At 41.1% G+C, this 144,179-nt stretch overlaps 1 protein-coding gene and 1 pseudogene across 1 annotated transcript; one reads left to right on the plus strand and one right to left on the minus strand.

Moving 5' to 3' along the window:
* The first annotated feature begins 16,515 nt into the window (after positions 1–16,515).
* On the plus strand, positions 16,516–110,849 carry SCML2 (Scm polycomb group protein like 2). Its single transcript, XM_049766822.1, has 14 exons — positions 16,516–16,556; positions 20,431–20,478; positions 41,390–41,460; positions 42,679–42,913; positions 44,816–44,904; positions 58,257–58,500; positions 78,403–78,617; positions 80,410–80,521; positions 84,166–84,369; positions 86,024–86,209; positions 102,158–102,268; positions 103,614–103,862; positions 108,874–109,019; positions 110,707–110,849. Exons 1-14 carry the CDS (start codon positions 16,535–16,537, stop codon positions 110,833–110,835), a joined length of 2,061 nt encoding a protein of 686 aa, XP_049622779.1. The 5' UTR covers positions 16,516–16,534; the 3' UTR covers positions 110,836–110,849.
* LOC125999595 (uncharacterized) lies at positions 90,609–90,695 on the minus strand (annotated as a pseudogene).
* Positions 110,850–144,179: the final 33,330 nt, after the last annotated feature.

Consider the following 144,179-nt stretch of genomic DNA (forward strand, 5'->3'; position numbering starts at 1 on the left):
GGGTGACTTGGCGGGGGTGGGGCGGGGAGCCGCCCCGCCGCCTTTTAGGGGCCCCCGGGGGGGGGGAGGCACCCCGCCGCAGGCAGGGATGCTCGCGGGCAGAGCGCGCGCGTGCGGATCACCGTGCCAGGTGCCCCCGGCTTTCGTGCCCGGGGATCCCGGCGAGGAACGAACACGGGGTGCGCCTCTGGCTCGGCACCCGAGGGTGCGGCCCGCGCCGAGGGGGCCCTTTGGGGCGCCCCCACAGCTGGAGGAGTGGCGAGCAGCTGTGTCGTGGCTGTGCCTGCTGCTTTGGGGGACCTTTGCTCGCTGCTGCCTGCATTAAGACGCGGAGTGAGTTCTCCTATCCGGCCTGTGCCAGGGTGACAAGTTTGGGGGGGCATAGCGGGGTGCTGAAAAGGGTGGAGCTATCATTTGACTGCTCCCCTTCCCGCTCTCCAAGTTGAGGTAACTCCGGGATTGACTGACTCGGCTCCCCAGAAGCCTGGCTTGCTTGCTTCTTTTTTATTTTTTTATTTTTTTGAATCTTCCAGGTTGTAACTCATTTGTCATTCTTTCCAAAGCTTGGTTTCCATTTGAAATAAAACTCTGCTTTGAAGAAGGACGGATTGGCGCTTTGAATTTACCTGTCTAGCTTGATGCCTCTCTAAAGAAGTTTCGGGGTGGTTGGGTGGGGGAAATGGAGCAAGGAAAGTGAGTACCCCTTCTGTCCTATCATGCACTCAGTGATTTTAGTCATTGTCTGCTCCCCAACAACTGCAGGTACCCGCATTTTTTTTTTTTTTTGGTTTTTGGGCCACACCCGGCGGTGCTCAGGGGTTACTCCTGGCTGTCTGCTCAGAAATAGCTCCTGGCAGGCATGGGGGACCCTATGGGACACCGGGATTCGAACCAACCACCTTTGGTCCTGGATCGGCTGCTTGCAAGGCAAACGCCGCTGTGCTATCTCTCCGTCAGCTGGCCATTTTTAATTCGTCTTACTCACTATCTTTGGGCTCCTGTGGCTTTCTGGTTTTTTGGTTTTTTTTTTTTTGTTTTTTTTTTTGTTTTTGGCTCACACCCGGCGGTGCTCAGGGGTTACTCCTGGCTGTCTGCTCAGAAACAGCTCCTGGCAGGCACGGGGGACCATATGGGACACAGGGATTCGAACCAACGACCTTTGGTCCTGGATCGGCTGCTTGCAAGGCAAACGCCGCTGTGCTATCTCTCCGGGCCCAGGTACCTGCATTTTTAATGCCTCTGGAGTTACAGAAATTTCTGGAAAGAAGTGTGTTTGAAGCTATGGAGCGCTTGTGACAAGCCATGTCATTGTCCCAACAGTCCTTAGGCATATCAGTCTTATTTTTCAGTAATGGAGTTTGAGAAATGGACTTCAGTAATGACAGCTTGCCCTTCTTACCACACTTTTGACTTGCTTATTAAATAGCATCTTTCCAAATCTCACCTTTCTTTCCTGTCTGTGGTTTTGTGTATTTAGTGGGAGGAATGTGAACATGACCTTTTGGAAATTCGTCCACTGGAGATTTTGAGACGAGACTCTAGTATTCGTTGAAAGATCTTCACAACCATTGTGGAATTAATAAAAAGAGAGACATTAAGAGTGCCTTAATATTTCTAAATACATTTTGTGTATGTCATGCAACTTCATAAGCTGCTTCAGGGTGTGGATCCGTTTCCCCCAGAGGTCCTGATTTGTTTTGGGATGGTCATTTGGGAAAACAGGTTCATGTCACGGTTTCATTATTGGCATCAGTCTCTTGAAAGATAATGCGGTTTTTCTTATGAAGCAGCAGGTCAGTTATTTAGATTTATGTGCCAATCATATCTTTATTACTTGCCTGTGATGCCTATGTAGTATCGGGGTTAAATTAAATGGTTCTTTTATTCCATTTATTTAGAGGTTACTGTGTGTGCGCGTTTCTGGGGTTTAAGGCTCCCCCATCAGCTTACTTCTGAAAATTTCAAGGATATAGCTACGAAAAATCAATATAACTGTAGAATATGTAGCTCTTTATTTCAAGGGCAACCTCAAGAGAGTAGATGGTTCATAGTTTTCTAGGCAGAATCTAAATTTATGTGATATTAATTTTGTGTCTTTCTGATAATATAAAATTAGTTTAATGAAAGATTGTTTTCTGGGTCAAAAGGCTAACATACTTTTAGACTTGAGGGTTAAATAAGTTACAGGTCTGAATTCAAATGAGTGTCTCTGGAGATTTGATCATTTTTCAATGCTAAATAACTTCATGCCTATGACCAAATAATTTATAACTAGATATTAGCTGATCGGTAATGTAGACTCTTTTCTTTTTTTCAAAATGTTGCAGAAATCTCCCTGAGCTTAGAAATAACAAGGATTCATATGGTCAGCTCTCAGCCAGATGTGACTCTCATTTTCTTTGGGGGCTGCCTTTTCAGCTGCCTACCTGTTCCTCCCAGATGCTTCCTTCAACTCTCTTCCTGCCCCGTCTCTTGCTGTTGGTGTCTGTTTCCGCATCAGTGAAATGGTCAACGTAATCCTGTACTGTCTCACTGAGAAATAATTGATGATGGCAAAAGGCTGAGTCTTTTGAATGAAAATGGTTCAGTCTCTTCCATATAAGGAAGATCCGACTTCCAGTTTTAGTTTGAATTCTTGGGGAGTGGGGAAAAGCTAGAGGGAGGAGGGAAATTTCACTGGTGTATCTCACTGCCCCTTTGGGATCAGAGAAATGAACTTGTAAACTTTAGTAATTGGAACCTAATGAATACAAGGGATTCTCTGCTATTTGAGTTATTAATCACCTCCAGTTCACCCCCCAAAGGTCCCCTGTCTACCACTTTTCCCAAAACCCTTTATATCAGTTCCTATGGAAATCTGAGGTCCTATTCTCTATTTGTACCCCTCCCAGAGTCAGATGGTTTTTCCCATAGTCATATTTCTGGTTTTTAGGATAGACAAGATAATGAATGATCAGGTCTCTGCCAGCCACACATGGAGGCTGTGGTGTGAACAGTGGATTTGGCATTGCCAGGAAATAGTTCTAGTTGGAAATGAGAAGATCAGGCATCTCTAAGATTTCAGGAATATTACTGTTTGGAAATTTCTCATTTTAGAATTTGAAGTCAAAGTTGATGGCAGGAACCATTTTTGGAAGTTGACAAAACCTGGAAGTTTTTGAAATGGCAATTGATGATTTTGATAGAAAAGATTTATCGGGCCCGGAGAGATAGCACAGTGGCATTTGCCTTGCAAGCAGCCGATCTAGGACCAAAGGTGGTTGGTTCGAATCCTGGTGTCCTATATGATCCCCTGTGCCTGCCAGGAGCTATTTCTGAGCAGACAGCCAGGAGTAACCCCTGAGCACCGCCGGGTGTGACCCAAAAACCAAGACCAAAAAAAAAAAAAGAAAAGATTTATCCTTTTCTGACTTAGTCCTAATTTGTATGATTCTTTGCTCTTGAATTGATGAGACAAATCACTATGTATCTTAGATTAAAATTGGTTGGCATAATTTAGTACTAAGGTTTCCAAGTTCTAACTAGCTGAGGGCTGGGTCACTCTTAAGTATAAAAAAGTATTGTAGTTATTACATCTTATCTTTAAAAAAGAAAGCCCAGGTTACTATGGTTTGCTTTTTTCCTTTTATTTTGGTTTTTTTTTGGGGGGGGTCACACCCAGCAGTGCTCAGGGGTTACTCCTGGCTCTATGCTCAGAAATTGCCCCTGGCAGGCACGGGGGACCATATGGGATGCCGGGATTTGAACCACCATCCTTCTCTGCATGAAAGGCAAATGCCTTACCTCCATGCTATCTCTCCAGCCCCTGTTTTTTTTTGGGGGGGGGCACAGCCAAGCAGGTGCTTAGGATTCCTCCTGGCTTTATGCTCAGGGGTCACTCTTGGTGGTGTTTGAGAGATCAGATGTAATACTGGGGATGGACCCAGGTTCCACAGTGTCTGAGTCCTGTACTATCTCTGACCCTCTCTCTTTTCTGGGGGGGCTAGGGTATTCTTTAATTAAAGACAACTTGGGAAACTTCAGAAAACATTTCCAACATGTATACATTTTTTTGTTTCTAGGAATGAGGCATTTGTGCCTCTTTTTATGTTTATATTCTAACATAAAACCGTGGACATATTAGAAATGATAATACTCATCACTTCATGCTGTTATTTTAAACATGTTTTAACTTTCTTCTATCACTTTTTAGGCATGTGTTGAAAGGTTTTATTGAAGGTTTTAATATAAGAAAGGAGAATAGTCACACTAATTGTGTGAAAAATTGGGGGGGGGCATATGGAAGTTAATATGTTGGTGTATTCAACATAATTTCATACTCATCTGACCTAGGTTAGATGAGTTCCTTATTTAACCAAGGCATTTTAAAAAAGCCCAATACTTTCTATAAGCAAAGAGCTTGGAAACACTTGAAGACAGAAAGTATTTGACTACCTAGTATTTGTGACCTGCGTTTATGGCTGTGGCTCTGCCCCTTCCTAAGTTTATAGGAGCAAATTGTCGTAAGAGCGGAAAGTGCCCACGTTTTGTGGTAATGTGCCATTGTAAACTTCAGAAGAGCTAGCTAGCTAGATTGCATGCTATGGCATACCTTGAGGAGAGTGCCTTTTTTTCCCCTCTGGTAAAAGTTGGCTTCTTGTCTTTTGGATACATTTGCTTTTTATCTAGCTGTGTTTATCATAAGGATTAATAGGTGCCAGGTTCCAGGCATAAACTGTTTTCTGTTTGCATGGGATCCACTTTGTAACCTGGAATAGTCTTTAAATTACAAATATCGATAAAGTTCTTTTTTCCCTTAATATTTGGTCACTTGTTCCACCCCCACCCTTTTATCATTTTAGCTGGGTCAAATTTTGTTTGTATAGTTGCTTTCAAATCATGCAGTGAATAGATGTATTTCTGCAGTTTTCTTGTCTCAGTACAGTTTTACATATGTGCCACCTGGTGTGAAATAGTATTTTTTCTTTTGAAAGATTTACAATATGATTTGGATTATTTTAATATGCTTTAAAGTTATTTGAAAAGTAACGATCAGAATTAACCTTCAAGATCATTGATGTTAACTTTAAGATTAATATTAATCAGTGTTACCTTACTAGAGTATTCTCAAATTGCTTGATAGTTGTTGTCTTTGATTAGAAAAAAATTAAAAAATGGTACCCAGTAATGATATGTACATTTATATGTATTCCCTGGTTTTAAATGAGAAATTCTGATTTGAGAGTTTCGTGTGTGTTGAGGTTTTGAGGGATTTTAGAAATACTTAAATGGGAAATTTACTGACACCTGCTTCATGTTTGAGGTTTTGTCAAGGATGTTTAGTTTTCTGGTCACATCAGACTGTGGTTTATTGCATGCTTTTCTGTAGTCTGTTGTCTAGCAGAGATTGTTGTTGTCATCACTTTCATTATTTCTTGTAGGGCCAGTGTTAGAAACCATAAATCTATACTGCTGTGATAATAGGAACAGGCTGTAACCTGAACCAGTTCTTTTGTCAAAATATCACACCAATGGCTGCCTGTAGTGAATTGACATGCCCTGCTATTAGCTCCAGCCCTTCCCAAATGTTGGTGGGCAGCAGGCCTTTTGGCAATTAGCCTGTGGCTGTGCTTTAAACCTTAGGAATTTACAACTAGAAACTAGTTGGGCTTTGGGCAACCCTTGACTTGTCTTTTATTTATCTATTTTCTGGCATTTCTTGACTAAATGCATTGTTTTTGATATAAATTACTTTGAAGCGGTGAGTGTAACAATTTGAGCTGGTGGCTAGAATTTCTTAGAAATTTCTTGAAAATAACTTTCTTAGGGTCTGGAGAGATAGCACAGCAGTATGGTGTTTGCCTTGCACACAGTCGATCCAGGACAGATGGTGGTTCGAATCCCAGCATACCATATGGTCCCCCTTTGTCTCACAGGAGCGATTTCTGAGCACAGAGTCAGGAATCATCCCTGAGTGCAGTCAGATGTGACCCAAAAATAAAAAAAATAATGTTCTTGGGTTTTGACACAGATAATAATTTCTAATTTGCTATGGTAGATATTATTTTGGTAGAGGATAATTAAAACTGCTCCCCTAGAACTTTTTTTTTAATTCTTTTTTTTCTTGGTTTTTCAGGCCACACCCATTTGATGCTCAGGGGTTACTCCTGGCTATGCGCTCAGAAATTGCCCCTGGCTTGGGGGGACCATGTGGGACGCGGGGGCTCGAACCGTGGTTCTTTCCTTGGCTAGCGCTTGCAAGGCAGCCACCTTACCTCTAGTGCCACCTCGCCGGCCCCTCCCCTAGAACTCTTTGTTTCCCAAAGTTCCTTTGGGAATTTTGATTTGATAAGTCCTGCCTACCATTATTACTATTGATTACTCACAACTTAGAGATGAACATTTATTTTTTAATTTCGAAAATGGAATTTTTGATCATTTTACTTGAGAGAATACTTTTATTTGTTTTGGGTCCACACCTGGAAGTGCTCAGGAGCTACTGCTTAGGAGCTACCTGTAGCAGTGCTAGGGGGATCCTATGGATGATCAAACCCAGGGTTTCTATACGTGCCAGGTGCCGTTTGACCTTACTGAGCTCTTTCTCTCTAGCCTCAATTGAACTGCAAAATGTAAAGTGATGGATTATGCCTAAACAAACAAGGTACTTCTGGCTATACAAAGTATATAAACTTTTTCTATCCTGTATTGGGCTAATAAGCTACCAAAAAGTTGAAAGAGCTAGCTTCTAGGGCCAGAGAAATACCTAGTAGAGCGGATATGGTGTTTGCCTTGCATGTAGCCGCCCCAGATTCAACCCCTGGCATTCCATGTGATCCTCTGAACATCACCAAGAGTGATTCCTGAGTGCAGAATAAGAGTTAACTCCTGAGCACTGAAGGGTATGGCCCCCAAAATTAAAAGAATTTTTAAAAAAGAATTAGCTTTTCTTTGACAAAGGAAAGTGTATAACTACAATTTTTTAAAATTAAAGTTGTGTTTTTGCACTGTTTTTGCTTGAAACTATTGCTTGAAACTAAAGCAATAAGCTACTTTCAAGTCAAAATAAAAAAGTCATTTCACATAACTCAGATCATATCATACCTTTTAGCCTCTCATTTATTAAGCTGGCATTTATTAAAGTTAGAAAACTATCTTTATAACAAAGTAAAGTTTAAAAGAAAAATTACTCATGCTGTTTCACTAGTAATCTCTGGTGAATTATGTGTGTATAATCATTGTTCCAACATGTTCTTGAAAGCTGTCAGCATATTTGTGAATCTTCTTAGCATTGAAACTTCTTCTGCTATTGATATGTTCAAGAGGATATAATGAATATTTTTACAGTTAGGTTATTTTGTAGGGACTGTCTTCCCTGCCCCCCATTTTTGCTGGATATTGATGTAAAGCCAACTGTCTTAGTTTCAACTACAGTGTAAATGGAATTTATAAAACATGAATTCTGGTACAATGTGTAGTCTAGTTGTTCTCTGTGAAAAAAGAAAAACAAACAAACAAACATACCTATAGCAGTATCCCACTTACTTAATAGCCTATCTTCTTGAGACCTTAGACTCCTTAGCGTAAAGGGACCAAATCCAAGATAATAAAGGTCTGCCATACGTTGGAAAGTAAGGAGGTGTGGGAAATTTGGAACTGTTTCAGATATGAGAGTTTTCTCCTTGGTGCTAGTCGTGTGTGTAAATTAAGACAATAGGTTAAGCATTACAGTCAACAACAATGACATTCAAAGAAAAATATCAAAATATGCCCCCCATTTTTTACCTCAGTGTACTGGGATTACAGTACGCAGATGCAAGTATCCTGTCATGCAGCAGATTTTACTTTGCAAACACTTGGGGACCCTTAGGATAGACTCTGGAGGATAAGATGAACCAGATATTCTATTAACTCTCCAAAGTTCATCTTCAGTAGGCACTTACACAGGCTGGAGAGGCACTTTCTTCTTTTTTTTTTCTTTGTTTTTGTTTTTGGGCTACACCCAGCATTGTTCAGGGATTGCTCCTAGCTGTCTGCTCAGAAATAGCTCCTGGCAGGCACTGGGGACCATATGGAACACCGGGATTCGGACCAACCACCTTTGGTCCTGGATCATCTGCTTGCAAGGCAAATGCCGCTGTGCTATTTCTCCGGGCCCTGGAGAGGCACTTTCAATAGAAGGGTTAAATATTTGAGGAGCAAAGTAGAAATCTAGGTGGATAATAGACATGTCTTAGAGCTTCGGTATCCTTACTTTCTAGTGCACATTAATAATAACCCTACAGGTTTGTAGTAGACTTGAGATTAGAAAAATATATAAAGATGCTTTTTTGGGGGGGTCACACCCGGCGGTGCTCAGGGGTTACTCCTGGCTGTCTGCTCAGAAATAGCTCCTGGCAGGCACGGGGGACCATATGGGACACCGGGATTCGAACCAACCACCTTTGGTCCTACATTTGCTGTTTGCAAGGCAAACACTGCTGTGCTATCTCTCCGGGCCCAAAGATTCTTTTCTTTAGGGTAACAACATTTAGCAAAAATTTAGAGACAATGCTTATAATTTATTATTACTAGGGCCATCGCTACCATCAGACCTTGGGGACTATGATCTTCATTATTTCTTTGCCCTCCAGGATCCATTTCTATTTCTGTTTAGGACTCCCAGTGTCTCTGCCCTTTCAAAGTATTTATAGTATATTGGAAAACCTGATTTTTGGTATCTAACACATGTAGGTTTGAATCATTTTTTGATCACTTGCTAACTTTTTGATCTTAAAAAATCAAGAGAACTTGATAATTGATAGCAAAATAAGAATGAAGGGAATTATTGATTACCTTTATTCCCTATGAATTTTTTTCTGTTCTTGGTTTTTGGGCTACACCCAGTGATGCTTAGTGGTTACTCCTGGCTATGCGCTCAGAAATTGCTCCTGGCTTGCGGGGGGGGGGGGGGAAACCATATGGGATGCAGGCGGATCGAACCACAGTCCGTCCTAGGTTAGCTGGTGCAAGCCACCACTCTGGCCCCAATTCCCTGTTTTTTAATTTAGGTACTAGTGTTTACAAAGTTGTGAATAATAAAATTTTAGGTTTACAGTGTTTGAACCCTGACCGCTCCACCAATGTTAGTGTTCTGTCACCAATATCCCAAGATTCCCTCACCCCCACTCCCTCAAAATGAGTTAACTTGTTAAAATGAGCAAATGCATTGTAAAAATTTAATTACTATAATTTTTGGTTATATGTTGACAATACTGATAGCTCTTGTCTACAATCACCTCATATCTTCACCTTCAAAGCATTCATGGGCCCTGACCATATCCACTCAGTTGGTCCCATTCTGCCTCCTGCTTCTTCCCACCTAATCTTCTTTTCCTTGGATTTCTCATTTCCTAATGTATGGCCTCGGTTTTGTCCATATTTGATACCTTCTGTTACCTTGTTTTATTACTTGTTATACCACAAATAAGTGAGAAGATCCAGTATTTGTCCTTCAGACTTACTGTTCTGTTCCATCCAAATTGAAACAAACTATGATTTTGTCCTTTGTGGTGGTTTAGTATTCCATTGTGGACATAGATCACAACTTCTTTAGTACTCATAAACTATAGCTGGACATTTGGGTTTATTGTAATAAGTTCTGCAGTGAATGTAGATATGCCTACATAATGTTTTGAACTAGTTGTATTGGGTATAGCATAGAAGTAGAATCACTGTATTATTTGGGAGTTTTATCTATTCTTAGGTTTCTGAGAAATCTCCCAGTTGTTTTCCTTAAGGATTGAACCACACAGACTACATCCCCACCAGCAGTGAATGAGAGTTCCTGTTTTTTCCCACATCCTTACCAACACTTTTTAAAACTATATATGTCATTCTCCCTGTGTTGTTTTTTATTTGAATTTCCCTAGTATATAATGAGGAACACTTTTTCATAAACTCAATTGGTCATCTGCATGTTCTCTTGTGAAAATGTCTGTTAATTTCCTCTTCCTTTTTTTGTTTGGGCCATATCAGGTAGTACTCAGGGCTTACTCTTGATTCTGTTGTCAGCCTTGGAGAGGGGATATGGCCCAAACAAAGAAAAGTGCTCTGAAAGTATTAAGAAGGAGAATGAGGTCTAAACTATTTTTGATACGGGTCTTGATGTCGGATACAGTCACAAGAAAAGGGAAGGTAGAGGCTAGATAGCAGCAAGTGAGGTATCCCAGAAACTCTATGGTGATGAGTTCAGAAGCTTTTCTACATTGATAAAAATTGGATGTTCCAATAAATAGAAGATCATTTTACACTCTAAAAAATAGTGGCTTTTAATATCTGTCAAATGAGAGAGGTTTAGTTTACAGGTCTATAGGTGATGCTTAAGTATGGACCTACTACCCTTTCTATGGGATTGGTCTGGGAAATTGGGCAGCAAACCTTGGTTTGGGAACAATAAAATTTTTCAGCTTAGCATCTGTATCTTAGTTTACTTTTTTATTCGCAGGCTGAGATTCTATAATCCCACCCATATTTAATTGACATGTTTCAGGTATAGAGCAATTATTTCATTATTTATATACATAGCAAAACAATCACTGGCCATTTAGTTAACATTTACAGTCAGATTGTTGGACAATTCCATTAATTTTTAACAATTGACCAAGGGCCTTAAATTACAAAATTCCCCGGGAGTTTTTTTCCTTTTTAGGTTTGTTTAGTTCCTATCCTTATCAAAATTTTTACTCTTTTGACTCTTCAGGTAATGGTCTCTAATTAATGATTAAAGAGATCTTAAAAACAAGACAAAAACCAGATGGGGAAAACAAACAAATAATGGAAGGACCCTGTAACCTTAGATTTCTAGACCCATTAACTTGCCAAAAAATTTTTTTTTAAACTCTTTCTCATAAAACTGGATTTTCTCCAGATTTAGATAAGAGCAATGGGAGTTTTAGGTTTAAATTGTCCTATTAATCATTTTAATGGTATTAAGGAAATGGTTTAAAACTGTAAGAAGAGCCAGGAAGATAGTACAGGAGTTAAAGGCGCTGTTCTTGATGCAGTTGCCCTTTGTTTTGTCTCCAGCATCACACAGTCCCTGAGTACTACTGGGTGTAATGTGGGCTCTGTCCCCGGCATGGTCTAGCACTGTGCCCATGAACCTCACATTAAACTGTCCAGTCTATTTTTCTGGAAGTGGCCTGAAAACCCCCTGAGTTCGTTAAGTCCCCCCCCCAAAGTATAAGACAATGCAAGACTTTCAAAAGCATTTGTTGATCTTGTAACAATCCTTAATGCTGTAACAGGACACAAACTGCTAAATAAATGGTTTTATTAAAAGTATTTCAGAAAAAAACAAGGAATAGGTAGTATTGAACAGTGACTTGACTTTGGATTACAAAATTTGCCAACAGGTTTAAGGAGGTGTCAGGGGGAAGGGGAACCCGGAATGAAGAATGGACCAGAGGGGACATGAAGAGTGGTGGCAGGTCATGGCACTTTGGTTGTGGTGGCATCACTACCTTTGTATAGTGGCAGTAAACTTTAGCTCTGCTGTAAACTAGATCAACAAAATTGTAATTTTAAGGGGCCGGGCGGTGGCGCTAAAGGTAAGGTGCCTGCCTTGCCTGCGCTAGCCTTGGATGGACCGCAGTTCGATCCCCCGGTGTCCCATATGGTCCCCCAAGCCAGGACCAACTTCTGAGCACATAGCCAGGAGTAACCCCTGAGCGTTACCGGGTGTGGCCCAAAAACCAAAAAAAAAAATTGTAATTTTAAAAATTAAAAAGATAGCCAGAATATTCGTGCTTGTTCAAATACTGCTGGATTGTGTGTAACTAGCCATATTTTTTTCTTTTTTTTTTTTTTTTTGGTTTTTGGGCCACACCCGTTTGACGCTCAGGGGTTACTCCTGGCTATGTGCTCAGAAATCGCCCCTGGCTTGGGGGGACCATATGGGACGCCGGGGGATCGAACCGCGGTCCGTTCCTTGGCTAGCGCTTGTAAGGCAGACACCTTAGCTCTAGCGCCACCTTCCCGGCCCCTATTTTTTTCTTTTTGACCAGGAATCAAACCCAGGTTCTGACACATGCAAGGCAAGTGATCTACCACTGAATTACATAAGTCCACCTGCCACTAGTCCTTTGGCAAAGGAAATGTCAATGTTAGACACTAAAATAGTAGTCAACTAGTCCCATTTTGGGGGCATTACTTATATCTGAAATTTTCTCTATTCTGTGGAATTGTGTCCAATAATTAATGCATTTAGTGTGGCGACTTACCTTGATGTGGCTAAACTGAGCTGCTTTTATAGTTTTCGTCACTGATGTTATCTCTCCCAGATAGCATAGAGAATTATTTGGGTTGGGTATTATTTGTTTTCTCAAATAACTGAAGCAGTTCAAAGTATATTTAGAGCATAGACCCTGCTCACTGCCGCAGTGGTCAGGGTAGGTGGCAGCAATAGTGTATCTGTTTCTGAGAATGCCAGATTCTAAAATTTGTTCAGGAAGGTAGCAGCATTGCTTATTAGCATGTCTGGTATATAAATCCTATAGGTAGAAGCAGAAGCAGAAGCTGCCCAAATCTGGTAATTGGTTACTTTGGTACCTGGCTGCATAGATTCCAAGTGCCACGTGATACTAACAGCTCATGGTGTATCCATTCCTTTAACATCTATAATTTCTACCGTTAGTTTGTGATTGAACCACACAGGCGAATTATTATTGTGCACTGCTAGGACATTTTAGGAGGCACAGTCAAGCTTTTTATTTTCCCCAAAGAGTATGGTCAAACCATTTCTATTAAATTAGCAGCTACTGAATTTGAGGTCTCACTCCTGAAAGGCTGGTGCCTTTCTCTTGAGCATATCCTTGGACCTTGAGTATGATATATTTATTTTGGTTTTGGGGCAACACCCAGAAGTGTTCAGGGATTACTCCAGGCTTTGCACTCAAGGATCACTCTTGGTGGGGCTCAAGGTACCCTATATGGTGCCAAATATTGAATCCCAGGTTGACTGCTTGCAAATTAAGCACCTTATGTATTGCTCCAGCCCTTGAGTACTTTATAAAGTAGGAGGCTCTGTGCTGTCGGTGGAGAGAACTACATGGAAAATAGATTTGTGGCTCATATTCGCAGTTTAGTCACTTTGGAATCTGGGAGTCCAGGTGAACAGGTAAATAACTTCACTTACACAAAACTAGCTTTGTGATCCTCTACGGTATCTGGAAACACAGTCTGAGAACCCTGCAGGGAGCTTCCACAGGGCAGATGCCTTGCTTTGTTAGTCATTTTCTTGTGGGCATAACCCCTTGACACTCGGGATTAACAGTGTCTGTCAATAAATGTCTGTAAATAAAGTCTTGTGTGCAAGTGAAACATAAAAGATTGCTCTGTTGATTGGTTTAAATGGATTAGCTTTTGTAGCTGGAGAGCCCATTAAAGAAGCAGTTTGTATACTTTCTTTGTTTCTTTGGAATTGATTTATCCATTCTCCATCAGGAATTTTGATGGTGGTTCCTTTTTCTTTTTTAAAGGCTTGGGCACTTTTTTTTAACAAGAGGGAGGCTGGACTATTTTGCCATACAGTTTTGACTGGAAGGAAGGTGCACGGACTTTTGAAATACGAAATTGTTTATTTGATGATGGTTACTAAAATAGCAATGTTTATTTGCTCAAAAGTGAGTTTAAGCATTCAGTCTTGATTTTTCAATCAAGTACCTGTATGGGGTAAGAATTTACGTGTTTGAGTATGACAAATAAAGAACTTGGATAGTAAGAGAGATGGGGGAGAACTATCCAATGAAATGTATGAACTTAGGGATATTTGACGAATATTTAATAAAGAATATCTTTCTTAAACTTTAGTGAATATTCACTTTTGCACAGGTTAAATCTACTATGTGCTTGGCACTACTTTAGGTGCTGTGCTGTGGACTATAGATAAAATCAAATAGGTACAGGATCATCATCTTTGAAAGGAGAAAGAAATTTATTTTAACATGAAGTGATTGAAACACAGAAGCACATTGTTTTTTCAGGAGGGAAAGCAGTAAAGGTTCTGTATATTTTATATAGTAATAGTACCTGAATTCACAGATTTCTCTCTGATACAGTTGATGTTTAGACTTCATTTTTCTCTAGCTACTAAGCCAGAACCCTCAATCACAGCATATTTGCAGTGGCATCAAATAGCCCATCCATTTGATTGTTCAATTTGAGTCTTAGGGGCCGGCGAGGTGGCGCTAGAGGCAAGGTGTCTGCCTTGCAAGCGCTAGCCAAGGAAAGGACCATGGTTCGATCCCCCGGCGTCCCATATGGTTCCCCCAAGCCAGGGCAATTTCTGAGCGCTTAGCGAGGAATAACCCCTGAGCATCAAACGGGTGTGGCCCGAAAAACCAAAAAAAAAAAAAAAAAAAAAAAAAAGAAAAGAAACCAATTTGAGTCTTAGAGCAGAGGGATTTGGATTGTGTGTATGTGGGTGGCTCTGAGAGACTGAGCAAGGTAGGCACCGAGAAGTAACATGTCGAGTGAATTAATTCATAACTGCTTTTATCTCCACTTATTTTATATCTTTAGCCTTAAATTTCTGACTCTGGTCTTCACTCCTTACTGAAATGCTCATCTTTAAAGGACCAGCACCAAGTGCTGCTTCCTTTGAGAATCCTTTTAATATTCCCAGTTAATTGTGTTGTCTACATTACCACAGAGCACTACTTTTACCGCACAGTAAAATGTGTGTTTTTTTCTTAGTTGTTAATATATCTCTCCCACTAGATTTCTAGCTTGTTTGTACTAGATTAGCTCCTAGCCATACAGCAGCAAGGCAGTACACAACAAGAAATCTCTTAAGTATTTGTTAAATAAGGGACTAGATCATATCTGGACATAGATAGTGGTGATGGTGAAAAGACCCAGAAGGGCTTTAAAAAGAAGTGGCATTTCTTTTAGGCATTAATGGGTGGGCAGGATTTCAGAAAGCAGAGGAGGAAAGGGTATATCCTATGCAGACAAAGCAACAATGTGAGTCCCTGGATGGTAGATGTCAGATGGCTTTGAAATTCTAAGCAACCCAAGTAGATATGCCACAGAATTTTTTTTACAACGGGGTGACCTCCCAAACAACAATTGGGACCCAAGGTCAATGCATGGTAATACTTTGCCAACCAGGTCCCATGATCCATTGCTCAGGCCCAAAACTGTGATGTTGTTCATGTCCATTCATGCTGAGGGTCTGCAGTGCAGTGCTTTGGCGGCCACTAGGGCCATCCATACCCTGGGGTCCTTCATGGTCTCCAGAGTTGCACCTGGTGATGTTTGGGGGGCCATGTGGTGTTCATGCAAAGCATGTGTCCTGCCCTAAAGATTAAATTTTTTTTAAATATAAATTGACAATGGAATTATTGAAACAAGGGGATGATTTGGAAAACAGCTCAATCCATGTCTGACATTATATGTAGGTAGGGAGTTTTAAAGAGATCCTTGTGACAAGTTAGAGTTAGGTGCCTGTCAACTTCCTATGAGACAAGGCAGGAGATAATGAAGCCGTAAAGCTGTCAGCAGCACTGGAAAGGGAAATCAGAGCTCACGTGGAAAACTGATTGGACGTGTGAGTGAAAGAAAACCTCTGACTTTCAGTTAGGCCTAGACATTTGAGGTCAAATACTCAGAAAAGTAGGTGTTAAGAGAAACAAAAATGTTGTTAGAAGGAGCAACCTGAGTATTAGTCTGTTGAGGCATTGGCTCTTGGGATGAATGTGTTCTCCACAATCTTTCTTTGAACGACAGACTACCATCAATGGTATTTTTCTCTGCCCCTAGTCACACATGTGGCTATTCTTATACCATATTATTTCTGTGTACATATCTCTTATAGAACGCATACTGGATTTTGTCCGTGTGTCTATTTCCGACTAAACTGAGGTTTTAGAAAGTGAGAGTGCATTATTTATCTTGGTTACAGAATGTCTAAGAACTTGAGGCAAGGAAAAATTTGAATGAATGATGAATGGCTCAAAATACAATTCTAACAAGTAATTATCTTCTACCATTCTACCCTTTGACAATATGGACTTCAAAGTGGGCTTTGGGAATAGGCTAAAGTTTGAAGTCTAACTATTAACTTACCATTTGCTCTTCTAAAAATTATATATTCATAAAACTAACCCTTTTAAAACTGTACAGTTCAGTGGCTTTAGTATGTTTACTAGGTTATATAAGCACTAATTCCAGGACATTTTCATTCCATCAGAGTAACCTTTACCTGTATACACCTGTTCCTGGTAGCAGATACTCCCTGGTTCCTTTTCTCCTAAGCCCTGAACTCTATAATCTTCTAAACTTACCTCTCATTTGGCGACCAACTCAGGGATCAAACTCAGGGTCTCATACATAACAGATAAGTACCACAATTACAGTACCAGCTGAACTTATGTTTTTGTTTTCAAGACATGCAATTAAAATGATCTCAACTCTATAGCTGATTTCTTATAATACTACCTTTCAGAAATGTAATGTACTAAAATGAGGTATTCATTTTTTTCTCTTTGTAGGAAAAACATCAAAAAGATATGCCATGGGGCAAACAGTGAAGGAAGGTAAGATTTACCTCTCTAAAGACAATATTTGTAACAGTTATTCATCTGCAGTTGTGCATCTTTGAGTATACTTACCTTTTGAAATGAAGCCTTTTTTTAAATTTATTTTTAGTGGGTCTTGATGGAAACAGGTTTTTGTTTGTTTGTTTGTTTTTGGGTCACACCGGGTGGCACTTGCAGGAGTTACTCCTGGCTCTGTGCTCAGAAGTCACTCCTGATAGGCTCAGGGGACCATATGGGATGCCGGGATTCTAATCGGGTTCTGTCCTGTGTTGGCCGCATGCAAGGCAAACGCCTTATCGCTGTGCTATTGTTCCAGCCCTGGAAATAGGTTTGATTTAGTTAAATTTAGATTAGGCGAAGAACAATACTTAGAAGCTTTCACTACCTAAACTAATGGTTCTACTACATTTACAGGGAATACTGCTTAAAGCAAAAACACTTGATATCTGAATGTAACATAAACGTTTAGCTTAATTTTTAGTTTTAATTTTTAATTTTACTAAAGGACCATCATTTACAAAGTTATTGGTAGTTGACTTTTAGATATATAACATTCTAGCACTAATCCCATCACTTGTGTCAGTCTTCCCTTACTAGTTTTGCAAATGAGAAAACTGAGAGGTTAACTAAAGCATGTCATACAGCAATGTGTGACAGAATTCAAACCTTCTAACTCAACTATACGTGGTTAAAAGCACTATCCTATCCTGATCTAGTGATAAATCTGCTCATGATCGATCCCATGCATATTACACACATTTGCATTCTAATTAGAGTTATATTTTCTTTCCTACACTGTATTATTTTTTATATATTTTATTTAAATACCTTGATTACATACATGATTGTGTTTGGGTTTCAGTCATGTAAAGAACACCACCCATCACCAGTGCAACATTCCTATCACCAATGTCCCAAATCTCCCTCCTCCCCACCCGACCCCCGCCTGTACTCTAGACAGGTTTTCCATTTCCCTCATACATTCTCATTATTAGGACAGTTCAAAATGTAGTTATTTCTCTAACTAAACTCATCACTCTTTGTGGTGAGCTTCCTGAGGTGAGCTGAAACTTCCAGCTCTTTTCTCTTTCCTACACTGTATTATTAATCCCCGTTGCCATCTCAAATCATGTTCCTTCTTCAAGACCCAGCTCAAGTTCTGCGTCACTCATAACTTTCTCACTGGCCCAAAAAGCTCAATCTTGTCCTTTAGTATTTTCAGGTTTTGTAAAGTCTATTAGTTCGGTGTAGTGTCTGTGACTAGATTCTTAGCTTCTTAGAGTAGAAGTCATAACTTGACAATTTCACTTTCTTCCCTTTTAGAAGACCTCAATGCACTATTCTTTAAGTATAAATGTGTGCTTATTTTGTACTAGTAAGTTATTTAAATAGGTATTAGCCCATATATAATCCTTTCTCAAGTGTTCACAGATCTGTTTTTGTAGAAGCCTTTCAAGCAGTGCTCAGAGAGCCTGGTGGTGTTCCTGGTGATTTTTGGCCAACTAAGGGGCCTGAGGATGTGATGCTGCTCAGATACTGTGATGCAGGGGATCCCTGGGCCACTCCAGTGGGATTCCAGGGCTACAGTTGGTAATGGTTGGGGAACCAAGAGATACCAAATCTCAAACGAGGATTGACCACATGCAACACCCCTTAACATGCCTTAACCCCTGAACTATCTCTACTGCTTCATGTTCACTTCTCTTTAATTCATAAGCAGGATTAGATCTATTATTCAAAATGGTACATCTGGGGGCTAAACAGATAGCACAAGGGTTAAGGCACTTGCCTTACATGTGTTGGGTCCTAATTCCACCCCCAGCATCACATACGGTCTCCTGAATATCTCCAAGAATGATCCCTGAGCACTGAGCCAGGAGTAAGCCGGGAGGTTCACCAGGTGTGGTCCCCAAATAGACAAAAGCTCATCTTTCATTCATAAATCCTTAAGATGAATTCAGTAATTCAAGCATCAGAGTGAAGTTAATCAGAAGGAAAAGGACAAACAGGATGATCACTCATATGTAGGCTGTGAAGGAAAACAGTAGGGAAATAACAAATGCCTAAAAGCAATAGGAACTGAAAAGTGGTCTTCAGTTGGAAACTGCCCAAGGGCTAAGGGTAGTCTTGGGACAATGATGGAGGAATATGGACACTTGTGGAAGGCGTGGTACTGGAATTACTTTACATGAAATTGCCACTTGCAGTTTTGTAAATCATATTACCTAAATTTTAAAAACATCAACTCCAGGGTAGTACAGTAAGTAAAGTATTTGTCTTGAATGTGGCCAACCCGGATTCAGTTCCCTGTACCCCCATATAGTCCTTTGAGCATTGCCTGGGGTAATTGTGAATGAAAAGCTTGGAGGAAGCTCTGAACTCCACCAGTTGTGGCCCAAAAGCCAAAAGTAAATAAGTAAATAAAGTCTAGCATTAGTAAAACGAAAGGAACAGCAGAAAAAAATGCATGAGGTTCTAGTGATACTGTCTTAAAGGTCGTCAAATAATCTTATGGGTCATCTGTGGAGAAAGCTTGGGATACAACTCATTATTTTGAAAAATAGAAAATAAAAGGAAAAGAATAAGGTGCTGACTGTGACTTTCTTGTATCAGTGTGCCTCAGGATTACTGATTTGTTTAAGAAAGGAAGGCTTCTCCATAGAAGTTTTCTGATTAATAGAAACAGGATGATAAAATATATCTATTTGCAATCATTAATGAACTAGTGCATCTAGTTTGTAGCCCTGGTGATTGTTCACATCACAGTTATCAGGAATCTTCTATACATGACAACTCAATAAACTCAACTTTTCTCTTCCCTTTCATTCCTTTCCTCAAAGATAAACCTGAATCCGATTAAGATCTTCTAGATTGAAAAGTCTGTACCTATATAGAGAGGATATACACATGAGAGGAATCCAGCACAAAGAGGAGGCACTTAGCAAAATCTAGACTGGAAAATTAAATGGGTATTGTCCACCAAAAAATTGATAAGCAAAGGTAAACAGAAGGAGACTGCAGATCAAAAAAGTCTTCTGGGGACTGAGAGATAGGACAGGGATTAAGGTGCTTGCCTTGCACCTTGCTCACTCAAATTCTATTGTTGGCATGACATGGCCCTCTGAGCACTGTCAGGGTTTCTTCCTGAGCACCAAGGAAAAAGCCCATAAGTACTGCCAGCTGTCGTCCAAAATCCTTAAATTTAAGTTAGTAAATAAATAAAAAGAGACAAGAGATTATTGACCATTGCTATGTCTTAAAGTCCTTATTTCATGACTTAAAATAAGATAATTAGGAATTATTCTAATAGAAATTATGAAAATATATTACAAAATTCTTAAATTTAGCATGATATTTTAAGTAATTAAATTAGCAATTTTAAGAAAGCATCCTGTAATGTATGTGTAAGATATAAATATCATAGATGTGGTAAAATATGAGGTACTTTGGTGTTCTCAACTTTGAACAAGAAAAAGTGGCCATCAAATTGCATTGTATTCTAGCTTCCCCATTCTAAAATCTCAAAAACATTTATTTTTATGATACTTATTTCTAGGACATATTTATTTGAACATTGTAAACATTGCTCAGCTCATTTTAGTTGGTTGTTTGATTCATCTAACAATGTTTCAGAATGTTCTGCTTGGTAGACTCTGTTCTCGGATGCAGCAGTGAACAAAGTAGGTTAAATAAATAAATCCATGTCCTTTTAGAATTTATATATTAGAAAATGAAGTACTATACAGAAAGTGAGTATATTCATTTCAAAATTAAAATGGCTCCTATTACAAAATAGTTTTAATTTTAGCTTTTCTAATTGTTTTTTAGACAGTTGCTGTGGATATAGTAGTTTTTATTTTTATTTTTTTAGATTCAATGGATACAGAGGAGGAGAATCAAGAGAATGCTTCCCAATCAGGTACATCTTATATGCCAAGTGGTAGGTTTAAAGTAGTTCAATAAATTTAAATTATGATAACCTAAAGTAAAAAATTAGAATGAAGTTCAGTAAAGCAAGATTTTTTCTTATTGAGTGTTAATATAATTTTAACTGCTTTTCCTATAGTCTATGTATAGTAAATTATAAACAAAAATATGATGAGTGAGAAAGGTAAAAATTTATAAATTAAAAAAATTTAATATATAAAATGTTTATTTAAGCACCGTGATTACAAGCATGATTGTAGTTAGGTTTCAGTAATAAAAAGAACATCCCTGTCACCAGTGCAACATTCGCACCACCAATGCCCTCCCTCCCTCCTTCCCAAGCTTTATTTGAGATAGGCATTCCAGTTCTCTCACTCAATAAGATTGTCATGATAGTTGTTAGTGTAGTTATTTCCCTAACTGCACTCCTACTCTTTGTGGTGAACTTCATTTTGTGAGCCGGTCCTTCCAGCCCTCATTCTATTGTCTCTGAAGATTATTACAATAATGTCCTTAATTTTCTTAAAACCCATGGATCAGTGAGACTATATTGTGTCTATCTCTCTGCCTCTAACTTATTTCACTCAACATAATAGATTCCATGTACAACCATGTATAGGAAAATCTCATGGCTTCATCTCTCCCTTCGTCTGCATAATATTCCATTGAGTATATGTCCCACAGTTTCTTTATCCATTCATCTGTTGAAGGGCATCTTGATTGTTTCCAGAGTCTAGCTAATGCAAATCGTGCTGCAATGAATATAGGTGTGAGGAAGGCATTTTTGAATTGTATTTTTGGGTTCCTAGGGTATATCCCTAGGAGTGGTATAGCCGGATCATATGGGAGCTCAATTTACACGTTCTTTTTTTTTTTTTTTTTTTTTTGGTGTTTGGGCCACACCCGACGGTGCTCAGGGGTTATTCCTGGCTGTCTGCTCAGAAATAGCTCCTGGCAGGCACGGGGGACCATATGGGACACCGGGATTCGAACCAACCACCTTTGGTCCTGGATCGGCTGCTTGCAAGGCAAACACCGTTGTGCTATCTCTCCGGGCCCAATTTACACGTTCTTGAGGAATCTCCATATAGTTTTCCATAAAGGCTGAACTAGACAGCATCCCACCAGCAGTGAATGAGAGTTCCTTTCTCTCCACATCTCTGCCAGAACTGATTGTTCTTGATCTTTGTGATGTGTGCCAGTCTCTGTGGTGTGAGATGGTACCTCATTGTTGTTTTGATTTTTATCTCCCTGATGATGAGTGATGTGGAGCATTTTTCGTGTGTCTTTTGGGCATTTGTATTTCTTCTTTGAGGAATTGTCTGTTCATTTTTTCTCCCCATTTTTTGAATGGTTTAGATTTTTTTCTTGTTAAGTTCTGTTAGTAACTTGTATTATTTTGGATATTAGCCACTTATCTGACGGATATTGGGTAAATAGTTTCTCCCATTCTGTGGGTGGCTTTTGTATTCTAGGCACTATTTCCTTTGATGTGCAGAAGCTTCTCAGTTTAATATAGTCCCATCTGTTTATTACTGCTTCCACATTTTTGGAGAGTTCTGTTTCCTCCTTGAAGATGCGTTTAGTCTCAGTGTCATGGAGTATTGTACCTACGTGTTGTTCTATGTACCTTATGGTTTCAGGACTGATATCAAGGTCTTTAATCCATTTGAATATGACCTTTGTGTATGGTGTCAGATGGGGGTCTGAGTTCGCTATTTTGCAAATGGCTAACCTGTTGTCTCAACACCATTTGCTGAAGAGGCTTTACTTACTCCATTTTGGATTCTTCCCCGCTTATCAAGGATTTGTTGATTGTATGCTTGGGGAACATTCTCTGAAAACTCAAGTCTATTCCACTGATCTGAGGATCTGTCTTTATTCCAATACCATGCTGTTTTAATAACTACAGCTTTTAATACAATTTAAAATTGGGTAAGTAATGCCGCCCATATTCCTTTTCCCAAGTATTACTTTTGCTATTCGTGGGTGTTTATTGTTCCAAATGAATTTTAGGAGTGTTTGATCCACTTCTTTGAAGAATGTCATGGATCGCATTAAATTTGTACAATGCTTTGGGAATTATTGCCATTTTAATGATACTAAACTGCCAGTCCATAAACAGGGAATGTGTCTCCATTTCCTTGTGTCCTCTCTTATTTTTTGAAGCAAGATTTTGTAGTTTTCTTTGTATGGGTCCTTCACCTCTTTAGTTAAGTGTTCTCCAAGATATTTGAGTTTGTGTGACACTAATGTGAATGGGATTGTTTTATTAATGTCCATTTCTTTTCTATCATTATTAGTGTATAAGAAGGCCATTGACTTTTGTGTGCTAATTTTGTAGCCTTCCACTTTTCTATATGAATCTCATTTCTAGAAACTTTTTGGCAGAGTCTGTAGGGTTTTCTAAATATAGCATCATGTCATCTGCAAACAGTGAGAGCTTGACTTCTTCCTTTCCTATCTGGATGCCCTTGATATCTTTTTCTTACCTAATCTCTAGGTCAAATACTTCCAGTACTATGTTGAATAGGAGTGGTGAAAGACAGAAGCCTTCTCTTATACCAGATTTTAGGGGAAAGGCTTTTAGTTTATCTCCATTGAGAATAATATTTGCCATTGGCTTGTGGTAGATAGCCTTGACTATACTGAGGTTCCTTTCATTCCCATCTTGGTGAGGGTTTTTTTTTTTTTGGTGAGGGTTTTTAACAAGAATGGTTTTGGACTATATCGAATGCTTTCTCTGTATCTATTGATATGATCATATTATTTTTATTTTTATTTTTGTTGATATGGTGTATTATGTTGATTGATTTACGGATGTTACATCATCCTTGCATTCCTGGGATGAAACCTACTTGATCGTGGTGAATGACCTTCTTGATGAGGCATTGGATTCTATTTGCCAGGTATTTGTTGAGAATCTTTGCAGGATCTTCATCAGGGTTATTGGTCTGTAATTTTCTTTTTTGGCAGCATCGCTCTCTGGTTTTGGTATCAAGGTGATGTTAGCTTTATAAAAACTATTTGAAAGTGTTCCTATTTCTTTAATTTCATGAAACAGCCTGAAAATAATAGATAGTAATTCCTCTTGAAAGGTTTGAAAGAATTCATTAGTGAACCCATCTGGGCCTGGGCTTTTGTTTTTGGGAAGACTTTTGATTACCATTTTAATATCCTCAATAGTGATGGGGCTGTTTAGATATGCTACCTCATCCTTATTCAGCTGTGGAAGGTTAAAAGAGTCCAAGAATTTATCCATTTCTTTCAGGTTCTCATTTTTCGTAGCATAGAGTTTCTCAAAATAGTCTCTGATTACCCTTTCAATCTCTACAATCTCTGTGGTGATCTCCTTATTTCATTTTTGGTTCCTTTTGTTGATTATTTTCTAATTTTATAAGCTGTGTCATGAAGCTATTCATGTGGGCCTCTTCTTTCCTGATGTGTGCTTGCAAAGCTATATATTTTCCTCTCAGTACCACTTTTGCTATGTCCCATAAATTCTGCTAATTTGTGTCATCATTGTCATTTGTTTCCAGGAATGTTTTGATTTCCTCTCTTACCCACTGGTTGTTCAGTAGTAATTTGTTTAATTTCCAGTTGTTAACATTTTTCTTCTGTGTCCTTTTGTAATTCACATCGAATTTCAGTGCCTTGTGTTTAGCAAAGGTAAATTTCTGTCTTCTTGATTTTATGGAGGTATGTTTTATGGGCCAGCATGTGATCCATCCTGGAGAATGATTTATGTGCCTTGATTGGAATAGAATGTGTATCCAGGTTTATGGTGATGGAGTGCCCTTTATATATTGCTAGTCCACTTTCTTCCATTTCATTTTTCAGAGCTAGTATATTTTTGTTTGGTTTCAGTATGGTTGACGATCAAGGGGTGACAGGTCAATGTTGAGTTCTCCCACAATTATTGTGCTGCTGTTGATACCTTCTTTCAAATTTATCAACAATTGTATTAAATATTTTGTTCGTCCCTCATTGGGTGCTTATATGTTTAGGAGTGTGATTTCTCCCTGTTGTACTTAGATCCCTTGATTAGTATGAAATGTTCATCGTTGTCCCTTACAACTTTTCTGAGTCTAAAGTTTGTGTACTCTGATATCAGTATGGCCATTCCAGCTTTTTCTTTTTTGTTTGTTTTTTTTTGGGCCACACCCAGCGGTGCTCAGTGCTTACTCCTGGCTGTCTGCTCAGAAATAGCTCCTGGCAGGCACTGGGGACCCTATGGGACACCGGGATTCGAACCAACCACCTTTGGTCCTGGATCGGCTGCTTGCAAGGCAAACGCAGCTGTGCTTTCTCTCCGGGCCCCATTCCAGCTTTTTTAAGTGTGTTTTTTGCTTAGATGATTTTCCTCCAGACTTTGATTTTGAGTCTATGTTTGATCTGACAATTCAGTTGTGTTTCTTGTAGGCAATAGAAGGTTGGATTCAGTTTTTTGATCCATTTAGCCACTCTGTGTCTCTTAACTGGTGCATTTAGTTCATTGACATTGAGAGAGAATTGTCATGTGATTTAGTGCCATCTTTGTGTAGAAGTTTAGTGTGTCTTTTGGTCGGTCTTGTCTTAAAGTAGATCTTTCAGTTTTTCTTTTAAGGCTGGTTTTGAGTCTGCAAAATTTCTGAGCTGTTTTTTATCCCTGAAGTTACATATACTTCCTTCAAACTTGAAAGTGAGTCTGGCTGGGCGCAGTATTCTAGGTGATTCAATTCATTTTGTTGAGTTTTGTCCCTATGTCCCACTCCTGCCTTTTGTCCTTGAGGGTTCCTTGTGACAGGTCTGCTGTAAATCTTAGGGATGCTCCTTTGAATGTAATTTCCCTTTTTGATCTTGCTGCTTTCAGTATTCTATCTCTGTGGGATTCATCATTTTGACTAGGATGTTTTTTTGGGTGCTTTTCTTTAGGTCTTTTTTTAGCCTGTTCTCTTCTGCCATGAAGAATTTGGTTGCATGCAGTCTTTTATCTCTAGGAGTTTCTCTGCAATGATGTCCTTGACTGCTGATTCTTCCTAGGGATTTTCTTCTTGGATCTCTGGGGCTCCAATGCGTTTTATGTTGTTTCTGTTGAGCTTATCAAAGACTTCTACTTTCATCTGTTCACGTTCTCTGAATAAATTTTTCCATTGTTTGATCATTTGCTTTAAGGCTCTTTTCTAGTCTCTTCTGCTGTATGGAGTTGTTATGCATCTCATCTTCCTGCTCACTATTCTATCCTCATCTGCTATTATCCTTTTGGAAAGGCTTTCCATTGAGGTTTTCAATTCGTCTACTGAGTTTTTCAGACCTGTTATTTCAGTTTGGAGTTTTATGGTTTTTTTTTATTTGTTTGTTTGTTTGTTTGTTTGCCATATCCGGTGACACTCAGGGGTTACTCTTGGGTATGTGCTCAAAAATTGCTCCTGGCTTGGGGAACCAAATGGGATGCGGGGATCTAACCGCAGTCCATCCTCGGTTAGTGCACACAAAGCAGATGTCTTACTACTTGCGCCACCACTTTAGCCCCATAGTTTTCTGTTTTCTATCTTCATTTCGTCTTGCCTCTTATTTGTGTTCCATTTAACTCGATCTATGCTTTCATTGAGTTCTTTGAATATCCTCTATATTTCTTTTCTAAAGTTTATATCTGAGTGACTAGGTAATTGGCAGTTTTCAGGTAATTAGAGTTGCCATCTTCATTCCAATGTCTGGTCTTGGCCTGCGTTGTTTCCCCATTATTACACTTATATTGTGGATTTTTCTACATGTTGTGGTGGTGTTCATTGGCTAAAAGATACGCGCTGCTGCAAAGCAGTGCGGCTGCTCCTCCGGCTCTAACCTTTGTGGGTGGGATGCTCACCTCTGAAGAAGATGAGCCCTCAGGGAACAATAGCGGAGAAGATCTAACTCCCAGGCCACAGAACAGCAGAGAGGAAGCCCAAGATGTCTGCCGTGTTTCAGGTCACACAGCAGAAAGGCAAATTTTTGAATTTTTTACATTAATTTTACTTAGTAAAATGTAATTTTTATTTGAGCTTTACATAGAGTTAAGTGGTATGGGATTAAGAATATAACCATGGGGGCTTGAGAGATAACACAGTTGTAGGGCATTTGCCTTGCATGCAGCCGATCCAGGATGGACAATGGTTCGAATCCCATATGGTCCCCTGTGCCTGCGAGGAGCCAGGAGCAATTTCTGAGTGCAGAGCCAGGAGTAACCCCTGAGCACCACCAGTGTGGCCCCAAAACAAAGCAAACCCTCCCCAAAACAGAAAAAGAATATAACCCTGTCTTTTAATGCAAACTTTGCTAAACTACAGGTATCTTGTTATTACTAACCACATATTTTGTTTTCTGTTTTTGGATCATACCTGGTGGTGCTCAGGGGGTTTTCTCCTAGTTCTGTGCTCAGGATATACTCCTGGTGGTACTTGGGAGACCATATGGGATGCTGGGCATCAAATCTGGGTGCAAGGCAAATATCCTACCTGCTATACTTTTACTCTGCCCCCAATCATGTATTTTTAATTTTAATATAATAATATTAATAAAATACTTGTTCAGATATTGGAAACAATGTGCGATTACTTTTTGACAGTCAATGAACAGTTCAGTGGTTAAGAGTTTAGGCCTTGGGACCTTAGGACCCTATTTTAGAATCTTTGTTTATTATTTTTATTGACCTTGTGATCTCAGACAAATTGCCCAACATTCTTAGTCTCCTTTTCTTCTCTACTACGAGATAATACTGAAAGTAAAGAAAATGGTTGTATGTTCAAAAGGTAAAAAAAAATAGGAGGTGGAGTGAAGAGGAGAGAGAAGAAAAATGTCTGTCATAGAGTCAGGCAGGGGAGGGTCATGGAAAGGAGAGGTCCAGTGGAGGACAGGAAGCAAACTGGGGACATTTGTAATGGGAAATGTGCATTGATGAAGGGATGGATGTTGGGTATGGTATGACTGAAACTGAAATCGTGAACAACTTTATAACTCAATCTCATGGTGATTCTAAATAAATTAAATAAAAAGAAAATTGTTATTAAGTACCGTAATGCCTGAACATGTAGTAAACATAAATTAAATATTAACTCTATTAACTCTGTTACTCATGTCTTAAATTCTTTGTTGTGAACAATATGTGTTTAGTGCTGCAAGAGAGAACTGGGAGATAGAATCTGATCCATTGTACTTGTTTTGAAGAGAAAGAGAAAATAAGTCACATGTATAAAAAGAAGAAAGAAAAAAAATGCTCTGTCTAAAGCACTCTTTACCAAAGATTCCCAGTCAAACTCCTGCCCCCTTTTTCCTTTCTACCTTTTACACCAATGGGAACTGTGGCATAGTTCACCTGTAATGTTGGGTTCCTGGAGGGAGAGAACCTGTAGAGGTATTGTGATCTAAATTACTCTAAATAATTACCCTAAATAATCCTTCTCTTTCCCTGGAGCTAGAGCACTCATGCTTTCTTCTCTTGCCCATTGCTTTTTTTAAGCCATACCTGGTGGGGCTTAGGGGTTACTCCTGACTCCATGCTCAGAAATCGCTCCTTGCAGGCTTGGGGGACCATATGGGATGCTGGGGATTGAACCCAGGTCAGTTGCATGCAACACCCTGTTCACTGTGCTGTAGCTCTGGCTCCCCTCAAATCTGTAACCGACTGGATCATTTACTTGTAAACACCACTGCACTCAGATCAGTCTGCTGTTATTTCTTCTCAAGCTCTTCCTTCCTATCATTCAAGGGAGTGGAGACAGTAGGTTAGATTCTTCCTCTTCCTTGCAAAATTCCTCTTGATCTGTGTATAATTGATGTACTATAAAGTCACCCATTTATAGTATGTAAGATTAATTTGTTTTCAATATATTCATAGTTGTACAATCATCACCACAATCAAGTTTAGAACATTTCATCATTCTTTTTTTTTTTTTTGGTTTTTGGGCCACACCCGGTAACGCTCAGGGGTTACTCCTGGCTATGTGCTCAGAAGTTGCTCCTGGCTTGGGGGACCATATGGGACACCGGGGGATCGAACCGTGGTCCGTCTAAGGCTAGCGCAGGCAAGGCAGGCACCTTACCTTTAGCGCCACCGCCCAGCCCCACATTTCATCATTCTAAAAATAATTCTGTACCTGATTAGTAGTCAAAACAGGATCTCCTCTCTTAGGTCTAGGCAACCACTTTCTCTCTTGATTTTTTTTAATTCTAGACATTTCATGAAAATTGTTCTCGAAGAAGTTGGATAGATAGTACAACAGATGTGGCTCTTGACTTGCATATGACCAACCCGGGTTCTATCCCCAACATCACACCTGGTCCTCAAGGCCCCTCCAAGAATGATCCCTGAGTACTGATGGGTGTGGCCCCCAAAACAAAACAAAGTATTCTTGAAACTAGTAGTTTTTTTTTAATTTCAAACATGATTTTATTAAATGAGAGCACTTAGTCTAATTGATAACTGCAGGTTTTTCTCTTTTTTAAATAGAAATTCTGATAACTTTACAGTAGTTATTAACTTTGATAGATCTGATGAACAAAGTTACTTCACTCTTGCTTTCACCCAAATACCCAAGATGCTTCACCACTGCCCTTGTGTCATGTATGGCCCTCCTCTTTTCCATACTCCTTCCATTGCTTGGTTGTCTTAGTTTTGCAATCAAAGGTGTGTTTTCACTTGTTATTGTCTATTTCTTTTTTTATTTTTTATATATTTTATTTAAACACCTTGATTACATACATGATTGTGTTTGGTATTGTCTGTTTCTTGTTGTGTTTCTCCATATACCAGAGATGAGTGAGATCAACGTGATTATTCTCCCTATAACTGAATTAATTTAACATGGTGTCCTTCAATTCCATCCAAGTTTTCTAAAGAAAATTTGAGCATTTCATTTCCCATATAGCTATGAAGTATTCCATTGTTTATAGTTACCACAGTTTCTGTATGTACTCATCTTTTATTGGACTTTAGGATCATTTTTGTATTTTAGTTATTGTGCTTAGTGCTGGAATGAACACTGGTATGCATGCATCTTTTTAGATCAGTGTTCTTGTGTTCTTGGGATAGATGCCAGAAGTTAGATTTCAGGATCTTATGGAATCTACATTCTTTTCTTGGGGGGGCACACCCATGTAGGTTTGGGGGAATCACTTCTGAGGTGCATTGGGGGACTATTTGGGCTGTCAGGAACCAAACCCAGATCTGCTATGTACAAAGCAAGCATTTTACCCACTGTATTTATTTCTGGCTCCATACTGTTTTGCATGGGATCTCACAGATGACATTCTCAACAACAGTCAATAGAATTCATTAAGATTATTAAAATATGGTTTATGAAGTTTTTCCTTTTTTTGGTTTTGGGCTACATCTGGTGGCACTCAGAGGTTACTCCTGGCTCTGTACTCAGAAATTATACCTGGCATATTCGGGGGGCCATATGGGATGCTGGGGATTGAACCTGGCTGAATGGTATGTAAGACAAACACCCTATCCAATGTTCTATTGCTCTAACCCAACACAGACACCTTTTTAAGTTTGATTTTAAAGTTTTGGTCTCAAGACTGATTTTAGTGTTGTTGACTCTTGGTTTGGATATGTAGCTCTGTTATTACTTAATACTACCAATTTACCTGAATCCCCTTGACCCCTGTTTTCCCCATCCACCCCATTGCTTCTCATCCATCTCTTTTACTCCCTCTCACTCTATTACTTTCCTTCTAGGGCCAAGGCACCTCCTACCTCTGCTTTAAATGATTGTATTGCCTCACTCAATTATTCTAAGTACCACATATAAGTCCTTTGTTTATTCTTGCTCTTCTTTTTTTTTTTTTTAGAGATGGAGTATACTTTATTTTTCACGTAAGTAGCAATAACCCGAATATCCACAGTTCTTCACATTTGTTTCTACAAGGTACAAAACAGACAACAAAATATTACACAAATGAGACTCTGAACTTCAGAAATACAAATCTTTACATTAAATGGTAAACACTTCCTTTTGCCCGAGAATTATATACAATTTCAATTTTCACATTTTCTTTACAAACGTGAGTTGAAATAGTTCAGACAAAAAACTGCTAGTGCTTTAAAAAGGTGTGCAGAAGTTTGAAATATCAACCTGAAATTATCTCTCTACAATGACAAAATACTCAATAAGCTCTGTGTTTCTTAGGCTCCTTATCTCTATAGGATATATTTTCATCCTCATTTCATAATAATGGGGTACTTTAGGTTTGGGACAAACAAAAATGATAACATTCCCTCTCAGAGCAGAAAAAGCTTTGAAGAAAATATAATATATCTAAAAGATTATATTGGATTCTTTTTTTTTTTAATTTATTTAAACACCTTAATTACATACATGATTGTGTTTGGGTTTCAGTCATGTAAAGAACACCACCCATCACCAGTGCAACATTCCCATCACCAATGTCCCAAGTCTCCCTTCGCCCCACCCGACCCCCGCCTGTACTCTAGACAGGCTCTCCATTTTCCTCATACATTCTCATTATTAGGACAGTTCAAAATGTAGTTATTTCCCTAACTAAACTCATCACTCTTTGTGGTGAGCTTCCTGAGGTGAGCTGGAACTTCCAGCTCTTTTCTCTTTTGTGTCTGAAAATTATTATTACAAGGGTGTCTTTCATTTTTCTTAAAACCCATAGATGAGTGAGACCATTCTGCGTTTTTCTCTCTCTCTCTGACTTATTTCACTCAGCATAATAGATTCCATGTACATCCATGTATAGGAAAATTTCATGACTTCATCTCTCCTGACAGCTGCATAATATTCCATTGTGTATATGTACCACAGTTTCTTTAGCCATTCGTCTGTTGAAGGGCATCTTGGTTGTTTCCAGAGTCTTGCTATGGTAAATAGAGCTGCAATGAATATAGGTGTAAGGAAGGGGTTTTTGTATTGTATTTTTGTGTTCCTAGGGTATATTCCTAGGAGTGGTATAGCTGGATCGTATGGGAGCTCGATTTCCAGTTTTTGGAGGAATCTCCATATCGCTTTCCATAAAGGTTGAACTAGACAGCATTCCCACCATATTCTTGCTCTTCTTATATAATTCACTTAACACAATATCTTCCAGTTCCATCCATGTTGCAGCATATTTTGTGATTTTTATCGTTCCTTACAGCTATGTATGAGTGCTACAATGAATAATGGTGTGCATATGTCCTTTTGAATTACTGTTTTTCTGTCCTGAAGATACATACCCCAAAATGGGATTGCCAGGTCATATGGCAGCTTAGTTCTGAGTTTACTGAGAACAGTTCATTCCATTTCTATAGGGGTTGGATCAGACAACATTCCTACCCGCAATGGATGAGATTTGCTTTTTAACCACTGCTATACTTACACTGATTGATACCTGAATTTTTGATACGTGCTAATTCTCACTGGTATAAAATGATACCTCATTGACTTCTTGATTTGGATATCCTTTATAAGTGATGCTGAGCATTTTTATGTGCCTGTTGACCATCTATTGGTTAGACAATATTTTAAATGGGATAGACTCTGATCTCTTCTTTCTTTCGTTTTCTTTCTTTCTTTTTCTTTCTTTCTTTCTTTCTTTCTTTCTTTCTTTCTTTCTTTCTTTCTTTCTTTCTTTCTTTCTTTCTTTCTTTCTTTCTTTCTTTCTTTCTTTCTTTCTTTCTTTCTTTCTTTCTTTCTTTCTTTCTTTCTCTTTCTCTCTTTCTCTCTTTCTTTTCTTTCTTTCTTTCTTTCTTTCTTTCTTTCTTTCTTTCTTTCTTTCTTTCTTTCTTTCTTTCTTTCTTTCTTGTTTCTTTCTTTCTTTTCTTTCTTTCTTTCTTTCTTTCTTTCTTTCTTTCTTTCCTTTTTCTTTCTTTCTTCTTTCTTTCTTTCTTTCTTTCTCTCTCTCTCTCTCTCTCTCTCTCCTTCCTTCCTTCCTTCCTTTCTCTCTCTTTCTCTCCTTCCTTCCTTCCTTCCTTCCTTCCTTCCTTCCTTCCTTCCTTCCTTCCTTCCTTCCTTCCTTCCTTCCTTCCTTCCTTCCTTCCTTCCTTCCTTCCTTCCTTCCTTCCTTCCTTCCTTCCTTCCTTCCTTCCTTCCCTCCCTCCCTCCCTCCCTCCCTCCCTCTCTCCCTCCCTCCTTTCTCCCTCCCTCTCTCCCTCCCTCCCTCCCTCCTTCCTGTTTTTGGGCCACACTGGTGATATTTAGGAGTTACTCCTGGCTATGCACTCAGAAATCGCTCCTGGCTTGGGGGGACCATATGGGACGCTGGGGGATCGAACAGTGGTCCATCCTAGGCTAGCGCTGGCAAGGCAGACACCTTACCACTAGCGCCACCACTCTGGCCTCCTCTGATCTCTTTTCTGCTTGTTTGTATATAGGAACACAATTGATTTTTTTGTGTATTGATTTTGTAGCTGGTCACTTTGTTATCTTGATTATTTATAGGACCTTCCTTCTTTTGGTGTACTCTTTAGGGTCTTCAATATATATCATATTACCTGCAGATCAAGATAATTTTACTCCCTTTTTTTCACTTTGAATCCTTTTGCTTTCCTTTTTTTTGGGGGGGGGGCACACCAAGGTGATGTTCACAGTTCATTCCTTGCTATGTGCTCAGAAATTGCTCCTGGCTTGGGGGACCATATGGGACACCAGGGGATCAAACTTCGGTCTTTTCTAGTCAGCCACATGTAAGGCAAATGCCCTACAGCTGCGCCACCACTCCAGGCCCCTGCTTTTCATTTCTTGCCTGATTGCTATTGCTAGGACGTCTAATACGAATTTGAGTAACAGTGGAAATGGTGTACATTCTTTTCTTTTGCCTGATCTCGGCTTTTCACAATTAAGAATAATGGCTATGGGTTTTTTTTTAATAGATGACTGTTACAGTCTTGAGAAAGGTTCTTTTCACCCCTGTTTGTTAAGGGTTTTTATCTTGAATGGGTTTGGATCTTGTGAAAAGCTGTCTGCACTGATTTATCAATGATCATATGATTTTTATCTATCTTTTTACTGATGTGGTATATTAATTACTTTGCATATATTGAACTATCCTTGCATTACTGGGATGAACCCCACTTGAGCATGATGTATGATTTTTTTTTTTGGTTTTTGGGCCACACCCAGCAGTGCTCAGGGGTTACTCCTGGCTGTCTGCTCAGAAATAGCTCCTGGCTGGCATGGGGGGGGGCATATGGGACACAGGGATTCAAACCAACCACCTTAGGTCCTGGATTGGCTGCTTGCAAGGCAAACGCTGCTGTGCTATCTTTCCAGGCCCGATGTATGATTTTTTATGTTCTCTTGGATTTGATTTGTTAAAATTTTGTTGAGGATTGTTGTGTCAATGTTCATCAAGTAGATTGATCTGAAATTTACCTTTATTTGGTAATATCTCTGTCTTCTTTGGGTATCAATGTATTGTCAGCTTCATAGGTGTTAGGCAGAATTCCTGTTTCTTTGATATTTTGGAAGATGTTAAGAATCAGTGACAGTGGGCCCGGAGAGATAGCACAGCGGTGTTTGCCTTGCAAGCAGCCAATCCAGGACCTAAGGTGGTTGGTTCAAATCCCGGTGTCCCATATGGTCCCCCATGCCTGCCAGGAGCTATTTCTGAGCAGACAGCCAGGAGTAACCCCTGAGCATCACCGGGTGTGGTCCAAAAACAAAACAAAAAAACAAAACAAAAAAAATCAGTGACAGTGAATCTTCTCTGAAGGTTTAATTAAAAACTCACCCACAACCCCAATCTAGCAATCTGGGCTGGGACTTTTATTCATGCAGATATTCTTTTTTTTTTTTTTTTTTTTTGGATTTTTGAGCCACACCCAGTGATGTTCTGGGGTTACTCCTGGTTATGTGCTCAGAAATTGTTCTTGGCTTGGAGAACCATATGGGAGACTGGGGATCAAACCGTAGTCCGTCCCGGGTCAGTCGTATACAAGGTAAATACCCTACCACTATAGCTCTGGCTCCTCCTGCAGAGATTCTTAATTACTGTTTCAGTTTCCTTGCTTGTGATTGGCCATTTCAGGCTCTCTACTTCCTAATTCAGTTTTGGGAGATTCCATGTTTCTAGGAATCTGTCCATTTCTTCTAGTTCTTCACTTTAAGCTCTTCTGATAGTTTATCTTTCTGGGGGTTGTGTTATAATTTCTTCCCTTACGATTCTGATCCTATTTATTTGAACAATTGCTCTTTTTTTGGGGGGGGGTCAGGAGCTTAGCTAACAGTTTGTCTATCTTGTTTATTTTTTCGAAGAACCAGCTCCTTGTTTTATTTTATTTTTGGTGGGGGTATTGCTCTTTTATTATTTATTTTCTCCTATTATTCTTTATATTCATCTGTTGTTTTCCAGACATTTATGGTATGTGTTTAGGTTGTTTTGTTGTTGTTGTTGTTGTTGTTTTTGTTTTGGGGCCACATCTGGGGGTGCTCAGGGGTTACTCCTGGCTGTCTGCTCAGAAATAGCTCCTGGCAGGCACGGGGGACCATATGGGACACCGGGATTCGAACCAACCACCTTTGGTCCTGGATCGGCTGCTTACAAGGCAAACACCACTGTGCTATCTCTCCGGGCCCTAGGTTTCTGTTTTTATCTTTTACTTCTTTTTAATGTAGGCCTGCATTGCTAAGGGTTTTCCCCTTTTCTTGCTTTTCTGTGTCCCATAGATTTTCTAACTTTTTCTTCATTATCATTAGTCTCAAGGAAAATCTTTCTTTCTTGATTTACTCTTTGATCCAGTTGTTATTTAGCAGCATGCCGTCCATTCTCCAGGTGTTAGAGTTTTTCTCCGTTTTCTTTTTGTGGTTAATTTCTATCTCTGTGGCATTGTGCTGTGATAGGATACTTGGTTATGATTTTTATATCTTTGAACTTATGTCCCAAAATGTGATCTATCCTGGTTAATGTTCCATGTGCATTAGAGATGAATGTGTATTAGGCATTTTGAGAATGGAAAGCCCTATATAAATCTTTTAGTCTCAGATCTCCTAGTTCCTCATTTAGGGCTCTTATGTCTTTACTGATATTCTGTATAGTGAGTCTATCCAGAGGTGATAGTGGTATGTTGAAATCTCCCACTACTATTATTTTTGTTTATCTAGGTTTGAGAACAAATGCCTTATAAACTTTACTGATCCAACATTGTGTGTGTGTGTGGGTGGATGTGGGTGTGTGTGGGTGGATTAGAGCTCTTGGTCCATTGTTCCCTTGATTAGTAAGTAGTGTCCACCTCTGTTGCTAACACTTTTGTTAGATTGATTGTAATTTGGTCTGTTAGAAGTACGGTTGTGCCTGCTCCAACCTTTTTTACTTTCAGTCTGTATCTATCCTGTGATTTTCTTTTGGGGGGGGTGACACCCGGCAGCGCTCAGGGGGTTACTCCTGGCTCTACACTCAAAAATCACGCCTGGCAGGCTCAGGGGACCATATGGGATGTGGGGATTCAAATCAGTCCTTCTGCATGCAAGGCAAATGCCTTACCTCCATGCTATCTCTCTAGCTCCATATCCTGTGATTTTTAAGATGTGTTTATTTATCGTGGTTGTTGTTATTTTTGGGTCACACCCGGTGGTGCTCAGGGGTTACTCCTGACTCTGCACTCAGAAATCGCTCTTGGCAGGCACGGGGGACCATATGGGATACTGGGATTCGAACCACTGTCTGTCTTGGATCAGCTGTGTGCAAGCCTTACCGCTGTGCTATCTCTCCAGCCCCAAGATGTGTTTCTTATAAGTATCAAATGAATAGATTTTTCTTCCTGGTCCATCCCACCACTATGTACCTTCAGCTTTTAGTCCATCGATATTCAGGGATATTATTGATATTAAAGGGCTGTATTGCCATTTTACTGTGTAGGATTGTTGCTTCTGCAATTGGCTATTTAGTTTATATAAATGGTCTTTCAGTAGTTCATTCAGAGCCAGTTTGATGATCACAAATATTACTAGTCCTGTTTATCTGGGAATGGTTTTATATTTCCCGTCTTTCAAGGAGTGTATTCTAAATTGAAAGTTGAGAGCAGAGAGCTTTGCTGGGTAGTGGATTCTAGGCTGACCGTTTTTTTCATTTAGTAATTTGAATGTATCTTTCCATTGCTTTATTGTCTGTACCATTTCAAATGGTTGATAAGATGTGATTTTAATGTTATTTCCCTTATATTTAAGTTTTTTTCTCTCTTACTGCTTTGCTTTAAGTCATTGGTTTTAGCCATTTTGATTACTATGTGTCTCGGTGCTGTTCTATTTGAATCTATTTTGTTTGGTACACTTTGGGCCTCTTGAACTTGCATAGTTACCACCCTCTAGAGAGTGGAGAAGTTCACAATTATTACCTCTCTCACCACTCATTCTTCCCCTTAACTTTTTTTCTCGCCTTCTGATATTCTTATCATTTGGAGATTATTCTTGTCTTTGTTCATTACATTTTTCTTCCATCTTTTGTCTCTTTTCTGTTTTGATTTCCTTATCAATACTAAGCTTATATTTTGTCCTCAGGATCGTCTATGGTTTTTTCTCCCCTGTGGGATTCTGCTACTGTGCCTTCTAGTGTGTTATTTAGCTTCTTCAGTTCCATTTATATGGATTTTCTCATCCTCTGAAAAAGAAAAGTTTCTCCTTGAGTTCACTGAATTTATCATTTATTGATTGCTTAATTTCACTTGCTAGGGATTTTTTTTTTTTTTGGCTTTTGGTTTTTGGGTCACACCTGGCAGCATTCAGAAAGGGGTTACTCCTGGTTCTATGCTCAGAAATCACCGCTGCCGGGATTCGAACTACCATCCTTCTGAATGTAAGTCAAATGCCTTACCTCCATGCTATTTCTCCGGCCCCAGCTAGTGATTCTTTAAATTGTGTTGCCAGTCTAGTGAATGTTAATTTTAGGTCCACATAGAACAGGCTTAAGTGTTTTGCAAGCACTTGCCTAGGTTTCTGTCCCTATTTTCAATTGTTGGTTGTTGATTTAAATATAAAATATAACTATTGATTTAATAAAATATAATATATAAAGTCCACGGGTGAGGCTTCCCTCTGCATAGTGCCTCTAGCTCCTCGGCTGGAGGGTCTGAAGATTGTAGGATAATGACAGATAAATTAATTCACAAGCAGTTAGTTAAAGTTTCCTTGGAGTCAATTTGCTTTTACTTTATGGCTCTGTCTCTGCCATGAACAGACTCTCTGCCATGTCTGCCTAACTCATCTCTTTCTCTCAGGAATTCTGTCAGTTTCCCCTTCCTGCTGCTCTCCATGTTTCTTTGCTGCTTATTCATCCCCTCCAGGCAGCACCTTTTATTCTTTATTCAAAATAGCCTGCCATATCCCAGGTGTGGGGCAGGTCTGACCATCTCAAAAGGGAGCTTAGGTAAGGACATTGGGGGAAGGGATACCTTACATTTTCCACCTCTATTGTATTAGAAAACAAAACCAAAAAAATGAGAAAAGTTACAAAATTTTTGTTCTCCTGTTTTTCGCCAGAGGCAGAAACTCCAAGATCAGAACTTAAAGTGTCAACGTTTAAATTGTACACAATTTCTCTTAAAACAAGCAGCTTCCTCCATATCCCATACATATTAAATTTTTTTCTAGAGATTTCTGAGGATAAACATTAGAACTTTTCTGCAGATATACTTATAGTTTGAAAATTCTTAGCACTGTTACACCAAGAACTGTTAAACTTCTCTAAACAAAAATACAAGAACATTTCTACAGATAAAACCATTTGCAAATAAGTTGCTACATAAGATACACAATAAAACATAATAGTAATTGGGAAGCATTCACTAGGATGCTAAGAACTGTAAAAACTAATATTATGCATATCCCCAGAATTGTGCAAAATAATGTTAAACCACTAAAGTTAAATATAAAATTTTCTGTTTGCAGTGGGGCTTAGAACAAAACAGTAAGATCCATACAGATAAAATACATTTTAACCAGAAGATAATGACCAATGCAAATAGGGTCAAGAGATTAACCTCAGGGGCCTGATAGATAGTACAGCCTTATGCACAGAAGGATGGTGGTTCAAATCCCAGTGTCCCATATGGTCCCCTGAGCCTGCCAGGAGCGATTTCTGAGCATAGAGCCAGGAGTAACCTGAGCTCTAAAAAATAAAAAAAAAAAGATTAACCTGAAACAGTTAAAATGCAGGAGGTTCTGAAAAACAGCTTCTCCTCCATTGGGCTTGCTGGGCTTGTGTTTTCAAGTTGAGCTTCCATTGGGCTTGTGTTCTCTCAATCTCCACCTTCTTCCTCTTTAGGTCACCAAGGTTGCTTGGGCCGGAATCTGGGTTGGGGGACCAGGTCTTCTGCTGCCACTCCCCTTCCACTGGAGCATTCTTTCTGGCTTCTTCTCAATCATTGACCTCTACAAGGTTAGGGGACCAAGGTCCTTGCACAAAGTACCTTTGGTAGAAAAAAAAGGTTGGGAGCATAGGCCTCTTGAATGCTGCTTCAAGTTTTCATCTCTCCCCCTTTCACCATCTTCTCTCCCCCCCTGAAGGGGTCTCCAACCATATTTAGAACACGTGTCAAGTGTGTTCTGGGCTCTCCATTCTCATTCCAGCTCTAGAAGGTTGTGGCTAGCCACGAGAAACTCCAGGCATTCACCACTGCTGAGATCTTCTCGAGTTCTCGTGTCCTGTGTCTGTTTAAGCGCCAGTTGTTGATTTAAATGTGAAATATAATTGTTGATTTAATAAAATATAATATATAAAGTCCACGAGTTGGGTGAGGCATCCCTTGGCACGGTGCTTCTATCTCCTATGCCAGTGGGTCTGAAGATTGCAAGGTAACGGCGGAGAAATTAATTCACAAGTAGTTAGTTAAAGTTTCCTTGGAGTCAGCTTGCTTTTATTCTATGGCTCTATCTCTGCCAAGAACAGCCTCTGTGTCATGTCTACCTAACTCATCTCTTTCTCATGTGCTTTTTTACATTGTGGGCAAGCTTGTTTCACGGTCCTGGAAGTAAAGTTAAAGCAAGTATTTAAAAAATGCAAAAGTCTGAGATTTAGTGTTAATTTTTAAAAGTACATAATCTCTGATAGTGGTTTACCAGAGCAGATTCACTAGTTTGGAAGAGCCATTTGCACACATCTCTTCCAACTTGACTCTTGCTAGCTCTGCCTTGGCACTTCTCAGCTGTGCTGCTCGGATTTATATTACAGGAATTTGTGTACACTACTAGTCAAGATTTGCTTTTTTTGGGTTACTCCTGCCCCCATGTTAATTTATTTTTTCCTAGGAGGTTTTTTTTATTGTAAGAATTTATTCAAGAGATAAAATTGATTAACATATTGAGGTAAACTAATATAACATAATATAGTAACATAACATATAATATAATTAAAATAATATAATAATACATGTAAGTCAAAGAACATTTCTGATTAAAGCATAATTTTTTTTGGTTTTTTTTTGGGCCACACCCGGCACTGCTCATGGGTTACTCCTGGCTGTCTGCTCAGAAATAGCTCCTGGCAGGCACGGGGGACCATATGGGACACCGGGATTCGAACCAACCACCTTTGGTCCTGGATCGGCTGCTTGCAAGGCAAACACCGCTGTGCTATCTCTCCGGGCCCAAGCATAATTTTTTTTTATCATAATGGCTTACATATCTTTCACAGTAGTATTTTAGGTACATATTAACATTGAATCAGGGGAATACCCATCACCAAATATGTCCTCCCCCATCCCAGATCCCTTTCTGCAACCCATATACCCCATCATCAACACACCCCCCCCCGACTGCTAGAGTAGGTGGTCCCTTCTTTGTGTAGCTTACTATTAGTGATCTTATATCTGTTTGGTCCTGGTACCCTCCCTTGTTTCCCCCTCTATTTAAGAGGCGGAGCTAGATAAATCGAGTTATGTGGTTTTGTTTGAAGGAAAGAAAAGCAATAGATTGGGGTACAAAATAAGAAAAAAAAAGAAGTCAAATATGCTGAAAATGGGCGGAGTCCTTCTAGAGGCTTTCAACCTAAGTTTGAGAGAGGATGTGAAATGTAATTGTGGGGCCGGAGAGATAGCACAGCTGCATTTGCCTTGCAAGCAGCCGATCCAGGACCTAAGGTGGTTGGTTCGAATCCTGGTGTCCCATATGGTCCCCTGTGCCTGCCAGGAGCTATTTCTGAGCAGATAGCCAGGAGTAACCCCTGAGCACCACCGGGTGTGGCCCAAAAACCAAACCCCCCCCCCCAAAAAAAAGAAAAGGTAATTGAAACACCACAATACACAAAGAAATATCAAATTAAATATCCAGTGAGCACTACAGCAATAAAGACAAGCACCACACAATAGTCTCGGTTCTGAAATCAAATCATGCCGGAGTGCAAAAAGAAAGAGAATGATAAAATAAGATAAAATAAAATAAGATAATATTGGAGACATCAACTTCAATCTCTACACCAAAATAAAGACGTCAAAAAATCGATCAACCGATAAATAAATATGTGGAAAAATGATTGTTTTGTGCTTTTTCTTTTCTTTTTCCCCCTGCATAGGCACAGCAACTATTGCGGTTATTGTAGAGGGAATTAATTCCCTTGGCCTAGGAGATACAGGGTTTCTCCACCCCTGAAGTATACTGTCATGGGATTAACTCTAGACTCCTCGCATGATCATTTACTCTCCCCTTAGTGCTTTCGTGGTATATGGAAGACTTCTGCTTCGTCTTGGATGGTAAAATCAGACCTCTGTATCTAGAGATCTTGGTGTCTGTGCAGCTCAAGGAATGGAGCTGATGAAGTCTTTCTTAGTGGTTCTAGCGGTTCTGCTTCTTCAGTGTCATTTTAATCCATCTTCTGTGGTTGGTGGTCTTGGTCATTATGTTGCTCCTAGGATGGAGCCTGGGCTAAGATACATGGACTAAAATAAATGTTGTCTATAGCATTAGCATACATCTGTATGTGCTAAAAACTATTTTGCAATTTTTTTCCAGATGACTTTCACTGGGATAAGTACTTGAAAGAGACCGGTTCTGAAAGTGCTCCTTTGGACTGTTTCAGACAGGTACGCCAAAATTCTGTTGATATTTTAACACTAATTAACCTACTATGTGTTGAACCTGATTATTAGTTTGGGTTCTGGTAGTGTGAAGAGGTAGTGGGATAAACACTAATGCCACCTAAGAGCCAGATGGTTTATTTTCATTGATTCATGAAGAATTTATTCGATTTCAGGCATATTAAGCCTGTAAGATTTCCATCAGGAGGAAAAGACATTATTAACTAATTATGAGAAGTGTTTTAAGTTTATACTGAGAAGGCTTACAGAAGAGGTGCTCTCTGATCTGAGTTGTTTGGAAGGATATTTCAGACAGGTAGAACATCAGAAGCAAAGGCACAGAGTATTAAATAACCTGAGTGTTGAGGGATAACATGGAGTATCAGGAAAATAAAGGGGGTAGAGGTGGTTGTATGTAAATCAAGTTTTAAAACTATACTGAGAACTTGAACTTTATTTTGGGCTGTAGTGAATTCTTGGCCAGTTTATTTCTAGGGGAATTGATTGGATTCTTAGTTTACAAAGCCACTGACGGCACCTTGTCTTTAACGTAGTTTTTGGTTTTGGTTTTTGGTCCACATCCAGCTGTCCTCAGGACTTATTTCTGGTTATGTGCTTAGGAGCCTGCCCTGGTAGTGCTTGGGGACCACTGGGGTGTTGGGAATCGAACCTGGATTGGCTACTTTCTAGGCAAGTGCCTCTACCTGTTGTTATTCTCTGGCTCCTTTTAATTTTTTAAAAAGTTAATTTTTAAAAATTGAGGTAATACTGGTTTCATGAGTTCATATATTTTAGATATTCTATTAAACATGTATATAAGCTTAAAATAGGACAGTCTTTGGGTCACCTGGAAAGAAGCAGAAGAATCAGATGAGCAATGAGCAGTGTTTTTCTGTTGCATACTAAGCTGAATAGAGGCTTTGGAGAAGATATTTCAGTAGAGGGCACACTTGGCCATGCTGGGTGCCCAGGGACCCAGGCCAGAAGAGCTTGGTCTGCAACATCAGTGGTGCCCAGATGCACAATACTTGGGAGCCTCGATAGGTGATACCCAGCATCTAATCCAGCTGCATTCAGGGTCGGTGACCTGGTGTTTGACTTGACTAGCTCACTATCTGCTTTGACTGTTCATGAAAGCGTTCCTTTGGTATTTGGGTAATGTAAGAGATCATTTGTTTTTCTTAAATTGATGCATTTTAACAGGGTTTTACTATCTGTATATAGTCCCAGATCCCACCAACTAATGACTTCAAAGTTGGCATGAAACTGGAAGCTCATGATCCTCGCAGTATTACATCAGTATGTATTGCTACAGTTGTGGGCATAACAGGTGCCAGGCTGCGTTTAAGATTAGATGGGAGCGATAACAGAAATGATTTTTGGAGACTTGTTGATTCTTCAGATATACAACCTGTTGGGACATGTGAAAAGGAAGGAGATTTACTTCAGCCTCCACTGGGTAAGGAAAAACAGTTTGAAAAGTAATGTATGAACCTGCTATTCAGTAAAAATAGTTGAAAGTGGCATTTGAAAAATCTCTTCTTGACATTCTTGCAAATGGACATTCATGTGGATCCTGTAGAGAAAGCATGAGAGCGGAAACTTGGGACCATCCACTAGAGAGGTTCATTAAGGGATACTACATGTGCTGAAGATTCCCCACTCCAGGGCAAAACTCATGTCTTCAAATCGAAATGCCAAAAGCAGATTTGCTAGATTAAATGTGCAAACTCAGAATTGCTTCCTGGGGAGAAGTTTGTAGTATTTGATCAGAGTTGCTTGCTCCCTCAGTGTTGTGCCATTTTTGATGTTGGATACCACATCCACACTCCACTTTCAAACTTGGGAGTGCCATGACAACTGTAGTGGGGGGAAATTATAGTGCGAGACACTCAGGTGGCTTAGGGCTGTACTTGATGGCACTTAGGGGACCTTGTGGGGCCGGAGTTCAAATTCAGGCATACTCCTCTGACTCCTGTGAACCACCTTCCTGAGCCCATCTTTCACCTCATATTTTATTATTTTTTTTCATTTGGGGCCAAACTCAGCAGTGCTCAGGACTTCTCTTAGCTGGGTGCTTAGGGAGTTGCTGCTTCCAATGACGCATAGGTGCCCAGGGCTGCTGCATGTAGGGCATGCGCTTGAGCCCTTTGAACCTTCTCCCAAATTAATTAGTTTTGTTTGTTTTGGGACCACATGTGATGGGGCTTAAGGGATTCCTCCTTTCCTCTTGTTTGAGATTACTCCCATCAGTGTTTCAGAGATAATGTGGTCCTGGGTCTTGAACCTGGGGCTCCCATGGGCAAAGGATTTGTTCCACTCCTAAGAGCTATCTATCTACTAACTCTTTTTTTCTTGGCTTTTGGGCCACACTCAGAGGTTACTCCTGGCTCTGCACTCAGAAATTATTCCTGGCAGACTCAGAGAACTATATGTGATGCAGGTATTGAACTCCGGTCAACCCCATACAAGGCAAACACCCTACCTGCTCCAGCCCTTCTCTTATTTATAAATGTATTTCAGAGTAAATTATTGATGCCAGTATTTCCCCTTAACATTTTAGCATGAGTATCATTGAATAGAACCCAATTTTCGTAGGTTTGTTTCTCATAAGGTAAACTTTGCATGCAATGAAATGTGCCATCATATGCGAAGTTGTTGGGGTTTACAGAATCTCCCCTGGAAAGTAGAGTTGAAGAAATGGAAAGGCCCTGGTGGTGTGTTTCAGACTTCGCCATGCTGGTGCAGCAATTAGTGGGAAATGGAAGTGCTTCTGAGTTTGACTTGGATCGTCCCTAGTATTAACGGCTCATTCTCAACATACGTGTGTATGTTGGTGAACCAGAGCTAGTGACTTCTCTAAAGTGAGGGTTTCCCTTTTTGTTTTTGTTTTCTGGCCTTTCAGGCACAACTCAATTACTTGAGGGTTATCCCAGCTATACTTGCAATGTGCTGTGCCAACTAGTTTAATCCTAGGAGGCTGGCAATGTGACACTGTTCAGGCTGGGCCCACCATAGCCATAACCAGTGATGATTGGGGGAGGGTTGGGGAGGAGATAGTATGACGCTAACTCTGGGCCTTACACATACAAGGCATATACTCCTGATTCTTTAGGTGTCCCATGACCCCTGAAATGAAGGTCTTTATACTTATTAGCATTGTTGCCAAACAGTACAGTGGGCACAGGAACACTGATTGGACAGAGCAGCAGTTGCTTTTAGCATATTTCCTGAGTTTCTCAATAATATATTGTGGGAGAAAATAGGTGATTGGATGATTGGAGCCTATTCTTCACACTAGCTTGCTTTAATGTCATACGGAAGTATTTCTTTCTTAGCTCTGATTTATTTAATAAACTAGGGTACCAGCTGAATGTGTCATCTTGGCCAATGTTCCTCTTGCGGACACTAAATGGATCAGAAATGGCACCTGCGACTTTTTTTAAGAAGGTAAGCAAAAGGTTATAAAAATCCTTATCAACTGGACTTTGTTTTTATCATTTTAATCAGGGAACTTAATTGAGTTGTCTCAAATATAGAAAATTGAACATTATTTAAAATTATGAATTGACAACTATGTTCATTTGCTAGGACTGCCATAGCTGTGCATCATAGACTCAGAGGCCCAAACACTAGATATTTCCTCAACTCTAGGAGTTGGAAGACCAAGATTAGCATACCTGCAGGGCTGATTTCTTGTGAGGTCTTTTTCTTTTGTGATAACTGCTTTTCTGTATCCGCACATATTTTCTTCTTTGTTGGGGCTTTTGTTTATGAAGTTTTGGGAGAATGCAGTTCAATTCCCCAACTGTGGGTTAAACAACATAAATTGATATTTTTCACAGCGTTGGGGGCTAGAAATCAAGGTGCTGGTCATCTTGATTTCTTTTATGACCTCTCTTCTTGGCTTGTAGATACCTGCTTTGTCTGTTTGCTCATGATCCGTGTGTCTGTGTCCTAATTTCCTCTGGATTAGGGGTCCCGTCCTAATGACCTAATTTTAACTTAATTATCTTCAAATATCACATTCTGAGTTACTGGAGGTTAGATGGTTAGTTACTGGGGGTTACAGATGTCATATCTGTATTTGGAGTAGTACAATTTAATTGATAGCAAGAAGTTAATACAAAAAGAAGCTTGGGCCATAGCAGTATTACAATGAGGATGGCACTTACTTGTGTTGCACTTGGTCAATTTGGGTTCAGTCCTCAGCATCCATATGATTCCCTGAGCATTGTCAGGAGGAATCCTTAAGCGCAGAGTCAGGAGTATCCTGAGTACTAACTGGTGTGGCCCCAAACCAAAACAAAACAAAGCTTAATTATAACTAACCAATGAAAAACCAATGAGTGCCTGCTTTCTCAACCTTTGTTAGAAGAGGGTGTTCTCCTCATTTTAATCTTTGTCATCTCTTGGCTATTGGAGAAAATGATCATCCAAAAAGCCACTTGGAAATTAGTTAAAGAGACCTGCTTTTAGAAGTACAAAAGTACTAGGTCATTGGCTGGAGTGAAAGCACAGCGGTAGGGCATTTGCCTTGCACCTGCCTAACCCGGATTCAATCCCCAGCATCCCATAAGCTCTCCTGAACTTGTCAGGAGCGATTTCTGAGTGCAGAGCCACGAGTAACACCTGAGTGCCACCAGGTGTGGCCCATAAGCTCTCCTGAACTTGCCAGGAGCGATTTCTGAGTGCAGAGCCACGAGTAACACCTGAGTGCCACCAGGTGTGGCCCAACCCCCAAAAAAGTACTAGGACAGTTATCAAAAAGAATCTGTTATAAGAAAATTCTTGTTAAGTAGCAGATATATAATTCCAAAAATAGTTTATGTTCTTAAGAAAATGGAGAGATTGCACTGTATTAAGAAACCATAAACAGAAACCAAATTTCATCTCATTCTCTGTTCTGAATGTTTTCTTATCACTTATGTTTTATCAGACCTATTTCTATTTGGAATAGTTATCATTAAGATCATTGGTTTAGAAATGTTTGAAGAAAACTGCTTGTTATAGGACATAGAATGGAAACATCAATTAATGTATATGATGGAAATATCAATTAATATGACTTCTGCAATGCTAATAAAAGCTTGGAGTTTAAATTTGAGCAATATAAATGCTGAAAGTGGGTTGGCCTTATCATCAAGGAACACCAGCAATCGCAAGCCTTTCAAGGCTTATGTGAAAATGCCTAGTACCAAAAGATGCTTTCAGTAATCTTTGTTCAACATCAGCATGGGTGTGATTTACAAAAGCCATTGTGTATGCTTCTTAGCAGATTACTTTATCAGCTTGTGCCACATGCTGCTCGCGCTGTTTTTCATTTTCTAAGTTATAAAAATATTCATGTTTGAGGAGAAATCGAGTTATATAGAGCTAAAATAAAAATGACTTTTTTTTTTTTTTTTTGGTTTTTGGGTCACACCCGGCAGCTCAGGGGTTACTTCTGGCTCTATGCTCAGAAATCGCCCCTGGCAGGCTCTGGGGACCGTATGGGATGCCGGGATTCCAACCACCGACCTTCTGCATGAAAGGCAAACGCCTTACCTCCTCTTGTTAGGAGGCACCCGACAATGTTTAGGGTGAAAAACCAATGAGTACCAGCTCCTAATAGTACTCCTAGCAGGGTTTGGAGGACTATATGGCAAGCCCCTTACCCGTTGTGCTATCACCGGCCCCTCCACAAGTCTTCTGAGTTATCCTATTACTACATTATACTCTTCGCCCTGGATTGAATATGTTTTTTCTTGACCTTTATTCTTGTGCTTTTCACAAACTATTTAAGCCTTAATTTTCATAAATACAATTGGACATATATTTTATATGCTCCTTTATTTAGTTCTGTATATTTGTGAAGTTTTTTTCATTTAGTTTCCCATATATTTTTTGTTTGTTTTTATTTTGGGGGCATACCCTATGTCTGGTATGATCAGGGCTCACGTACTCCCAGCTTTATGCTCAGGGATCACTCCTGGTGGTGCTCGGTGCTCAGAGATCAAACCTGGGTGAGCCATGTGTAAGACAAATGCCCTACCCACTGTTCTATTGTTTCATCCCCTCCTGTATATTTTAGATTGTACTTTTTGTGGCTTGGATTATCAGACTGATTGAAATTCTTTTTTTTGTTTTTTTTTTTTGTTTGTTTGTTTTTGGGCCACACCCGGTAGTGCTCAGGGTTTACTCCTGGCTGTCTGCTCAGAAATAGCTCCTGGCAGGCACAGGGGACCATATGGGACACCGGATTCGAACCAACCACCTTTGGTCCTGGATCAGTTGCTTGCAAGGCTAACGCCGCTGTGCTATCTCTCCGGGCCCTGATTGAAATTCTTAAGGATGTTTGTTTCCTTTGATTGTTTATATCATTTCTATATTTTAGAAGTAAAATTGCTGTTTTATAGGGAATGTGTTTGGTGTTTATATATATTTTGAATTACATTGCAAAAGGTTGATCCACAGAGTTAATCCAAAAAGAACTTTTTTCTAAGTTATTTTTTAAACATTATTTACAGAAAATGCATTACATAGTTGACATAGTTTAACACAATACATTTGTTTCCAGATAAATGAGAATAAGGTTATTATTTTAAAAAGAATAGAAAGAAAAATAAAAAGAGAAGAAAAAAATGTTTAAAAGAAAGAAGAAAAGAAATATAGTAGCAAGCACATTTGTGAAAATTGTTATATCTCCATGGAGTCAATACAACGGCAGAAGGTTTAGTAAGCTCTTGTTGACTGACCATTATATTAAATCGGTGGTTTCCTATAGAGACGACAGCATCAAACAAATGAAGTCCAGAAATTCAAAGCCCTATTACTGATACTGCAACTCAAAGTAGTTTTCTTAAAAATATTTTAACCATAGTCCTGTATTTTATATCATGTCCTAAATTGAGATTACTGAACTTTGTATTCCGAAATGAACTCTTGAATTCTGCTTGCAGAACTGAGATTACCAGAGGAGGAGGGAGATGGTAGGAGTTTAATGGACTAGGATTGAGGAATGTACTTTGTGGTATACTTTGGTGGTGAGTCTAGCTTAGTAATATACATTTATAAAGTTTGAAACTACTCTTAAAACCTAACACCATAGGGGCCAGTGCGGTGGTGCTAGAGGTAAGGTGCCTGCCTTGACAGCGCTAGCCTAGGACAGACCGCAGTTTGATCCCCCGGCGTTACATATGGTTCCCCCAAACCAGGAGCGACTTCTGAGCTCATAGCCAGGAGTAACCCCTGAGCATCACCGGGTGTGGCCCAAAAACCAAAAATCCTAACACCATGTTGTCAATCAGTGCTACTTCAATAAAAACAAAAGGGTATTCCAAGCTGTGGTCCAGTATTAATGTGTGTGTGTGTATACATATACATACATACATACATATATGTATATGTATATTAATATACAAGTTTAGTTCTGCACTATCACTGTCATTGAATGTTATCAGTCTTTTGGGAGAGGGTGGGTTTGAACATACACTGTGGTACTAGGGTGCTACTCTTAGTTTTGTACTCAGGAAGGCCCACTTGCTGAGAACATTTCCACCACTGCCTACTGAGTAACCATTTCTCTTGCCTAGACTGCTTTACTAACCTTGTAACTGCTTCTAATCTTTGACCTACCATATAACTGTTTGAAATATTTTACAGATACCTTATCACCTATTCCCTTGCTTAAAACTCTTTTGATGGTCCCATTTAAATTGAGGAAGATGTATAAAATTGTTAAAATGGCTTGATTTACAGCTGCAGCATTTCGCTTTGGATTTTATGTACTAAATTGCTCGTTATAGTACATTGATCTTATGTTCATTTTTTTTTTGTTTTGATTTTGGGGTCACACCCAGCAGCGCTCAGGGGTTATTCCTGGCATTATGCTCAGAAATCACCGCTGGCAGGCACGGGGACCATATGGGATGCCGGGATTCCAACCATCGTCTTTCTGCATGAAAGGCAAACGCCGGGGCCGGGCGGTGGCGCTAGAGGTAAGGTGCCTGCCTTGCCTGCGCTAGCCTAGGATGGACCGCGGTTCGATCCCCGGCATCCCATATGGTCCCCCAAGCCAGGAGTGACTTCTGAGTGCATAGCCAGGAGTAACCCCTGAGCGTCACTGGGTGTGGCCCAAAAAACCAAAAAAAAAAAAAAAAAAGAAAGGCAAACGCCCTACCTCCATGCTATCTCTTCGGCCCCGATCTCATGTTCTTTTTTTTTGGGGGGGGGGGCACACCCGGTGATGCTCAGGGGTTACTCCTGGCTATGCGCTCAGAAGTCGCTCCTGGCTTGGGGGACCATATGGGACACCGGGGGATCGAACCGCGGTCCGTCCTAGGCTAGCACTGGCAAGGCAGACACCTTACCTCTAGCGCCACCGCCCGGCCCCTCATGTTCTTTTTTAAAGAGCTGGTTATTTCTAGTTATCTCCTACAATTTTTTTTGTTTTGGTCACACCCAGCAGCGCTCAGGGATTACTCCTGGTTCTATGCTCAGAAATCACTCCTGGCAGGCTCGGGGACCATATGGGATGCCGGGATTTGAACCACCATCCTTCTGCATGCAAGGCAAATGCCTTACCTCCATGCTATCTCTCCAGTTCTCTCCTACATTTTTGGGACACACTGGATGGTGATAGGGGTTGCTCCTGCCTCTCTGCTCAGGTTTCATTCCTGGTGGTGGTCAGGGAACCATATGAGTTGCCATGGATTGCTACATGCAAGGCAAGCTCACTACCTGCTATACTATCTCTCCGCCCCACTCTGACTTTTTGTTTGTTTTGGGGCCACATCTAGCGGCACTCAGGGACTACTCTTGACTCTGCACTCAGAAATCACTCCTGACAGGCTTGGGGACCATATGGGATGCTGGGATCAAACCTGGGTCTGTCCCAGGTCTCCACTTGCAAGGCAAACACCTTATCACTGTGCTACTGCTTCGGCCCCTATCCCTCTGACTTTTCTGAATAAAGTAAAACATTAAATCCTGTAGTATTTTTCCCTAGTTCTCACTCATTATTTAACTTCTGTACCACTTTGTAGATCTGTCCTTTATGACTATATTATTTTCTGTGTCTTGATTCATAGACCTTTTTTTTGGTTTTTGGGTCATACTCGGCAGTGCTCAGTGGTTACTTCTGGCTCTGTGCTCAGAATCACTCCTGGCAGGCTTGGGCGACCATCTAGGATACTGAGACTTTTGAATTTCTTCTGGTATGTACGTTTGTTCATTAAAAAAAGAAGAATGGGGAGTATAAGAAGATAAATACATATAGGAGATAAGTTTGGTTTTGGACATGTCAAGGTGTTTTCTTGGAAATTTCAGAAGCATCAACTACCACCAGACTATTGCAAATAAATGGAATAGACTTAGAAACAAGATTTGACTGGGTACGTGGATTTGGAGTCTTAGGTTTAAATTGTAGTGCTAGAGAATAGTAGTGCTTGAGAATGAGTGCATTTTTAATTTTTTTGTTTGTTTGTTTTTGGGCCACACCCGGCGTTGCTCAGGGGTTACTCCTGGCCGTATGCTCAGAAATAGCTCCTGGCAGGCACGGGGGACCATATGGGACACCGGGATTCGAACCAACCACCTTTGGTCCTGGATCGGCTGCTTGCAAGGCAAATGCCACTGTGCTATCTCTCCAGGCCCATGAGTGCGTTGTTAGAGTGAATATGTCGATGAAGAGAGAAGGTTCAAGGTCAGAGCCCTAAGAAGTCTTCACTTACACTTGGGATTATAAGGACCTATTATCAGATATTTAATAGAAATTGTATAGAGGAAAGCTGACTCTTTTGGGGGGATGGATTTGGATCACACCTGAGTGGTCCTCAGGGTTTGCTCCTGGCTCAGGGGACCATGTTATGGTGCAGGAATTGAAATGCAATGAAAACACTCTAATTGCTCTATCATCTCTCCATCCCCTAAAGATGGTTCTTGATTGTTTGATGGAGGGAATTTTACCCAGTTCTATTAGCAAGAACTAAAGATCAGGTGAAAAGTGCCCTTAGAGATAAATTTATAATTGTGAAGGCAGGATATTTATAAGAATTCCTTTCTAGGGGTCGGATCAATAATACAGTAGATGGGTAGGTTGTTATACTTTACATGCAGTCTACCTGGGTTCGGTTCCTGGCACCATTTTTAGTACTCTGAGCCCACCAGGAACCATTAGTTATTCACAGAACCAAGAGTAAAGCCTTGAGTATTGCTGGTTATGACCCCCCCCAAAAGAGAATTAAAAACTGTTTCATTTCTAACGGCTTCAATTTGCTCTTTGAAGTAGAAAACTGACAAATCCAGACAGGAGGATTTATAAATACTGTTTTGCTGTGTTTTTAGTGAAGCAAGGTAGTATTTATTGAATGAAATTTCCTTAGAAAGATGTGAGTGGAGGGAAAGAGAGGAAATATATGTTCAATAGAGAACACAGGCTTCTCCAAAATTGGAATAAAAGCAAGCAGAAAAAGAGACACAAAGACAAGCAGGTGGAGACTGTGTTCAAGGGAGACCAGGGCTGGAAGAGGAAATTTCAGGCATACCCCTGATATTTGCTGTATCCCAACACTGGTTGAAGAGAAAATCAGTGAACCGAACAGTGAGGATATAGTTTGGATTAGGATGCATTATTAGTCTCAAGGGGGGATGTAACGGTTTGGAGTTGCTCCACAGATGGGAGAAGGAACAGCTATGGGGAACTTGGCAGCATTTTGGAGGGCTCAGTTAAGGATGTGCAGATTTTTCTCCTACATTTCTTGACTACAAATTAGGTAAGTAAGTAGTAATACTGAATAAGTAGATACTGGATTCAATTTTGGAGATGAGAATACAGGACCTGGGGGGGGGTTGTATTTGGGTACATTGTAGAGTGTGGTGATCTGATGCCCTGTGATGGGGTGTTAGAGCGTGTGGGCTTCTGTATCTGTCTTAGTAATTCAACTAAGCGAGTGTTATTTTGCTTTTCTCTGGACATTTTTTGGTAGTGGTGGGAGAATCACTCCCATTGGAATTTAGGGCTTATTCCTGGCTCTGTGCTCAGGGATCATTCCTGGTGGCCCTTGGGTTTCCTATGGGGTTTTGGGAATTGAACCCTGGTTGGCTGTGTGCAAAGGCAAGTACCCTTTGTTTCATTCTCTCCCCACTGGGAATTTGGAAATGTCTAGGGCTTTTCTGATTGTAGGGAATGCTTTTGAAGCGTATAGAGCCTCAGAATGCTGCAAAGTATTCTCCAAAGCACAGAGCAGCCCCTGCAACAGAATGTTTTGACCACCAAGTAGCAATAAAGTCAGAGTCGAGAAACTGACCTTTATGAATGATTTAGTGGTAATCATCTTACTTCCTATCATTAAATACAGTGTATAGGGAGCTGGAGAGATAGGATAGTGGGGAAGGCACTTGCCTTGCATGCAGCCAACTCGGGTTTAATCCCTGGTACTTCATGATCTCCCGAGTATTGTCAGGAGTGATCCCTGAGCGCAAGGCGGGAAGTAAGTCCTGAGCACTGCCTGGTGTGGTCCCAAACCAAAAAGAATAATGACAACTATACTATATGCACACGACACTCAATTTTTTATTCCAATTCAGACTTCCTCCATCTCAGAATTGTATAGCCAACCTACATATCATGCTAACTTGGACGACTTAATAGACACTCCAGTTGTCCTCATCTCAGGGAGTAGCAGTGATCTTCTGGTTGCTCAGATCAAAACCATTGTTGATTTTTAAGGGGATGTGGAAGGAACACTCAGTGATGCTCAGGGATTATTCCTGGCTCTACACTCAGGAATCATTTAGTAGGGGATGCTAGAAACTAAACCTGGACCAGCCACATGCAAGGCAAATGCCCTTTTTGCAATACTATCACTTGGGTAAACCCCTGGTGATTTTTTTTCATTTATACTGCATATCCATTTCATAGGGATCCCCTAGGGACTTCACTTACAGAGTGTATTAAAAATCAAGTCACATCTTGCTAACACCATTACTGTCAGGTTGGTACCATCTGCTGTTATTTCTTAGCATTAACTTCCTCATTAGGCTCTTCATTTATCTTCTTAGAGTCTGTCCTCCTCACTGCAACCATACCGGTCCTTTGAAAACCTTAGTAAGATTATGTCATTCATCTGCTTTACACTGTCCAGGGCCTCCCATGTTACTCAGAATAAAGGGTCAGACTCACTATGGTATCACTTCATGGCTCAACATCAGATGTTCCCAAACTTATTTGGCCTATTGCCCTCTTTTTCAGAGAAAAAAATCACTCTTCCCTGGAGTCATTCTGATAACAAACAGATAAAGTGTCCCCTCACTGGCACCTGAGGCGACTAGCACTCTGCTTCCTTGCTGTTCTTGGACCACTTGTAAACACCATCCTGCTGTCTGGTCTTGGCCCTTCTAGTTCACACTTCCTCTAAATACCTGCATAATTAGTTTAAGCTCCAGCAGGTCTCTGCTCCTCTCTCATTTTCCATTGGGGGAATTACCCTGCTTCAAGTTTCACACACACACACACACACACACACACACACAGACACACACACACACACAGACACACACACACACACACACACGTGCCCTGCTTCAAGTTTCACACACACACACACACACACACACACACACACACACACACACACACGTGCCCTGCACGGCTTGCTCCCCTCTTCTGCTTTCTGTATGCAAAGCACTGATCCCTTCTAACAGTGTGTATTCTACTTCTTAGATTTCTTAGTTCTTTTAATGAGCATGGTCGCCACAAGGGTGGGATTGGGGTTAGTAGGCACTTAATACATTTTTCTAAGTGAGTAAATGGAGGTTAAAGACGTTGATTAAAAGCAAGAAAGTACAGGGAGAGGGCTGAAAAGGAAAATGAAGTACAAGTTCAGGATTGGATGGTGTTATCAGTTATTCCCTGGGAATACAGCCATAAAATTATTTTAAAATACCGTGCTTTCTCACTTCAGAAATATATGAACTAGCATGCTAAATAAAATAGACATACTATTTGATAGTTGTACATATTAAGTAGAAGGGAGGTTGACCACTAAATAAGTCATCAGGCAGGTCTAGCTTTGCCAATGCCATTGGATCAAACTCTAAAGATGGGGAGAAATTGATCCATGAGGCTCAGGCCATTCCAGGCTGAGGGATTACTCAGGCGGTGCTGATGTTGCCTTCTGGCTGGTCTGTGGGAAGAAATACCTTGTCAGGAGAACATGTCTGTGAGCAAGGAGGAGAGGATTAAAACAGCATTATTTAAATTTTTAAAATTTAATTAAAGAACACTGATTTGCAAAGTTATTGTTGAGTTTTTGGGGCATATATTCAGCCCCAATCTCACCAGTGTCAGCTCCCTCCACCAGCACTCCCAGACTTCATCAATCCCTGCCTTAACCTACCCCTGTCACCCACTTTGAAAGGCACATTACAAAATCCGGTGGTTAAAACAACCTCCTTAGGGTTGGGGCTTTGACTTACAGTGCTGGAACAGTGCCCAACATGGTATGCACCAACTCAAGCATTCCCATCTCTGAGCTTGGTACCCTCCTGACCCATTGACTGGAACACTGAACATTCAGCCTTTAAAGTTTCACCAGGAGAGCCCCCCGGTGGTATATATTAAAATATACACATACATGTATACATGTATGTGTATATTTTAATCATTATACTTCTTTAAAAACTTTAATTTAACATCATTAATGACCAACTTTTTTTTTTGTTTGTTTGTTTTTGGGCCACACCCGTTTGACGCTCAGGGGTTACTCCTGGCTATGCGCTCAGAAATCGCCCCTGGCTTGGGGGGACCATATGGGACGCCGGGGGATCGAACCGCGGTCCTTCCTTCGCTAGCGCTTGCAAGGCAGACACCTTACCTCCAGTGCCACCTACCCGGCCCCTAATGACCAACTTTTAATAACACAGATGTTTCGGTTATTACATGTTCCAATGCCAATCCTACTAACAGTGTGAAAAACATTGGTACCTTTTTTTTTTTTTTTTTGGTTTTTGGGCCACATCCGTTTGATGCTCAGAGGTTACTCCTGGCTATACACTCAGAAATCGCTCCTGGCTTGGGGGGACCATATGGGTCGCCGGGGGATCGAACCTCGGTCCGTCCTACACTAGCGCTTGCGAGGCAGACACCTTACCTCTAGCACCACCTTCCCGGCCCCATACCTTTTTTTTTGTAACAAGTCTTTCACTGTAATAGTTTAGGTACTTAGTGACATTGAATTAGGGGCATCCCCACCACCAGTGTTTCCTCTCTTCATCTCTGTTCCCAGCATGTACCTCATATCCTTCTCCCTTACCAACCCCACCAGGCTGCCAGTATAAGTGGTCCCCTCTGTGTCTAGCTTGTAGATTGGGTATCTATTCTTTTGTTGGCTTTGGATTTGGTGTTTAAGTCTTATTGTTTTTTGTTTCTACGTAATGTTCATATGACTGTTTGGTCTTCCATTATTTCTCCCTCAATTTGTGAGGCGGAACAAGATGGTTCAACATGAAACCATATTTTAAGGTTACTTACCTTTTGTGGACAGTAGAGGGAACCAGTTTGCCAGTTACCTACATCTCCAGGCAGCTTGTCTTGAGATCAAGCCCCTTCATTTACTATATATTGAGAGAAAAGACCAGTTTCTTTGACTTTATTTTATTTTATTTTATTTTATTTTGGTTTTTGGGTCACACCCGGCAGCTCTTGGGTTACTCCTGGCTCTGCACTCAGAAATCGCTCCTGGCAGGCTCGGGCGAGCATATGAGATGCCGGGATTCGAACCACCGTCCTGCATGCAAGGCAAATGCCTTACCTCCATGCTATATCTTCAGCTCTTCTTTGACTTTTTAAATAAAAAAATTTAGTCAGTCCAGAGTAAAAGATTTAATTATATGACTCTACTGAACATATGGTATAATTTGTCAGAATATTTTATTTATTTTTTGGGGGGCTTTTTGGACCACACCCAGCAGTGCTCAGGGTTTATTCCTAGTTCTGCTCAGGATCACTCCTGATTGAGTCACCCTACACACATATGGGATGTGGGGAATAGAACACTGGTAGGCTGTGTGAAAAGCAAGTGCCTTACTTGCTGCACTATCTCCCTGACTTCTTGACAGAATATTTGTGACTTTTAGAAGAATTAGTAGTTTGGAACTCTTGGGAGAATATTGCATATTTGGGTGAGTCCACACCTGGCAATGCTCAGGACATATTCTGGCTTGATGCTCAGGAGTCACTCCTGGCAGTGCTTGGAGGACCACGTGAGATGACAGGGATCGAATCTTGGTTCGCCATGTACAAGGGCATGTACATCCTGTCCCCTATCACTTGGTATACTGAGATGCTGGGAATATATAATTTGAGGATTGCATGTTGTATTCATTTTCTGATAATAATAATTAATAATTTTGATTATTTGCCAAGCTGATAGTGGCATTGATAATATACTGCCACACTTGAATCTCAGATATGTAAGTTTTCTCTGTCTTATGTCTTGCTTAAATTATTTTCCATAGCAAGAATATGTATCTTGCCATTACGGCCCTGGATGCACGTTATAATCACTCAGGGAATTAAAATATGCTGATGCCTGAGCACATACCAGAATGGTTTTATCAGTATATCTGATGAATTTTTTTTTTGTGGTTTTTGGGTCACACCTGGCAGTGCTCAGGGGTTACTCCTGGCTCCATGCTCAGAAATTGCTCCTGGCAGGCACGGGGGACCATATGGGACGCTGGGATTCGAACCGATGACCTCTTGCATGAAAGGCAAACGCCTTACCTCCATGCTATCTCTCCAGCCCTCATATCTGATGATTCTAATGTTAGTTGGACAGAGAACTCCATTACTAGAACTCTTCCTAGGCTTCTGGTTTGGGTCACTGGGCTGCAAATAGTGGCATTTATAAAAAATCCTGTTCGCATTTGCTTGCTTTAACTTTATATAAGAAATACTTTTTCATTTTTGTGAAAGGTATGAAAATGTTGTATTACTATGGTTATGCTACTTCTCCAACCCCAAAATACCTTTTCAATATCAGTTTCTGGGTTAATGACGAATTACATGTTTTTCGTGTTCTGTTCCCCACCACTATCGAAGATCAAATTCAGGGTTTCATACATTGGAGACATGCACTTCACCACTAATGGTGTCTGCTTTCATACTTGGAATGTATTTTTTGGATGTTACGTATTGTTTCTTCTCTTGGACTTAATCATCTTTCAACACACCCTATCATTTATAGTATATCATTTATAGTACATGTTTACATATATATGAAAATTTCTTGTTGCTGACTCCCCTCTTCCTCATCCAAACTCCCAACCATCACTATTATCAGCATTCATGTTAGTTCCCTCGGAGAAGGGCTCTTTGATATTTTGGTTTACCAATGAATTCTGCATTCCTGGTGTGTGTGTGTGTGTGTGTGTGTGTGTGTGTGTGTGTGTGCAAATGAATGAATGAATGAATGAATAAGAGTGATTGTTCAGGGTAGTTCTGCATTCCTGGTGTGTGTGTGTGTGTGTGTGTGTGTGTGTAAATGAATGAATGAATGAATAAGAGTGATTGTTCAGGGTAGTTTTGTTTCCTTCCAGGTTCTTGCCTCTGCTTCAGAAAAAGAGATGTTGTAGAGAAGAATATCTGAGAAATCTGATACCTGTTTATTTGCCTTGTGTTTAATTTATAAATATGGAGGGGTTTTTTTGGTTACTAAAGGTTTTAAGAATATAATTGAGCAAAATTTCTTAATACATCTTTCTCTCTCTTTTTTTCTTAATACATCTTAACGAAAACTTTTTAAACAATGTCTTGGTAGGAACCACCAAAGCCACCTATAAATAACTTTAAAGTGGGAATGAAGCTTGAAGCTGTAGACAGAAAGAACCCTTACCTGATCTGCCCTGCAACTATTAGTAATATTAAAGGAGATGATGTTCATGTCACATTTGATGGCTGGAGTGGAGCCTTTGATTATTGGTGCAAGTATGATTGTCGAGATATTTTCCCAGTTGGATGGTGTCGCCTGACAGGAGATGTATTGCAGCCACCAGGAAATAATGGTAAGATAATATATTATTTCATTTATGTTTCAATTAACTGCTTTTGGTTTTAAGGTAGGATTTCATTCCCAGAGGGAGCCATTGGCAGAGTAGTGAGGGCTCTGTAGAGGTTAGGGTGCTGTAAGAAAGGAAGACAATTAGAAGGCCCGGGGGCCACCTAGCATCAGTCTCAGTTCACCTGCTCCAATGGGAGAATATGGGCAAAGTTACAGGTCATACTGGGACCTCTGAGGCCTTGTTGCTTTAAGCTTTTAAAAAATCTTATTACTTCTGGTATTATATTATTTGGGGGAGCCATACCTGACAGTGACTATGACTTACTCCTGACTCCGCACCCAGAAATCACTCTTGGGGAACTATATGGGGGTGCCAGAGATTGAACCTATATGTCTCGCTGTACCATCTCTCCAGCCTATTAATTGAAATTAATTGATTGACTATTAATTGACAGTTGATGTTAACTCACACATGATGGGGCCAGACTTGATACAGTTCAGTGGTAAGATGCTTGTATTGCATGCAGCTGACCTGGGTTCAATCCCGAGCACTAGGAGTGATCCCTGACTGCACAGCCAGGAGTAAGCTCTGAGTAAACTGGGTGTGGCCCACAAAGCAAAAAAAAAAAGGCTACATATGGCATCTATTTATTCTTACCTCTAAGATAGTTTTTAAAGCTTGAGCATAGCAGATATTACATGTTTGCATGTTTGCATGATTTTGGTCATTTGTGAGTAGAGAGGGGATTTGTACACAACTGGCAGTGCTTGGAGGATACTTCCAACTCTGTTCTCAGGAATCATATAGCACTGCTGTCAAATCCAGGCCACTCATGTGCAGTTTTTACAAGTTAAATTTGTGTTTTGATAGTCCTCCTTTTGAGGGATAGGTTGGGAATCACACCAACTGTGCTCAGGATTTACTCCTTGCTCTGTGCTCAGAGATTACCCCTTGTGGTGCTTGGAGGACTGAATGTGGTGCCAGGGATCAAACATGAGTCGCTTGTGTACATGGCAAGTGCCCTACCTGCTTTACTATCTCTCTGGCCCCAATATTTCAAGTTGTAAGTAAAATTTGCATGTAAGTAGAAATTTTTGACCCTTTGGAAACCATCATAGATTAGTATAGTGATACACTCATGTGCTTTAAGACTGATTCCTGATTATTGTCTAGATAACAGTACTGTTACTTTCTAGATACTCTTTCCTAGGGTTGTCATCAAATATTACAAGTCCTTGGCGACTGTTCCCAGGGCTTAAGCATGCAGAACTTGGCCTTAATGGTGAAATAACTGCTGAGATTTAAGTGAGATTTAGTCCCCGAACAGTTTTTGGTTTAAATTAAGTATAGTTGGTTAGTGGAATCAAATGTTAGTATAATGAATTTACCCCCACTGAGTTTATTTATAACGTAAAAGACATGTCTGTACAAAATTATTCATTTGTGATTTTTCTTATTTCTTTATTAACATCCCTCTTAGTGTTGTTTTTATTGCAATCTGTGGGTTCTATTAACTTGTGTTTTCATTTATGTATATCTTGGTGTTTTAAATTTCTCCCTTTCCTTGTAGACACACCCATCGGTTGCTGAGAAGCATATCATTTAGTTTGAGGTTTTTCTTCTTTGCTTTTGTGATTGATTTATAATTTCATAGCGTTGTGAGCAGAAACATATACTTGGTATTTCATTTTTCAAAATTTTGAAAAATCTGGAATGCTCTATGTCATATCAGTAACAGTGCTGATGATTTTTGGGAAAAGATAAAGCAAAGGAAGTGGTATGGGAACTTGTGCTTCAATCTGTGACTTGAAAAACAGAATGGCTTGATGTATCATATTTGTATATGTAATGATCATTCAACTTATTATTTGAGGGGGGATTAAAAAATGCTATAAACATTCAGTAGAAACTACTTCAGAGTTTGACTTCTTCCCTGGCTAGCAATAAGCAACGTCATACTTGTGAAGTGGGGCAGCAGCAAAAAGCTGGAACTCTGACATAGCCACAGCATATAATTAAATAAATCACGATATATTCAATGCTTTATTATGAATGAGACTGAGATTACTTTGCCCAGTTGTGAGCTAATACAAGTGTTTGGAGCATGTGTAAGATGTTAGGCTCGGCAATAATGTTTGATAGGCGAGGTATATTAGATGCTTTAAAAATTTATGAGACTTCTGTTGGTTTTATTGGCTCATAACCCATTGTAAGTAGATGGAAATCTGTACTTTAAAAAAATGAACAATGTTAGTTTGAAAAGGGAGTTTACTGCAAGATTATCTTTCACTTTCTTTTACATAATACATTGTGACTAAAATAAAATGCCACATATTAAGTTTTATTCATTGTAGTTCATCAGAGCTAGGCCATAATTTATTTAAGCAGACTTTTATTTTAACTTTTGGCATTTAGAATGTCTCTAAGTTTATGATATTAAATTAGATGAGGTGATCATATCTGAATCACTCTTTTTTGATATTTTAAGCACCTTGATAACAGACATAATTGTAGTTGGGATACAATGATATAAAGAACACCCCCCTTCACCAGTGCAACATTCCCATCACCAATGCCACAAATCTCCCCCACCACCACCCCCGCCTGTATTTGAGACAATCTTTCTACTTCCCTCATTTATTCACATTGTTGATAGTTGTCAGTGTAGTTATTTCTCTAACTGGATTCACCATTCTTTGTGGTGAGCTTCATATCATGAGCTGGACCTTCCAGCCCTCATCTCTATTGTCTATGAGAATTATTACAATAATGTCTTTAATTTTTCTTAAAACCCCTAGATGAGTGATACTATTCTGTGTCTATCTCTCTCCCTCTGACTTATATCACTCAGAATAACAGATTCCATGTACATCCATGTATAGGAAAATTTCATGATTTCATCTCTCCTAACGACTGCATATTTCATTGTGTATATGTCCCATAGTTTATTTAACCATTCATTTGTTGAAGGGAATCTTGGTTGTTTCCAGAGTCTGGTTATTGTAAATAGTGCTTTAATGAATATAGGTGTGAGGAAGGGATTTTTGAATTGTATTTTTGTGTTCCTAAGGTAGATCCCTAGGGCTAGAATAGCTGGATCATGTGGGAGTTCATTATCCACTCTATTCAGTTTTTTGAGGAATCTCCATATTGTTTTCCATAAAGGCTTGACTAGAAGGCATCCCCACCAGCAGTGAATGAGAGTTCCTTTCTCTCCACATCCCTGCCAGCACCATTTGTTCTTGTCCTTGACTATATTGTTGAGTTTCAGCCTGGTTGACCTATCAAGGGGTGCCAGGATAGTGTTGAGGTCTCCCACTATTATTGTGTTGCTATTGATATCTTCTTTCAGATTTGTCAACAATTGTGTTAAATAAGTTGCTGGTCCCTCAATGGGTGCATATGTGTTTAGAGGTGTGATTTTTTCCCCCTATTGAACATATCCTTTGATTAGTATGAAATGGTCATCTTTGTCCCTTATAACTTTGCTGAATCTGATGTTTGTGTCATCTGTTATTAACATGGCCACTCCAGCTTTTTTAAGGGAATTGTTTGCTTGGATAGTTTTCGTCCAGCCTTTGATTTTGAGTCTATGTTTATTCTGACTATTCAAATGTGTTTCTTGTAGGCAGCAAAATGTTGGATTCATCTTTTTGATCCATTGTGCCACTCTGTGCCTCTTAATAGGTGCATTTAGACCATTGACATTGAGAGAGATAATTGCCATGGGATTTAGTGTCATTTTGGTGTAGAAGTTCATTGTGTCGTTTGGTCTTTCTTGTCTTAAAGTAGACCTTTCAGTTTTTCCTTTAAGGCTGGTCTTGAGTCTGTTAATTTTCTGAACTTTTGTTTATCTGTGAAGCCATGTATATATACTTCCTTCAAACCTGAAAGTGAGTCGGGCTGGGTGCAGTATTCTAGGTGAAGGATTCATTTCGTTGAGTTTTGTCACTATGTCCCACCACTGTCTTCTGGCTTTGAGGGTTTCTTGTGATTCTGTATCAGTCTTAATTATCATTTGTATAGTAAATGTTCTGGGTAAGGGTTATATTTCTGCTCCTGACAAATGGTCTTCTAGAAAAGCTATACCATTTCCGCTTCCCTCAGAGATAGGCGAAAGTATTAATTTTCTTTTCCGTCAATGTTGGTAATTATGATTTTTTTCTAATTTTAATATATTTTCATTTTGAATGCTAATTCTACAATTTTCATTTCTTTTTTTTTGGGGGGGGGGCACACCCGGCGTTGCTCAGGGGTTACTCCTGGCTGTCTGCTCAGAAATAGCTCCTGGCAGGCACGGGGGACCATATGGGACACCGGGATTCGAACCAACCACCTTTGGTCCTGGATCAGCTGCTTGCAAGGCAAATGCCACTGTGCTATCTCTCCGGGCCCTAAATTTTTCATTTCTTAGAATACTATCAAAGTTTAATGTTTTTCTTTTCATGCTTTTTTGCCATTAATATTTGTTTATTATTTTCCTTCTAATATTCCTGCTAATGATTTTTTTCAGAGCATTTCTTGTTAATTTGTCATCATTGAATATGCCACCCTGTTTTGTTTCTTTGTAATATCATTATGGTTATTTTTAAAAGTACAGAAACATGGGTCAGCGATGTGGTGAACAGGAGAACCTTCCATTTATGAGACCCTGTGTTTGAAATCTGCACTGCAGAAAAATTAGGGTACAGAAATGCTAATTTATTTGCTTGAATATTAACTAATTTAAAGGGTCTTAGATTTAATTAATATCAAGTTCCACAAATCATATTGAGCTTGATAATAAAATTCTTTTTATTCATTTTGAATAGCTTTTAAATGTGCTAAATATTCTCTAAACCTTTACATAATTACAGTTTTAGGGATATAATACTTAAAATGTCTTAAATAATTAACAACAAGAGACAAATCTACTTAAAATCTCTTGTTTCCTAGAAAAATGTAGTGAGGGACCCACTGATGCTTCTTAATATTACATTTAAAAGCTGTTTGTTGGAGTCATAGAGATAATACAGCCAGTATAGTGCTTACTTTGCATGCCGCTTACATGGTTCTAATTCCCAGCACCCTTTATGGTCCCTGATTACATCCAGGAGTGGTCCTGAGTGCAAATCCAGGAGTAAATCCCAAGTACAGCCAGGTGTGATCCTAAACTAAAAACAAAACAAAAAAAGTGGTAGAAATACAGCTGGAAAAAACACTGTAATTGGTCTGGAGAGATTGATCAAAGTATTGAAAGTCTTCTTTGCACCATATAGTCCCTTAAACAATACCAGGAGTGATCCCTGGCTTGAGCACAGAGCCAGGAGTTGTCCAAAACAAAAACAAAACAACAAGAAATAAAACATATACACAAAGAAAAATAAGAACCAAAACAAAATACTGTTTGTTGGGCCAGAGAGGTAAGGCCTTGAATGTGGCTGACCCTGATGTTTGATCCCTGGCACCACATCTGGTCCCCTGAGCTCTGCCAGGGCTCACTCCTAAGCACAGAGCCATGAATAGCCTCTCAGAACTAGTGGTGTAATTCAGTTCCTCAACCCCTCGAAGAAAAACAGTTCAGCTGTTGGGACCCACCAGATGTCTCTGAGGCTGAAAGCACTTGCACAAGGCCCAAAGTCCAAACCCCAGTGCTGACAATCAGCCCTGAGGTAATCCGAGCAGCCTCTGTTCTGGAATTCCTGGTAAGGGGAAAAACAAGTCAATAAAATTATGGCTTATTTAAATTTTTGTGACTTCCCCACCAGAATAATAAACTTTAATTTACTTCAAAAAGCTTTTCTAATAATCTCCTGACCTCCTGTTAACATTTAATGAGTCCTTATCAGGCTTATAATTGGTTAAAAAATCCATGAGAAACACTTCTTTTATTGAAAAGTTAGTGAGCTGTGTGTCTTCCACCCTTCGCTTATTTAAGTTTTCCTTTCTTGGAAAACTTTTTTCCTCCTTTTTGTTATGACTTTACAATCATTCAAAGCTCTTTGCTTCTGGCTAGTGCTGGCATAGATCATCAGATTTATTCTGGAGCCTCTCAGGGTAGGTAGGGTGTCTGGCAAGAAAAAGGAATGTCCTGTTGTGTCTTTGGCAGCTAAAAGGAAGCTGTATGAAATAAATTTAAACAGCATGTTAAAATTATAGCTTTTCTTCTTCCAGCATTTATTTGATCTTGCTGTTAATCTATTTTCACTTGTTCTCTCATTCTTCTGCTTTCATATCTTACAGAAGGAAAGAAATTTCAGAATGTCCATCAGCTCTGGGGTTCTTTATGTAGTGCCCTCTTTTGTCTTGGGTTTATATAGTTATTGGAACTTATGGTCAGGTATCCTATTAAAGTTCAAATATTTGATACGTGAAGGTGTAAAACTTAGAATCCAGCGACCTCTAATCAAAACTAGAATTATTATTATTTATTTTGTTTGTTTTTGTTTTTGTTTTTGGGTCACACCCAGCGGTGCTCAGGGGTTACTCCTGGCTGTCTGCTCAGAAATAGCTCCTGGCAGGCACGGGGGACCATATGGGACACCGGGATTCGAACCAACCACCTTTGGTCCTGGATCAGCTGCTTGCAAGGCAAACACCGCTGTGCTATCTCTCCGGGCCCTAGAATTATTATTTTAAAGGCTTTGTGTGGGATTCTTAGTTTTTTTCTAGTCTTGAGAAAGTTTATAAGCAAATTTGGCACTATTTTCTTTCAGTACTTTTATCAACAGAATAAAAGTAGGCTTTACTCTTGAGAAACTGGAGAAAATACAAAGCAGAGGATTCTTCTAATTTTTTCCTTTGGGGCTGGGGATTATCTTAGCTGTAGTACTGGTACATGTCTCAGTAGAGCACATGTTTCATGTGTTTGAAACCCTGTGCTCCTTGGCACTCCCCACAAATTACCCCACAAATCTCCCCAATGTTAATTTTTCCTGATACCTTGGGAAAAGTTATTTTTTGAAAATACATAAATTGCTACTTTACAAATCATTCTATCTGAATTAAGGGTGCTGATATATATATATATTTTTGAGTCACACCCAGCAGCAGGCAGGGCCACTCCTGGCTTTACGCTCAGAAATTGCTCCTGGCAGGCTCGGGAGACCATATGGGATGCCAGGATTCAAACCACTGTCCTTCTGCATGCAAGGCAAAAGCCTTACCTCCATGCTATCTCTCCGGCCTCAAGTGCTGATATATTTTTTAATGTTAACTGTTCAAAATACATTTTCAAAGTTGAATTCAAAAATATTTTCAAAGTTACTACTTCAAAAAGACTGTTCCAAATAGTCATTGTTTTAATTATCTTCCATTTTTATGGATCATTGATTGTAGATTAATGACTCACACTGATGGAAAGGGTCATCTTGTAGTCTATTTCTTTAAGTAGTTGTCAGCTTACACATCCAGAAGGAGAGGCAGTACGTGTCCAGATGCTTTGAGTGTAAAGTTGCAAAATCCCCAGAGTATAGAGGAATTCCTTTTGTCTGGAGGAGGACTGAAGGAGGTCATCCTAGAACCAGAATGGTACAGCCAAGCAGTGCTATCAAGGGGACACTGTAGTTTAAATCCTCTAGCGGGTCATCGTAATTTTAAAATAAATTCCTTCCATTTGTTGTCTGTCACACCACCACCACCACCACCACCCCCGCTCCTCTGAAACAGCTTTAATTTGCAAATAGAACTCCATGCTAACATGACATTGACATTACAACTTTGCTTTATCCTCCCCCCTCCCCCCTTTTACTTTGCTTTATTTTGGGGCCACATCTGGATCTATTTGCAGGGTGCATAGGGGTGGCTCCTGTAGTTGCTGGGGGGGGGTCATTTCTCAGTAGGTGAACACACATGCCCTAGAGTTACCTCCTTGACCCTCTGTCACAACTTTGTAAAGCATATCCGGTAAGGAATATTAGATAGAACTGGTATATTGGATTTTTGTTATTGTCAATTCAAATATAAATTATATAAAAAGACATTTCCACTTGAAATCCACATTAACGATCTTTTCAATGTAATCATAATAGGTACCATTAGCTTTGAATGCTGTTTTATATTCAGTATGTATGCATGATCGTATGTATTTTGTTTTCGGACTACATCATTATGCTCAGAGCTTACTCTCCTGGCTTTTGCTCAGGGATCACTCCTGGTGGGCTCAGGAAACCATATAGGGTACTGGGGATCAAACTCAGATTGGCCACTTGCAAAGCAAGCACCCTACCTACTCTGGCCTCTAATTCAGTTTTTTAAGGGAGTGGATTATTTTATTTTGGATTTTGAATTCTACCCATTAGTGCTTAAAGCTGCTCCCAGCTTGGTGCTCAGGGATTCCTCTGGTGGTGCTCAAGGGACCTTGTGGTATTGGGAATGAAACCGGAACTTCCCACATGCAAAACCATGTATGTACTCCAGCTCTTTGAGCCACCTCTCAGCCCTAAAATCGAAACTTTGATCTTCTTGAATTTTTTCTGGTAATTTTCTTCAGGAAAATAGTTTTCTTATTATATAAAATGTTAGAATTATAATTTTATAATCTAAGTATATAAGAATATAATAAAGAAATGTATTTTAAAATTTTTTCCTATTTAACTTTTTTTTTTCCTTTGGTTTTTGGGTCACACCTGGCGGTGCTCAGGGGTCACTCCTGGCTGTCTGCTCAGAAATAGCTCCTGGCAGGCACGGGGGACCATATGGGACACCGGGATTCGAACCACCCACCTTTGGTGTTGGATCAGCTGCTTGCAAGGCAAACGCCGCTGTGCTATCTCTCCGGGCCCCCTATTTAACATTTTCTTTGTGCGCGATTTTAGAGTCAAGTAAGATGGATTTCAAGGTTCCTTTGAGTAAACAAGGAACTCTACTCCCTACTCTCACTCCATTCTCAGATTTTGGGAAAACAAGCTCAGGGCCTGGAAATGCTCAGGTTAGACACACCTGTCTTACAGGCATGAGGATATGAGTTTGATTCCAGGGCAAGGATGGTTCCAGTAGGTCCACTTGGACCCTGGCACTGCAGGAGATGGTGGGTCATTGTTGTACCACACATGTTCATGTGCAAGCATCACAGCTGAAGTATGTAACCTCTGACAAGCACCAAAACTAAAGATGTATGAGTGCTGCAACCAGGGGTGTGATCCATGTGAGCACTGAACCAGAAAGTGCGCAAACACCCCACCTAAATGTGTGTGACTCCTCAGGCACAGATATGAAAAATATTTGCACATTGTGGTCATAGCAAGAACAATAGCAAAGGGAGGGGAAGGTGGCAAAAATCAATAAAAATGAGAAATCGTGGCTCCTTTATCTTAATTCAGACCTGCAGACAACCTTCCTTTAAACTCTGCTTTACCACTCTGAATTTACACGTTAAGAATTCACAGTGTGTGTTTGCTAGTTTAGGGGCCACACCTTGTGGTGCTCCGGGTTTACTCCAGGCTCTGTGCTTGGAAATCACTCATGGTACATTCCTGGTACTCCTGGTACATTGCTGGGCATCCCTGGGGTGGAAGGGATCAATCCTCAGGCAGCTGCATGATATCTCCTGGCCCCTTTTTATGTGACTGCAGTTAAAACCATGAAAAGCAGCTCCTTTACTTCCCATACATTATAGTGGGTTAAAAATAACAGAGATAGGGGCCGGGCAGTGGTGCTAGAGGTAAGGTGCCTGCCTTGCCTGCATTAGCCTAGGACGGACCACGGTTCGATCCCTCAGCGTCCCATATAGTCCCCCAAACCAGGAGCGCATAGCCAGGAGTAACCCCTGAGCGTTACCAGGTGTAGCCGAAAAACCAAAAAAAAAAAAAAAAAACAGAGATAGTGACTGGAGAGATAGAATGGAGGTAGGGTACTTGCCTTACAGGCAGAAGGACAGTGGTTCGAATCCTGGCATCCCATATGGTCCCCCAAGCCTGCTAGGAGCGATTTCTGAGTGTAGAGCTAGGAGTAACCCCTGAGCACTGCCGGGTGAGTAACTCCTGAGCGTTGCCAGATGTGACCCCCCAAAAAAAACGGAAAAAAAAAAACCAGAGGTATATATAATGAAGGCTGTAAAAGTTCAGGGCATGCCAGCCTTATAGGAATAAACACATATTTGCTTAGATCTTTTCCTTTAATGTTATTTATAATAAAATAAAGACTAATACACTTAGTGTGCTTAGCACTCCTTTTGTTTGGTATAAATAAAATACAAACGCTATCAAGCCAAATTATGTACTCAGAAGCCAGGAAAACTTTCTTATGTCAACAGCTTGGAACAAATGTTTTTTGCCTTTGCAAATGTGAGATGACTATTATGATGCCAAGAAGTATAAAAAAAAAACACCTGTCTTTTTTTTTGTCTTTTGTCTTTGTTTTTAATGTTTCAGCTAAGTACGGCAATAATTGCAAGCTTCTTTCTTGTTCCTGTTCTATGATATATTTTAACAAGTCCTCTGGAGACTATTAAAATGTCTTCGTTTTTAGGACTTGTGGCCCAGTGGGGATGAGGCTTCCTACAGATGCAGTAGGTTGCCGTTGGAGTTTGCGTGTCTTCCAGTTGCTTGGCAGGGTAATCTTTGGTTCTGCTCTGAGGCGGGCGTGCAGGAAGTTGGAGCAGGTGACTGATGATCACCCGTCTACACAGCTCCCAGGCGCCTGAATTACTTTAGCAGTCCTCTCACTCCCCTCCTCCCTCCGCCCCCTCCCCAAAGCAACAAATGCAAATAGCTCCATCCCCATTTGCTAGAAATGCAGGCTTGCTCTGGCAACATAGGCTTTGTTGTGGACTCGGCTCCTGCAGAAAAGAGGTTTTCTTTCTGGCAAAGGAGAAAGACTTACCAAGTGGACCCTAAAGCGCCTGAATGGTAAACACAGCAACCACTTCTTTGTCAGGAATATCTCGAAAGGTAGGAATTAACCACTAAAGTTTCTCTCTATTTTGCTTGAAGTGTGGCCAAAGAAATTCATTGTCTGCTTTGTTAGCTTTTGTATACTAAATATCCCAATAATTTCTGTTCTCTCCAAAACACCCTCTGTTCAAAGCCTGCCGATTGAAAATCCCGTTGCCACTATGATTTAGTCACTCCTAAAAATCATTTTATGGTTCAAGGCAATTATTTCAACCATGAAAGTGGCTTAAAATTAAAAATAAGGACAGCCTTGTTGTGAGATTGATCCTTTAAGACTCTAACTTGTAATAAAAAGTTGCCGTTTTTTTCTTATGTTTTTGAAGAATATGACATGATTTTCCACTGATATTACATGTGACTCGTTAAAAGTATTTTATAGTATATAAATGTATAACCTTTTACTAATTAAATATCATTACATTTAATTATTGGAAAATTATAGCAGCGAATGTTATAGTTTTTTTAATAGCATAATAAAAGTTACTGTCCAGAAGTCATTGAATACGGAAAGAATGCTAAGATTTAAAATTTCAAGTGATTTTTAAAGGTCAGTATTGTTAGATGAATTTTGGGCTAGCCCAAAACAACTAAAGTTACTCCTTTTTTGTGCACTTTCTTAAAATATTAAATGCTATCGAATTCCTCATCTTTAATGTCATGGCCAAACTATTGATTTCTTTTAAAATGAGCAGATATGAGTAGAGATTGAAAATAAATGTTTTCATGAGACGCACCCTCCATCCCATCCATAAAATTGATAGTAGCATATAAAGCATAGATGATATACAAATAGAAAACCCATATATTTTTAAATGAGACACTTAAAGCTTTTCAGAGTTATTTTAATTATAGTAAAATAAAGCCGTTCTAAATTCTTTTTGTGAATTCTAACTTGTTCATGCATTTTAATTTTTCTTTTTTAGACTGAATACTTATATATAAGGTTTAAAATGTATATTTGACTATATAAAGGAACATTATTAAGTAGAAATTATTAACATCCAGTATAACTACAGAAGAGGTATTTAAAAGTACCCATTTAGGAGCTGGAGAGATAGCACGAGGTTAAGGTGTTTTTGCCTTGCATGCTGAAGGATGGTGGTTCGAATCCCGGCATCCCATATGGTCCCCTGAGCCTGCTGGGGGCAGGGCGATTTCTGAGTGTAGAACCAGGAGTAGCCCCTGAGTACTGCCGGGTATGACCCCCCAAAAAAAACTGTACCCATTTAAAGTAATCAAACTTTGGGTAATTTTTTTGGGGGGGTCATACAAATAAACCATGTTTTATTTGAGGTTTGTGGAGGCCTTCAACTACTCCCACTGCTGTTCAGAGATTACTCCTGGCTCTGTCCATAGACTTACTTCTGGAGTACTGGGGGACCATATGAGGTGCCAGGGATTGAACCCAGGTTGTTGGCATTGCATACAAAATTCTTGCAGAGAAACTCTCTACCTGCAGTACTATTGTTCCAAACCAAGTTTGAGTATTAATGTGTGTTTTAAATTTTCCTACTCATCTTTCTTTTGGGGGAAACAGTTTGGGCCCCTCCCTCAAGGATATTTTCTGTCATAGCTCAGGGAACCAGATGGGATGCCAAGGATCAGATCCTGATCCAAGGCAAGTGCCCTGCCATCTGTACTATTGCTCCAACCCCTTTCCTTTTATTTTTTGTCATTGCAATGACCAGTGGCTGCACAGGGTTGGTTGTAGTTTTTGCCCCCTTGGTAAGGTGCTCACTAGAGGCTGTACTTATGATTATGGTGTTTACCAGAGATTAGAAACATTTTTAGTGTGAGGTTGCACTCACTTGAGTTGTGGAGCTTGCACACATCCTGGTTGTTTTGTTTGAGAGGTTTGCTGTGGCGTTCACATGTGTTTACTAGGAGTCATTCTTCTGGTATCATCGTTTTGTTGCTTACCAGATTTCACACACTTTAATTGTGGTGTCCTTAGACTTTTTTTTTTACCAGCTTATTGTAATGCTGAAGTTTGTAGATAGTAAGCTGGTAGGGTTCTGCTTGGTATACATGTGTATTACCAGAAATAGAATTCATGTCTTCTTGATTCCAAGGCAGGCACTTTTAGCCACTAAGCAAGCCTTAGGGTTTCCTCCTTGTTAGGACTTTTTGTTTTAATCCTGTATTCAAAGACAAAAGGGCACTGGTGCTTAGGTCCAGAGACAGACAACTGAATTTTATTTGTTTGTTTGTTTATTCATTTATTTACTTGGATTTTGGGCCACACCCGGTGACACTCAAGGGTTATTTCTGGCTATGAGCTCAGAAATTGCTCCTGGCTTGGGGGACCATATGGGTTGCCGGGAAATCGAACCGTGGTCCATCCTAAGTCAGCTGCGTGCAAGGCAAACACCCTACCACTGTGCCACTGCTCCAGCCCCAGACAACTGTATTTTAGTATTTAAGTTATGAGCTATCCTCTTACCTTTTATAATTGATTGGGAAATTTTTTTCAGTAATGTTTTTATAAGTTTTCAGGAACTTTCAAATAGAATATTCTATGCAGGGTAAGGTTACTTTTTAAGTACTCATGAAGCATCTCTTCTTTAATATGCTTATCTTAAATATCCAAGTCCTGTTTTGAAATAGGGAAAAGAGAAGTAGAGATTCTTTTAGAATAGTTTGGGTTTAGTTCTGACATAATTTTTGAAAGATTCTGGGAAAGCTATAGAAGGAAAATAGGGGATGCGCTATAAAATGCCAAAAGAAAGCTCTCTTAAAAGTAAGACCTTTACTTTTCTCAGTGAATTCTTTCTTTTTGCATGGGAGTAATTTTATTATATGTTTAAGAATTTTTAAAAGTATAAAAATGTGATTCTTGGATGTAAAGTTCATCAAGGAGAATTTTTGTAAGGATAGTAGAGGAACTAAGAAAACAGGTCAGGCTGGAGCGATCGCACAGAGATAGGGCATTTGCCTTGCAAGCGGTCAGCCAGGGACAGACCCAGGTTCTATTCTAAGCATCCCATATGGTCCACTGAGCCTTCCAGGAGCGATTTCTGAGCGCAGAGCCAGGAATAACCCCTGAGCGCCGCCAGATGTGGGACACTCTCCCCCAAAGAAAAAGAAAAAAAGAAAACAGGCCAGTGTTTGGAAAAGGAACAGTTTTCTAAGCCATAGACCTGTGGAAATTAGAGTAGGTAACTCAGGACAAGCTCTGACAAGGGCAAAAATATGAAAAGAAAACTACCATTTCCATGAAAATCGGGACAGATACCACTAAAAAGTAGAGATTTTGTTTTCCTTTGTAGTCTCAACAGTGTTTTTTCCTTGTAGTGGGGGTTTGAAAGAACTTTAATGGTTTTTAGAACACAAGAGGAAAGTTAGAGATAAGAATGAAAAAAGCAGTATAGTAAGGAAATCCTTGGAAGAGAAGTCATCAAAATTGAAGTACTGGGGGCGGGGTGATTGAGTAAGGGCAGAGATGTCTCAGCTACTGGGAATAGAAGTTGATGTCAAATGTCTCTGCAAATTGTTTAGGCAGTAGAGATACTTTTTTAGTATAGAAAATTCACAGAAAATTTTATTTTTACTGAAGAGAATAAAATTCAAGAGAAAATCATTAGCATAATGAAAGATAAACTTTTAACATTTGTTTTTCATTGAATTATAGAAGTAATACCTTGGTAATAAAAGATTTACAAACTCTTTCACCAGTCACATTTTAACAGATAAGAGTCAAGGACAATTAAAGTATAATAAAGATAACAGCTCCTTCATATATATATATATATATATATATATATATATATGTGTGTGTGTGTGTATGTATGTATGTATGTATACAACATATATTTGTAAAATGAGTGAACTTCACCAGTGAAATGGGACTTAGAAAACAATTTGCTTTTGGAAAGGTAGTAAGGGATTAAACTTTTTTTCCCCAAAAAATAAAAATTCTTTTTTTTCTTTTTTTTCTTTATTTAAACATCTTGATTACATATATGATTGTGATTAGGTTTCAGTCATGTAAAGAACACCCCCTTCACCAGTGCAACATTCCCACCACCAATGTCCCAAATCTCCCTCCATCCCACCCCACCCCCACCTGTACTCTAGACAGGCTTTCCAGTTATGTTCTGCTTAATCAGTTTTCCTGAAAGGTTTCTGCTTATGATAGTGAGTGATTCTACTCTTTAATTCTGGAACTTCTTAAATGCTTAGCTGCAGATTAATTGTGTTTAATTTGAGAGGATTCTAGAGGCTACTAACAATTAGCTTTCATGGGTCTTTCGTGGTTTCATGAATGATGTTATCAAAGTTGTATGGCTTTTTGTGAAAATAGAATAAAATGCCAATGTGGAATAACAGCTCTTTATAAACATGTACAATGGCGGTTCCTAGTACCAAAACTGGCTAGGTTTATTTTTGTAGGGTGTTCCATATTTTTAATTGAAGGGGGAGTGACCCACACCTAGATGTATTCAGGGCTTACTTCTGACTCTGTGCTCAGGGGTCATTCTTTGTGATGATCAGAGGACCATATGCAGTGCTGGGAATCAAAATGGGGTTGGCCACATGCCTGGGAAGCCCTCTACCCCCTGAACAGTCTCTCTGACTGCTCCTCAGGTCATTTAGATGGGGAAATGATACCATTTTTAGATATTTGAGGGATTACCAAGGATAAGTAGATATTGAAATGCCCATTATCTAATGGGTGGCTAATATTGCCATTTGTCTTTAGTTTTTCCTGTTTCATATCTCCTCTTATTATGTTGCATTATTGCCCATGGTTTAGTAATTTCTTTTATATTTTCATAGTTCAATACTGTCTCATCTTTAGGACACTTATCTCCTTCTGTTCTGCATGAAGATAAGCTGAGAAATACAATGAGTTTTTAATAGATATTTATATAAAATTTTTTATTAGAGGTTAGTTTGGGGTATTTTGGTTTTGTATTTGAGTTGTACCAAGTGGTGCTTGGGTATTGCTCCTAAGCATGAAGTGCTGGGAATAAAACCTGGGATTGTTGTTTGCAAAGAATGTGCTTAGCCCTTTGAACTATATCTTCTTGCCTTCATTTTGTCACTGACATTTTTGGTTGTTTATTTAATTTTTTTGCCATGCCAGAGATCAAACTCCTAGCCCACATTCATTCAAGTGCTATACTACTGAGCTACACCCCCCATCTCCATATGGTTATAGCTTTAACTTTAACCTTTAAACAAGTAGTTTTCTATTTGAAATACTTTTCTTCATAAATTCTAAAGAGCACCTTGGCATGTGCATATAATATGATTGCTCTTTGGAGAGGAGAAAGTGTGAAGATGTGAGGTATATAGTTTAATTTTGATGGCTATTAAATGATTGTCCTACTTATACTTTTTATAGGGTACACACCTGTGGGTGCTAGAGGGTCCATGCAGTCTGGGCATCAAATTCAGGGCCTCATTCATGCCAGGCATGCATTCTACAGTCTTAGCTATATCCCCTACTGAGTTAAATTAGCTTTGAAGATTGTTTTTTGTAGGGTCAGGGCAATAGCTACAGGGGTATACTGCCTGGCAAGATCCTGAATTTGAACCCCAGGCTTTCTGAGCACCTCTGGATCTGCTTATCCATACTTCAGATGTGCTGACCCCTGCAATTTCTTCAAATGTGGGCAACTCCAATGCTCAAACTTCAAATTATAGTACTACACAAATGTAATTTGTAGTAACGGGGGACTGTTTGTGCTGTCCCCTGAAAAAAAAAAGGGCATTGAAGGATCAAGCATAGATGAGTCATCTTTGTATTTTGCTAATGCTTAAAATAAGATTTATATAAGATCTTGAGAGCATACCAGGAACTAGTGGTCGTAACTTCAAAATAAGGGGCATGAGTGGGTTGAGGATCATAAGGGTCAAGTTGGAGATCAAGTGATTAAATACCGTGGAGAGGAAGATCATTTAAGAAGATAGTGACTAGGATATAAATAAACAAGGCTTAGCGTGTAAGAATAGTAAAAAAAAAAAAAACTTGTCATTTGATACATGAAGAAATGGAAATTCAAAGAATTTTATATAAACAAAACCATATAGTTATAGTCACTCCCAAAAGATAGGGTTTTTTTTGTTTTGTTTTTGGCCATACCAGACAGCACTCAGGGGTTACTCCTTGCAGTGCTCAGGGGACTATATGAAATGCCAGGGATTAAACCCGGCTCGGCTGCAGCCCTCAAAGATAGATTTTAATCTTTTTATGATATTCAAACTTTAATAACTTGCTGAATGGAATAGGATGAGAGGGAGATGGGAACTTAAAAAATGTTCTGCTCTGGAAATATACTTGAAATTGTTGAGTCACAGCAGTGAAACCCCAGTTGAAGTTAGCTCGGGTTTTCTATAAACCAGTACTACTCTAATGTATAAGCAAAAGCTAATGAGCTGGAACTCAAGTACCATATTGAACCATGTACCTAGGAACTGAGAATGTTTGTTTGTATTTCTAAGCAAATCAAGAAAATAAAAGAAAAAAGAATGTGGCAGAGCCCACATGTCTTAACTTTTTTTGAGTTTATTTTTTATAGGGGCCCACAGTTTTGGGGTGTTATGCAGTGTGGGAGATCAAACCCTAGCCTCACACTTACAGAGCAAGTGCTCTGTCATTGAGCCACATTCAGCCCAATGAATTTCTTTAAAAAGATTGGACTAGGAAATCAAGCCCTGGGCTCTTCTAAAAAAGGCATATGTTCTAACTCTCAGCCACACCTATCCCCTTATACATGATACTTAAAAACCTAAACTCCTCACTATTTGATCCCTTAATAAGGGTGATCGATGCTCTTGTTCTGTAGGTGGGAGGGCTTGGGGATAGATCTGACATGAAGTAACAATGATGGGTAAGGTGGAGGTACAGGAGCCAGAATGATAGCATAGAGGGGAGGTCATTTGCCTGGCACGCAGCAGCTAACTCGAGTCCAATCCTGGCACCCCATATAATGTCTGAGCCCACCAGGAGTAAGCCCTGAGCACTGCTGGGTATAGACCAAAAACAAACAAATAGGAAGGGAGAAGTATAGAAAGGAGCAAAATTACTTTCTATGAGATAGAAGACTTCCTTCCAGGAATTGCTGTGTTAACCATTTTAGGTAAAATGCCAAAGTCTCTAATGGCAAGGTCACCATTTTAGGAAGGAGCTAAAGTCTTCTATGAAGGGGTCAGGGTGATGAATTTTCAAAAGTATGCTGGTCAAATTTCTGAGGACGATGAGAGGGAGACTGTAAGGAGACATAAATGTGAACTCGATTACTACAGTTATTGAAGAAAGTGAAACCACAGAGTATGAGGTAGATGAGATTAAAAGGCTGAGAGACTGGTGGGTTACTTAACTCTAAGAGAAAAAAAAAGTAATGGTGGCTGTTCAGTGTTACATGGTTTTCCATTTGCCTTGGCAACTTTGGAAGGCTATTCCTCCTGACCTGGTCAGTAGTAGAGGGTAGATAGAAAGACTAGGACTTTGTTTCCCAAAGTGAGGATTCAATGCCCTAGGCTGGTAGGGCTACTGAAGGAGAGATGCTGGGTTCATGGGGGAATGGGAGTAGCCTAAGGTGCAAATGTGGGCCACCCCTTCTGTTTACTCACTTACAGAAGGTAGATCTTGGGGAACTTAGGATAAATGTCTTTCTGCAAAAGGGACAGTAGGCTCTCGAGATACATTTGTGAACTTCCGTGCTACAGAGAGGTTTGGAGTTCTCAAGTCTCAAAGTACAAAGCAGATTAGTGGCAGTTGTCCAGTGAAGTCTTCAAAGTACAAGTAGTGAATTTTTGCACAGTTATAGATTTAGATGTACATACATAATTCTGGGGCCATACCTGGTGGTGTTCAGGGCTCTGCACTCAGGGATCACTCCTGCTGTCTGAGGGCATATGGGATTCTGGGGATCAAATCTAGATTGGCTGCCTTCAAGGCAAACACTGTGTTTGCTTAATAATTTCTCTGGCCCCCTACATGTATAAATACAGGACGCTTACAAAGAAATTTAATTTGACAGTGTTTTTTGCTCAAAAATACTTTGTAGTAATGACATTCTTAAAGGATCAGTACTAAAATATTTTTCACTTTATTGTAAATATAGGCAAAAAACCTGCCATGTAACTTTACATTTGAAATATTGAAACTGTTGGCCAGTGAGCTAGTACAGGAGTAAGACTTTCCTTGTATGACTGATGCTGGTTGGATCCTAGCACTGCTTCTGCACATATGGTTCCTTCCCATCAGCACTCAAGGATGATCTATGAGCACAGAGCCAGGAGTAAGTTCTGATCATAGCCTGAGGTAGTCCCCAAACAAACAAACAAACAAACAAACAAAAAAACAAAAAAAAAACCAAACTGCCTGATTTGGGCTACCAAAAACTAGTAGATACAAATCCACTTGGGTGTGATAATGACTGTTCTACTGCATTCATATGAAACCTGTATTGTATTGGAAGCTTTGTTATTAGACATATAGTCATATAATGTACTTTAGCTATTGGAAAATCAGGTCCAGGTAACTCCTTGGCCTCTGGAGGATGAGACTGGAGCCATCAGTAGCTGCTTCATTACATATACTTTGCTATTTTGAAGGGCAAAATGATTCTGCATATAGCATAAGGAGTATTTTCTGAAAGAAGGTTTCTTCTGTGCCAGTGACTGAAAATATGAGAAGCAGATCAAAGACATGTCACTGTACTAATTTTGTGCTAAGTTATGACTGGTTCTTCTCTAAAAGCCTCTAGCTTTTCTGAAGAATTAAACTGTTTCTTGATAATTGGATACCTTAAATAATTGTGCTTCATTTTAAAAGCCATCTTTATTTAACTAGTTTTTAATGAATAATCTTTGGCAACATTTTTAAAAGATCAAGTTCAGCTTATTTGAGTCATAAGAAAACACCCTTTTTCCTTTCAAATTTTTCTTTAGGCACCATGATTTATAATACTGTTAATAGTCATTTCAAGCATACAGTGTTTTAGTTTACACTCACCACCAGTGTCAGCAATTCGAGACAATATCTTAATTGTTAATTGAATTTCTGTATTGTTTCCCCCAGTTTGTACTTCAAAGACAACAGCCAAAGCACAGTCTTGCTCTTCCAAAGCAACTCAGCGTTCAATGCAGACGTCACAGAAAACTGCTGTAATATTACCCACGCAGCAGGTCAAGAGATCAGGTCGGACTAAAACGTCTGGCTCTTCTGTCTCCAAGAAGGGAAGTTCTGCTAAAACCCCTACACCGAGGAAAAGAGGCCCAGTTGCAGGAAAGAAGGTTAATTATATTGTCTACGAGTCTACATTTAGATCTTTTTTAGTGCCTTATAGTTTAGAAGTTTACTAAGATTGTGAAGAAGCCACTGTGGAATGTCCAAATACATATAAGGCTCACAGAGTCATTGAGACATTTCTTTTATAGGTCAGACTTAAAACAGTGTTCAACTCCTTTAAAGCCACATTGAAAGTATTTGCCCAGACCAGTTTCTTTAAAACTAAATCATCGTGGGGCCGGAGAGATAGCATGGAGGTAAGGCGTTTGCCTTTCATGCAGGAGGTCATCGGTTTGAATCCCGGCGCCCCATATGGTCCCCTGTGCCTGCCAGGAGCAATTTCTGAGCCTGGAGCCAGAAATAACCCCTGAGCACTACCGGGTGTGACCCAAAAACCACAAAAAACAACAACAACAACAACAACAACAAAAACTAAATCATCGTAAAGTGAATTTTGTTGCACCTCAGTAAATGGTGCGGTATCAGGGGCTGGGCTTGGGAGAGAGAACTCTAAGGGTCTCCAGCTCTGGTCTAGAGCCAGTTTTAACCCCCCCCCCCCAAATACCAACATGTATAGTGGTGATCCCTAGAACTGATGAGGGGGCCCCACAATAGAAAGCAGACAAAAAAATTAAGGATGCTAAAGTTAACTCCTCCTACTTGACACTTCTGAAGAAAACAACTCTAAAAGCTGGGAATAATAGAAAGAGCAACTACCTGGGGGCCGGGCGGTGGCGCTAGAGGTAAGGTGCCTGCCTTGCCTGCGCTAGCCTTGGATGGACAGCGGTTCGATCCCCCGGTTTCCCATATGGTCCCCCAAGCCAGGAGCGACTTCTGAGTGCATAGCCAGGAGTAACCCCCTGAGCGTCACCGGGTGTGGCCCAAAAACCAAAAAAAAAAAAAAAAAAAAAAAAAAAGAAAAAAGAAAGAGCAACTACCTGAAGGCCCTGGGGAATAAATGGTATTAGGCAACCTTGGTAGTGGCGGGAGGGGAGGGCATACATACACAGGAATGAAGGATACTGGAAAAAATCCTTTATATAGCAACAATACTCTTCAAAAAATGAGTCTAATAATTTTGTGGAGTTTATAACACATACAACACAAAGCATGGTATAATGACTTGAGAGGGTAGAAAGTATAGATCTCTATCATCACAGGCCTCTATCATGATATCTGATTCACATATGGGAGACACAGGTTCCATTTACAGCAGTGCACAGTAACATACAGTCCAAGCACTGCTGATTATGACCTTCAGAGATAAAGCCAGGAGAAGCACCCTATGTCACCTTTCAAAAAGCCAACAAAACCAGAAATATTTGGGGCTTGAGCAGTACAGTGGGTAGTGTCCAGAAGATATTTGATTCATGTATATAATCAGCATATTTTGTATTGATTTTATTTAGCAAGCCACTTTTAATTTTAATATCATCTGTAAAATTACCTTTTTTTGGTTTGGGACCACATCCAGTGACATTCAGGGTTACTCCTGGCTATGTACTCAGAAATCACTCCTGGCTTGGGGTACCATAAGGGATACCAGGGTTAGAACCTAGGTCTTTCCTCGGTCAGCTGTGTACAAGGCAAATGCCCAACCACTGTGCTATCACTCTGGCCCCAAATTACCATTTTTATATGGAGAAAATGCAGACTATGAAGTAAATTCTAGATGAGTGATTTTTTTTTACTAAAGACAAAGTCATGATTTGTGAATCAGGAATCTGGGTAATTAACCTCTTTATCAAGGAATTTATTTTGAAGAGTAATGCATATTTGTGATTTTATTTTAAACAGGAAAAGTCTCTTCTTTGTTCCACCTCTTCAGCTTCTATCAATGTATTAAGCAGAGATTGTGGCAATTCAAATCACAAGAATGTCCTTCCTTCTAAAATAGTGATGTCGACAGGTAAATGAGTATTTTTTTAAGAGGACAATGTGGCTCCTCTTCCATTCTGAATTATTTTCAATGTGCTTGAAGTCTTGGAAATTAAATTAGAGGGAAAGAAATATGAATTTTTCTTTCAGCACTTTAAATTAATCCTGCTATACCCTACCTGGTGCTTTGTGAAGCTGTTGGCACTCGGAACCCCATTAGAGTCATAGCTGGGCAGTACGGGGAAGTGATAGGATATTCTTGACCTCAAACTCAGGACCAAGAATGTGCAAGGCATGTGTTCAGTCATTTGAGTCATATTCCTGGCCCAGTTTTAGAATTTTTGTATTAAAATGTTTCAAAATTTTTGCTTAGGTAAAACAGTCTGTTGACACTTGAAGATTCTATAGCCTTAAAGTATTTTGACATCTTTGTAAGACTTAAAATTACATAATTCAAATCTATTCATTGATTTAAATTTTTTCTGGTTTTGGGTTACCCCTGGATGTACTGAGGGCTTAACTCCTGGCTTTGCTCAGGGATCACTCGTGTTAATACTAGGGGTGCTAGGGATTTGAACCAGGGTCAATCAACATGCCAGGCAAGCAAGTGCCTTGGTCCCCCTGTACTGTTTCTCCAGCTCAACCTTCCAGATCTTGACATCACTGTCAAGGGACATGATATGTTTCAAATGTGTTCTGATAGATGAAGATTATGAAACGACACAGACCCAGGCTAATCATTTCTGTGACTTCTATTTTCCTGCACATTTCCTTTATTCCCTCCTATTTTTAAAAGCCTGATCTACTGCTTCCTTTCCTTTGTGATTTTCTGTTCCCTGTTTTCTGTCACCTCCCCCCACTTGTTTTACTGTCTAAAAATAATTAAAATATGATTTTTTTGAAATGGAAGAAATCACATTAAAATTGATTGTAGGGTCCAGAAAGATGGCTCGACAGGCTTGAGTGCATGTTCTGCATGTAGGGGGCCTGGGTTTGATCTCTGAAACTGCATGTGGTCCCTGAGCAGTAAGCCTGGAATAACACCTGGGAGTCCTGGGTGTGACACAAAAACTCTTTAACAAAATGTTAATTGTAACATCATTTTGCAGTTTATTTTTTCTGTTTTTCAGTTCTGGCAGGAGAGATTAGTTAAATGAAATAATTCAAAGCAGAGAAAACCTTGAAATCTTTGTTTAGTTTTTCCATGTCATCAGTACCACAGGTTACATTTTGGGGGGGGTCACACCCGGCAGCACCCAGGGGTTACTCCTGGCTCTCTGCTCAGAAATTGCTCCTGGCAGGCACAGGGAACCGTATGGGATGCCAGGATTTGAACCATCATTGGTCCTGGGTCGGCCGCTTGCAAGGCAAGTACCCTACCGCTGTGCTATCTCTCCATTTCCAGATTATATTTTTTTAATAAATATTCATTTCCATGATAGAATCATTACTCTGGCTATTGCCAAAAAGGTGCATTAATGAGTGAAAGGAAAATTAATGTTTTTTCATTATAAGAGTGTATAAATGAGAATTTGGATTATAAAATAAGTAATAGATAAAAGGTTTTTGTTTTTGTTTTTGTTTTTCGGGCCACACCCGTTTGATGCTCAGGGGTTACTCCTGGCTAAGCACTCAGAAATTGCCGCTGGCTTGGGGGGACCATATGGGACGCTGGGGGATCAAACTGTGGTCCTTCCTTGGCTAGTGCTTGCAAGGCAGACAACTTACCTCTAGCGCCACCTCACCGGCCCCAATAAAAGTTTTTGACTTGGACAGTGTGTTTCATGTTTGGTAATAATGTACGCTCATGTTGTACTGAGTATTGACTTGTGTCGTTGATTCTTATTGAAAAAATTATGGAAACAACATTTATGTGATTGTACAAGATTTACTTCTTTTTTTTTTTTTTTTTTTTTTTTTTTTGGTTTTTTTTTTTTTTTTTGGGTCACACCTGGCGGTGCTCAGGGGTTACTCCTGGCTGTCTGCTCAGAAATAGCTCCTGGCAGGCACGGGGGACCATATGGGACACCGGGATTCGAACCAACCACCTTTTGGTCCTGGATCGGCTGCTTGCAAGGCAAACGCCGCTGTGCTATCTCTCCGGATACAAGATTTACTTCTAAGTAATTTGTTATAATAAGGAAAATGTTTCTCTCTTTTTTATTTTTGTTTATTTTTCTTTTGGTCATACCTGGCGATGCTCAGGGGTTACTCTTGGCTCTGCATTGAAAAATCACTCGTGAAAGGCACCAGGGACCATGTGGGATGCTGGGAATCGAACCGGGATCCGTTCTGTGTTGGCTACGTGCAAGGCAAACGCCTTGCTGCTGTGCTATCGTTCTGGCCCCAAAAATGTTTCTCTTAAAATAATCTTCAGGGAACCTTTTTGTGCACAATAAGAAATTTTTGTTTGTTTGTTTGTTTTGGGGTCACACCCAGCAGTGCTCAGGGGTTACTCCTGGCTCTATGCTCAGAAATCACTCCTGGCAGGCTCAGGGGACCATATGGGGCACCGGGATTTGAACCACCGACCTTCTGCATAAGAGGCAAACGCCTTACCTCCATGCTATCTCTCCGGCCCCACAATAAGAAATTTGTATTTTCATAACAATGAATAAGAATTCTCTAGGCCATTAGAAAGTTAGGATAAATCCTAACTTTCATTGATTTAGTAAATGAAATGAAGGTACAGTATTGGTGATTTAAAATAAATTAATTCTTTTTCAAGAATTAGAAGACACGATCCTCATCTATTTGCTTGCATTTAACTATATGTCAAGGTGGTAGAGGCCTGTTGTGTTGAACATCAAATCAACCTAATTAAGAATAAAGTTGGGGCCAGAGCAGTGGCGCAAGCGGTAAGGCATCTGCCTTGCCCATGCTAGCCTAGGACGGACTGTAGTTTGATCCTCCCCAACATCCCATATGGTCCCCCAAGTCAGGAGAGATTCTGAGTGCATAGCCAGGAGTAACCCCTGAGCATCACGAGTGTGGCCCAAAAAAAAAAAAAAAAAAAAAGAATGAAGTAAGGGAATGTATAGGTTTCTGTAAAATTACAGAGGGGGAAAAGTTCAGTCATCGCCTATCATTGTGTGGTAGCTATGGACTATGACAAAGAATTATGGGCAAAGAAGGTCATTGAGAAATACTAATTTAAGAAATGAACAAAGATTTTGGCACTTGTTTCTAAAAAACAAGAAAAGATTGTACTAACATCACCTGTACAGAGTGAAAATTTTGTTTCTACAATAATTTTTTTGTTTCTATAAAAATTGTATTAACATGACCAGTTTAAAGTGAAGATTTTTGAAAATACGTATAATTCATAGGTAAAAAATATTTATATGCTATTTTATATAATAGATTGTGAGTAGTTCTTAATAATTTGGGGAAATTCCAGAAAGTGGAATAAATATTAGTATTACATAGTTTCATAAAATTGGAATTATTTCCTCTACAACATCTATGAAAATATGAAGATATATTAATCTCTTTTTTAGGTAGCAGAAATGATTATTACTATAAATGCAATGTGGTTCTCTTTGGATGTGTGACTAATGGCATTTGTGGATTAATGGATTAGTGGATATGATTACTGATCAGACAGCATTTATGTTTATATTCTTTGCAACCCATTTCATTTCTATATCTTGTAAATGTATCTTTTTCCTCAAGTCTGTGTATACATAAACAAAAATGGAAATTCAGGCCCTCACCTGGATCAGAAAAAAATCCAGCAGCTGCCTGACCACTTTGGCCCAGGTCCGGTGAACGTAGTGCTGCGGCGGACGGTACAGGCCTGTGTAGACTGTGCCTTTGAACGGAAGACCGTTTTTGGATTTCTTAAACCGGACCATCGTGGCGGAGAGGTGATAACTGGTATGCTTCCAAAATCACTCCTTCCTTTTTTTTCCCCCTGAAATTTGATTTTAGCTTTTGAAAATACAAGCTTTCTATTAAGCATTTATAATACTGAAAAATGTTCTATATTACTGTAAAGAATATTTATAAAATTACATTTTCTAGGGGCCAGAGAGATAGCACAGTGGTAAGGCCTTGCACACAGCTGATTCGAACGGACGGTGGTTCCAATCCCGGCATCCCACGTGGTCCCCGGAGCCTGCCAGGGGTGACTTCTGAGCGCAAAGCCAGGAGTAACCCCTGAGCGCCACTGAGTGTGACTCAAAACAAAACCAACAAAAAATTACATTTTCTAGTCTTTTAATTCTCATTGGAATGTCTACTTTTAAAATAGGCAGATCATGTCAGAATGATACACTAGGCTGATTAAAAAGATACAGATATTGCCTTTAATATATTATGGTCTCAAGCCGGAGAGATAGCACAGCAGTAAGGTGTTTTCTTGCACACAGCTGATTTTGAATGGACAGTGGTTCAAATCCCGGCATCCCATATGGTCCCCCGAGCTTGCCAGGACCTACTTCTGAGTGCAAAGCCAGGAGTAACTCCTGAGCGCCGCCTGGTGTGACCCAAAAACCAGATATATATTATGGTCTCTATAGGAAAAGAACGTTGATTGATAATGTAGTTATTTTAGAATAATGGGTTGGTTTATATGAAACCCTAAATATAAAAAAGTGAGTCAAAGGGCCGGAGTGATATACAACAGTAGATAGGGCATTTTGCCTTGCACGTAGCCAACCTGGTTCAATCCCTGGCATCCCATATGGTCCCGTGAGGCCACTAGAAGTAATTTCTGAGAGCAGAGCCAGGAGTAACCTCTGAGAACTGCTGGATGTCGCCCCAAACAAGTGATTTATAAAGTAATGAGGTGCTAGACAGCTAGCATTTACGATTCTGTGATAAAATATGCTTCGACCCATAGAACGTTTGAACTATTAGGAAGTGAGTACTATGAGTTCTGTTATTATGCCATGAAAATATTAGAATGGGAATTCTGTATATTTACTAATATAGGCTATATAGTTGAATGATATAAATGTTTATAATTTAAGATTATTTTAAGCTTCTAAAACCACGATCACTGGTTTCCTGAATTGATAGCCTTTCAAAATTTAAAAACTTGCTATTTAAATTTATTTTATTGGAATATCATAGTTTGTTTTTGAGTTTATTGAGTTTATTTTATATTCTCAGTGCTACTACACAAATCTCACCAGTTGTTTCACTGTCTCTCCATCATTACCTCACAGGCTCTCAGCTTTCCCTCCCCAAATTTATTCAGTTCTCACCATCTCAGGATTTACTGTTTTGTTTGTTATGTTTTGGGGCACACCATATGTAGTGCCAAGGATTGAACCAGATTTGGCCACATGCAAAACAGTCACCTTGACCCCTATCTGTCTGTTCCTATCTCCCTATGCTTGGGATGGAGTTATTTGGTTTTCTATTACTGCCGTTGCTGAATTTTTGAGAGTGCTTTGTGTGAAAAGATCTCGAATACAGGGTTTTATATTAGCACTTTGTCTGGTATGTAGATATTTTGTCCCAAATCTATAGTGCTCGTTTTTCTTAATGCTGCAACTCAGGCTTTTTATTTCTTGCCTAATAGCCTCTTTTGATGGTGAAACTCATTCCGTCCAGCTCCCTCCAGTGAACAGTGCGTCATTTGCTCTTCGCTTTCTTGAAACCTTCTGCCACAATCTAGAATGTGATAATCTTTTGAGTAGCCAACCTTTTAGCTCATACAGAGGTAATGCCCACAACTCTTCTGCAGAGCATGATAAAAATAAATCAGGTGAGCGAAAATGTGCATTTTCTTACTATAAATGTTTCTATTTCGTATGACCTTTGGTAATTGAGAATGTTGTATAATTCAGTTTTCTTTTGAGTCCTTCTTGAAGTAAACATTTTAATCACAGTGCACTAAGTAGACATGTACAGTCATAGGGTTTTTTTTGGGGGGGGTTGTTCTTTGGAAGTGGGAAAGTAATGTCTTAGTATAGTCATAAAAACTTGGAATCAAAACCAGCAAGATAGCTCATATGGGTTAATGTGCATTCCTTAATAGCTAATGTTGAGCTTTTTTCATGTGCTTATTCACTGTTTGTACAGGTCTTCCTTAATTTATGACGGGGTTATGTCCTGATAAACCCATCCTAAGTTGAAAATGAATTTACTACACCTACTTTACCAAACATCATAGCTTTCCAGTGGTTCTCAAACTTTTTAAACAGGGGGCCAGTTCACTGTCCCTCAGACCGTTGGAGGGCTGGACTATTGTATAAAACAAAGACTATGAACAAATTCCTATGCACACCGCATATATCTTATTTTGAAGTGAAGAAACAAAACGGGAACAAATACAATATGTGGCCCACGGACCGTAGTTTGAGGGCCACTGGTAGCCTACGATTACATTGTTTACCCTTGTGATAATGGCTGACTGGGAGCTTTGACTTACTGCCTCTCCCCAGTGTCAGGAGAAAGTAATGTACTGCATGTTGCTAGCCTTGGAAAAGATCAAAAGCCAAAATACTGTTTCTGCTTAATGCATATTGCTTTCACACCATCATAAAGCCAAGAAATTGTAAGTCAAACTCGCTGGGGGCTGTCTGTATACTTGCTTTGGCACTATGTCTGTTCAAACCCTTTGTTTTTAAACTGGGTTCTTCTTTATTAATAGCAATACAATATTATATTATATGTATTATAATATATGTGTTATATATTTATATTACATAGAACAACTATGTCAAGACTTATTGGTATGTCCTGCATATTAATTTCATGTCAAATATATAATTTCATATATTTTCTTCCAGTTTGTAGTCTGTCTTTTCACTTTCTTGAAGCAGTTGTTTTCTTGTTTTGTTTTTGTTTTTGTTTGTTTGGAGCCACACTGTGCTGTGCTCAGGGGCTTTCTACTGATTGTGCTCTGGGATCATTCCTATTAGACTTGAGACCATATAAGGTGACAGGGATCGAACCCAGGTCCACCACGTGCCACGCAAATGCCCTATTTATTGTACAATAAGCATGGAAATTTGTAATTTTGATAGTTCATTTCATGTTTATTTCTTGTATTATTATTATTATTATAAAATTGCTTATAAATTCATAAAGATTTAGTTCTATTTTTCTCCTAAGAATTTTATAGTTTTAGCTTTTAAAGTTAGGTCATTGACCTATTTTTGATGAATTTTTCTGTATTTTTTGTTTCACTTTTTCATATGTGGAAGTCCAGTTGTCCTAGCATATTGAAAATATTACTCTTTTCTTTTTGGCTTTTGGGCCACAATGGTGATGCTCTGGGGTTATTCCTGGCTATGCACTCAGAAATCACTCCTGGATCAGGGGACCGTATGGGTTGCCGGGGGATCGAACCAAGGCCAGTCCTAGGTCAGACTCGTGCAAGGCAAAGGCCCTACAGTTGTGCCACTGTTCCGGCCCCTACTCTTTCTTTTTTGACGTATCTTCACTTGTTAGACTTACCTTGGTTCCCTTGTCAAAAATCAATTGGCTATAAATATATGGTTTATTTCTGTACTTTTTATATTCTATTCTAATTTACTTATTCCTCTTTCTATTTCTGTATAAACCTTAGAACCAATATATCAATTTCTGCAATGACTCCAAGTTCAGATTTAATAAGATTTGTATTTAATCTGTAGGTCATTTTAGGGAGTGTTACCATTTTAACAGTACCGAGTCTTTCAATCTGGAAACATGGAATGTTTTTCTATTTATTTTTTTCTTAAATGTATTTCAAATTCTTTAATAGCTTCTAGAGAGCATACCTAATACTTCTTTTGAAAGTCATCCCCATATGTTTATTTTTTTATATTACTGTAACAAATTTCTCTTTTTTCAGAATGATTTTCTTTCTTTTTTTGTTTTGTTTTGTTTTGGGGTTACTCCTGGATCTATGCTCAGAAATCACTCCTGGTAGGCCAGGGTACCATATGAGATGCCAGGGTACCATATGAGATGCCAGGGATCAAAACTGGGTCAGCACTACCCACTGTGCTATCACTCTGTCCCCAGAATTATTTTCTTAATTTACCTTTGAACTATTGGTTATAAGTACTATAAATGAATATAAATATATATAACTATTATATGTAAATATATAACTATATATTTATATAAATATATAACTATAGTTATATATAAAACTAAAAATAATATATATCTATATATACTATTATAACTATTGATTATAGTACTATAAATGAATATAAATAAATAATTTTATGTTTGCATATTAATATTAGTTCTTAAGTTTATTAAATTTATTTATTAAGGTTTTTTATAAATATGTAACTCCTTAGGATTTCTTAAAGATTTTAGTTTAATCACTCCCACTCACTCTTAAGCACTGTTTGTATAATTATTTATTTTATACTAATTTTAACTAATTTTTAAAATAACTACATTCTGCTAATCTCATTTTTTGCTTTATTTAATGTACATTTTATTTGTTTTTTTTGTTTGTTTTTTTTTTGTTTTTGTTTTTTGGTTTTTGTGCCACACCCGGCGTTGCTCAGGGGTTACTCCTGGCTGTCTGCTCAGAAATAGCTCCTGGGGGCCGGGCGGTGGCGCTCGAGGTAAGGTGCCTGCCTTACCTGCGCTAGCCTAGGAGACGGACCGCGGTTCGATCCCCCCGGCGTCCCATATGGTCCCCCAAGCCAGGAGCGACTTCTGAGCGCATAGCCAGGAGTAACCCCTGAGTGTCACCGGGTGTGGCCCAAAAACCAAAAAAAAAAAAAAAAAAAAAAGAAATAGCTCCTGGCAGGCACGGGGGACCATATGGGACAACGGGATTCGAACCAACCACCTTTGGTCCTGGATCGGCTGCTTGCAAGGCAAACGCCGCTGTGCTATCTCTCCGGGCCCATTTAATGTACATTTTATATCATTACTGACAAAATTTGATTTACATTTACTAATTTGCTATTTTCCTCCATACATTTTTTTCTTTTTCTTGACAGGTTAGTTTTTTTTTATAAGTAGTTCTTGATTGACCATATTTTTATTTCAGCATTTTGAATGTCATTTTACATCCTATGTAAGTGCTAATGTAATTGAGGCTCCCTTGCCTTTCTCTTGCTAGTTTCAGGAAATTCTCTCTCTTTAGTTTTTTTAGATTGTTTTTATCTTAGATGTGAATACCTTCAAATTAATTTAGTTGTTTATTTCTGAACTTACTGATATATAAACAATTTATATATTTAAATTTAAAAGCAATTTAAATTGCTTTCATCAACACAAGGAGGTTTTTAGCCCATGTTTTTAAAAACATTTTCCTTTTGTTCCTCTCTCTTTCCATCAGAAACTCACCCTTATGTATATTTTGGTATACCTGATATTCTGCAGTCTTTGAGGTCTGTTTGTTTTTCCTCATATTTTCTTTATTTGATTATTTAAACACCATGGCTACAAGGCTGTTCATAATAGTTTTTTTCTACAGATAAAGTTCTTCATGATTGAGTTAATCATATAGTGTACAACCTTCAGTACACATTTCCGCCACGAATGTCCCCAGTTTCCTTCCCTCCCATCCTCCCTGATGCCCTCTTCCCACCCACCCACTCCCTCCTGCTTTTGGTGCTGGCATTTTACTTTACACTCTCATCAAACATCTTCAGGCTTTTCAAACTTTCCTTATAACAGTCTTTTTCATCACTTTTTCTTTCTTTTTTAAAATTAAAGTTTATACGGAAGGTTCACTTTTTTGCCAGGGAACACAGTTGCTACTCTGGCAATGCTTGAGGACCTCCAGGATTAAACTCAGCAGTGCTTCAGAGCCCATGTGGAGCTGGGGATTGATCTGAGAGCCCAGGCCTGCAAAACCTGTGTCCCTGACCCTTGTGCTGTCTCCTCAGTCCCTCTAAAATAAGAATTAGAATAATACAGGTAAAAGATAAGTAAAGACTTTTTCTGATCTTGCTAAGATTCTGAATAAAGTTTGTAGAGAATACATTCTTTGCTATATGAATTTTCTATCTCATTAAGTGGTAATGAAAGTAAATTACTTAAAAAAATTAAAAAGTGGGGCCAGAGAGATAGCACAGCAGTAAGGCATTTGCCTTAGATGCAGAAGGACGGTGGTTTGAATCCCGGCATTCCATATGGTACCCCAAGTCCACCAGGAGTAACCCCTGAGCGCTGTCGGGTGTGACCCCCCCCAAAATAAAAAAGTAAATTATATTTTGGGGGAGGCCATGCTAATCTTCTCTGTATCATTCCAATTTTAGTATATGTGCTGCCGAAACAAGCACAAAAGTAAATTATTTTAAAGTTTGTTTTATATTAGCATTAGTGTTTCTGCCCCATGCCTCCTGACCCCCACGCCTATCCTTTACTATCCCCCTTAGTAACTCTAGTAATACTGGTAGAGTCAAAGGGTTTCCTTTTATTGTTCATTCCCTTTCTTGTTTCTTCATTACACATAAGAGTGTGAGATCATCTGATATTTGTTCTCCCTCCTTTTTTGTGGGTGGGGCCATACCCGGTGGTGCTTAGGGCTTACTCCTGGCTCTGCTCTCAGAGATCAGTCCTGGTGAACTTGGAGGAACATAAAGATACCAGGGATTAAACCCTGGTCAGTTGTGTGCAGAACATGCCTTACCCGCTGTATTATCTCTCTGTCCCCTGCATCTGATTTTGCTTAGCACAACACCCTTTTTTGGGGGGGGGGTTTGACCCAGTGATGGTCAGGGGTTACTCCTGGCTATGTGCTCATAAATTGTTCCTGGCTAGGGAGACCATATGGGATGCTGGGGATTGAACCAGGTCCGTCCTGGATCTGCTGTGTGGAAGGCAAATGCCCTACTGCTGTACTATTGCTCCGACCCCACAACACCCTCTTAGTTCCATCCAAGTTATAGCAAAAGGTAGGGTTTCATCTTTACTTACAGCTAAATAGTAATCCATTACATCTATTTATTACCATTTCTTTATCATTGGGCATCTGATTTGTTTACAACATTTGGCTATTATAAAGAGCCATAATATATACAAACATAGATGTACATAAATTTATTTTTAGTATTTGGGTCACACCCAGTGGCACTGAGGGGTTACTTCTGACTCTACATCCAGAAGTCATTCCTGGCAGGCTCGGGGGACCGTATGGAACGCTGGGAATCGAACTGGGTTCCATTCAGGGTTGGCTGCGTGCAAGGCAAATGCCCTACTGCTGTGCTATCACTCCAGCCTCTACATAAATATTTTAATTAGTGTTTTTGTATTCTTGTGGTAAGTAAATGCCAAGAAGTAGAGTCATTGGGAAAAATGAAACTTCTACTTTGAATTTTTTTTAAATCTCTGTTTTATTTTCTATAGAGGCTGAACCTACAGTCTCTAAGGAAGCTGTCTCCTTAACAGTGTAATGAGTTCTTTTTTTACTGTATGCTTTGCAGCACTGCTTGTGTTCAGACCGATTGTTCTCATTGGTGTGAGCTGATAACTCATTGTCATTTTGATTTCTCATTTCCCCATAATCACAAATGATGAGCCCTTATTTTATTAGCCTGTTGGTCATCTGTATGTCTTTTTTTTTTTTGGCTTTTGGGCCACACCAGGCAACTCCTGGCTCTGTGCTCAGATATCACTCCTGGCAGGCTCTGGGAACCATATAGGGTGCCAGGGATAGAACCCGGTCGGGTGGGCTGTGTGCAAGGCAAATGCCCTACCCACTATGCTATCGCTTTGCCCCCCCCTATCTGTATGTCTTCATTAAAAAAGTATTTGTCCTCACTTTTTGATGGTTTTACTTATTTTTTTCTGTTGATTTCGAGTAGTTTATATATATTGTCTGTTAGCCCTTTTATGGATGTATGGTGTTCATATATTTTCTCCTATTCAATAAGGTATCTTAATTCTAGCTAGGGTTTCACAGTACAGTAGATTTTGCAGTTTGGTGTAGTTCTATTTGTTTATTTCAGCTTTTGTTTTCTTTACCAATTGAGTCAAATAATTGAAGATCCCTTGAAATCTGTATATCATGGAGAGAGTTCTCTCAATGTTTTTATCAATGTTGTTTATGGATTTGTTTATCGCAATGCATTTTTTGGATTTCTAATATCAAGGTCTTTAATGCATCTTGATTTCACTTTTATGTATGGTGAGAGTTAGGGCTTCTGTTACATTTGTTCACATATGCTAACCAGTTTTCCCAGTACCATTTGTTGAAGAGACTTTCTTTGCACCACATAATGCTCCTAGTACCCTTGTAAAGTTATCTGTGCATATATCTGAGAATTTGTTTCTGGGACTTTCATTCTGTTTCATTGGTCTGAAAGTATGTTGTTATTCCAGTATGAATGTTTTAATTATTACCACTTTGTAGTATATTTTAAGTCAGGAAATGCATTGCTTCCCATCTTCTTTTTTCTCATAATTGCTTTGACTAGTTGGTAGTTTTTGGCATACAAATTTTAGTAGTAGTGTTCTTTATTCTAGAAGAGTTCCTTTAAAAATTTTATAGAGTCTGCATTGAATAATAATTTGAGTAAGGTGGTCATATTAACAGTGTTATTTCTTTTTAGCCAAATTCCTTTCTCTTCTTTAGTTTGTATTACCTTATTACCTTCCTTAGTTTGAATTCTATTTTGCTTGAGAAAATTCTGGCCATCTCTCATTTTTATAGACTACTTTTTGCCTGTATGATTATATTCGAGACCATTACTCTAGTGAAATTTCAAGTGTATCTCTTACAAACACCAAAGGTTGGCTTTTAAATCCTTACAGTCACTGTGCCTTTTGATTGCAGAGTTCAGTCCATTTACATTTAGAGAAATTACTGACATAAAATAATTTATTGCCATTTATCTGTGAGGATTTTGAGCATTTTTGCAGTTTAATTTTGGCTTTCCCTTATTTTCTCTTCTTGCACTTTGATACTAACCTTTCAGATTTCCCACTTTTTCATTTCCCTCTTACTAGTTTTCATTCTTTTTCATTCCCCTCTTACTTGTTTTTCTGATTATTTTTGCTTTGAAGGTACCACTCTAGTATATGTCAGAAGTTAAATATGTATAAACTTTAAAGTAAGTATGTCTTAAATTTATAATCACTTCCTTTATAATTCTCATTTCCCCTATTTTATGTTTTTAATATAAATATTTAAGCACCATGATTACAAGCATGTTTGTAGTTGGGTTTCAGTTATGAACAGAACACCCCCCCACATCACCAAGGCAACATTCCCACCACCAATGTCTCCCCTCCTCCCCCACCGCTGCCTGTATTCACGACAGGCATTATATTTCTCTCATTCTTTAAGATTGTCATGTTAGTTGTTATTGTAGTTATTTCCCTAACAGTTCACCACTCTTTGTCGTGAGCTTCAAGTTGTGAGCCAGTCTTTCTAGCCCTTCCAGACTCTATTGTCTCTGGGCCTTATTACAGTAATGTCTTTCATTTTTCTTAAAACCCATAGATGAGTGAGACTATTCTGTATCTATCTCTCTCCCTCTGGCTTATTTCACTTAGCGTAATAGATTTCATGTACATCCACTTAAAGGAAAATTTTATGACTTCATCTCTCCTGATGGCTGCATAATATTCATTCATGTATATGTACCACAGTTTCTTTAGCCATTCATCTGTTGAAGGGCATCTTGGTTGTTTTCAGAGTCTAGCTATTGTAAATAGTGCTGCAATGAATATAAGTGTGAGGAAGGGATTTTTGAATTGTATTTTTGTATTCCTAGGGTATATCCCTAAGAGTAGTATAGCTGGATCATAAGGAAGTTCTATTTTCTGTATTTTGAAGAATCTCCATATTGTTTTTCATAAAGGCTGGACTAGACTGCATTCCCACCAGCAGTGAATGAGAGTTCCTTTCTCTCCACATCCCTGCCAGCACTGATTGTTCTTGTCCTTTGTGATGTGTTCCAGTCTCTGTGGTGTGAGATGGTACTTCATTGTAGTTTTGATTTGCATCTCCCTGATGATTAATGATGAGGAGAATTTTTTCATGTGTCTTTTGGCCATTTGTATTTCTTCTTTGAGGAAGTGTCTGTTCATTTCTCCTCCCCATTTTTGATGGGGTTATATGTTTTTTTCTTATTAAGTTCTGTCAGTACCTTGTATCTTATATATCTTAGATATTAGCCCCTTGTCTGGTGGGTATTGGGTGAGTAGTTTCTCCCATTCTGTAGGTGGCTTTTGTATCTTAGGCACTATTTCCCTTGAGGTGCAGAAGTTTCCCAGCTTAATATAGTTCCATCTGTTTATCGCTGTTTCCACTTGTTTGGAGAGTGCTGTTTCTTCCTTGAAGATGGCTTTAGTCTCAATGTCATATAGTGTTTTACCTATGTGTTGTTCTATATACCTTATGGTTTCAGGCCTGATATCAAGGTCTTAAATCCATTTGGATTTGATCTTTGTGCATGGTGTTTAATGGGGGTCTGAGTTTGCTTTTATACAAGTGGCTAACCAGTTGTGCCAACACCACTTGCTCCGTTTTCTTAGTGTCCATTTCTTCTCTATCATTAGTATATAAGAAGGCCATTGACTCTTGCTTGTTAATTTTGTAGCCTGCCATTTTGCTATATGAATCTATGGTTTCTAGAAGCTTTTTGGCAGAGTCTTTAGGGTTCTCTAAATAAATTATCATGTCACCTGCAAACAGTGAAAGCTTGACTTCTTCTTTACCTATCTGGATTCCCTTGGTATCTTTTTCTTGCCTGATCGCTATGGCAAGTACTTCCAGTACTATGTTGAATGGGATTGGTGAGAGAGGGCAGCCTTGTCTTGTCCCAGATTTTAGGGGAAAGACTTTTAGTTTTTCTCCATTGAGAATAACATTTGCCATTGGCTTGTGGTAGATGGCCTTGACTAAATTGAGAAAAGTTCTTTCATTTCATCTTAATGAGACTTTTTATCAAGAATGGGTATTGGACATTATCGAATGCTTTTTCTGCATCTGTTGATATGATCATATGATTTTTGCTTTTCTTTTTGTTGATATGGTGTATAATGTTTATTGATTTATGGATGTTAAACCATCCTTGCATTCCTGGGATGAAACCAACTTGGTCGTTGTGAATGACCTTCTTGATAATGCAATGAATTCTATTTGCCAGAATTTTGTTGAGGATCTTTGCACCTGTGTTCATCAGGGATATTGGTCTGTAATTTTCCTTTTGGGCAGCATCTCTATCTGATTTTGTTATTAAGGTGATGTTAGCTTCATAGAAACTATTTGGAAGTGTTCCTGTTTCTTCAATTTTATGAAAGAGCCTGAAAAGTATTGGTAAAAGTTCCTCTTGAAAGATTTGAAAGAATTCATTAGTGAATTCATCTGGGCCTGCGCTTTTGTTTTTGGGAAGATTTTGATCACCATTTGAATTTCCTCAATAGTGATGGGCCTGTTCAGATATGCTACCTTATCCTTATTTAACTTTGGGAGGTTATAAGTGTCCAAGAATTTGTCCATTTCTGCTAGGTTCTCATGTTTCGTGACACAGAATTTCTCAAAGTGGTCTCTGACTACCCTTTGAATCTCTGCAATATCTATAGTGATTTCTCCCTTTTCATTTCTAATCCGGTTTATTAAGTTTTTCTCTATCTCGATTTATTTGTGAATTTTGCCAGAGGTTTATTAATCTTGTTTATGTTTTCAAAGAACCAACTTTTGCTTTAATTGATCTTTCAGATTTTTTTTGGATTTCCAGTTCATTGATTTCTGCTCTAAGCTTTGTTATTTCCTTCTGTTTCTCTATTTTTAGTTCCATTTGTTGATCATTTTCTAATTTTATAAGCTGTGTCATTAAGCTGTTCATGTAGGCCCTTTCTTACTTCCTGATGTGTGCTTGCAAAGCTGTTAAATTTTCCTTTCAGTACTGCTTTGACTATGTCCCATAAATTCTGATCATTTGTGTCTTTATTGTTATTTGTTTCTAGGAATGTTTTGATTTCCTCTTTGATTTCATCTCTGACCTGCTGGTTGTTCAGTAGTAAGCTGTTTAATTTCCAGGCGTTAATGTTTTTCTTCTGTGTCTCTTTGTAGTTTACATCTAATTTCAGTGCCTTGTGATCAGCGAAGGTATTCTACACTGTTTCTATCCTCTTGATTTTATGGAGATATGTTATATGGGCTAGCATGTAATCTATCTGGAGAATGACCCATGTGCATTGGAGAAGAATGTGTATCTAGGTTTCTGAGGATGGATTGCCTTATATATATCTACTAGCCCACTTTCTTCCATTTCTCTTTTCAGAGCTAGTAAATTTTGTTGGGTTTCAGTCTGTTTGACCTATCAAGGGGTGACAGGGCAGTGTTGAGATCTCCCACAATTACTGTGTTGTTATTGATATCTTTTTAAATATTTGTTCACAATTGTATTAAATAATTTTCTGGTTCCTCATTGGGTGTGTATATATTTAGGAGTGTGATTTCTTCCTGTTGTACATATACCTTGATTAGTACAAAATGTTCATCTTTGTCCCTTACAACTTTTCTGAGTCTAAAGTCTGTGTCATCTGATATTAATATGGCCACGCAAGCTTTTTAGGGTGTTGTTTGCTTGGATGATTTTCCTCCAGCCTTTGTTTCTGAGTCCATGTTTGTTCTGAGTATTCAGCTGTGTTTCTTGTAGGCAGCATAAGGTTGGATTCATTTTCTGATCTATTTAGCCATTCTGTGTCTCTTAACTGGTACATTTAGTCCATTGTTATTGAGAGAGATAGTTTTCATGGTTTTTAATGCCAACTCTGTGTAGAAGTTTGGTGTGTCTGTTGGTCAGTCTCATCTTAAAGTAGATCTTACAGTTTTTCTTTTAAGTTTGGTTTTGAGTCTGCAATGTTTCTCAGTTGTTGTTTATCCATGAAGCTATATATACTTCCTTCAAACCTGAAAGTGAATCTGGCTGTGTTACTATTCTAGATGAAGCATTTATTTTATTGAGTTTTGTCACTATGTCCCACCACTGCCTTCTGGCCTTGACGGTTTCTTGTGACAGGTCTTCTATAAATCTCAAAGATGCTCCCTTGAATATAATTTCTCTTTTTGATTTTGCTGCTTTTAGTATTCTATCCCTACATGTGGGATTTGTCACTGTGACTAGGATGTGTTTGGGGTGCTTTTCCTTGGGTCTCTTTTAGCTGGTACTCTTAGGGCATGTAGGATTTGGTTGCATATAGTCTTTATTTCTGGTAGTTTCTTTGTAATGATGTTCTTGACTGTTGATTCTTCCTGGGGATTTTCTTCCTGTGTCTCTGGAACTCCAATAATTCTTAAGTTGTTTTTGTTGAGCTTATCAAAGACTTCTATTTTCATCTGTTCACATTCTTTGAGTAATTTTCCATTGTCTGATCATTTGCTTTAAGGCTTTTTTCCAATCTCCATTTCCAATGGAGTTGTTATGCATCTCATCTTCCAGCTTACTAATTCTATCCTCAGCTGATTGTTACCCTATTGGAGAGACTTTCCATTGAGGTTTTCAATTTATCTACTGAGTTTTTCAGACCTGTTATTTCAGTTTGGAGTTTTCTGTTTTTTATCTTCATATCCTCTTGATTCTTATTAGTGTTCCATTCAACTCGATCTATGCTTTCTTTAAGTTCTGTGAAAATACTCCATATTTCTTCTCTAAAACTCCATATCTGAGAGACTAACTAGGTGATTAGCTGTTTTTTGGACATCAAAGTTCCCGTTTTCATTCTCTATGCCTGGTGTTGGCCTGCATTGTTTCCCTATTGTTACACTTGTATTGTGGATTTTTCTATGTGTTGTGGTGGTATTCATCAGCTAGGTGGAGAATGGGGCCACTCTGAGGCCACACTCCTCTGGCTACACCATTTGTTGTTGGGATGACTCACCTCAGGAGAAGGCAAGTCTTCAGGGAAGGATTCAGGAGAAGATCAAAGTTTCCAAGCCAAAGTAAGCAGAGACAAGACCCAAGATGTCTGCCGTGCTTCAGAGACACAGCAGAGTCACCTAGTTCCACAGTCCTATTTTGTTTTTTTTTTTTGTTTTTTGGGGGGCCACACCCATTTGATGCTCAGGGGTTACTCCTGGCTAAGCACTCAGAAATTGCCCCTGGCTTGGGGGGACCATATGGGACGCCGGGGGATCGAACCGTGGTCCTTCCTTGGCTAGTACTTGCAAGGCAGACACCTTACCTCTAACACCACCTCACCGCCCCCCCCATTTTGTTTATTAATGTGTCTTTTTTTCTGTGGCTTTTCTTTGTCTTTAATAAAACAGTTTAGTATTTTTGCAGAGCTGGTTTTCAAAGCCATTCCATTTCTTTCATTTAGCCTGTTGGTAGGAGTAGAAATCTGTGCATGAGCTGACCTGAACACTGATCAAGGGCTCATTCTCACCAGATTTAGTCTGACTATTGCTTTGAAATTGTATATGTCTGGAAGACCGCCAGAGATGTAGAGTTGCATGTGACCTATAGCAGTTAAAATGCAACTGAGGTTGATTACAAGCTTTACTGAGTCAGTTGTATCCCTAAGACTATGTAAGTCCATGTTATACCACCTAAAACCCCAGTAAGCCCTGGCATCAGTTGGGGTATTTGTATTTTCCCTATAATCTGACAGTCTGTATCACCAAGTTCAAGCTGGCTTAGGGAACATCCTGTGGTTATACCGAGTTGTCTAAGCAAATGATCAATAGAGAAAATAGACCTGATATGGGAAATCGACCTGAGTCAGTCCTTGGCATCCTGTATATTCCCCTAAGCCAGGGGTCTCAAACTCAATTTACCTGCAGGCCACAGGAGGCAAAGTCGGGGTGATCCTTGAGTGCAAAGTCAGTAGTAAGCCTCGAACATTGGGGGGTGTGACCCAAACAACTAAAGCAAAACAAAACAATAAAAGATTCCTCTAGGGCAGGGCCACAAAAATGTTGTACGGAGGGCCGCTTGCGGCCCACGGGCCGCGAGTTTGCAACCCCTGCTAAGCTTTCTCGGAGTATTCCCGAGTGCAGAGTGAGGAGTAACCTCTGAGCACCTCTGGTGTGTACCCCCCAATTGTAGGAATCAGAGGTAGGTCTACCACCAGCTTTTCTAGTCACTACAGAAAACTTTTTTTCTTTTTATTGAATCACTGTGAAATATGCACTTACAAAATTGTTGATGGTTTAGTTTCGGTCATAAGTGTCTCAACACCTGTCCCTTCACCAGTTTATGCTTCCCACCACCAGTGTCCCCAATTTTCATCCACCACCAACCCCAGCCTGCTTCTATGACAGACACATTTCTTCTCTGTTTTCCCTTTTTCCCTTTTAGTTACTGTTGTTTGCAGTATTGTTACTGAAAGAGTATCCTGTATATCACTTTACCTTTTTTTAGCAGCCAATTCTTATCCTGAGTGACCATTTCCAACTATTATGACAATGATAGTTGAAAAACTATCATCATCCATTGTGGCAAATGGGAAATTTGCCACAGACCAGTTTTATTGTCCCTCATTTCTATTGTCTTTTTTTTGGGGGGGGGGGGTCACACCCGGCAGTGCTCAGGGGTTATTCCTGGCTCCAGGCTCAGAAACTGCTCCTGGCAGGCACGGGGGACCATATGGGATGCCGAGATTCGAACCGATGACCTCCTGCATGAAAGGCAAACGCCTTACCTCCATGCTATCTCTCCGGCCCCTCATTTCTATTGTCTTTAGGTATTGTTCTCATACTATTTTGTTGCCTTTTTATATACTACAAATGCATATGATAATTCTGTTTGTCCCTCTCCTTCTGAACTCATTTCATTCAATATGCTCCATATCCATCCACATATAAGCAAATTTCATGACTTCATTTTTCCTAATGGTTGCATAGTATTCCATTGTGTAGTTGTACCGGTTTCATCTGTTCTGGGGCTCTTGGGTTGTTTCCAGATTCTGACTATTGTGACTAGTGGTACAAATAAACATAGGAATGCAGAAGCATTTTCTACATTGTTTTTTTGGACTCTAGGTTATATTCTGAAGAACAATATTTCTGGGTCAAATGGAAGCTCAATTTCTAATTTTTGAGGAACTTTCATATTGTTTTCCAAAAAGACTGACCAGTCAATATTCCCATGAGCAATGAATGAGAGTCTCATTTGTCCCTGCCACACCAGCATTGGTTGTTCTTGTTCTTTTTGATGTGTGCCAGTCTCTGTAGTGTGAAACCATATCATATTTTCATTTTGATTTGCATCTCCCTAGAGATTAATAAGGTGGAGCATTTTTTTCATGTGCCTTTTGGCCAGTTGTATTTCTTTGAGGAAGGTTCTGTTTATCTTCTCTCCCATTTTTGGATGGGCCTGAATATTTTTCTTTCAGAGTTCTACCAGTGCTTTATTTATCTTTGATGTTAACCCGTTATCATATGAAAGTTGGATGAATAATTTCTCCCATTCTATGGGCAGTCTTTCTATCCAGGTAAGCATTTCCTTTGAGGTACAGAAGCTTTTCGGTTTAACATAGTCCTGTTTGTTTATCTTTGCTCCACTTGCTTGGTCAGTGATGAGAAAGCCTTTTAATCTATCTATAGTTCTATACAATCAGTCAGGTGTGTCATGGGGGGAGTGGGTGGGTTTATTTTTTGGTGTGGGTAAAGGTTGGTGTTTCTGCCCACTGCTAAAAGTGGTGAGTTTTCTATCCTTCTGAGGTTTTTGACTCTCTTGCTGGATTTATTTTTTTCTTGCCATTGGTCTTGCTTCCCTCTCAAGTTTTTCTGAGTAGAAATTTAAATCTGGGAGTTGAATTTTGGTTCTGTCTGTCCTCAGGCAAAGTTCCCAGCTTTCAGTTCGGACTTAGAGACAGCGGCTAGTTTCTCCAATGGATTTTCTCAGCAGGACCCCATGTGTTACTCTGTGTTTAATTTGTTGTTTGTGTGATCTTTGTCTTGGTGTCATTGTGCCACTCTGAGTTTTGTTTCTTTTCAGTCATCTTGACACCATCCTCTATTTTTTGTTGGACTTTGAATGTTTAATTATAGAAATAGTTGTTAATCACTGGAAGTGTGTTTGTTTTTTTAGTCCATCATTAAAATAAAAATGAAATCACATGATAAGAATTCTCAGACTGGTTAGTTTGATTTGATTAATCAGTAAACAATGTGAATGATTAAAGGTTGCTCATCAGATGATGGTGAGAGACATTCCTGGCCCCAGACTTTTTTGAAACAGATGACGTTTGACTTTGTCTTCTCTGTAGAAGTCTACTACCAAGCGTTTTAGATTTATATTTTCATTTTACTTTTAGTTGGAGGTTTTATGAAAGCATTGATTGCTCTTTATAGATTATTTGATCATTTGAGCTGTTTTTACTTAGAGAATCATATCTTAAATAGTAGTAATTTCAGCAGAAAATCCTGTGATTCAGTTATAAATAAGAAATAGCATTGTAAAGATAACCCTCAGTTAGGAATGTTGCCATTGGAACATTGGGAAACTCTTGTAGTCTATTTTCTCCTTAAATTCTCTATGAGTTCTTAATATATTTGCTTCTGGGAGAAATTTTTCCAGACTTTTAAATACATTGGTTGCTTCACTGCCTCCTGAAATATTTAGAACTCAGGATAAATGAAGCCTAGACAAACTTCTCAGGACATGCTTTTTGACTATTGAATATGGTTGCACTGAAAATAAAACATTTTTCATAAACAAGCAATTGAAAATTGTTGAAGTTCTAATAGGCAAATTATTTAGAAACTAAAGTGGTCTTACACTAATAATATGAAAATGTTTGAGTATATTAATTAGTTACCACAGACATCTTTTTTTGAAAACAGAAAAAGAAGACTTAGAAAAGAAAACTACTAAACGACCTTCTGAGCAATCGCCACCTTATGTTGTTCCACTCCCTCCCAAGCTAACCAAAACCAATGTGTATGTCTCTAAAGGTAATTAGTGTTTGCACATCAGGAGCGGGAGTACCAATTATTACTATCACTTAGTGTCTTATCTTGGGTGGTGGGTAAGGGGAATGTATTTTTCCCAAATCAGTTTGTGAGGCCTAGTAGTAGGTCTTTTAGATCTTTGGTACTTTGGCCCAACACTTAATTTCATTTACAAGTGCATAGTTACTATTTATCCTTAGATGAAAAGAAAGTATAGTAATACTTTCCATTTAGCTTTGTATTGTTAAAAGTTAATAGAAATGATAGAAAAGGGGGCCGGAGAGATAGCATGGAGGTAGGGTGTTTGCCTTGCATGCAGAAGGTCGGTGGTTCGAATTCCGGCATCCCATATGGTTCACCAAGCCTGCCAGGAGTGATTTCTGAGCATAGAGCCAGGAGTAACCCCTGAGCGCTGCCGGGTGTGACCCAAAACAAAAAAAAAATAAAAGAAATGATACAAATGGGGCAGCAATTTCTGAGCACATAGCCAGGAGTAATCCCTGAGTGTCACCGGGTATGGCCCCAAAACAAACAACAAGATAGAAAAGCCTAGTTCTTCATGAAAGTTTTAAGTACTTTAGTAGTAAGCAAAAGTTACAAGCCAATGTGTGATCACATTACAACTAATACTTCTGAAGAACTGCTTTGGTTTGGTTTGGTTTGGTTTGGTTTGGTTTGGTTTGGAGCCCCACCTGATGATGCTCCGAATTTTTTCTTGGCTTTGTGCTCAGAGGTCACTCTTAGTAGTGCTCGGATTGAACGGAGTTCGACCATGTCCAAACAAGCATGCTACCAGCTATATAGCTCTCTGACCTTACTATGTTTCTAAAAAAAAATGAATATTTTAGGGCCAGGGATTAAATCAGCTGCAGAACACTTGAACCTCAATACTGTATAAAACAAAACGACAAAAAGGATGTTTTGTTGACGTGCTTGTTCATAGCCTTGTGAAAAAAACTGCATAGAGCTAGTTGCCATGAGGAACATAGGGAATGTCATGGAATTGGTCTAAATTTCAAGATAGCATTCATTATTGCAAATCCCAGGGATGGGATAACACATGTATTATGTATTCGATGTATGATTGTAATTAATTTTAAGTAAACTTTTGGAGATTATTCTAGTTTTGACCTTTTAAGAGAATTTCAGCTTTAAGACTATTGTGGTTTTTGGAGGGACACCACAGATGGCAGTGCTTAGGATTTCTGATGGGCTTGAGGGAGGTGCTGGAGATATGACCCAATCAGCTATATAGATGGCACGCAACTTACCCACTATCCTATCTTTAGGGCACCTGCGTTTTAAGCCTGTTGAAGATAATTACCTTTGTCTTTTTATTTTCTTGTAGAAGAATCCTTGTCTTCTGAGGGAAATGACATATACAAACTGCTTACTGAAAGTCCCAAGAGTTCAACACTAAATCTAGTGAAATATTTTAGTACTGCCTGCAGAAGTTCTATAAGCTCTCATACTGCAGTTTCCAAGAATTTTCCTCCAAATAAACCAGGCCCCTCAAGTTTATTACTGTTGGGGGCCAAATCATCTTCCAGGAGCAGCCACCATGAAGTTAAATTCCAAAAGCAAAGGAAAAGTGAAGGTATATTCTAGAACAGTAATTCTTAGTCAGTGTCTGTATCTTTTCCCCTTAAAGTTTCCATGCCCTTCGTACTCCTAAATGTTATGACTGAGGAGAAAGTGCAAAAATTGAGGCCAGATCCTCCCCTTCACAGTATTGCATGGCCATCACTTCTGGTACTCCAGTCCTCACTCAACCTCTATGCTTAAGGTCTCTGATGGACCTTGAGGGAGGTGCTGGAGATATAACCCAATCAGCTGTATAGATGGCAAACAACTTACCCACCATCTCATCTTTAGGGCCCCTTGAGCTTTAAGCCTGTTGAAGATGATTACCTTTGTTCTTTCTATTTTCTTGTAGAAGAATCCTTGTCTTCTGAGGGAAATGACATATACAAACTGCTTACTGAAAGTCCCAAGAGTTCAACACTAAATCTAGTGAAATATTTTAGTACTGCCTGCAGAAGTTCTATAAGCTCTCATACTGCAGTTTCCAAGAATTTTCCTCCAAATAAGCCAGGCCCCTCAAGTTTATTACTGTTGGGGGCCAAATCATCTTCCAGGAGCAGCCACCATGAAGTTAAATTCCAAAAGCAAAGGAAAAGTGAAGGTATATTCTAGAACAGTAATTCTTAGTCAGTGTCTGTATCTTTTCCCCTTAAAGTTTCCATGCCCTTCGTACTCCTAAATGTTATGACTGAGGAGAAAGTGCAAAAATTGAGGCCAGATCCTCCCCTTCACAGTATTGCATGGCCATCATTTCTGGTACTCCAGTCCTCACTCAACCTCCATGCTTAAGGTCTCTGATGGACCTTGAGGGAGGTGCTGGAGATATAACCCAGTCAGCTGTATAGATGGCAAACAACTTACCCACTATCCCATCTTTAGGGCCCCTTGAGCTTTAAGCCTGTTGAAGATGATTACCTTTGTCTTTTTATTTTCTTTTAGAAGAACCCTTGTCTTCTGAGGGAAATGGCATATCCAAAATGCTTACTGAAGGTCCCAAGAGTTCAACACTAAATCTAGTGAAATATTTTAGTACTGCCTACAGAAGTTCCATAAGGTCTCATACTGCAATTTCTAAGAATTTTCCTCCAAATGAGCCAGGCCCCTCAAGTTTATTACTGTTGGGGGCCAAGTCATCTTCCAGGAGCAGCCACCATGAAGTTAAATTCCAAAAACAAAGGAAAAGTGAAGGTATATTCTAGAACAGTAATTCTTAGTCAGTTTCTGTATCTTTTCCCATTAACGTTTCTATGTCCATCGTACCCCTGAATGTGTATGACTGAGGAGAAAATTCAAAAATGGAGGCCAGATCCTCTCCTTCACAGTACTGCAGGGCCATCACTTCTAATACTCCAGTCCTCACTGAACCTCTACACTGTGTTTAGGGGCCTATATCATGTCTCAAAGACGAACTTTTATAATAGTGGTTCCTCTTCCCTTATGGTCTACCATTGTTTTGGATGCAGTCTAGACTCACAAATTTCCCATGACTCGCAATGGTCTGGAAAGATCTCTTCTTTCCTTTTCTGATGTCCTCTTCCTTGTCTCTGTTCAGACCTTCCCTGGCTCCAACTGGCTACCCCTCCCAGATACTCCCTACAGCCATTCCCTAGTTTTTCAGACCCTCGGTCATTCTCTTATACTTCCTGGAAGGACATGATGTGTAAACAGGTCAACATCTTGTTACCTATTGGACAGAGGCAGGACAGACAGCCTTCCATGTACCAAGATACCTACTACCTTTCATCCTCTTAAAGTGTGGGGGAGTAGAAAGGAAAGATAGAAATAAGTGTTTCATCCTTCATCTCCAGCTTGACAAGGGTGAGGAGTGAAAAAAGTGGAAACTAACAAACTTACTTTGCTTTTGGGGGGCCCAGAGAGCTTTTGTGATGGGGCCCAGGGCTTACTACTGGTTATGCATTCAGGAATCACTCCTAGCAGGCCTGGAGAAACATGGGATCCTGGGGATAGAACTCATCCCAGACAGCTGCATGCCAAAACAAGTTCTGTCCCCACTGTACTCTCTTTGTTCCAAGAAACTTCCTTACCTTTCATCATAAGTATTATCTAAGGGAAGCTTCACTCTATGCATTCTAGGACACATGCTTCATGTTACTTTATCTCTCCTGCCCCATAGAAAGTGATGTTCATATCATCTGAGGATATTCCATAAAGGACTTCTAGACTTCCAGATATTTTCCTAAAGTATATACTGTGAAAAACAGGATTTCTCAGTAAAAGGACCTGAAAGTTTACCTCAAACGCAGAGTATCTGACTCCCTAACCACCACCCCAAAGAAGCCTGTATTTGGGCTTGAGAGCATTAGCTTCTCTAGAAGCAGAAATCATCATCACATCATTATTTATATTTACAACTAAGAATTAATCTACTAGTAGAAATAATATTTATAAATATCTGAAATGTTCTAGGCATGTAATATTTTATAGTGCTTTTCATATTACACCTTTACATCTATTTCTTGAGATGCAGATGGCATCTGACAGATAACCTTAGGTGCGAAATCTGAGAGATATTTGACAAAGATTGAACCAGACGCTCATTCTCCAGGGCTATATTTGAACCACGTGGGTAATTCTATAGATATCAATGATAGTTTCACTTGGAAACTAGCTTGGAGGTATAAAAACTATTATTTTCCTTAAGGTATTAGACCTGTTACATGAAACTAAATCCACTCCTGATTAATCAAGAGTTTATGTGTGCATATTTATTATTTGAAGGAAACAAATTATTACTGAAAATTAACCATGTAATAAATCACTGGGGATCAAATAAAATGAGGTCACATTTTGTTAATATTAAAAATATTTACTAATTTCCTAGTGTATTATAACAGTCACTCAGGAGAAATATGACTGGAATTTATTTTTCACATAATTAGTTTTATGTAATTATTTGAATAACACTAATGTGTAAGGTTTGCAACCTCTTTCTGGTTCTTTTGAATATGTGGACCCAATTAAATTATTTTCCATATTTGATTAAAGGTTATATCATTTTATTTTAAGGTAAAATTATAACTCTATACCAAAATCCCATAAAAACCTATGTCAGTTTATAGTTAAATTTTTCTGGTCAATACTATTTATTAGTAGATTTTGTTTTTCTTGAGTAAAGAAGACTAAATTGTTAGAATGCAGGGGGGCTAGGGTGCTCGCCTTGAATGCGACTAACCCAAGTTCAATCTCTACACCCAATGTGTTCTCCTGAGCCTGCCACAAGTGATACCTTAGTACAGAGCCAGGAGTAATGCCTGAGTACCCTGCTGGATGTCTGGTCCCAAAACAGTATGCCTTAGGCATGACACTGTTTAGCCATTGTTTCCCAAAGTGGGTTGCACTGCTCCTGTGGCGGGGCACTGGTAGGCAGTTGCTCTGTTCACATAAAGGAGGTAGATTTCTGGGGTCAAGGGCAGAACAGGGGCGGTAGACCAAGTAAGTTTGGGAATCTATTGTTTGTACCATCATTTTTACTTGGGTTGATAGAGCTCAGCAATTATTTATAAATAAATAATGGCCAATGTTTTTCTTATCTCTGACAAGTAGGAGGAAGGATATATATTTCACATAAAAGTTAATGATACTGTAAAATATTAAATTCTGAGCTACCCATACATATGGTTTTTAATTTCTGTTTTTCACTGTTGTTTTTTTTCTTGACTAAGTTCTGAGAATGCTTCAGAAATAGCCAATTCTAAGTGATAGGAAAGAAAAGGGCATACCTTTGTCTCTTTACATGCAAAAAGATCTAATTGTGCTGTTCGTCCTTGGTTAGAAAAACAAATCTTCCTGGATAATTAATTTTAATTCCTAGTTCTAGTATCACACACTAACTTTAGAGGAGTCGAGTAACAAATTAATACTTGTATGGACACGAAGAAATCTCAGCACAACTTAGTGACCAGCATAACTAAAACTTCTTGAGGTAGGAATACTTAAAATTTATAGCTTTGCTTATAAACCTTCAAGCTGTCTTCCCATTAGTATGAAGTTAAACTTGAAAATTTCAACATCATGGTAAAGCTTCTTACTGACCACACAGAAAATGATCTGGTTTCAAAATTGAGATACACATTTGAACCTTGAGAGACAGTAAAGTAAGGCCCAAAATATCCATATTGCATATATTGGAAACATTTGGTAAAAGATTTGGTATCTTGTTTCCCGAAGATAATGATTATTGCAGTTTATTGTTTAAATGTAGTTAAGTAATAAACTAAAATTTGGAAAATTTCTATTGCATTAGCTTATACAAAGTAAATGTAATGTAGACAGACTACGAGAGATTGAGAAAGAGTCCTCTCAAATGAGTATACTCTCATATATATGAGTAATAGCTTAGTTTAGTCTGATTTAATCTAAGTAACAGTTTTTGCGGCCCAGAGGCTTCTTTTACTTGCTCTCTTTTTTTTTGTTCAGTTTGAGGGCCATACCCGGCGATGTTCAATGTTTATTTTAGCTCTGTATCCTGGCAATGCATGGGGGACCATATGGTGTGCTGGGAGTCAAATCTGGGTTGGCTGCGTGCAAGACAAATGCCCTCCCCACTATACTATGGCTCCGACCCCACTTTACTACCTTTGAAGCTTTAAGGTCCTTTGTGAATCTACTTTGTTGTTTGCTGGGAATTCAGAAGGTTCTCTCCTGGTTAGCTAGCCTCAGATAATTCTTTTGATTTGGAGTGATGCTCGGGGTCTACACTGGAGGTGTTCAGTGCTCAGGATCGCTCCCCAGTGGTACATGGGGCACAATGCAGTCCTGGAGTTTGAACCAGGAGTTCCCAAATGCAAAACTTAACCTCGACATTTTGAGCCCTCTCCTTCCCTCCCTACCTCCTAGTCATTTTTGTCTAGGTTTTCACTAGATTTTATACTCAAATCTCTGGTACTTTGTGGGTACTTGAAATTTTAGGAATGACACCATTTACTCCCTGATAACACCTCTTTTAGAATTACAATAAGGTCAAGTATGATTTGTTGTGTGTTTTTCTCCCCCTCACACTTAAACTTCAAATTATATAGCTGACCCCAGTGACCCGAAACAAGGTTTCTGTAAGGACCCTTCAACCTGGTCTGTGGATGAAGTGATAGAGTTCATGAAATACAAAGACCCTAAGATGTGGGATTCTCTCGCTAACCTCTTCAGGCAACAGGTAAAGTATCTCCTTTTCATGATCTATTTTTCTTGTCATAGTGCTTTTGACTGACTGCTCTAGGCCCTTCACTTGAATACTGATAAGTGTGGAAGTGGGAGAAGTGAACAACTGAGTTTTTTGTACATGAGAAAGATTACTTTGTGTTAGATCCTGTACACAATAGAGGCTGAATCTTTTAAATTGATACCCAAGTACCTAAAATACTACATACATGTCCTTGAGTTCTCAAGAAAAGGGGATTCCGCCTGGCCACTTTTCAGGTCTTGTTAACAATAGCTGCAAGGCTCCTCCTCGCCATCTGCTCCCTCAGAGTCAGAAACTGGGGCAGGATATCCTGTTGTGATGCCCAATGAAACTAGAAACTGCAGAAGATTATGTAAAGCTTTAATTGAAACAGGGATCCAGGAATACCAAATATTTCCATCTCAAACTAGTTAGTTAGGACGAAAAGCATTTTAGGAGAATGCCTCGTAGCAATTAGAGACTATGTTTATAGTTTCTTTATTCAGTTAGGTCATGTCCAAATATCTGGTATATTTTTCAGTATTGTGAGAATGTCAGTAATTGTGCATCTGTGTAGAAGACTTGCAGCTGTTGTTTGGTGAAAGTCTTCCAAAGTTTTCACTACAAATAAAAGAAAAAGTGTCCGAGCATTTTCTGTTTTTTGGTTTTTGGGTCACATCCAGCAGCACTCAGGGGTTACTCCTGGCTCTATGCTCAGAAATCACTCCTGGCAAGCTCAGGGGACCATATGGGATGCAGGGATTCAAACCACCATTCTTTTCCATGCAAAGCAAGCACCCTACCTCCATGCTATCCAACCCTGTCTTTGCATTTTCTGTCTGATTGTGGCAGCCCAGATTGAATGGAAGGACACAGGAGAAATCAGAAATCAGAACTGTTAGCAGCTCAGGAGTATAAACAGTAAGTGCTGGGTTGCCTCCAGAGAACAATCTGTAATCACTGAATTTACATGAAGGCCAGAGCGATAGCACAGTGGTAAGCCATTTGCCTTGCTTGCGACCAACACAGGACGGACCCATTATGGTCCCCCAAGCCTGCCAGGAGTGGATTCTGAGCACAGAGCCAGAAGTAACTCTAGTGCCGCTGGTGTGACCGAAAAATAAAAAGAAAATAAAATCATTTAGTTTACAAGGGTGTTTGATTTATTTCCCTGATTACACCCGACAAAAGCTAGAGCTAAGGCTAATTAAAAGAAGTCAAGAAGAAAATTAAGAAAGTCAATAATTAGTTTTAAGATCTAATTAGCTCCAGACAACTTATTAGCTTCAACATAAATACACCAGTGATGTTGACATACTCATTTTTTTATTTGTTGGGAAAAGTTAATAATTGTTTGACTACATTTCTGCAATACATAAATTTTCTACCCTTTGTTATACATGTATTTAAAAATAAGGTATGTTTATGCTATCCTTCAAAGATACTGGATTTGTTTCCTTTTACTCAAAATTTGAAGCAAATTAAATTAATTTGAAGTGAATTTGCAAATCTTAAAATTATATTTCACTATGAAGGATATTGTTTTAGCTCTTAGGAAATAAATGCATATTAAGAATACATATCCAAAATGTACAGCTGCTCTATTTTACATGCTCATATAAATAACTTTTGACAAACTACAACAGCTTTATTAGTTATTATAACTTCTTTCTCTCTTTAGGAAATTGATGGGAAGGCTCTACTACTACTAAAAAGTGATGTTGTGATGAAGTACATGGGCTTAAAGCTGGGACCAGCCCTAAAATTATGTTCTTACATTGAAAAACTTAAAGAAGGAAAATATAATTGAAAAATTCTGTAAGTTTAGACTGGATATAATTCTAGTTGTAATGTTAACTTTTTATTTAAAGCTATTCTTTTAGTTTTTGTTTTATTGTTTGTTTCCCTATCTAGAACTACATCTAGAATTACAGAAATACATTGCAATCCAGTCTACTTCTTTAAAGTTCATTTATTATATAATTAGCATATTTAAATAGCAAGTTATGTATGGTTTTTCTAATTATGTAGTTTACAAATGTATTTCATGTAGAAAAAAAACAGTGGCACCTTTGATTTTGGTTGATCTATACATATAGAACCAAAACAGCTAAATCCCAAAGGGGAAAGTATCAGTAACTGACATGTTTTCTAATGACATTCATGAAAATTTTTCCTTAGGAATAAATTTTCAAATGCAACTGGAAAGTTCATCTCATTCTCAAAAATGTTCTATGTCTGTTACTGCCATGTTTTGTTTGTGCCCTGCCAGTTTTCAGAAAGGAAATAGCCATGTGAATTATTTTCCTTTCACTATTATTTTTATATGTTATATTTGTTCATATTTAAAGAAAAGAAACTTATAAACGCTCACAATACATTTTTTCAGTTTTTAAACAATTATGATAGAATGATTGTTTTATGCAGGATATATTATATTACAAAGGTGGATTAGGTGGATTCTCATTTCATTTTTTCAACAGTTATGATTTTAAATTCTTACTATTTTTGCTAAGCCAAGACATTTAAGCTACACATTCATTTCACATATCTCTATATGAATACACCTGTGCCCCAAACTTAAAAAATATATATTTTATTGTCTCTTTTATTCCTCATATGGAAGTATACCATACTTATATATTATTTTATTATCTGTAGGTATTCGAACAAGTAAATCTGGTTTTTTTGGACTTAATATGGCACTTTGCACTGCCACAGAGGTAATGACCAATTTTTATTCTGTAAAACAACATGGTCATCATTTGCTACCATTAACTAGTACCTCTCAGCTTAGTCTTCAGGGGATAAGAAACAATCCATAGATTGGTTTCCGTACAGGGAAGTTCTCTGTCCTATGCAATGTTTTTAGTTAATTTGCTTAATTCTGAGCCATTTATTCTGCTAAAAATTGGAAGGTAGATTCGTTCTGACTTACCATTTTGGTCTTAATTTTTTAAGTTAGAATTTTTAAGGGAAAATGGTGCTAAATGTTTATTGTTTTTACTTTGTATAACTTTGGTATAATGTTTATAAGCTATGAGAATCCGTGCTAAAAGTATTAGCCATATGTTGCAATTGCCCAAAAAATCTTCATCAGAGGCAAGAATGTACATTTTCATTTTTAGAAAACCAAATGTACTTTATAAGTGAGTTCATCTATTTAAAGGGTGGTTTGGTTTATGTTATTCCTCTTATGTTATAAAACAATATTATAATTTAATCCTGGTCTTCTTTCAAACTGTTTGTGTGAAGATGCTGTGCCCAGCTGAACAGACCTCAGGTGTTTGTAAAAATACTGTTTTACAGATTGCAGATTTTAAGATATAATAAAGTTAAATAACTTCAAAAATTAATACCAATGCCTTGGATTTATTTTACTTTCACCATATCAGTCTCTGAATCATTGAAAATGAAGCACTAGGGGCCGGGCGGTGGCGCTAAAGGTAAGGTGCCTGCCTTGCCTGCGCTAGCCTTGGACCGCGGTTTGATCCCCCGGTGTCCCATATGGTCCCCCAAGCCAGGAGCAACTTCTGAGCACATAGCCAGGAGTAACCCCTGAGCGTTAACCAGGTTTGACCCAAAAACCAAAAAAAAAAAAAAAAAAAAAAAAAGAAAATGAAGCACTCTAGAGTGTGCTTTTCCATATGCAAATGCTTGAGTTTGATGGGAGCAAAGGGCTGATTTCTGTAAAGGCCTGAAAGGAGACCCCAAGGGGTGTAGTGAGCCATTCAGCAAATCTGCTTTATTTGGGCTCAAATTGGCTCAGATTCCTGTTCCTAAAATGTTGTGAAGGTGTCAGCCTGCTGGGAAAGGCCAGCACCCTCAGAGAGCCACCACCTCCCTGTGCCAGGTTGGGTTCTGGCTGCTCCATCATGGAACCTTGAAACTTACCGCTGCTCTGCTTCCATCTTTTCCCAACCTACTCCATGAGTGAGTAACATCAGCAGGACTTCTGGATCTTTTTTCTGGTTTTGTCTAAGAAAACCTTATGCTTCCTTGTGTATACAAATAAAAAATTACAGAAAAATAAAAAATTTACGGAAAAAAAATTTTTTTTTCAAACAAAACTTTTACAGCCCCCACATTCAAATGTGCATTCTCTACTGGGTCGTGACCCACAGTTTGAGAGGCCAGGCCCAAGAGACTGAGGATTTGTGTGAGCAGCTTGCATGATCTGAATTTGCCTCAAGTAGAGTCTCTGGGCCAAGCATCCACACTTCCTGATCCAATCCGGCCACTCAGCCCATGTCTTCCTGCAGGACCTTGGAGATAAAGCCCAAATGAGGCCTCCAGTCTGCAGCTCTGCTGGCTGTGGCAGGGCTTTGGATTTGCTGTGAGACACGAGTGGTGATGTCCATAGCTGATGTCCATGTTCCATGTGCAGAATATTCCTGGATTCACCTCCTGTGAGTGTTCAAATGGAACACTCATTTGTTCAGACAAATGGAACAAGTTAGAAAGTATAAAGAAAACAACCTTTGCTTCGGTTTCCTTCCCGTCCACTTTCACCACTTTAGCAGTTTAGCAGAATTCTGCAGCTTGAGCTCTAAAGGGCCCCCAGCCTTGGTCTCCATATTTTTAGTTGTAAGGGTGTCTGCTAGTGCTTGAGCCAGAGAGGACTTCACAGACTTTGGAACCCAAGCCCTTGAGTACAAGAAATAAAAAAAGAAACACCACGGGTGGGAATGAAGGAATTGGCAGGAGAAGTGGTGCTCATTGAAGCTGTTTTAAGGTATTGTCCTCTCTAGGAACAGAGGAATCGAGAGTGAGAAAAGTGCTGGAGCTGTTTTTGCAGTGTGCAGCGAGGTCATGCGTATGTAGACTTGTTAAACCTCTACGGCTGAGGCAGGGCTCGAGGGAGGAAGAGCCCTCTAGGATGGGGAGGATGCAAACCACGGTCTACCTTCAGAATGCAGATGCGCCAGAGAGAACAGTAGGTAGGGCACTTGCCTTGTATAAAGCAGATCTGGGTTCAATCCCTGGTATCTCTTATGGTCTACAAGCACTGTCAGAAGTAATTCATGAGTGCAGAGCCAGGAGTAACCCTCCAAGAACTGCCAGGTATTGCCCCAATAAAAAAATGTACACAAGTACATGTACAGAATGTACACAAGTTGGTTTTTATCCACCTCCACACAGTTCCCCTCCCTTGTCCAGCAGCCTAAGGCACTTGAAAACAAGGCCCCAATGTGCATCAGAGGGAGCAGCACTGCCTCCCTGGTTTCTTTTCTTTTTTTTTTAATTTTTTAAATGACAGACATTTATTAGAATATATAACAGCAAATCTTACACAGTGATATTTAAGGTACACGGTGACAATAAATGAGGGCCTTTCCACCAGCAGTGTTGTCCTCCCTTCATCCCTGTTCCCAAGCATATATCCCTTATCCCCCTCCTTTATCCCCCAGGATGCTAGTACATCTAAAAGCATATAAGTTAACACTAATGTAAACCTTTTTTTTTTCCATTTCCAGATATTACTAGTGGTTTCTTAAAGGTTTGGAGTCAAAGGAGCACTGTAAAAACAATGTTAGTGTGGCAATTATCGTTTGCATGGGCCCACCAAAGTATGGGGGTCATGGAAAGGAAAAACTTTGGCTTAAGTACAAGGAGACCCTACCCCTGAAGTTTCCTGACATAAGACCATTTCTAGGCTCCAGGCAAACTAGTTTGTCCAATACCAGTCATTGTCTGTAGTACCCATACAGTTATATTTTTCACAGTCTCTGTTGTTGATCTCACGTTTCTGTATTGAAGGTCCTGGAATCTGTATATCCTACATTGAAGTCAGGATGGTGCAGAGTGGAGTCTAATTTCAGCTCGCAATTAACGGGCAATCCAGAAAGCCCTATCCAGTACGCAGGTCATTGTTGTTTAAATCTTCTCAGTGTTAAGGGAAGACTCTTCTGAGTAAATCGATGTCAGAGCAGCAGTAGGGTCTTCCCCAGTAGAGGATTGCTTCCAGGTGATGTCATAAACAATGTTGGATGTTTCATAGATGGCTTCCCTGGTTTAGGGGTGACTGAAAAATACTAAACCTCTGAGGCCTGTGCCAGGTCATCATGCCAATGTTCAGGGTTTGTAAGGTTCCATTGCACCACAAGATTTGTGTGTTCCTATCTCTATTAGATAAGAACTTATTTGTATGTATAGTATTTTTCATTTTAGTGTGCCCATGCAAACAAGGAATAATGCCACCTGGCATTATCAGCGCATAAGGGGGACTCAAGAACAAGTCCAACAATCCCCGTGACCTGGTTCAAACATAAGAATTAAACTGAGGGACTCATCACCAACATTCCTTATTGAACAGTTCACAGCGAGATTGGTGCCTATGGGGATGCTAGAACAAGTCCAACAATCCAATTAACTTGGTTCTTATATAAACGTTAAATGGAGGGACACTTCTATAAACTTCCTTATTTAACAAATAGCAAAGGGAAGGAAAGATAGAGGGACTCTTTCACCAAAATACCTTATTGAACAGTTCATAAAGAGAGAAAAATAAAAAGTGGGGAAAATAAACAATCTAACTTAAGACAGTGGGCTCAATTGTCACCGTTCATGGGAACTAATCAGAAACCTAGTATGGTAGCAACCAGTTACACAATGAAAGAAGGAAGAGGCCAAGAGGCCACTGAGAGTAAAGAAGTACGAAAAGAGTACTGGCGTCTTCCCAGCCTGAGAGTCCATCCTCTTATTTTTACTTTGAAAATATACGGTACCCCCACCCGAACTGGTCTCTTCCTAAACTGAGAGTCAGTCCTCTCATTTTTATTTTAAATATATATGGCATCCCCGTGCCGGTTTTTTAAATGGAGACCAATGAGAAGAAAAAAAATACCAGTGACTGTCACGACGTAATGTCCCAACATACACCAGTGCTGCATCGGCCCGCCATCCACCCCATGTGTCCCCCCCTTAGTGTCGGGAGACAAAGGGGGAAAGCCTGAGGACCACGATAGAGTCCACCTGGGCCGGCAACCAGGGAAGGCCTGGAGTAGGGGGGAAAATAGGGGAATGGCTGGAGGCCTGCCAAGCCTCCCAGCACCCCTCCAAGCTAGGGAGAATGCCACCCGTCATGGGTTGTCCCCTACCTGGGAAGAGCTGGCCGCCAGGATCAAGGCACCGGAAGCCAGCTATCTGCCCAGCCCCTCCCTTTGCTCTTCCTAGTGTTGAGAAGGGGTGAAGCCTGGAGACCTCTAATGGAGTCCACATGGAACCCACAGCAGGCCACCCGAGGTGGCACTCAGGCCGGGCCTAGAGTCCAGTCTCCCTGTTTTCTAAGCAGCAACCCTGACATCGGTATTGGCACAGAAATTAGACTGGGTTTGGAATTGGAAATGTTAATGTTTGTGACTTAGGTATATGCCAGGTCAGGGCGTCGGTAGTGGGGGGCACCTACATGGTGTTTTAGGATGACCCAAGCTGAAAATCATTAGAATGAAATGCTTTAAGTCTATACATCAGAAGAGCACTGTTTCTGCCTGGTGCAAAAGAGCTCCCACCTCTACTTGGCCATCTGGGCACCCAGTTTCCCAAACGACTCAACGATTGCCTTGGGATCCTTTGACAGGTACACACCACCTTCCCATTCCAGAGCCTGGGGCTCATGTGGTCTCCCGAGGCTGGAATGGAGAGAACAGTGTGCCCAGGAAGAGAAGGAAATGAGTCTATAAACAAGCAGTGTTCCCTGCCAAACGTATTGATGCCTAGAGAGAGCAGTGTGGCACAGGGCCACTGCCCTGAAACCGATCGGCTTCTGGGACTCAGGGCAGTGAGCTCAGTGCCAAGGATCAAGGGAGGGCCAGGCCAGAGTGGTCTCTCGTGCGATGGGAAGAAGCACACCAATGGCTACAGAACCTGAGACTCCGCCCACAAAAATGAGGGGCAACTGGCCAATAGCAAATGAGCCCACAGAAGTCCGGAGGTAACTAGCCAATAGCAAAAGCCTGAGACTAGCCACAACACTCGGAGTAACTGGGCAATAGTTACGGGGTCTGAGATCACCCACCCAGTCAGGGAGCAACTGGCCAATAACAACAGCGCCTGAGGCAGCCAAAGGAAGTGGTGCCGGTGATGGCTGGGAGGGCTGCTCAGAAGAGGGTGCCTTGTGGCCTTGGACGTGTTGTCAGTCAGGGCGCCCAACTGAAAATAAGACAATTTCCCTTCCTTCCTTCCTTCCTTCCTTCCTTCCTTCCTTCCTTCCTTCCTTCCTTCCTTCCTTCCTTCCTTCCTTCCTTCCTTCCTTCCTTCCTTCCTTCTTTCCTTCCTTCTTTCCTTCCTTCCTTCCTTCCTTCCTTCCTTCCTTCCTTCCTTCCGTCCTTTCTTCCTCTTTTCCTCCCTCCTTTCTTCCCTCCCTCCTTCCTTCTACCTTCCTTCCCTTCTTCCTTCCCTCCTTCCTTCCACCTTCTCTCCTTCCCTCCCTCCCTCCTTCCTTCCTTTCCTCCTTTCCCTCCACCATTCTTTCCTTCCCTCCCTCTTTTATTTCCCTCCCTCCCTTCCTCCCTCCCTCCCCTCTCGACACTGTCCCAGGGGCTCCCTTGATCCTCCATAACCCTTGACTGGGGCACCGGGTGCCTGACCCTTGTCCTGTGTGTCCCTGTGGAAGCAGCTCCCATCCTGTCCCAGCCGAGGCTGTGGGACCGCCGTCCTCCCCTAGAAAAATCATGCAGTGATTATCTTGGTGACCTGCCCTCTGCCTCAATGCCTTGGCCCCAAGCTCCTCGAGTGCCCACTAAGGGCTTCCTCTCAACTCTTGCTGGGTAGAGTGCCCATGAGGTGCATCGAGCCCTCTGCCCCCCTCGACATCAGCTGAGTCCATGAGCGGTGAGGGTGAGGTTCGGGGCCTCAGCAGCAAAGCGAGAGACAGACAGACAGACAGCTGGGGAGCAGTAGCCAAGGCACTTCCTGGCCTGGCTGTGGTCCCGTGGTCCTGCCAGGGTAGAGCAGCACAGGAACTGTTTCTTGCTGTCTGCAGGGTCCAGTGTGGTACTGGTCCCTCGCTTGGCTGAGGTTTCCTGCAAGGACTCAAGTTTAGCTTCCCTTAGGCCCTCTGAGCCTTCATCTGGGCCTTTCACAGGTCGGGGGAATTAATGCCAGATATTCCCATTTGGTCTTTAGGTACCGTATTTTCTGGTGTATAAGACGACCGACCCTCTGCAGCTGGAGAGATAGCATAGTGGTAAGGCGTCTGTCTTGCAAGCAGCTGATTTGAACAGAAAGTGGTTCGAATCCTGGCATCCCATATGGTCCCCTGAGCCTGCCAGGAGTGACTTCTGAGTGCAAAGCCAGGAATAACCCCTGAGCACTGCCGGGTGTGACTCAAAAACAAACAAAAACAAAAAAACAAAACAAAAAAAGACGACCCCCTACTTTTCCTGTAAAAAATATAGGGTTGGGGCTATATTCGCCATATAAGACTACCTCTCTTTTAACACACACCAAATGGAAATTAAAAAACATAAGAGAAAAAGAGTAGGTAACAGTGTATGTTTAATAAAGCTAGACTTTGTAGTGTCAACAATCATTTTACATTGGTCATTTGTAGTGAGTGACTGTGATTTTTTCATTGTGATCTACACTGAGAGCAGGGAGATGGGGCTCCTCCAAGAGCAGCTGAATGGTGTGTAGTGATTAATAGGACAGCTAGAAGGAGACAGAGCGCCTCCTCTGTGTCCCATAAAAGCTGAACAGAGGACTGAGCACCAGAAAGCTTCATACCCAGTAGCTGGATGAGATGAGTCGCTCGATAACTCAGCTCATCTGTGTGCCCTGAAAAATGAATCAGGACACGCAGAGGAGTGATAAGGCCTGAGTGATGAGGCCTGGCAGCTTGATGAGATGGGGAGTTAAGAGGGGGCGGATCGGGCCCGGAGAGATAGCACAGTGGCGTTTGCCTTGCAAGCAGCCGATCCAGGACCAAAGGTGGTTGGTTCGAATCCCGGTGTCCCATAGGGTCCCCCGTGCCTGCCAGGAGCTATTTCTGAGCAGACAGCCAGGAGTAACCCCTGAGCACCGCCGGGTGTGGCCCAAAAATCAAAAAAAAAAAAAAAAGAGGGGGCGGATCACTCGTCCCTGAAGCTGGAGTAAGTTTCAGCATGCCGTATACCAGCATATAAGACGACCCCCGACTTTTAAGAAGTTTTTCGTGGGTTAAAAAGTTGTCTTATAATCCAGGCTATATGGTAATTTTCCGGCTGCTTTGCAAATATACTGCCAAGCATTGACTCTTCCGCAATAATTTTTGGAGAGCTTTGTGGCTCTGGAGAGAATGAAAACTAATTATCTGTTTTGTTTTGTTTTTATTGTTGATTGAGATTCTGTGGCTTACTGTTACTAGTGGTTCTTCATGCACATAACTCAAGTGCATCACATATCACCAGTGTACCCACCTCCCTCATTCGTGGACCTCAGCACCCTTTCCCCTCAACAGTTCCCCAACTCAGTTGTGTGGATCATTTTGTATCTCCACTGGACTAACTTCATACAGCATCTCATCTAGTTCTGTCCATGTGGCTGCCGATGGCATGATTTTGTTTCCTTGGAGCTGTGTGGTGTTTCATTGGTGTGTAACCACAACTTCTTGACTGACTTGGACATTGGGGGTGTTTCCTACCTTGGCTGTTGTACTAAGTGGGCAATGCTTACCACAATGTCACTCATAGAGCTGAGGAGTCTTGTAACCACTGTGAAATCACTCATTGTTGGCTTCCTACTAAGTGCTTGTAGGAGAACAAAATAGCGAGATGCATGGGGATCCCTGAAAACTAAGATGGGAAGAGTGGCCTCTAGAATGTGGGTAGTATTATTCTGCATTCAGAGGTCCTTGAAATTGGAATAAGAACCTGTCCTTAGTTTCTACATGTACTTTCACTTGTGGGAACATGCTTGAAGCTTCCTTTAGTCTGTCAATTCCAGATATTCAGTGACCCCGAAAAGTGAGCCCGAAGAGACCGAGCTTCTCTGAGGTAGGGTGAATGGCCTAGACCACAGGGGTCTGCATGTGGTTGGAAGCTGAACTGAGAATTCTAATAGGAATGGTAACAAACCACCTACATGGAACAAGAAGGAGGCACCCACAGACAGGGACCAAATGATTGACTGGCATCACTACCTGGGCCAGCAAAGGTGGCAAAGTCCTGTATCAGATGCAGTGCCCTGTACCCCCAAGAAACAGCTTTAAACCCAGGGGGACTGAAGAGATGGCGCAAGTGGTAAAGTGTCCGCCTTGCCTGCGCTAGCCTAGGACAGATGGTGGTTCGATTCCCCAGTGTCCCATATGTTCCCTCAAGCCAGGAGCAATTTCTGAGAGTATAGCCAGGAATAACCCCTGAGCATCACTGTGTGTGCCCCCCCCCAAAAAAATTATAAACCCACGGACTCAGCTCGCCACACTGTGCAGGGTTAGGGCCAGTGCCTCCTTTGTGCCTGACATGTTTCAACCCCAGCACACACACCCCTCCTGGGCATCACCAGGTGAAGCCAGAAATGCCCCCCAAATCTCCAGGATATCCCTGGAGGCGCCAGTACTGTAGGACCCAGGAAGTGCTACTTTCTCAGATCTTAGAGCCCTACACGCATCCTAGGACCCCTGAAATCACACACATACTTGGATTACTGGTCAGTGTTCACCCTCCATCAGGTGAAGCCGCTGTGAGAGGGCCCCAGGTGGGCATGGATGACCCTGTAAGGGTCACCTCAGGCTCATGTTTAAATGGTGGCAATGGTGTCACTGGATAGGCCTTGTCACAGGCATCAGTTTCCAGAGAGGAGGCTTTGCCACAACAGGGGCCATTGCTTAAAGTGCTTGTCTCACATGCCCAGTCCCAGTTGGAGTACAGATACCATGTGGTCCCTGGAACATCACTGGGTGCACTCTGAAGGCTCCTAGCACTTCTTGGATGGTCTGGGTCCCCCCAGTATGGTAGGGCATGAGCAGCATCCCAGCCTCAGAACCCCCAGCCTGGTCAGCCAAGAATCCTCCCAGGACTCTTGAACACATCTTGGGAGATGCCCCTCACCCCAACTAAGAAGAGAAGGCTCTGTTTTGAGAACTCCACTAGAGAAGGAAAGAAGGGAGGGAGGGAGGGAAGTGCCCTGTGAGGGCAAGAACCTTCCCTTGAGCTCTGACCTCAGAGCTGCAGTGACCAAGGTGGGGAGAAGTGGGAGGAGCAGAAGTGACAGCAGGATGTTGGTGCAGTGAGGCTTTGGAAATACAGCCACCTAGAAAGCAGAAAGTAGGACGTGAGCACTCTAGGAACCATTTACTGGAGGGCAGAAGGTAGAAAAATTAAAATTCAAAACCGGGCCCGGAGAGATAGCACAGCGGTGTTTGCCTTGCAAGCAGCCGATCCAGGACCAAAGGTTGGTTGGTTCGAATCCCGGTGTCCCATATGGTCCCCCGTGCCTGCCAGGAGCTATTTCTGAGCAGACAGCCAGGAGTAACCCCTGAGCACCGCTGGATGTGGCCCAAAAACCAAAAAAAAATCAAAACCACCCAATCCTGACCCTTTCTAGGCCCAGAGGGTTTCCTGAACCTACTCAATTGTTCTAGTGCTATAGCCAACTGCCCTCTCTGCTCTCCAGTCCCTGCTTCCCAGCAGCCTTCTCAAATCGCCTGGCATTCACAATGATCCCTACAATGTCTCAAGAACTCCACAGTCCTGACATTGCCAGGTCCCATGGATCTGCCTATCTGTCAGGGCTCTGTCTGGTTCCCACATTTGCTGCCACTTGCTATTTCACAAGTGTGAAATTTCTTCGCTGTGAGGACACTCAGGACTGATTTTTTTTTTGGCAGGGGGAGGCACATCCAGCAGCACTCAGGGTTACTCCTGGCTCTGTGCTCAGAAATCACTCCTGGGGGCCGGAGAGATAGCATGGAGTTAAGACATTTGCCTTGCATGCAGAAGGACAGTGGTTTGAATCCCGGCATCCCATACTGAGCGCTGCCGGGTGTGACCCAAAAACGAAAAACCAAAAAAAAAATCACTCCTGGCAGGCTTGGGACCATATTAGATGTCAGGGATCGAACTCAGGTCTATCCTGGGTCCCCCGCATGCAAGGCAAAACACCCTACCACTGTGCTATCACTCTGGCCCCAGGGCTGATTCTTTTTTTTTATTATTATTGTTTTGAGAATCTGTTTTTTTGTGGGCTTTTTTTTTTTTTGGTTTTGGTTTTGGGTGTTTTGGGGATTTTTTTTGTTTGTTTGTTTGTTTGTTTTTTTGGTTTTTGGGCCACACCCAGCGGTGCTCAGGGGTTACTCCTGGCTGTCTGCTCAGAAATAGCTCCTGGCAGGCACGGGGGACCCTATGGGACACCGGGATTCGAACCAACCACCTTTGGTCCTGGATCAGCGCTTGCAAGGCAAACACCGCTGTGCTATCTCTCCGGGCCCAGGTGTTTTTGTTTTTTGAGACCAATGTGAATTACAAGTCTTTCACAGTTGTATTTCAGGAACAGTGAATTAGGGCGTTCCCACAACCTGTGTTGACTTCCCTCCCCCATGGTTCCCAGCACGCATCCCATACCTCCACCCTTATCCCCCTGGATTGCTACTTTAACAGGTCCTTTTTGTGTATAGCTTGTTGTAGTTTGGGTCTCTTGATTCTACCGTCATTGACATTGGTTTGGGTACTTAGATCCGACTATTTTTTATTTCCACTCAATGCTCCTGAGAACCATTTGGCTCCTGGTCCCATCCACTTTTTTTTCCTTTCTCAGTTTGTAGGAAGACATACAAATGTGAGGCAGAACAAGATGATTCATGTTTCTGTAAAAAAAAATGGTGGGGGCAGGGCTGATTCTTTAAACAAGTTTTATTTTCCCAGGGTTCTATCATACTGTCTGCTCCAAGTGTTAACTGAGATGCTGGATGAATAAATAGAATAATCAAAACCCAAATTCATTTCTAAGAACCTGTCAATTTTAAACACTTTATTGGTTAAGAAAGTTCTTTTCTTTTGTGTGTAGTTTCCTATCACTTGTACCATGGACTATGGTAAATATGTTTATATCTGAATTCAAGATGCATATCCAGGGTTGTGTCCAGAAATGTTTGTCTTGTGATTGGAAAACTGGAAAAAATAAGTACAATTATTTGCTGAAAGATTATTTATTTTGGAGTCACATCTGGAAGTGCTCAGGGGTTACTCCTGGCTCTGCTCTCAGGAATCCTGGCAATGCTCAGGGGACCATATGTGATGCTGAGGCTCGAATCTTGGTCAGCCACTTCCAAGGCACCTTCACCACTGTACGAGCTCTCCAACTCCTGTTTACAGTGAGATTTGTCAACCACAAACTAATTGCTTCAAATATGTTAGTGATTTCTATGTGCATAATTGGTATGTATTGATTTGAAGATCTAAAATGTGAGCTATAAACCTTAAAACCAATTTTAATAAAGCTTTCTTATATCCTGCAGACAATGTATATAACTTTTGACTCTCAGAACATGGCACGTTGGTTTATATTATTGAGACAAGCTAATATTCTTTCCACTGTAGGCATCACTGCTTTCATGCTTTTAAGTGTTAATTTAAAATTAGAAGGTGATGGGGCGGGCCGGGAAGGTGGCGCTAGAGGTAAGGTGTCTGCCTTGCAAGCGCAGCGTAGGACGGACCACGGTTCGATCCCCCGGGTCCCATATGGTCCCCCCAAGCCAGGGGCGATTTCTGAGTGCATAGCCAGGAGTAACCCCTGAGCATCAAATGGGTGTGGCCCAAAAACCAAAAAAAAAAAAAAAAGAAGAAGGTGATGGAGCTAGAATGATAGCACAGTGGTAGGGCATTTGTCTTGCACATGACCAACCCCTGATGGACCCTGGTTCAATTCCCAGCATCGCATATGGTCCCCCGAGCCTGCCAGGAGTGCCTTCTGAGCACAGAGCCAGGAGCAACCCCTGAGCACTGCTGGATGTGACTTCAAAAAAAGAAAAAGAAAAATAAAAAACCTAAAAATTAGAAGGTAAACACTGTACATTGTTGGTATCTGCTATAATTGTCGAATGATATTCTGGACTGGAAAGGCCAGAAGGCCTGAGCCCCATGTCAAGGACTGTGGGTTTATGTCACAGAGCCATTCTGGGGAAAGTTCTAGTAAAACAACCTTATATCTGAAAATAAGAAACAGCTCCAATAGAAAACCTAACCTCACAGCTAGGTAAACTAGAAAAAGAACCAAAACTGAATTTCAAAGTAAGTTAAAGGAAATAATAAGAATTATAGGAGAAATAAGTGATACAGAAATAAGAAAAATGCTTCAAAGGGAAATGAAACCGGGAGCTGACTTTTCAAAAAGCAAGCAAGATTGACAAACCCATAGCTAGACGCATGAGGAAAATAAGAAAAAAATCAATCAAATTAATTGGATTATATATGTAATGGAAGAAAGACAAAGATGTAATGGAAGAAATTTTAACAGATGAGTAATTTATAACATCATAAGAGATTACTATGAGCAACTTTATTCTATTAAACTTAACAAGTAGAGGAAATGGATGATGTATTTGTGGAATATATTGTAGTTGGTTCACTAGTAAATTTTACCACACCTTCAATGAAGACTTATCTATGTCCTCAAGATCTTTCAAAATATCAAAAAATTGAATCTTTCTTAAGAGTGTCTGTGAAGCCAACATCACCCTAATCAAAAGTACACTAAGTTAATTCAAAGTGTATTAAAGACATCAAAATTAGATCAGATTGCACAAACTACTTTGAGGAAGCAGGCAGAATTCTCCACAATATAGACATCAGAAATACCTTCAGTATTTTGCGTCTAGTAGTAAAGAAAACCCAAAAATAAACAAATGGAACTACATTAAATTGAAAGATATTTTTTGCATGCCAAAAATATGGGCTAAAATAAGAACATAACCTTACTTAAAAGAGAGAATATTTTCGCACCATACATCAGATAAAGGACTAATATTTAAGATATTTTACAAATTCACAACTCTCCACAACAACCAGTAACTCCAGTAAAAAGGGTGAGAAGAGATGTACAAATATTATCTAAAGAGGTAATTTAAATGGCCAGTTGGCATATGAAGACGTATTCTCTGTCACTTGCTATAGGGAAATGAAAATCAAAATTCATTGACAATGAGATATAATATCACACCAGTGAAAATGGCATATATTCAAAAGAAACACCCAATATTGGGGGGAATGTGTTAGAAAGGAACCCACTTTTACATTTGATTCAGTCCTGAGGGAAAACAGTAGGGATTCTTTTTTTTGGGGGGGAGGTTTGTTTTTGGGCCATGCTCAGTGACTCTCAGGGGTTACATCTGGCAATACACTCAGAAATCACTCCTGGCCTGGGGGACCATATGGATCGCCAGGGGATCGAACTGTGGTACGTCCTAGGTCAGCCACGTGCAAGGCAAATGCCTTACTGCTGCGCCACCGGTCTGGCCCCACAGAATGAATTCTTCTTCAAAAAAATAAGTTAGAATATGACCCAGTGATTCCATTTCATATCATCTAGTCCAAAATCACAAAAACATTGATTTGAAAAAATATGCAATAGTCCACAAAAAATAAGTTATATAATGGATAAAGACAGTATATGTTTATATCCATACACACAATAGAATATCATGCAGCTTTAAGAAAAGGTGAGGGGCCGGAGAGATAGCATGGAGGTAAGGCGTTTGCCTTTCATGCAGGAGGTCATCGGTTCGAATCCTGGCGCCCCATATGGTCCCCTGTGCCTGCCAGGAGCAGTTTCTGAGCCTGGAGCCAGGAATAACCCCTGAGAACTGCCGGGTGTGACCCAAAAACCACACACACAAAAAAAAAAATAGAAAAAAAGAAAAGGTGAAATAGGAGCCAGAAAGATAGCAGGTAGGGCGTTTGCCTTGCATGCAGAAGGATGGTGTTCGAATCCCGGCATCCCATATGGTCCCCTGAGTCTGCCAGGAGCGATTTCTGAGCATAGAGCCAGGAGTAGCCCCTGAGTACTGCCGGGGGTGCTCCAAAAACAAAACAAAAAAAAAAGAAAGGTGAAATCTTATATTTTGCTGAAACTTCGATGACAGCAACAAGTTAAGTGAAGAGTCTGAGGGAGAAGAGTAAGGACTAAATGATGCACACATGTGTGGTAGAGAAACAAGACAGAAACTAGATATTATAGAATGATGACATACTATCTATAACTTTTGATTGCAGAACTGTAATCACCAAGCAATGCCAGGAGAGGGCCTTTCAATGGAACAGCCACATAGGGCTATTGAGCAGTTGAATGAAAAAGTCTGAAATGAGGCCCGGAGAGATAGCACAGCGGCGTTTGCCTTGCAAGCAGCCGATCCAGGACCAAAGGTGGTTGGTTCGAATCCCGGTGTCCCATATGGTCCCCCGTGCCTGCCAGGAGTTATTTCTGAGCAGACAGCCAGGAGTAACCCCTGAGCACTGCCGGGTGTGACCCAAAAACCAAAAAAAAAAAAAAAAAAAGTCTGAAATGAGTCAGTCATTGATTTCTCCAAAAGCCCCTAGTTTCTTTATTTTTTGTTTTTGTTTTTGGGTCACACCTGGAGGTGCTCAGAAGTTACTCCTGACTCTGTGCTCAGAAGTCGCTCCTGGCAGGCTCAGTGGACCATATGGGATGCCGGTATCCAAACCAGGGTCTGTCCTGTTACTTTATCTCACAGTGATGTTAGAAATAAATTTTGAGGAGCTGGCGAAATAGTGCAATGGGTAGTGCACTCGCCGTGCATTTGGTCAACCTGGGTTTAATCCTTGGCATCCCATATGGTCCCCTGAGCACCACCAGGACTGATTCCTGGGCTCTGAGCCAGGACAAAACTCTGAATGTCTCTGGGTGTGGCCCAAGAACAAACGAAAAAGAAGTGAGGTATGGGTTTTCACAATGCAGTATTTTTCAAATGGCATCTTTTTTTATATACACATTAACCTATTTACTCATAGATGAGATATGATTGACTTCAAATACAATATGGACACAGGAGTGTCTCTGAAGCAATAAGAGTATCAGTTACTAATTATTGGAGCTGAGTGCTAAGGACTAGATTCCTTTCCTATTTTACATATTACTAACACAATGTGTTTAAAAGAAGGGAAGGGGCCAGAGCTATAGTACAGTGACTAGGGAGTTTGACTTGTGCTCAGACTGGGACCCTATAAGATACTCTGAGTCTATCAGGATGGATAGGCCCCAAATTATAGAATTGGGAGTAAACCCTGAGTGCTTCTGGCTGTGGCCCTCAAACCAACACATCAGCTTCACCAGGGAACTTGTAAGAAATGCAAATTTCTAGGCTCTACTGCAGAACTACAGGATCAAAAATGCTGGTGTGTGTGTGTGTGTGTATGTATGTATGCGTGTGCGCGCACACGCACGCAAATCAGTGCTTTAACTCACCTTTCAGCTGGGCCTGAGGAACCCTTAAGTTTGAAAACCCTTGGGATCTAAATGTTGATCAGAAGCAAACAAAAAACTGCAAAGAGATAAAAAGAGGTCTATTTAGATAACAAGGGATTTAGAAGAGGAGAGGATTTTTTTTTCAAGGAGGAAAGAGGTTTGAGCTGGTGGCAATGGGAGAGAGTTGTAAAGTCAAGGTATGGGGCCTAAGAGATGGATACCATCTATTAAGGTGCTGGTTTGCATCCAGTGATCTCCCATATGATCCCTGGAATGATGTACCACCACTCAGAGAAATTCCTAAGCGAATAAGAGACAAGAGTAGTCCATGGGCACAGCCAAGTGTAGCCCGAACACCTCCACTAGAAAACAAAGTAAGTATTAGCAAGGACTTGAAAGCAAACTGGGAATGGTTTTCTGACCAGAAGATGCCCACTGTCCTGGTCTCTTTACACTGCTGAGACAAAAGAAATTACTTAGGACATTTAGAAGAATTGCTGGGATCCTAGAAATCCTAACTTGGAGGAAGAAGGGAGAAAGGGCCTGGAAAACTAAGAGGCAGCACTGCTCAGCCTCGGGTCTGACCTTCTAGTGAGACTACCAGGAGGAGCCAGCCCCCCCACCAGGGAGAAACCTTGTCAAGTATAGAGATTTTCCATCTGCCCTGCCTTTAGCAGAAGGTTTTATCAAGACACGTTTGAGGGGCTGGAGAGATAGCACAGTGGTGGGTCGTTTGCCTTGCATGCAGGACAGTGGTTTGAATCCTGGTATCCCATTTGGTCCCCCGAGCCTGTCAAGGGCGATTTCTTAGTCAGGAGTAGCCCCTGAGTGCTGCTGAGTGTGACCCCCCAAAAATTCCCCAACAAAACAAAACAAGAAGAAGGTTTGAGTCCCAAGGCTGCCTGTGGAGCCCTCACAGTCTCATTAGCTTAAGAGGGTGAAAACCATCCTTGGTGCTGGGAGCTTGGGGTGAAGGTGGGGGGAGGGGTAGAAGGGAATGGACAGCACAGAGTAGTAAAATGCCTACCCTATCTCCAGTTTTTAGGACAATCGGGATACATTATTAGGAATTCCTAATCTCAGGCACCTCATGTTTATTACTCGTATCCATATTGACTATCAAAGGTGCTCCCCATACATCAACGTTTCATGCTACTCCCATTTTTCTTCTTTCCTCACCATATGATTTCTATCTCATGACCCAATCTAGTTTCTCTATGTCTGGCCATCACATCCACATTCACACTTAGCTGCTAGGAAACCTTTTTAAGTCAATGCCAACCTGTTTTGACAAAATGCTTTTTTTTTTTTTTTTTTTTTTTGGTTTTTGGTTTTTGGGTCACACCCGGCTGTGCTCAGGGGTTACTCCTGGCTGTCTGCTCAGAAATAGCTCCTGGCAGGCACGGGGGACCATATGGGACACCGGGATTCGAACCAAACACCTTTGGTCCTGGATCAGCTGCTTGCAAGGCAAACGCCCTGTGCTATCTCTCCGGCCCGACAAAATGCTTTTAATCTGAGAACAGAATACCCTAGAGACAAGTGGCAAGCACTTCTATCTGTATGATAATCATCTATGTAAATAAAGATGATAATGGACACTTAGTCAGTTGAAAAATGAGGTAGGAAAAGTGGCTCAGAGCATGAGAAACGGACTGTGAGTTGAAAGCTATGGAGAGGAGGGGGAGGAGTTTGTAATTGGAGGAACTGATGGTTTGTGACCCCTTCAATGACCATGGGAGGGGAAGAAATAGTAGAATTTCTGGGTAGAAGTGGGACATGCCTTCCCAACACCCAACACCTTGGAATTGATGACCCAGAAAAGTGAATCTTGGCAGATTTTGATGTTTCAGGAGACAGTAGCAGAGCTGTGAGTTCAGAAGCTATCAGAGATGCAAATCCCATGGCCTCCATCATTTGGTTAGCTGGGTGATCACAAGGGAAAAACAGAGCTGAAAGGGGTTAAATCAGGCCTGACTAGGTCTATTCTTTTCCGGGGGTTCTAAGTCATCCCATCTTGGGTACCAGTGTGGGGTGTGGTCAGAGGGCCTGACCTCAGCAGGAAGAAGGCAGAATGGAGTGTCATGGAGGTGTTGAGAGGAACCCTCAAGCAGCTGAGCTGGACAGAGGCATCGAGAACTGCCTGGGACTCAGGGCTTAGGTCCTGAGCCTTAGGAGGTGGAGGGCTTGGTGGGCCTGGGCCAATGCTTTGGGCCTGGAGATCAAAGGCTACAGAGACAGACAGAACCCCAGGCCAGACAGCCCACGGGCACCCTGCTTGTGCCCCTCTCTGCTTGGGCTAAGTCATGGAGCTTGGAGCCTTGGGCTGGAGGCTTCTTTGAGAATCCCTGGAGTACTGACAACTCAAGTGGCAGCTGCAGGCTTGGGCAGGGAGTGGGGTGGGGGACAGAAGGGATTGGAGGTAGGGGTGGCTATGAGAAAGATCAATGCAGACTGAATTGTGTTAATCAACAGCCTGAAAACCCCTCCTGCCCCAGAGGGGGGCCAGCCCCCAGCTCCTCCCTGCTCTCCCCGGCACTGAGGGCCTCATGAATTCCCATCTGGAGCATCACAATGTTCCTGAAAAATTACTATGGGCGGGTGTGGGGTGGGAGGAAGGGAGGTGGGGGGAAGGGGAGGCCCTCCCATCCCATTCTTTTGGGGTGACCTGAGCTATTTATTCTCGTTGGCCAAAGAGGTGGTGGGAGAATACTGGGGGAGAGCCTAGGAGAAGAAACCAAGAGCCCCCTTTTGCTGTCTTGCTCACTCCCACACTTCATCCTAGCGGCCTTCTATAGAACTCCCCTTTCCAGAGTCTGTTGACGGCTCAGCTCCAATGACAGCAGAGCCTCAGCACAGACATTCACTGCTTTGATGATAAAGAGGCTTAAAACGTGTCTTCGAAACTGCAGCTCGCAAGCAGGTTTTGGACAGCAGAGCAGGGCTGGGACACCCAGCCCTCGGCCAGTTGGCCGCGCTCCCAAGGATGTGGGCAGCTCGTGAACTCGGGCTGGAAATGGAGGGCAAGGGTGCACCAGCCCCCCACACTGGACGGACCCTCCTGCCTGTGCTGGGTTACTTGGACCAGAGCGCTCAGCAAACGGAACCCGCCACCAGCACTACCGAAGGTATATCTTGGGGGCATCCCCAAAGGCCTATTTCTGCATCTGGGTGGGCTCCTCTCCAAAGTGGAGGACCGTTCAAATGGGCCCCGAGGGTCTAGGCAGCTCAACGGCTCCAGCAGAGGCGCTGTTGGGGGCTGGAGTGGGACGTGCCCCCTGCAGAACTTTGCAGGAGCCGTGGCTATGGGAACTGAGCTTGCCTGACAGCTCAAGATCCAGATTCCAAGCTGCAGTCCAGGTGGTTGGTCCAGGGGTGGAAAAGGAGTGGGGTCGGCGGGGGAGCTGGGGAGCGGGTCCCAGAGAGCAGCCAGGAACCAAAGCCCCATGGAACCGCCCCCACAGATTTGGCCAGTGAGGAGGCTTTGAGCTGTGGGCTGACAGGATCCAGGTGGGACTCGGGGGGTGCCCCCACGATGTGCACAGAGCTGGGCATTCAGCCCATCCTGATTTCCACCAGGGCTCGTGGTCCCAGCGGTAACTGGGAGACTCAGCATGGAGCCAGACAGGTGCAGCTCTCCCAGGACCCCAGCGGTGCTGGCTGCAGAGGGACTCTGCACACATCCGTACATGGCCTTCCCAGCCCATGGGTCCACGGATCCAGTTTACACCCTATGAGCTGCTGCCCTGTGGTCTGGACACTTCCTGGCCTGTCCCAGACTTTCAGATTCCTCAGACTTGGGTCTGGGGATAGGGCTTGTCATGTGACTTGCACCCTGGCTGGCGGCTCAGAGCTGGAGTCTGGATCTGGGTGTTGGTCAAGTGTGGGTTTAATGCTGGGCTCTGAGACATTTTCGGCCCGTGCCCTCCACCTTGGGGGCGTAGCACTGTAGTGGCATGGCATCCCTCAGGGGTGATCAGCTGCCATGTTATCAGAGGGCCAGTGCTGGCTGGGGGAGTATCATGTCCCCTGAAGCCTGCATATCCACCCCTCACACCTCCTTGTCACTGGGCCCCTGCTTCCCACAAACCAGGGGTAACAGTATTTTCCTTGGACATGAGGGTTCCCTATGCCCCAAGCTCTGGGCTCAGAGCAGAGTCCTGTAGCTGATGCCTGGAGATTGTCTGCCCAGCACTTGGTGCCCCTTTCCTACTATCTGGGACTCTGGGGCTGGCCACCGGGAAGGTTTGAATTCTCTGGGTTCAGGTTCTCTGGGTGCTGGTGGGTGCACCCAGGGCCAAAGACAGGCACCGGGCTGGGGCCATTACTGGTCAAGGGTATGTGGTTTGCTCTTGTGGGGGTGCAGGCCTGCACCACCAGTGGCTGAGGGCCCTGCAGCACTGTCAAAGGGTTCCTTTAGTCTCCCCAGACCAAAGGCTCAGGCAGCACAGATTCCTCACACCTGATCATTGATGTCTCAGGCCTGGAGCATGGGGTATTTCTGGGAGTGGCCTCTGGGTCTGAGCACTGGTTGCTGAGCCCTGGAGGGAAAAATATCCCAAAGTCTGGGGGCGTGACTAGTCCAATGGTTCTGGAGCTTTGAGGGCCCTGGTCCCAGCCCCCATCTCTCCCCTCCAGCACCATCTAGGCAGCACAACCTTCACTCCAAGACCCCACCCCCTTCCCTGCTTTTAGTTCCAAACAAACATTTCCCAGCTTGGTGCAGAATCTAGCTTGGCTGGTTCCCTGAAAGTGGGGGCTGGGACGACGAGGGCCAGTGGGCCTCTCTGCTAGACTTGTAGGGGACACAGCTATCCCTAACTAAGAGGGGAGAGGGCCTCTCTGAAAGCATGGTCGCTGCACCCTGTCCTGAGACCCTCACAGCTGCGCTTCCTTGAGAGGACCAGTGGTGGCTAGGCCTCTGGACGGAATGTGTGCGCATCTGCATGTGTTTGTGTGTGTATAGTTGGGTTGTGTGGTTGCTGTGTGCGTAGCTGCTCCCCTCACAAAAATTGTTCCCCGGCTTATTTTGCTGTTTTATCTAATACAGCATCAGTCTCTTGAAATATTGCTTTGTAGAAGTAACTATGTGATCTTCCCAGAAGGAAGGACCTTTTTTTTGTGGAGAATGCTAAATCCTGGATGATAGGAGGATGAATTACAGTACTGTGTCACAGACCCCAAGTTCTTTTGGCTCTTGAGAAATAGAAATTTACAGGAGGCCAACATTCCCTTCCAGATAAGGTTTACTGTGTGTGGCGCTGTGGGAGAGCCCAGATGCTCCAAGCTCATGGGAGGCAGCCCGAGGCAAAAATTGCACCAGGCTCAGCTTAGAAATTTGACTTCATGGCCAGTTTATAATATCTGGTCACAAGTGTGGTCTTGGATCTGGTCTGGTGTGCGGTGGCATCCACGCCAGGGAGCTTTTCTCCTCGTGGAAATTGGCCACAGGTGGTGGTGTTGCCCAGAACCCCGAAGGTGGCAGACTGGGCTTATTCCACGAGCTTTGTTGAGTTTAGACAAAGTTCCTGTTCTAGGGTAGGAGAGGGAACTGACTGTGTTAGTTGAGAGTCAAATAGGAGAGGAGGAAATGGGAGATTGTTTGGTGTTGCGAAATTTGTGATAGCCGGCTTTTTATATGTCGAACCTAGCCGTGCTTAAAGATTACTTACGGCAGGATGCTCAGTGATCACTCCTAGTGCAGTTTAGGGGACCAGGGGGGTGCCGAGATTGATCCCAAGTTGGCCATTTTCAAGGCAAGAGCCCTGTCTACTGTGCTATCTCTTTGACCCCTAACAGATGTACTGTCAGTGCAAGGAATTATTTTCTCACGTAAGTCAAGGTCACAGGAGACATCTCTATTCTCTCTCATTTCTCTCAGATTTTTTGTTTGTTTTGGGGCTCCAACCCGGTGGTGCTCAGGAGTCATTCCTGGGGGGCACAGGGAACTATATGGGATGCCAGGGATTGAAACTATCAGCTAATGTGGGGCCCAGAGAGATAGCACAGCGGCGTTTGCCTTGCAAGCAGCCGATCCAGGACCAAAGGTGGTTGGTTCGAATCCCGGTGTCCCATATGGTCCCCCGTGCCTGCCAGGAGCTATTTCTGAGCAGGCAGCCAGGAGTAACCCCTGAGCATCGCTGGGTGTGGCCCAAAAACCAAAAAAGAAAAAAAAAAGAAACTATCAGCTAATGCAAAATGCAAGGCCGACCCCCAACCAGCTGTGCTATCATTGTCCAGCCCCCATCTCTGAGATTTGAAACTTTGTCTTTTGCTTTGCTCCGGGCTATTTCTGGCTCTGAGCTCAGGAATCACTCCTATTGGGCTCTGCGGACCAAAATGGATGTTGGGGGATGTGCATACTTTGTCTGATCACTATTCTAAGTCATTCTCTGAGATTTTACACTCTTTTTGGAGGGATGCCAATAGCCAGCAGTGCTTGTTCAGACCACACAGTGGTAGGGATTGAATCCAGGGCTCTCATATACAAAACATGCACTTTAGCTCTAAAAGTTATCTTCCGGGCCTGGAGAGATAGCACAGCGGTGTTTGCCTTGCAATTAGCCGATCCAGGACCTAAGGTGGTTGGTTCGAATCCCGGTGTCCCATATGGTCCCCCGTGCCTGCCAGGAGCTATTTCTGAGTAGACAGTCAGGAGTAACCCCTGAGCACCGCCGGGTGTGGCCCAAAAACCAAAAAACCAAAAAACAAACAAACAAAAAAAAGTTATCTTCCTGGCCCAATTTTCCTTTATTGGGTTTGCTTGTTTTTTTTTTTTTGTTGTTGTTGTTGTTGTTTTGGAGGGGTGCACACTTCGGTGGTACTCAGGGTTTTCTCCTGCCTCTCTGCTCAGAGATCACTCTTGGTGGGACTCAGGCAATTATATATGAAGCTGGGGTTCGAATCTAGGCTGGCCATGCTCAAGGCGTAGTGTCACTGCACTATGTGACTAACCCTTCACACTTCTTATTCTTGGGTAGGTGAAGGTCTCCCCTAAAACTGCTTCCTGCTGACTCAGCATCTAAATCCTATACCTGGGGTGTAAAGTTCTCACTGAAAGGACAGATAGTAAGGGGGCAAGGGCATTGTATCAACTCCCCAAACTATCCCCCACCAAACAAGAAATATCAAGAAGCTAGGCTTTACAAGTTTTATCTTGTCCCACAATTCTCTGTATAGTGAGTACTTCTTTCCACTCAACTTTCCCAGTTCAGGGATCACTGAGGGGGTACAACAGGCTGAGTGGTACCACATGGTCCCTAAGCATGAGCTGGACTGAGCCCTGAGCACCTCTGGATGTGGGACAGAAAATAAACGGGTTTTCTTTTGATGTTAGACAGATATTCCGACCCATTTGACTTTCCTTCCAACATCTAGTACACAGTGTCTATTCCTGGAATGTAAATGAAATCCACCAGACGTTAGTAACTCTTTTAGTGCGCTCTCCTCTTAGTCCTTCCTCTTCATCCATGTTTGGACTCCTCTGCAAAGGAAGTCAGAATGGGAGGAAGAAGCTTTCTTTCTTTCTTTTTTTGTTGTTGTTGTTGTTGGTGGTGGTGCTTTGAGCCACACCTGGCTGTGCTAAGGGGTTACTCCTGGCTTAGTGCTCAGAAATTATTCCTGGCAGGCTTGAGGAATGCTGAGGAATGACCCATGGTTGCAAGCAGGTCCTATCTGCTGTGCTCAGTCCGGATCCCTACTTTCTTTATTTGATCAGGAATTTCGGGGGTTTGAACCATACCTAGTGGTGTTCAGGGGTCACTCCTAGCAGCAACTGAGGGGACTATAGATGGTGATGGAACTCAAGCTGGGGGGCAGTATATGCATAACCAGCACCCTATCTGCAATGCTAGCTCTCTCCCAAGAGCCAAGTCTTATTAGTACTCCTAAGTCTAGCTTCTTTTCTGATAGGTCTAAGTTGCATGAGGCTGGGTAGGGCAAACAGTGCTCAGCAGGGAAGAAAGAGCTCATGGAAGTGGGAGGAGAGGAGACAGTGACACTGCTTGTCCTCAGAGCAAGTTCAGTCTGGGACTCCAGAAAAAGCAAATTTTCTAGCAGCATCCACACCTAGTGGTGCCTTAAGAATCCAGAGTGCAGGGCCCGGAGAGATAGCACAGCGGCGTTTGTCTTGCAAGCAGCCTATCCAGAACCAAAGGTGATTGGTTCGAATCCCAGTGTCCCATATGGTCCCCCGTGCCTGCCAGGAGCTATTTCTGAGCAGACAGCCAGGAGTAACCCCTGAGCACCGCCAGGAGTGGCCCAAAAACCAAAGCAAAACAAAACAAAAAAAGAATCCAGAGTGCTGGGCCCGGAGAGATAGCACAGCGACGTTTGCCTTGCAAGCAGCCGATCCAGGACCAAAGGTGGTTGGTTCAAATCCCAGTGTCCCATATGGTCCCCCATGCCTGCCAGGAGCTATTTCTGAGCAGACAGCCAGGAGTAACCCCTGAGCACCGCCGGGTGTGGCCCAAAAACAAAAAACAAAACAAAACAAAAAGAATCCAGAGTGCTACTTCCTGTTAACAGGCCACTGAGTTCGGTAGAATAGCCATTGCCCTGAGAAAAGCAACATAAAAGGCTGAATGAAAAACCATTGAAATGGCCCGGGGATATAAAAACGGGCTGGAGAAATAGTGCGCACGAACTTGGATGTGAACACCAGCATCAAAAATGCTCTCTTGAATCCTGTCTGGAAAAAAAGCAAAAACAAAAACAACAACAACAGTAGCAACAAAAAAACTGGAAGGATTCCTTCTAGAGTTTATAAATATCAATTAAAAGAAGAAAGCGAAAAAGAAAAACATAACAAAAACAAAGAGGAAAAAAATCAACATCTACTAAAAAAGGCATCCAGCTACTAAAAACAACCACTATCATAAAATAACCATGAGAGTGAAAATCAATAAAAAATTGAAATAATAAAAAAGAAGAAAATAGGGCCCAGAGAGATAGCACAGTGGCGTTTGCCTTGCAAGCAGCCGATCCAAGACCAAAGGTGGTTGGTTCGAATCCCCGGTGTCCCATATGGTCCCCCGTGCCTGCCAGGAGCTATTTCTGAGCAGACAGCCAGGAGTAACCCCTGAGCAACGCCGGGTGTGGCCCCCCAAAAAACAAAAAACAAAAAAAAGAAGAAGAAAATAAAGAAAAATAGAAAAGAGAAGAAAAAGAAAAAATGGTGTGGCAAGGCTTTGTGCTTATTATTTATTTTTTGCATAGACACAGTAAGTATTGGGGAAATTAGACAGGGAATTCCCTTAGACAGGGAATTGGCCTAAGAGATACAGGGTTTCTCTGCCCTGGAGGCATACTGCCATGGGAACTACTACAGGTTCCATACATGCTCATTTTCACACACCAAGTTTTTTTTATGGTGCCAGGAAACTTTTTGCTTAGTTGTGGATGAGAGCATCAGGTCTCTTTAGCTAGAGATCTTGGTATTTGCGTAGGTCATTGGATGAAGGCTAGGATAGTTTTTCTTTACGGTTCTAGAAGTTCTGTTCCATCACTGTTGTAATCAGTCTTTTGTAATTAGGGGTCTTGGGTTTTGTTTAGATCGTAGGACAAAGCATAGGATAGTCTTTCAGTATGGTTCCAGAAGTTCTGCTAGGTCACAGTTTACAAAGTCAGACCTCTGGAATTAGAGATCTTGGTTTTGTACTAATCTTAGGCTGAGGCCTAGGCTAGGATAGAAGGGAACACTTTTAAAAACATTTTTATGAGGCCATTATTATGCTATCAAAAAACATACAGGCCAGTAAAAAAATAAGATTATAAGTCAACATCTGTGACAGAGGCAAAAATCATCAACAAAATTTAGTAAATTTAATTCAACAATATGTTTAAACAGTATTTTTCAAGCATCGGTCTGAAAAAAAGATTGATGTTCCCTGTGTTGTGTTCAAAGGACCATTTTACCTTTATCAGGTGGGAGTTATTCCAGGGATGCAAGGAAAATTCAAAATTTGCTTTGTAAATCCATCAGAATGATAATGTAAAAGCATCCGATCAGCTGAATAAATGCAAAAAAAGTTTTCAAAATTCAATGTCCATTTATGATTAAAATAACTTTGGTTTTGGGGCCACACCTAGCTGTGCTCAGGACTTACTCCAGGTGCTGTGCTCAGGTATAACTCTTGGTGGGTGCAGGGGACCATTTGGGGTCCATAAATAGGGTTCTGAGAATCGAGCCCAGTTCAGATGTGCACAAAGCAATTGCCTTACCTATTGTATTCTCTCTCTCTCCGGCTCTATGCTAAAAAGTCTTAGCAAAGTGCTTATAGTGGGAATGTACCTAGGTTTGTTTCCTAAAGGATGTATGTGTAACAAACCTACAGCAGGAAAACAAAACCATGCCTATATGGTAATTTAATGCAAGGGAGTCATACAATGGGTAAAGGAGTCTTTTTTTTTTTTGGTTTTTGGTTTTTTGGCCACACCCGGCGGTGCTCAGGGGTTACTCCTGGCTGTCTGCTCAGAAATAGCTCCTGGCAGGCACGGGGGACCCTATGGGACACCGGGATTCGAACCAACCACCTTTGGTCCTGGATCGGCTGCTTGCAAGGTAAACACAGCTGTGCTATCTCTCCGAGCCCCTAGAGGAGTCTTTTAAGAAGTGTTTTTCATTTTGTTTTTGTGTTTTTGGGCTGCACCTGGAGGTGCTTAGGGGTTACTCTCTGCTCTGAACTCCTGGTAGAGTTAGGGCGGCACTATAGGAGAGCCATGTGTTAAAGGAAGAATACAACTGGAAATAAATCTTACACCAGTCTTAACATCACTTAAAAATGATCGCACGATGAATTTAAGACTGACGTGGAAGACCTGAAGCACTACGAATGTCACCCAAAAACAAAAACTTTTTTGAAAGTCGTTTGCCTTGCACGCGGCTGACCCGCGACCAACCTGGTTCGATCTTCTGCACCCCATATGGTTTCCGGTTCCTGCCAGGAGTGATTTCTGAGTGCAGAGCCAGAAATAACCCCTGAGCACCACCTAGTGTGCCAGACCCCAGCCTCCGCAAAAAAAAAAAAAAAAAAAGATCTTCCGAAGAGTCACGGAAGCAGAGAGAAAATTAAGTAGGAAGACCTTGTTTGCAGCTGACCACGCTTAGGTTCCTGGCAATCCCCCAGCAAAAAATAAAAATGCAGGGAGGGTTCCTGGAGTAAGCCCTGAGCACAATAGTGATGTGCCCCCCCCCCCCCAAAACAAGAACAAAATACTTAACACAAGAAATTGCTTTTCATAACTGTGTAAGTATGTTAAGTAGATTTATTTTGGGCCCGGAGAGATAGCACAGCGGCGTTTGCCTTGCAAGCAGACGATCCAGGACCAAAGGTGGTTGGTTCGAATCCCGGTGTCTCATATGGTCCCCCGTGCCTGCCAGGAGCTATTTCTGAGCAGACAGCCAGGAGCTACCTCTGAGCAACGCTGGGTGTGGCCCAAAAACAAACAAAAAAAAAAGTAGATTTATTTTATTTTATTTTTTGGTTTTGGGGCCACACCCGGCAATGCTCAGGGGTTACTCCTGGCTGTCTGCTCAGAAATAGCTCCTGGCAGGCACGGGGGGAGTGGGGACCATATGGGACACCAGGATTCTAACCAACCACCTTTGGTCCTGGATCAGCTGCTTGCAAGGCAAACACTGCTATGCTATCTCTCTGGGCCCGTTAAGTAGATTTATTGTTATGTTAACATTTTGTTGTGTGCAGACACACATCACTTAAACACCAGCAGTCTGGAGCCATTCTTGGGTTTTGTTTTGTTCTGTTTTGTTTTGACCACACCTGGTGGTGCTCAGGTTATGGTATTCCTAGCTCTTGCACCAGAAAATTCTCTTGCTGATCCCCACACTGAGAAAGTTTAGAAATAAATATGCTCAATATATAGAGGGTTGGCATGATGAGGTATAATCAATTATAGCTCAGACAAAATCTCAGAAGTCTAATTATTAAATTCCTTATTATTTAATTATATATTTTATCTTTCTGTGTTACCAGTTGTTAATAATGAGGTATTGAAAGTGTGCACCCCGTCTGTCCTCAGTCAACTGGTAGTTCCTTAGAATGGTTGGGGGAGGACCCGGAGAGATAGCACAGCGGCCTTTGCCTTGCAAGCAGCCGATCCAGGACCAAGGTGGTTGGTTCGAATCCCGGTGTTCCATATAGTCCCCTGTGCCTGCCAGGAGCTATTTCTTTTTGTTTGTTTGTTTGTTTTTTGTTTTTTTGGGCCACATCCAGCGGTGCTCATGAGTTACTCCTGGCTGTCTGCTCAGAAATAGCTCCTGGCAGGCACGGGGGACCATATGGGACACCGGGATTCGAACCAACCACCATTCTAAGGAACTACCAGTTGACTGAGGACACTCCTACGGTATATCCCTAGGAGTGGTATAGCGGCTCCAGCTTTTTGGACAGAAATAACAGATATTAAGCAGTGACTGAGGCAGTTTACAGAGTCTGAGGGAAAAGGAGCCCATTTCTGCTTCTGTACAGTAGCCCCGTGTCTGAATCATTATCTGAAACTATCCAAATTATTACCCTGATCTATCCGAACTAACCCTGCACTTAGCTGCATGTGTGAGAGCAATTTAACTCAGCTCCATTGCCTCGTCTCTAAAATGGCACACAATTTTGTTTGCTGTATGATGGCCTTTCAAAAGACTTTTTTTTTTTTGGTTTTTGGGCCACACCCAGCGGTGCTCAGGGGTTACTCCTACCTGTCTGCTCAGAAATAGCTCCTGGCAGGCACGGGACACCGGGATTCGAACCAACCACCTTTGGTTCTGGATCGGCTGCTTGCAAAGCAAACGCCGCTGTGCTATCTCTCCGGGCCCTCAAAAGACTTTTAATAATGAAAAAGTAAAACTATAAACATTCACCAGAAATCCATGTTCCGCATTAGCAGTGGGTAAGAAATTGGTTTCATTGGTTCTGAGCATGTCATACACTTCTAAGGGGTGCTGGTGTAATGTATGTCTGAAAAGTTGCTTTTTAATGCAATTGGCAGGTTATTCTGCACAAAAGATTTTTTGTTTGCTTGTTTGGTGAGGGGGCCCAACATCTGTCTATGCTTAAGGACTACTGTTCCTGACTCTGCACTGAAAGGCCACACATGGTGGTGCTTGGGGAATCCTATGGGATGCTGAGGATCAAACCAGGGTTGGGTACATATAAGACAAATACCGTCCAGGCTATGTAGCTACCTGAGGAAATCTTTTTCTTTTTCTTTGGTCACACCGAACATGACTCAGGGGTTACTTCTGGCTCTACGCTCAGAAATCTCTCCTGGCAGGCTCAGGGGACCATATGGGATGCCAGAATCCAAAACACCACACCGTCCTTCTGCATGCAAGGCAAATGCCTTACTTCCATGCTATCTCTTTGGCCCTTGGGGAAAATATTTTAGAATAAAGAAATGGATGTGCAACACCACTGCTTCACAGCAAGGTTAGACTCAACCGTAGCAAGCTCATGGTGAACTCTGTCAATGGCATCAGTGGGGTTTTCCCCATTTTCCCCCCAAACAACCGCTAGGCATCATTGAGTGAGACCTAAAACTTAGCAAGCAACCAACCCTTCCCCCAATGCCCATCAGGGTACAGAGCTGCGGGCTTGCATTGGGTGGGCTTCTTGATACTTTTGAAATATGCGCATGGGTGGGGCTTAGGGCGAGTTTTAAAAAATGCATCACGTGCAGCTAACGTTCCCTCAATCCAAGCGTGGGGGAAGAACATCCCCCTAAATTTAAATGTCGCACGAGCCCTAAGTTTGTAGAGCACAGTGGGCGGGGAAGATCTGCGGGCCTGGCTGCACATTGGCTGTCACCTGGAGCAACACATAGGGGCACGTGTCCAGACACGTGTGGGTGTGGGTGTGGGCGTGTGTGTATGCAAATCTGCGCACCCCGGTGTGTCCCGGATGCATTCCAGACACGTTGCTGTTTCTGGGGTTCGGGCTTAAGACGCCCAACTGCTCAGTTTGCGCATGTCACACCCACGGCCCCGCCCCGCTCCTCACTGCGCATGCGCAAGAAGCCTCTATTTAAAGCGCAGGCGCCGGAGCTTCCCGCTCTCTCTTTCCTCCCTGTTAGTCGAAGGCGCGTCGTGTGCGGAGTGTCCGTTGGCGTCCGTTGGCGAGGGACGCGCTCCGGGGCTCCGGGGCCGTTCATTCCACCTTCCACTTCGCCATGTGTGGCACGTTCTTCAAGGATGAGAGAAGAGTCCGGTTTATTCGGCCTCACCAGTTGGGTAAGGGCGCGATTCCCCCCCCCCCCATTACGAGGGCTGCAAGCCGCGAGGGCGGAGGGGGGAGGTGAAGATACTGGTCACTTCGGGGAGGTCCGGTAGGGTTTGTGGGGGGCTTCAGGCATCTAGACTCCTGAAGCAATTCATCTCAGGACTTCGTGAGTCGTTGAGAGGGCTTGGGCGGTGTTTGGGGGGCTCCGGAACGGGCTTCGGGGCACCGGAGTGGGGGAGGGGACTTCAGGGGTGCTGGGGGGGTTTGTAACGCCTCGGGCGTGGGTTCGAGGACTTAAGATCCCCGGACCAGGATTCGGAGTTTTTGTGGGGCTGTCTGTCTCCGGCATGGATTTGAAGGCTTTACGGGCTTGAGAACCCGCCCGGGATCGGATTCGGAGTTTTTAGGGGTGCTCGGGCAATGGCGGCTGGAGCTTCTTACTGAGGGGGCGGGGGAGGAATTTGTGGGGGTTGGGGGAGGTTTTCGGCGTTGTGGGCTTCGTGGGGGGAGGGTATCACGACCATCATGCACTGCGGCTCTCGTGGGTTTTGAGGTGCTACTTGGCGCCCCCAAGCGGGAGTCGCCATGCCTTTGGCGCCCTAGGTGTTCAAGGGGCCCGCGGTTGACTGTGCTGTTTTTTTGCGGATTCACTGTGATAGGGACCTCGTACCGGAATAAGAAAGTGGGGGGCGGGGGTTCGTGGCGTTCAGGGTACCTTCGGGTGCACGTGCATGGAGCACGTGGTGTCCGCGTTGGGGCGTCAGCGTACCCCTGGGGGCGTGCTCCGCCCCTATCCATCGCGATGGTTTCTGGGGGCTTGCCGCCCTGGGGCTAGGGGGCGTTCATTCCCAGCGTCCCAAGGCTCTTGGTGACGTAGCGTGAACGCCATTTTGGGGGTTGATGTTTCGAGGTACCCTGGTGCGAAGGCACCTCTGCTTTTGAGGCCTTGGGGTTCCAGATCCTCCAGCGGCGGCCACAGGGTCTCGCTTACCGCTGCTACGGGGCGCCAGTCCGCGCTGATTTTAGGGGGGCAGCTTGTTTTTACTCCCCTTTCGTTACTTTTTTTTTTTTTGCTAGTTTGTTTTATTTTTGGGCCACACCTGGCGGTGCTCAGGGGTTACTCCTGGCTGTCTGCTCAGAAATAGCTCCTGGCAGGCTCGGGGGGACCATGTGGGACACCGGGATTCGAACCAACCACCTTTGATCCTGGATCGGTGCAAGCGCCGCTGTGCTATCTCTCCGGGCCCTACTTTTTTTTTTTTAAGGTCTCCTCATTCCCTCATGTGCAAGAGCAGCTAGCTGAACAGCCTGGAACCCCAGGGCGCTTTGCTTTACAGGCAGGGCGGGTTGCGGGAGGCGAAGATTTGCAGGTGGACTTAAATATGAACTTCTTTCTATATCTTTATTTAAACACCTTGATTATAAATATGATTGTCGTTGGGTTCCAGTCATGTAAAGAACACTCCACTTCACCGGTGCAACATTCTCAGCACCACAACACCTTGCTGTAGCCAAGTTGCTTGGGAGTGGCAGCGAGGGGGTGAAGTGGGGACGATTTTCCCACCCATTCTGTGAAGGCTGTCCATGCGTGTGACCTAAGGCTTATTTTTCCCCCACCTATTTACCCGCTGATTAAGTACTAGGTGCGGTGCTAACCACTTGACCTTTTCTCATTCTTGTCCTTTCTCATTGCCAGTTAGAGGATGTAGGGGCTGGCTAAGCACCAGAATTGTTATTTTGTGGTTGTTTTGCCTGACAGTGCTGAAGCGTTGGCGTGAGGATGGGGGCTGCTCCTGGATGCTTATGTGAGGTTGCTCCTAGTGTTGCGGCAGAATCAAACCCTGACCTCCTGCAGGCTTGCTAAGCCCTGCCCAGACGTTTTTTTGTTTTTGTTTGTGTTTTTTGGGGGTCACACCCAGCAGCGCTCAGGGGTTACTCTTGGCTCGAAACTCAGAAATCGCTCCTGGTAGGCTCTCGGGGGACCACATGGAATGCTGGGATTCGAACGACCGTCCTTCTGTGTCTAACGCAAACACCCTACCAGTTTGCTATGTCTCTAGGCCAATTTTCGTGTTTTGGTGGTTAGAGAGTGAGGTCATACCCAGAAGTGCCGGGGTTGTTCTAAGTGCCCAGGATTGAACCTAGGCCTCGAGCCTGCAAACTATGTGCTCCAGCCTGTTGAGCTATCTTTCTGGCCATCACATAGAATTTTAATTTAAAGAATAAATGAGGGCCGGAGTCACTTGTCTTCCTTGCAACTAAGCCCTGTTTGCCCCGGGCATGGCACTGCAGGGTCCTCAGACCCAAAGGAGGAGGAGTATCCCCCAAGTCAACAAGTGAGCGACTCGATTATTAAATAGATGCACTTGTTTAGTGTGAGGTTTGGATGGTGGCTCTGTTTGATCAAGAGCAGTCCAGTTTTGCAGTTTTATTACCGAGTATATAAATGGGGGTATGAAGTTCCTGTGTACACAGGCGGCTCTATGGTCAAAGTGAGGACCCTGAAAAGCTGAGGAGTCCCTCAAGTGCT

Source organism: Suncus etruscus, chromosome X, assembly GCF_024139225.1.
Source record: "Suncus etruscus isolate mSunEtr1 chromosome X, mSunEtr1.pri.cur, whole genome shotgun sequence".
In the NCBI taxonomy this organism is placed as follows: Eukaryota; Metazoa; Chordata; class Mammalia; order Eulipotyphla; family Soricidae; genus Suncus; species Suncus etruscus.

Bases quoted from the DNA above. Each gene is read 5' to 3' on its own strand.
- SCML2 (XM_049766822.1), top strand. From the start codon at position 16,535: ATGGGGCAAACAGTGAAGGAAG. The intron at 20,479-41,389 runs GTACATCTTATA...ATTTTTTTCCAG, and splicing joins AGAGAATGCTTCCCAATCAG to ATGACTTTCACTGGGATAAG. The intron at 78,618-80,409 runs GTTAATTATATT...TATTTTAAACAG, and splicing joins GCCCAGTTGCAGGAAAGAAG to GAAAAGTCTCTTCTTTGTTC.